Source organism: Rhinolophus sinicus, linkage group LG06 (genome assembly GCF_036562045.2).
Source record: "Rhinolophus sinicus isolate RSC01 linkage group LG06, ASM3656204v1, whole genome shotgun sequence".
Taxonomy (NCBI): Eukaryota; Metazoa; Chordata; class Mammalia; order Chiroptera; family Rhinolophidae; genus Rhinolophus; species Rhinolophus sinicus.
In genome coordinates, this window is record NC_133756.1 from 93,153,561 (window position 1) to 93,294,625 (window position 141,065).

A 141,065-nucleotide genomic window follows, 5' to 3' on the forward strand; every position below is an offset into this window, starting at 1 on the left:
CTTCCTCAAAGTCAGCAAGGAGGAAAGCGTCACCTTACAAATTGGAAGTGATGATCTTATATAACATAATCAGATACACATAATCTCGTACAGCCTATCCTCTTTGCCATATTCTCTCAGCAAGTCACAGGTTCCTCGCATGCTCAGTGGGAGGGGACTACACAGAGGTGTGCGTACCAGGAGGTAGGGATCCTCAAACCTTCTTTAGAATCTGTCCACCACAGTCAGCACCCCAGGAGATAAAGATTTAACATTCTCTAATTCCAAATCCTCAAGTAGTTGTACGACTTCTCTATTTAAATATTCATCTCCTGCTAGCTTGCTCTCTAAAGCTAAATTATAAGTTCACCTTGGGCATGGATGATTTGATTAACTATCAGTTGGTTGGCTGAGTTTTTTTGTTTGTAATCCACACCCCATCCCATTCCACCCTGTTAGTTCAATCAAATGTCTGAAAACTCTTAGCTGGACGCATTTCTTCATTATCTCTATCTTCATTTGAGAGCTGTGTTCAGTATTAAGGATATCCCTTGGAAAGAAATCTCTGGAAGGCAGGCAGTGGGAAAAAGTTGGCCCTGTACTTCAAATCAAGGAGACTATATTTGGAGGGGCCAATGGCACTTCTTATATCACACTGTTGTGGAAGAATGCCGAGGACCGAGAGACTCAAGCGGCACGCAGAGATCAGGGAGAACACAGCTTTATTATGCCAGCGGTCTCAATGGGATTGTTCCCAAAGAACTGAGCACTAACTGGGGTCAGGCGCTTTGTTTTACAGGGTTTGGCCTCCGGGTTACGGGGAAATCTGGCCGGGGTGCTGGGGAGGTCCGTCCCTAGCAGCTGTGATCGCTCAACATTGTTTTGACAGGGAGGCCTCTAACCATAGTGCCTGCGGGAGACATCTCCGATAAGGGGATGGAGGGAGACATCTCCGATAAGGGGATGGAGCTCTTGGCGGGGAGCTGCAGGAAAAACCATCCCAACAACACCTCAGTAATCTTATCTCCAGAGTCATTTCCAAGAGTAGAAAGTGGAAAAGCATTTGAATTTACAGTTTCAGTTGGCCAATGTAGAAACCTCCTTTAAGAATTATTTTCACGTTACCTTAGTTCTTAGACCTTTTAGAAATTCTAAATCCAATTCTATAAAGAACACCTCTGTAAACTTTACTCCTCCAAGAAAATTATTTCAAGTTTTCTTTTGCAGAAACACTATATGCCAAATGTTTTCCAGCAGTGTTGTTTGTTTTTATATAGCAAAACTCACAGTGTGCTTTTCCATTCAACTGTGAGTAAAGGAACAGTAGCAACACCAATAAACCCCATTTCTAAAACGGTATCAATAGACATTGGTTAGTCCTAGCCAGAGGCCTTAGGCAGCACACACACACACACACACACACAAATTGCTGACTTTTACTTTCCTACATGTTATTTCTATTTCTTTTTCCTTAAACCCTTTACCTGAAGATTTCTTTAACGATAAAAACAACTACACCTAAAAAATTTCTAGACTCAAACATTTATCCTTGAGATACTTCACATTGTAAATAAAAACCTATCTAAGCATATAATTCAGAAGCAGAGAGAGATAAGAGATAGAAGTCATTGTCCAACTCAGTGTTTATTAATTGCCATTTCACCCACTTATTTTCTTCTTTTCCTCAATCCTTGAATAGTATTACTTTGCATTTTCTCTATCACTATTTCTAAATTAGCTTTTAAAATTGCTTTTTACTGTGAGGTAGGGCTGAGCATAGAAACAGAAAAAAATGTTCACAATAGTATAAGTGGAGGGAACAGAAATCAGAACAGTTATAGTATGAGTCTGTCATGCAGGGTCTCTGGTCCCACTCCCCGCACAAAAATGCAGGACATGGTGAGAACAAAAATGAACACCAATAGAGCCATAGATAGGGGAGTCATACCACTACATTCTCAACGGCGGCTGGGTTGGAGACACCAGAAGTAGGAGCCACACGATCCGCAACCTGCTGTCTGCTTCTCTGCCAACCAACCAACCCGCCCAGCCTAGCCACAGCAGTTATATCAGTGGCTAATGGCTAACTGGTTACAGCTGATGGCCAACTAGTCACAGCTGATGGCCATCTACTACCTGAGCCAGAACCTTTCCACATGAGGCTGAGAGCCTGGAAACTCCTCTCTGGGACTCTGTTCCCAAAGCGTCGAACTTTTGTTTATATAGATACACATAATAAATTATAAGTATATATTTATTTTTATCATTCAAATCTATTCATTTTAATCTATTAAATATATTTAACATATAGGGAGACAGTGAATAGATTAAAATGCTAGAAAAACACCTATCAAATTTTTAATAGAGGGATTGTGGGGAAAGTTGGAAACTGGAAAATGGGACATCATTTGATGGATATGAATTTCCTTGCTTTTTAATAATAAATGTCTTCTACAAAGAAAAAAGTTCATACTTTCAAATTGCTTCTTTTGCACAATACCCAATTATTCCCAAAGCTGTCCAATCTTTATCCTGCCTATTACTAATACATCACAGGATTTTGACAAGGATCGAGGTTGGTGGTAATTGCTTTCCCTTCTACCATAAAATGTCATTACCTCAAAAGAAAAAAAAAAATGCTACCTAAAATTCAGACCTAAATGTACCTTCCACTTAGAACTTGTTGAGTCCGTATTTCCATGGCACCTATCTCCACAGAACCTTCTCCCTGGTTCCAGCTGTGCCCATAAGTACAAAGCTGCTGCTGCAGTGCACTGCACCTGACTGCCCCTGTCAGGTTTACGAAGTTAACCAGTAAACGCTTCCCCTGGGAAAGCTAATGGGCCATTAAAAAATCAATCATAAAAGATATCATTGCACAAATGAGAACCCAAAGAATAATTTAAAAACAATAACTAAAATCATAAAACCTCGTACTTGGAGAGTACTTTATACTTCTCGTTGTGCTTTTTTGCCCATTCTCTCTTTTGATTCACACAGTAATTCCACGAGCTCAGAGAGGCAAGTACACAGTCTAAGCTTTTGGCCACTTTGCATTTCACCGATTTGCTCACACAATGTCGCTAAAATCCTTACACTTCATTTTTTCCTGATTAATTTGCTTAATCATCAGTTCACCTGCAATCTCCAAAAAAGCTAAGATCTTTTTTTGTCTAGGGAACATAGCTGAAATAAGCATTTTTCTTCCCCTGGGAAAAAAATCACAGTATAGAAAGCGTATAGCAGTTGGAGTCAGAAAGACTTCTGATCTAATCTTGGTTCTGCCACTTACTAGCTCATGCAGCTTTGGTCAAATTACTTAACCCTCTAAGCCTCAATTTTCCCATCCACAAAACAGGGATTGTATTTCCTACTTAACAGTAGAATTTGTGAGAATTTGGGATAAAGAAGCTGGCTTAAGGAAACCTCACAAAGCATTTGGAATCTGGCAAAATCCTTTCCCTGGCCCCATCTGCTGGAGATAAAGAGTAAAGTCATGTTTATAATTATAACACAGGGCTTGCAATATGTAGCTGTTCTGTGGCCTCATAATATTTACAAAAATTCATAATATTGAGGACCAGGAATTGACTGTATCAATTTCTCTGTGTTATGAAGAGAGAAACCAAGGGCCCAACTCAGAGTCATGCAGCTAACTGGTAACAGAACTTCAGACGTGGAATCCACAAAACCAAGACAGAAGATATACAGAATGAATGGGTAGTGTAGATGGAAGTAATAAAGGCCAAGAGACCCCATCAAGAGGCATTGGTTGTCACCTGGATGTGAGTTCCTCAAGGGTGTGGCAGTGGGAAGAGACAGATTCTATGAGCTTATTTAAAAAATGCCATCCAAATGTCAGCTGAGATTTCCCTTGAGATTTACATCAAGTTGATTTTAGCTCTCAATATGTAGGAAACCCAATACCATTCTTAAAGTTTCTGCAAATTTCCAGGGGCCTACCTAATACTCGTGGTCACTTCTGGCTCCATTTCTGTTTCAGGGGAAATCTCTTTTCTACCTCAGAACCCATGTCTCCTTTCTCTATCTGCTCCACATCAACCAATTGTAGACATTTTTGTGTTTAATAAACTTTGCTGAAGCTTTGGAGTAATGATGTTATACGTTGGTGCTAAGCAAGCCACTTCAATTGGAAATTAGACATCCATGTTCAGGCAAGTTCTTCAGCAGCCTGACACCAACAATGTTTCACTAGGAGCCTTTCTTTGGAGGTTCCAGCTTCCCATTATATTGCTTGGATCCCTTTCTCCCTTGAGTCTCTATTACCTTCCAATTCTCTTACTTTGTATTATAAAAAATGTCAAATTCCCACCTGCTCCTCAGCCTTGGACCTGTATTTGCATAACCAAACATTCATTAATAAGGTCCATTAAAATCAAGACCCATACATTCTGGGTCTTCCCCTTCTGTAACATAGATAAACTGTCAGAGACTAAAGTTGTTACCAGAACCCAAGTGTTTTTCCTTAGGTCTGCCTGCCTGAACACACTGGCCCAAAGAAATGCATAAGCAGGTGTTTGTGGTATAGAAAAAAATATTTTAATACCGAATTGGTCAATACAGAGACAGGGAGATAATACACTAGAGAAACTGAGTCCCCAATTGATACAGGATAGTTAACATGTCCCTAGGTAGACAGGGAGGTCCCTGGTGGAATAAACAAAAGACAGCCATATCCTAAAACTCCAGGTTTTGAAATCACTCCTTTGCTCCAGGACATAATGTAACAAGTCCTTGAGATTAATCATAAAATTCCTTTTGGCCTGACAAATGGAGCAGATCTGATAAAGAGTGGGTTACTTTGCTAATTCCTTTAGGATGGGCAAGCAGAACAAACCTGGTAGACGAATCTCATTAGAAGGCGCCAGTTCCCTTCTTCAAACAAGTTCCCTTCTTCAAACAGCTCCCCTTCCCCAAGCAGGCAAGGGAAGGTATAAAAGTAAGAGCTTTTGCCTCAGTCATGGGCACCCCCATTCGGGACCCCCTCCCGCTAGGGAGCTGCAACCTCTTCTCCTGCCTCTAATAAACTATCCTCTTTTTAAAAACTCTTTGCCTCTCCCTGGTCCATGTTTCCATTCTTCGGCTTCACGAGACACAATCCGGCCCACACCCAGAAACTGCCGGCAGATCCAACATCACCTACATCATTTGGGGACTCACAGGAAAAATATTCCTCCATCACAATGGCACATAGGTTACAGATAATATAGGGCAAAAATCACAAGACACCATGGGTTAGGGGTCCGGAGTCGTGCTGGGAGCTGATTGGTCAGAGTAATGAATCGTCATTTCTTCAAGTCTCGAGGACAGCTCTGAAGTCTTTTCCTGTGTCCCTACATCCGGTCTCATGGGAAAGTAGCCAAGGGGTTGTTTCAACTTAGGGTTCAGGAATTGAAGCATAACTAATGTCAAAATGCTATCTTTAGCCTGCCAGAGGGCCAGACTTTGTGAGGGTTAGTCAGGTCCAGACCACTGTCTTCTGCTGCCTGGGGGTTGCTGATAATCCAGGGGGTAGGCTAGGTCTCCAAGGGTATGAAGAGAGATGATTTCTAGAGCTAGGACTTAAAACTAAATTTAATCAAAGTCATAAGGACCCTTGGTTTCAAATTTTCAGGTATTTCTTTCTCTCCATACCCCAAAAGCCTCTGTAAATAAAAGGGCATAATATAGATATTTACGTTTCCCCTGAAACAAGTTGTGCCAACTCTCCCCATAGTTCCTTCCCAAACTCACACATAACCTAAAAGGCATAAGTAGCTACAGTTATTTTTTACTTTAACTTGCATTTTTTTCATCCCACTAGTCAAACAATATGATTGAGACTGATTACTTATGAGTGTTAAAAGAGAAAGAGAAATCAAAAATATATATCCCAACACTCAGGAAACTGGAAGAAGAGTTGGGAAGCATGAGGAACTGCGTAGTTTTCTATACTTTGGGCCTGAAATCCCTGTGTTGACCACTCAGACATTCTCAGCAGAGAGCTGGACATTCGGGCTCAGAGCAGAAGTGGTCAGGACTGAAGCTTAGGTGACAGAGAGATAACATAAAAGTGATCACTAAAACTATGAGAAAAGTTGTGCTCTTCAAAGAGAAAGGAATGAAAGAAAATAAGGAAAGAACAAAGATTAAGCCTTAGGCAATGCCTGGAGTTGGCACCTGGTAGGAAAAAGAGATAAAAACAATGACACAAAAGAAGCCTAAATATTGTAGAGATTGACAGAGGCTCAAAAGAGAATCAAAGCAATGTGCTGTCACTTATGAACAGAAAACTTCCCGAGAGAGTGGTCCATCATAATGAGACCCTAGGTGGGTCAAAGATAATTGCCTCAAATGGTCTGCAAGACATGAATTTCCTACCACTTTAGTTTGCAGTGTGTTGGGAATAAAATTCAAGTTGAAGATGGTAGTAGCAGCAGTAGTAGCATTGTCTAACATTTACTGAGCACTTAACATATGCCTAGGTTGCCTGGGTACTCATTTAAATTTGAATTTCAGGTAAATAATGAATAATTTTTAGCATATGTTCCATTTCAGATAAATAATTAATATTTTTTAGTATCAGTATGTTCAACTTCAGATAAAGCATCTGAAATTCAAATTTAACTGGGTAACCTGTATTTTTATTTGTTGAATTTAGCGACTCTACATATAGGAGGCTTTCTGTTAAGCATCTTATTAGGTTGGTGCAAAAGTAATTGCGGTTTTTGCAATTGTTTCTAACCTTCTAAACCGCAATTACTTTTGCACCAACCTCATACATATGTAAGTCATTTAATCCTTACAACATTCAACTCATTCAGGAAGTTTGTTGTGTTTTGTTCCTCTTTTCCACAAGAAAACCTTATAGGATCTATACTGACAATAAGGAATCATTCTAATTTTACATGTGTACATTGATTAATATATCTATTTATTAAGAGACCATGGTGCTGGGAATACAACAGGGACCAAAACAGACACTATTTCTTCCCTTATGATATAGTCTCTCTTAGCCCCTCATTAAAAGGAAGCCAGTATGATCACTAAATCTCTGTGTGTGTGTGTGTGTGTGAGTGTGTGTGTGTGTGTGTGTGTTGATTCAATGTTTACTGAGTCTCTAAAGAGTTTCAAGGGCCACTCAAATCTAGAGTAAAATGCTCAGTGTGTAGCACCACACCATATACATGATCGGCACTGATATGGGTGTTAGGAATATTCAAATCACCTTTTATCCCATAAAAGTAGCAATTTGGAATAGGAGTTTAAACACAGTGTTTAAATAGAGAATGGGTAGTTCCATGATATCTTAAAAATATAAAGCAGAAAACAGTGGTTTTGAATAATATAACTTATCTGACCCAGTGATCTTATTTATTAAAACGTCTTGAATTTGCCCCACATAAGTAAGGCAAACATGGGTCCCTAAATTAGCACAAAATGATAGGTTTGGGAACTGCTGAACATAAAACTTCTAAGTCAATACCTTAATAAGCTACACTGTTAACAGAGATCTCACAACTTACATCCTGAACCATTTAAGTAATGGACTTTGATGTGTGTTTTTATACAACTTTTATCAAGGAGTCAACTCTTAGTTATAGAAGTGCTGAGGGATACAGCGAAAGGAGCTGGATAGACTCAGAGATATAAGAAAAAAAACTGATGGTTTTAGATGGGAGGGGGGTGGGAATGGGGGAAAAAGTAAAGGGATTAGAAAGTACAAATTAGTAGTCACAATATTGCCACAGGGATATGAAAGACTGTTTGGGGAATATGATCAGTAATGTTGTAAAGATTTTGTAGGGTGTCAGATGGGCACTTGTACTATTAGGGAGATCACTTCATAGAGTGTGTAGATATCTGACCACTGAGCTGTACACCTGAAGCTGAAGCTGAATAATATTGAATGTCAACTATAATTAAATATATATAGATATAGATATAGATATATAATATATATAGATACAGATATACATACATATAGTTATGGGATGTGGAACATAGGCAATATAGTCAATGGAATTGTAACAGCTATATACAATGTCAGAGGGATAGTAGACGGGGGTGGGGTGGTTATCACTTTGTGAGAGGTGTAAATGTCTATTATGTCGTTTTATACACCTGGAACTAATAAAAAATAAAAATAAAGAAATAGAACTGATCAGAGCAATGAAAGGACTGATGGGCTGAATTGAGGCCTAATTAAGGTCAGACTGTCAACTATTAGTAGGGCTAAGTGACAAGGTTGTGTGATTTTCTCCAGCAGCAGTCAGTATCCTGGTGACAGAAGTAGAAAAATCCATGACAGTGTGTGCCTTAAGTAGGGTAGAGGTGAAGGTCAAAAGAGTCAAGATGAAAATGTTAGATGGAAATTGAAGTCAATCAAGAAAAAAAGAAAAGAAATTAAAATTCTAATATATCAACAGACGACAAGTACCTGATTCCTCTTGTCTCAGATGTATCTTTCTCTAGTAGAATTCTGCCTGATAACTTGCTCATCCTACAAATATCTATGAAGCCTAGTCGGTACTAGGTGTTGGCAAACAGAAGTCCTTGAAATGAAGGAATTTATAGTTAAGAGTAGAAACAACCAGAAAACTCAAAATTACAGTACATTGTAATTTTGTACTGTAAAATTAAGGATAAAGCAAGGATAGAGAGATACTTTCTCATCAGAGGACAGCAGGAAACCAAACTTTAGTAGGTCGAGGAAGAGGTCCCAGAAAGGGACATTTAAGATGACCCGTAGAGGGCAGAGAGTGAGTAGATGGGTTAACCACATGTAAGTGAGATGGGATAGTATTTGGATACAGTGGGGAAGGTGCTCAAAGCAGAGGGCATAAAATAAATAAAAGAAGGATGCATTTGATAAAATATGGTAGAACTTAGGAGACAATGAGGGAGAGGAAAATGGTAAAAGCTAAGGAGAAAAGAGAAAGAAACGTTACCAGCCAATCTAGGGGAGTTAAAAACTCCAAGAGCAAAAGATCACCTTTTTACATTTTCACCAGGATAAATATGACTATCACGAGTGTAGAGAATAGAGCATGAATTAGACTATAAAGTTTAGAAGAAATTAAGATTGGGCTGAGGGAACTAGAAGCCTAGGTGAGGAACTATAAGAAAGAGGAGTCAGGTGAAATGAGCAGTTTCAAACAGCCTCACAGTCTCAATGTCTTATAGGAAAAACAATGTATTCCTCGTTTATATTAAATGTCATTGGCTATAGGTAAGCTGCAGTTTTGCTCCACAAGTTTTCTCATTCCAAGACCCAATGCCTATCTGGGACATGCTATTGTTGGGTCAGAGAGAAATAAGATTGGTGCAGGAAGCAAGTAGTGGCGTAAGTAACACTGACTTATACTTCACGGGCCAAAACAAGTCACAGGGCCAACCCCAATATCTTAAAAGAAGACAACACATATTTTCTTTGTCTAAACAATTCAGTCCAGCACAATCCACCTTTCTAATCACAATTAGTTGCTTACCTTTTATTCACACAAAATGAATGATACCAGGCTGGAAATTCAGGATCTTCTTATAGTCTCCACATCAGATTTAACCCCTCCTGATTCAGACACCTATGAACAATAGCAAAACAACAACAACAACAAAAAGAAAGAAAAAAGCCCAACAACAACAACAAAAACTAAGAGAAATTATCTTCCCTACATGCATCCAACAAATACTGGTGGGACAAGGACAGGATAATATAAACATTCCCATTTAACAAAGAATAAGTGGGAGGCACAGCAGTTGTTGGTGAACAGTAATGTTGAAACCTCGTTGGGCAAGTGTTTCAATAAAGCCCTACCTTGGGGGTTAGGAATATTCCTTGTTTAGGGCGAGGTTCTGCTATTTGGGATTAGCTCCACAATCTATGCTTTTTCTTAACCCTTGGCCATATATAAGGTCTGACAATTAAGTTTGCAAACTTGTTGCAAGATGTTGTTAACCTTTTTTGACATCAGAGGTATTATTTATTATGAATGTGTACCAAATGGACAAACAGTTAACCAAGTTTACTATTTGGAAGTGCTGAGAAGACTACATGAAAAAGTTAGACGACCTGAACTTTTTGCCAACAATTTATGGCTCTTGCTTCACAGCTATGCACAAGCTCACATGGCACTGTCTGTGAGGGTTTTTAGCCAGAACACAAATAACTGTATTGGAACACTCTCCCTACTCACCTGATCTGGACCCAATGACTTCTTTCTTTACCTGAAGATAAAGGAAAGGTTGAAAGAAAGACATTTTGATGACATTCAGGACATCAAGGGTAATACAACAACAGCTCTGATGGCCATTCCAGAAAAAGAGTTCCAGAATCGCTTTGAAGGGTGGACTAGGCGCTGACATCAGTGCATAGCTTCCCAAGAGGAGTACTTCAAAGGTGACTGCAGTGATATTCAGCAATGAGGTATATGTAGCACTTTTTCCAGGATGAGTTGGTGAACTTGACTGTCAGACCGCGTATGAAGAAGACAATGGAGAACAAGCAGTCCTTTGTAGCCGGGCAGATTTCTCAGCCTATATACTGCCACAGGAAGCTCTGCAGGGTCACAGTCACTTTTAATCCAGGCTGGAAACCCTTGACAGCGAGAGTCTCTTAAAAACTTTTTAATTCACTAGATTATAATCAGCTTCATGTGCCAGGAATCACACGATTATTTTTGTGACATTAATGACAGGTACTTTTAGCTTATTTGGATTCTATAAGACAAATCCCTTAGTCTTTGTCCCTGACACTGATTTTATAAAATTAAAGAACTGTACTGCCCGTCCCTCTACTTAATTATATAGAGGTTTTTTAACAAAGGACATATGGCACATTCGTGATTTGGTCTTCGTCCTAAGGCTGCATCCTAATCAGCCCTTATGGCTTAAAGAATTTCTCAGTTTTTCCTCTTTTTTAACCAGTTGGAGATATAAACAGTTGCACCTTTCTACCATTCAAGTCCCAGAATTTCTGGATTCCTTCTGTTCCCTTCCGTTCCTACTTGCAAACTTCCTGGTTACATTCTAAACTCCTTCCTTTCCAGTAGAACCTTGGTCAAATGAAGCTAATAAGAACCAAGGCACACAAGTAACATTCTGTTTCTTAATTTCTTTACCTAAAACCACAAGCACATCTGGTACATTATCTGCTTCTATGTTATTCCAAGTAATAGTTTTATCAAAAAATTTTCCATAGAAGAACATGAGCTATGATCTTTTAAGCCTACAGTTAGTTTCCTTGCTACCCACTGGGTGATCTCAAAATCAATTCATATATTTTATTTGTTATAGCTGCACCCCATTCCTAGGTATCAATTTGGTGTCTGCATTTCCCTGACTAGTGAAGATGAGCATCTTTTTCTATGAGTATCTGCCACCCATTTATCCTCCATGGTGAAATGTCTTTTAAAGTCTTTTGCCCATTTTCTTTGTGTGTTTATTTTCTTATTAATAAGTTCTGAGCATTCTTTACATATTCTATATATAAATCCCTTGTCAGATATGTGATTCGCAGATATTTGCTCCTGGTTTGTATTAGCATGTTTTTTCATCTTCTTAACAGTGTATTTCCCAGAGCAAAAGTTTTTAAGTTTGATTAAATTCAATTTTACAATTTTTTTCTCTTATGGATCATGCTTTTGGTCTCATATTAGTAATTCTTTGCCCGATCCCAGATCACAGAGATTTTCTACTATATTTGCTTCTAAAACCACTATAGTTCTACATTTTATGTTTAGATCTGTGACCTGTTTTAAGTTAATTTTTGTATAATAAGGTACAGGTCAAAGGTCCTTTTTAAATCTGAAATAATGCTTCCATCTTTCCTTGTTTTTCATGACACTGTATATTTTTAAATTTTTATTAAATTTATTGGGGTGACGTTGGTTAGTAAAATTATATAGGTTTCAAGTGTGCATTTTTATAATACATCATCTATATATCACATTGTGTGCTCACTACCCAGAGTCAGTTCTCCTTCCATCACCATATATTTGACCCACTTTTCCCTCTTCTACCACCTCCCTCCCCATTTCCCCATTTCCCCTCTGGTAACCAATAAACTGTTTCTGTGAGTCTGTTTCTATGAGATTTTTGTTTATTTGTTTGTCTCTTCATTTGTTGTTTTCAGTTTTATAGCCTACATATGAGTGAAGTCATATGGTTCTTGACTTTTCCACTCTGACTGATTTCACTTAGCATGATAATCTCAGGTTCCACCTATGTTGTCACAAGTAGCAGTATTTCATCTTTTCTTATGGCTGAGTAATATTCCATCATCTTCTTTATCCAATCATCTATCAAAGGACACTTTGCTTATTTCCATGTCTTGGCCACCATGAATAATGCTACAATGAATCCCAGTGAATATAGGGACATATATATATATATATATATATCTTTATGAATAAATTTTTTCAACATTTTGGGGTAGATACCCAGCAATTCCTTGGGTCGCATGGTAATTCTATTCTTAATTTTTTGAGGAAACTCCATACTGTTTCCCATAGTGGCTGTACTAATTTACATTCCCACGAGCAGTGTATGAAGGTTCCTTTTTTCCACAGCCTCTCCAACACTTGTTATTACTTGTCATGTTGATAACAGCCATTCTGACAGGTCTGAGGTTGTATCATATTGTGGCTTTGATTTGCATTTCTTTAAATAGCTGAAGTTGAGTACTTTTTTCATATATCTGTTGGTCGTTTGTATGTCTTCTTGGGAGAAGTGTCTGTTCAGGTCCTCTAACTATGTTTTAATCAGATTGTTTTTTTGTTGTTGAGTTGAATGAGTTCTTTATATATTTTGGATATTAGCCCCTTATCGGTTTTTTGCAAATATCTTCTGCCATTCTGTTGGTTGCCTCTTTGTTTTGTTGATGGTTTCTTTGGCTGTGCAGACATTTTTTGGTTTGATATAATCCTATTCATTTATTTTTGCATTTACTTCCCTTGCCACTGCAGTCAAATTCATAAAATCCTCTTTGAACCCAAGGTCCGTAAGGTTTGTACTTGTGCTTTCTTCTATGCAATTCATTGTTTCAGCTCTTTTGTTTAGGTCTTTGATCCATTTTGAGTTAATTTTGGTATATGGTGACAGATATTCAGATACTGCAAAAGCAGTATCAAGAGGGAAGTTTATATCATTATAGGTCTATCTCAAGAAACAAGAAAAATCCCAAATAAACAATCTAACATTACATCTTAAAAAATTAGAAAAAGAAGAACAAATGAAACCCGAAGTCAGCAGAAAGAAGGAAATAATAAAGATTAAAGCAGAGTTAAATGAAATAGAGAACAAAGAGACAATTTAAAAAATTAATGCAACAAAGAGCTGGTTTTTTTGAAAAGATTAATAAAATTGACAAATCCCTAACTAGACTAACTGAGGAAACAGGAGTAAAGAGACAAATAAACAAAATCAGAAATGAAAGAGGGGAAGTTACAATGGATACCACAGAAATACAAAGAATCAGACACTGTGTTTTTTAGAGTACAACCCATAGGTTTTCAGATCGATGTTCAATTTAGTTTATCTAATCATTTCCTCAATACTAGATTCAGATTAAGCACTTTTGTCAGGAAAACTACAAAAATGACTCTGTGACCTCTCAGTACATATATCAGAAGGCGTATGATAAACTGACTCATCATTTTACAATACATATTTGGATTCTTTTCATAGCTTGAAATTATTCATGCCCTCAGGTTCCAATCAGATCTTTTTTCTTGATAAAATCTTTCATTTTTCAGGCTTTTTCTGGTATCTGTTTCTATTTATACAATATAGAATATATATATATATATATATATATATATATATATATATATATATATATATATACTCATATGTTTTCTGGACAGATAATATAAAATAGATATTTATATATTTCTATGTAGAATATTATCCTGAAAATATCATTTTATCTAGTATGATAAATAGCATTGTATTAACATTTATTGCATTAAAAAGTGATTTTGCCCTCTATATTTTTCCTATATAAAACAAAATACATGGCTTTTGGTTTTTATTTGACCCAAGTGTGATTTCTTTCCACACTCTGTGATTGATAGTCCTTGATAGATAAGAGGTTCTCAATACTAGGTGTATGTACTGCTCCATTTACCATGGAAGTTTTCATTCCGAATTATAAATAAGGATGTAAAGTTTCTTAAAAGCATCATTGAATAATACAATCAGATAAATTGCTAAGAGAACAACTGCTATGGTTTTTACACTAAAAAATAGAAAATTATTTAATATGTTCTTAACACAACTTTGGCCTTATCTAAACATTGGCTCTCTTATGCACCCTCTCCTCTCTCTTTTGGCAAGAAGATATCATAATGCCCCCAGTAGCAAAATTAAAACTGTTTGATTTTTATATACCTGTGTTCTTCTCTACCAACACTAATCTTGCTTGTGGCCAAGAATTAATACAAAAATAGCCCAACATTGTTCTCTTTACCAACACTAACACTGATTACAAAAGCACATTTTAATCTACACTGATGTGCTGGAGCCACTTTGTGATGCAGTGAGTACTGGATACTTATGGCAGCTAACTATCCCAACTATGCAAATGAAGCCATGACATCTGTAATTAGAACGAATCTCACTGTAAATCATTTGACATGAATAAGCATCCTCATTGCACTTCAGCAAAGGCTTTTAAATAATAAGGTCTAATAATTTTAAAGGATTAATGAGCAGTTACACTAAAACTAACAATAGCACCAAGATGATTCATCATAATTTATCTTTTTTTTCTCCTCAGATATAATTTCTAATTATAACGTAGGCAAGATCATGATTGAGGTTCTACCCTTATCAATATACCATTTTCATTACTAAATGAATCTACCCTCTGCCTAATGCTATGCATTCTAACCAGTGGGAAGAAGAAAGAACTGACATTTATGAAAGATCATTAATGTAAGTTTTCTTATATATTAACTCATCTAATATATAGCTAAATAGCACTATAAGATAGGTATTATTATTATTATTATTATTATTTATTGTTATATCCACAGTTTTAATATGAGGAAACATGGACTCGGGTACGTTCAGAAACATCTCCAGCGATAACAGAGATAAGAGAAAGAATTTGGGCTGGACCTAGATTAACAGACTTTAAATCTAATACCCATTCCACCGTACCACACTGTCTCTTTTTTTTTCATTGTAGCTAATATTGTTAATAATTCAGTGTCCAAAGCTAGTTTAACTTCCATTTCTATTTATGCATCTAATTAAAAATTGATAAGTTAATATGCATCTCATATTTTAAATTTGTATTTGAGATTATTTTATCTGTTTCCCATGAAAGATGCTATGACTTTATTTAATAAGTCACATCATGCATGTGACTTATTATGTTTCTGACTTCCAGTTCATTTATAAATGGAAAATATTTGTAAATAGTTACCCATTTAGTTGTTACACATGTTTTTGTCTTCATTGTATCCATGACTTCTGTTCATGCCTGAATAAATGGGGGAAAGATGGCTTTCCTGAGTCTGACAATAACAACCATCAGTGTCCTATGATCCCCTGAAATCTCTGCACTCATTTTATTTTCTTCCATCCACTAGCAAGCCAGCTCATTAGCTTGTCCTATGGGTAAATAGGTTTTGACAATTCAAGATTTTTCTAAACACAATGCAAATATATATACATGCACATAATGAACAATATTAATGCTATTTTATTCCTGGAACCCAAAAGCAGAAATTAGTAGCAATTCTAGCATAGCTGATATCTTTGGGTTTTGGCTTTTTTTCACTATCTCTTTTCTATTTTGTTCACAGTGATATTAGTTAAATGAATTGAATGTTATAATATGAGGGTCCTCACTTCTTCTTGCCTTTTCACCTGTAATGCTTGTATTCTAAAACTAAATTACCAGAAACCCCAGAACACTGAACTGTTGGTAGTAATGACTTACCAGAGTCAATATTTTAAAATCTGTCCCTATCCTAATTTAAGTCTTCCAAGCCATGGTCATCTGAGTAATAACTAAGTAAATAAAATTTTCACTGTTTATTCTGCCCTCAGGGGAACTTATGTAATGTCAGTAAAATCAGATCTAAGCCTCTGCAAGGCAATAAAGAAATAACTGGGCAACAAGCATAAGAAAAGATTCACTTCCAAGTGCATTAACTTCCCAATGCCATGCACAAAAGTATCAGCTGGGAAAATCTAATCTTTCCAGAGGACTAAGGTCACCAAATGTTGTGGGCACTAAGAAAGGCTTAACATTTTATTGTAAATTTACTCACTGCTTCATCAAGTTAAAACTCCACTGTTCATATACAAGTGCAATTTAGGTTAGGTTCTCATTAAACTGACTCAAAACGTTTTAAAATGAAAACAATCATTGTGAAAGAAATTAGACAATATGCTCTGGAAATGAAAATGGTAAAATAAAAACACTGGATCTAGTATTTCCAACAAGTCCAAGAGTCAATCCAAAAGGTAAGCTGCCAAAGGCTCAAGGAAGAACAAACAATATTAGCCACTTTGCTTAACAGCTCCCCAGCCAATGAGGACTAATTAAAAACTAACCATTCCATGTAAATGAAAACATGGTATTACTGGAGGGCAGATAGTTAAGCCCACTTCATCCAGGTCCAGATTAATAAAAGGTAGCTATCCCTTCATTGTTTAAAAATGTGCCAAGATTTCCTGTTAGCCAAATTATTCATGTTTAAGGATAGTGAGTATCAGAAAAATGACCTTAGGGCTGGCCCAGTGGCTCAGGTGGTTGGAGCCCCATGTTCCTAACCCCGAGGTCGCTGGTTCAATTCCCACATGGGCCAGTGAGCTGTGCCCTCTACAGCTAAGATTGTGAACAACAACTCTCCCTGGAGCTGAGCTTCCATGAGCAGTGGGAGGTTAGCGTGAGCTGCCGCTGGCTGCTGTGAGCTGCCCTGAGTCACTGTGAGCTGCCCTGAGTCACTGTGTGCTGCCATGAGCTACCGGCAGCCAGCAAGAGCTGCCATGAGCTGCTGTGAGCGGCCAACCGATGACTGGTGACCGACTGCCTCAGCTGTGTGGGGATGGGGTGGGGTGGGGGGGTGGAGAGCACAAGTCTCATAATACCAGCATGGGCCAGGAAGCTATGTCCTACACAGTGGCTTGAACCAGAGTGTGTGTGTGGGGGGGGGGGGGGGAGAAAGGGGAAGAAAAAAGAAAAGAAAGAAAGAGAACTTAGATCCTAGACCGTGTGTCGACAACAAGAAAGACAAAGGAGACCTGTGGATCCTGTCTCTCACCTGACCTTACCTACAACCACCTTCTTATGTTCTCTCCTTAGTTTAGTGGCATGTTAGTTAACAGATAAGCGCTGCACCAGCACTACAATACAAAAGGAGAAAAGACATTGCCCTTAATCTGCTTCTATGAATTTAATAGTTTGTAGATGGAGGAAGACAGAGAAGGAAAGGAAACTAGCATGAATCCCAAGCAAGAATCAGTATTGCATAGTAGTTAAGAATATGGGCTCTGGACCCAGACCACTATGGGTACAAATCCCAACACTACCACTTATGAGCTCTGTGACCTTGAGTAAATTACTTAACTATGCCTCAGTTTCTTTACCTGTGGAATGGGGTGATAATAGAACTATTCATCCTCTAGGGTCAATAAGAGAAAGAAACAAGTATCACAGAACATAAGCCCTCTCTAAATATTAACTGCTATCATTAGATACCATGTATCTAGTATGACACTAAGTACTTTTGGATACATTCACTTTAGACCTTCACATTACCCATTGTGGTAGTTACTCTGTTATACAGATGAGAAAATTGATATGCAGAAAGTTCAAATTCATTGTCCAATGATAAACAGAAAGTGGTGTTGCTAAGAATGGGACTCAGATCTCGTTGCAAAGCTCCTATTCTTTCCTCTACATGTGCCTATCTGACTTACTCGTATAAATATCTATAAAGCATTTTACCAGATGCCAGTTTTAATACTTTTTAAAAGAGCTGCAGGAATCCAGTCAATCTTCTCATACTTTCAAAAACAAGCCCAACCTGATGCTTTTATAACTTTGCTTAACAACACTTCCCCTTCCATTAAAATGGATCTAATTAATTCATGTTCTAATTAACTGTCCTGAAACTAGACTGCAGATTTATCCTCTTTTGATCTTATTCCTCTCTTGTTATCAAGAATACCTTTTTAGAGTAATTATAATTTGCCATGCAAATATTTCTAGAAAACTGAGTTTTCAAAATTTTGCTACACCAAGAAAAAAATGTGCAGCTCATCTTGCTATAAAAGAATATGGCTACTACAGACCTTGGCTCACAGGGCATTATTGGCTGCAGACCTTAAAGACCTGAGGATTCTGCCATATGAAGCTTTTGAATCCATTCATTTAGTTGCTTAATATATACAGAGGGTGTCAAAAAAATGTATACACATTTTAAGGAAGGAAAAAACTGTATTAAAATTGTAATACACGGCCGGCCTGGTGGCTCATGCAGTTGGAGCTCTGTGCTCCTAACGCCGAAGGCTGCCAGTTCGATTCCCACATGGGCCAGTGGGCTCTCAACCACAAGGTTGCCTGTTCAACTCCTTGAGTCCCGCAAGGGATGGTGGGCTCCACCCCCTGCAACTAAGATTGAACACAGCACCTTGAGCTGAGCTGCCCCTGAGCTCCCAGATGGCTGAGTTGGTTGGAGCGTGGGCTCTCAACCACAAGGTTGCTGGTTCAACTCCCAGAAAGGATGATGGGCTGCACCCCCTGCAACTAGCAACAGCAACTGGACCTGGAGCTGAGCTGCACCCTCCACAACTACCACTGAAAGGACAACAACTTGACTTGGAAAAAGTCCTGGAAGGACACACTGTTCCCCAATAAAGTCCTGTTCCCCTTCCCCAATAAAATCTTTTTAAAAAAACTGTAATACAATGAATGATGCTAGCATTTATTTGATTAATGCCATCTTTTGAATGAACGTCATACTACACCTTGGTACCGTAATTCAATTCAACTTCGAAAAGTAATACATAGATAACATCTCTTCAAATGTGTATATGTTTTTGGTACCCCCGGTATTTACTGGGTGTTTTCAATGTTCCAGGCACTGTCCTAGTCTCTGGAGAGGCTATAGAAAACAAAGCAAAGTCTCTGCTTGCATGGAGATTTATTTTTTAGTGGGAGAAGAGATGCACTAAATGGATAGAATATCCAGTGGTGAAAAATGCAACGGAAAAAAAAAAGGGGGGGGGGAAATGATAGTGTATGCCATGTGGAAAAGTTGCATTATTAAACAAAATGATTAGGGAAACCTCACTGAAAAGACTATATTTGAGCAAGGACCCAGAAGGGGTGAGGGAGCATGTCATGTGACATATAATGGAGAAACATTCCATATATATGGAACATAAGGGAGATAACAGCAAGTGCAAAGATGCTGATAGATGTTAGAAGATACCTAAAGGATTTAAAGAAAGCAAGCAAAGCACAGTGGCAGTAATTTGATGGGGTTGGAGATGTAATAAGGGACCAGACAGTGCAGTGTAACATTCTACCAGGTACTGCACAATCAATCAAATTAATGACTGGTTTTTATCTGAGTAAATAGTAAAGACATTGGAGAGTTTGGAGTGGAGAACTGGCATAATTTTACTTAAGTTTTGAAAGGATCCCTTTTGTTGCTATATCGAAAATCAGTTGCATGGGATTAATGGCAACGATGAAAGTAGAAATAAAAACTTTCATATCAGTAGAAGAAACTGAATGTATTTAACAGAAAACAGGAGAAAAGAAAAAGGAAATAAAAAGTACAGAAAATGTAAAATATGAAATTAGGTTGCAAAAGTAAGCTACTACATATTAATAATAACAAGAAATATAAATGGGTATAATTTACCAATTAACAGACACAGGTCTCAGAATGCCCACCTTAAAAAAAAAAAAAAAAGTAATACATTGTGTAGAAGAAATTCTCTTGAGACAAAACAACTTAGAAATATTTTAAAGGTTGAACATGAAAATATATTTTAAATTATTAGGCAAATGAAACAGAAGAAAGCAATATTAATGTCTGCAAAATATAAGGGAGGCAAAAAATGGCAAAAAGGAATATTACATACTGGTAAAAGGAGGAACAGAACAAGATAATATACTCCTATTAACATCATTGCACCTAAGAATGGTGCTTGAAAAATTTCAAGCAGCAAGTGACATAGGTAGAGAAAGAAATACTATATAAATAAATTATGGTAATTTAAGATTTTAACACACCCATCTCAGAAATGGATAGATGAAATGGATAAAAATAAACAGACACCAAGGATTTGAACAGTATTATAAATATGCTGGTGCTGAGAGAGCAAGAGAGAGAGGGAGAGAGAAATCTATAGCCAACTAAGTGTGGCATTTATATAAGATTTACAAAAGTAGACCAAATGTTAAGAAAAAAAGAATCACTAATAAAAGTCAAAGTGTTATATTATTTTGACTATATCTATATCTATATCTATATCTATATCTATATCTATATCTATATCTATATCTATATCTATATGTAGGCCATAATGCAATAAAATTAGAAAATAAAAACAAAATGGAGCTTAAAAATTTATATATTTGAAAAAACTAAATAGAATATTTCTTTTAAAAAAGGAAATCACATGGAAAATTCACTAATTTGATGTTAGTGTGAACATCACAATATATACTGTAAAAACAATGTATATTAAAATTTGAGGGACATAACAAAAAGAGTAAGAGTTTTTTAACTACCAAAGAGCCAATTTTCACTTTTTTGAGGGTGATATCACCCCTGTTGAGAATGCATGCCCTAGATCTGTCTACCAATTTACAGTAATTTAAGGGCACAGAGGGACATATTAAATAACACCACAGTAATGCAATCAGCAAAAGCTAGAGAGTGGTTTTTTGTTTGTTTGTTTTTTAATGGAAGGATAAAGAACGTTTTTAAAATGTTTATATGGAGGGAAAACTGAAAGGTGGCAAGGACAGGAATAGAAGTTGAAATTATCTTAATATTTCTTGTTTTGTAGAACTGACTTTGCAACTATTAATTTTCATAATTAAAAGCAAAATCAAATTCAAAAAACTAATCTCCAAAATTGGAAAACAAAAATGAAACAAATTAACTTACAGGGCAAGTTAAAATACAGGAACTGCTCCTCAATTTCTTCAGCAAATATATAGCAAGAAAATAATTGAAGGGGAACACGTAAATAAAAATTAACTTAAAAGACATCTCATAAATTGCAGTGTAGGGAACATTTTTCAATACTAATTCAAACAAATGAACTGTAAAAACAAAATCCTGAGATAATTGGGTAAATGTAATATTAGACATCACTCAATTTTGATGCCACAAAATAAAAAGGATCATAAGAAATTGCTAATAACAATTATACATCAACAAATTGAATAACCTAGAAGAAATGAATAAATTCCTAGAAACATATAACCTACCAAGACTGAATTATATAGAAATATAAAATCTGAACACACTTATAATTAGAAAGGAGGTTGAATTGGTCAGCGACTATTTCCCAACAGAGAAAAGCCCAGGACCAGATTGCTACACTGATGAATTCTAACAAACATTTAAAGAAGAATTAATAACAATCTTTCTCAAACTCTGTTCAAAAAATTGAAGAGCAGAAAATTCTTCCAAACTCATTTTATGTGCCAGCATTACCCTGATTACAAAAAGAAAAAGACTACAAGAAAAGAAAACTACAGGTCAATATTCTTGATGAATACAGATGCAAAAATCCTCAGCAAAACAGTAGCAAATTCAACATCACATTAAAAAATCACACACCTAACCAAGTAGAAATTTATTCTTGGGTTGCAAGGGATATGGAACTGGACCAATATATGACATATTATACAGAATGATGAAAACCACATGATTATCTCAACAGATGCTAAAAAAGCATTTGAAAAAAATTCAACATCTTTCATGATAAAAGCTCTCAACAAACAAAGAATAAAAGGACATTATATCAACATAATGAAGGCCATATATAAAAATCTACAGCAAACATCATATTCAATGATGAAACACAGAAAGATTTTCCTCCTAGATTAGGAACAAGAAAAGGATCCCCACTCTTGCCACTCCTGTTCATTATAGTACTGGAAATTCAAAACACAGTTATTAGGCATAAAAAAGAAATAAAGGCATCCAAATAGGAAAGGAAGAAGTAAACTATCTTTGCTTATAGGTGACATGATCTTATATGTAGAAAACCCTAAAGATTCCACCAAAAACTGTTAGAACCAATAAATGATTCAGTAAAGTTGCAGGATACAAAATCTACACACAAAAAAATCAGTTATATTTCTATAGACTGACAATGAATGACCAGGAAAGAAAATTAATAAAACAATCCCATGTATAATAGCATCAAAAAGAATAAAATACTTAGGAATAAACTTAACTAGGGAGGTAAACAACTTGTACACTGAAAATTACAAAACATCGATGAAAGAAATTAAAGGCACAAGTACATGGAAATATAGCCAGTGTTCATAGATTGGAAGACTTAGTAATGTTAAAATGTCCATGCTACCCAAAGCAATCTAGATTTAATACAATAACTATCAAAATTTCAAAAGCATTTTTTACAGAAATAGAAAAAGCAATCATAAAATTCATATGGAATCACAAACGACCCTGAATAACCAAAATAATTTTCAGAAAGAAGAACAAAGCTGAAGACATCATGTTTGCTGATTTTAAAATATAGTACAATAATTTTTAAAATATAGTATTGTCATAAATACACACAGACCAATTAAACACAATTTTAAAAGGCAGAAATTTAAAAAACAAACAAACACAGAAATAAATCCATGTGTATTTGGTCAACTGATCTTCAACAAAGGTGCCATGAATACACAATGAGGAAAGGGTGGTGGTGTCTTCAACAAATGGTTCTGGGAAAACTGGATATCCACATGCAAAGAGAATGAAAGTGGATCCTTATTTAACATCATACAGAAAATCAACTCAAAATTGATTAAAGATGTCAAGGTAACTCTGAAACTGTAAAACTCCTAAAAGAAACCTTCATGACATTGGTCTTAGCAATGATTTCATAGATATGAAGCTAAAAGCACAGGCAACAAAAGCAAAATAAACAAGAGCGACTACATCAAACTAGAAAGCTTCTACACAGCAAAGGCAACAATCAATCGAGAGAAAAGACAACCTGTGAAATGGGAGAAAAATTTGCAACCTATATATATAAAGGGTTAATTTCCAAAATATGTAGGGAACTCCTACAACTCAATAGCAAAAAGCAAATAACCCAATTAAAAAATGGGCAAAGGACTTTTGAATAGACATTTCTCAAAAGAAGACATACACACATCTTAGGATTAATCTTATGCTATACCAACTGGTATAGGATAAGATGCTCAACACCACTAATCATCAGAGATATGCAAATAAAAACCCCAATGAGATATTACTTCATACTTCTTAGGACAGTTATATATTAAAAAAAAAAAAAGATAACAAGTGTTAGCATGGTCATGGAGAAACTGGAACCCTTGTACACTATTGGTGGGAATGTGAAATAATGCAGCTGCTATGAAAAGAGTATGAAGCTTTTTTTTTTTTTAATAGAACTACCATATAATCCAGCAATACTACTTCTGGGTATTTATCCAAGAATGTTGAAGTCATCTCCAAGACATATTTGCACACCTATGTTCACTGCAGCATTATTCACAGTAGCCAAATATGGAAGGCAACCTGAATGACCATCAATACATGAATGGATAAAGAAAATATGATATATGTGTACATATAAATGATATTCCATACATTCAACCTTAAAAAAAAAGAGGAAATCCTACCATTTGCAACAACGTGGATGGACCTGGAAATCATTATGCTAAATAAAATAAGTCAGTCACAGGAGGATGAGTACTGCATGACTCCACACATATTGGTTATCTAAAATAGTTAAACTCATAGGAGCAGAAAATAGAATTGTAGTTGTCAGGGGATAGGTGAAGGGGGAAACAGGAAGTTGTTCAATGGGTATAAAGATACAAGTTATACAAAGATGAACAAGTCCTAGAGATCTGCTGTACAACACAATGCCTGTAGTTAACAAAACAGTATCGTGCACTTAAAAATTGGTTTAAAAAGATAGATCTCATGTAACGTGTTCTTAACACACACACACATACACACACACACACACACACACACACACACACGACACAAAGAACCTTTTGGAGGTGATGGATTGCTTATTACCTTGACTGTGGTGATGGTATCACAGGTGTATATGTATGTCCAAACTCATCAAATTGTATACAATATGTGTTGTTTTCTGTGTATCAACAACACCTCAATAAAGCTGTAAAAAAAAGAATCAACGGGTATGAATAGAAAGAAGATTCTTGTATTACATTATTCTAGGAATTTCTGAGGAACCATATACTTGCTGGAGCCTTTTTTTTTTTTTTTTTTTTTTTGCTGGAGCCTTTTGAATCACTTGGTTGAGCTGGTTTTCACAGTAACTTTGTGAAGAGGGTTGCTAACATCTGTACATAGAAGAAAGGAAAGGGACCTAGAAATTCATTTATGATTCCACTTATGTGAGGTATCTAAAATAGTCAAACCCATAGAAGCAGAGAGTAGAATAGTGCTTGCCAGGGTCTGTGGGGAGGGAAAACACGGGAATGACTGTTAAACAAGTATAAAGTTCCAGTTATACATAATGAGTAAGTTCTAGAGTTCGGTTGTACAACACTGTGCCTACAGTTAACCATATTGTATTGTACACTTATAAATGTGCTAATAGGGCATATCTCATGTTAAGTGTCCTTTCATTCTAAAATGAAATAAAATAAAATAACATAAAATAAAATAATATAAAAAGTAAAAATAGATGTCACTCAGTTTTTAACATTTTAGGTGGCATAATGGCATTGTGATTACATTTCAAAAAAGAATCCCTGTATTTGGAGAGTAATGTGTAGGTATTTGTAAGCTAAATGATATGGTATATGAGATTTGCTGCAAATTAATCTGGGAGAGGATAGAAGGGCAGGGTAGGGAGAAGACTAGATTGACTAGACTGTAACTGCTCAAGCGGTGTGCAGGTATATGGATCTTTGTGATTCCCTTATCTCTGTTTTATGTATACATGTGTATATAAGTACATTTAATATTTTTATACATTATTATATATTTTGTATATTATGTATTACATATAATGATGTATATACAAACATATATAAAAGTTTCCATTACAAAGTTTTTTTTGTTGTTGACTATGTATTCATCTCAAGAACTTGGACTTAGAACTTGACAGAGCATATCCTCTTCCCACCTCCAATCCCTGCAGTTAAAAAAAAAAAAAAAAAAAAAAAAGGAGGAGGGAAATAACAAAGGTTAGAGCAAAAGATAAGCAAAACCAAATGCTGGTTCTTTGAAAATATTAATAAAACAAACATGCCCATAGTAAGTTTAAGCAAGAGAAAGGGGGCATAGATGCATATACATAAAATTTAATATTGGAAAAGGAAAATAACTAACTAGATAGCAGATATTTAAAAACAATAAAAACTATTATGAACAACTAATATACTAGTAAATCTGAAAACATTGATAAAATGGAAACATTCCTAGAAACATATAAAATACAAAAAATGAAAGAGAACTTCAACAGGGCGGTAAGTATTAAAGGAATTAAAATGGTAATCAAATACTGTTCCTCCCCCCAAAATCCAGGCTGTCTTGGCTTTACAAGAGAATTCTACCAAATTTTCAAGTAATAATTATTTACTGTCTTATATAAATTATTTTAGAAAAATAGAAAAAAATCCCTAGCTTTTTATTCCGCCAGGTTAATCTTGATTCCAATGTCAGATAAAGACACTTCAAGAAAATTATAGATCCATTTCACTTATATATGTAGATAAAATGATTCCAAAATATATTGGCTTAATTAAATCTAAAAGTGCTTTCAAAAAATAAAAATATTGAGCTGAAGAGGATTTTCCCAAGGAATATCAGAATGATTCACCTCAAAAATATTATAGTAAATTTTCATGTCAAAAGACTAAAGGAGAAAAATAATGATTATCTCAGTTGATGCCCCCCAAAAATTGATCATATTTAACATGTGTTTATAATTTTACTTCTAAAAAGAGCAAGCTATAAAGAAAAGACAATCTTCTTCTTTTATAAGTAATGAATAATAAATACTATTATATAAGATAATCTTTAGTGCATGTTTACTATGTCAAACACTATGCAATGGGCTTTATAAATCTCATTAAATCCTTACAGAATTACTATGGATACTAAAGAGTACACTTAGAGAGATTAATTTATTTGCCTTAGATTGTAAAGCTAGAAGGTGGCAAAGGATAGTTGCAGAACCAGGGCTGTTCAATGACAAAGCCAGATGATGTTTCCACACTCCACACTGATTCTTGTACGAGAATCGAGCCAACTTGATTGATTTCCATCAAGACCTGCAGGTAGCTACTCTGTAGTGAAATCATTTTGCCCTGACTGTAGTCAGTCCTCATGATTATCTTCAATCTTTGTGTCTATATTTTGTCTTGGAAAAATTATAAACAGCCCCAGGATGCAAATAAGCCTCATCCAACAAAGACTTAAAACACAACAGAGCAGGATCCTGTGTCGCTGTGGCTACCCTTGACGACCTCGCAGATACCCCTCAGCGATGGCCAGCAAGGGCTTGCAAGGCCCTGAAGCAACAAGTGGAAGGGGTGGCCAGGATGCAGTGACTGCAGCCAGAGCAGCAGGTAGCAAGTGCTGGATCAGGCCACAGAGGCAGGGTAGAAAGCCATGGACCAGGTGGCCAAATCTACCCAGGAAACCATCAACAAGACTGCTAACCAGACCTCTGAGGCTTTCCCAGGTTTGGGGAAAAAATAGTCCTCCTGAAATGACAGAAGGGGTCCATAGGTGACTCCTCTCCAGTGCCCTGAACTCTGGTCAGCAGTTGTTCCATTGGACTAATGCCTCATTAAAGCACATGTTCCTAAAATAAAATAAACATTTTAAAAAAGGCAACAGAGAATCTGATCCCAGTGGGCCTGAGTGTGGTAAAGCAGATCTGCATTTCTGCAGAAACATCCACAAATCCGGTGTGACCACCAGCATGCTGAGATGTAATACAGAAAGAGTGAGAGGACGATGAACATACTGCTCGTAAACAACCATAACATTCACTGCAATTCCCAGAACAGCAACTTGTGTTGATCACCACTTAACAATTATTATGAACTTAAACCTCTACCTACAGCAGAAGAGTAGGGGATATGTTTTTCTTGACTGATGTTAAATGCGAACAGATGGCAGCCAACGTCAGAACATTCTATAAAAGAGAGCCAGGAACTATTGTTGTATATAATCTTCCCAGGTCGGCCTGCTAAAACTGTCAGAGGTGGTCTAGGGAGCTAGAGAGAGAAAATGCTGGGAATGAGGACACATGGAAAATTGGTCTTGGGACACTGACCTTTGATTTGCCCTCTGAGTGAGCACTTGGGAATATGCTGGGGTTGTTACTAGTTGCATTTTGTTGGAAAGTAGCTGGGAATCTACAGAATAGTCAAGAGAAGCAGGATTCTAAAAACAAACAAAAACTGAGAGAAAGGCAGAGGGACTGGACAAGATTTTTGTCCCCAATGATGGTATTGTTGGCAACACTTGGGGGGCAGGGGGAAGGGGAGGGGCTGAAGACCGGTGACAATTGTTCCTCTGGTTCTAACTGTTGCTCTCTCCTGCTCTAAGCAGCATGTGCATGTTCTTAGTTATATCCTTTGCCTACATGACCTGTTTGATCTACCAACATTTATCAGCATCTTTCCATTAATCATCATCACAATCCCATTATGACAAGATAGGAAGAGATGGCTCACACAACTTTACTAGATTTTAACAAACAGTACTCACAAATATTTAGCTTCTAGCATTGCTGACTTATCTATAATGCTACCTTACCGAACATTAAGTGTATATAAGAATAACTATGATATAAAGAAGGGATTTTGGACCACTTATCGACCACCATCTGTCTAGACAATTCATGTTATTTCTCACCCTTAAAGCAAAGTGTTCTGTAGAGAACAAAACTTTTACCATGCATGTGATTAAAAGATTAGTTTTCAGATATATTTTCATTTCTAGGTATAACCATGAGACTGTGTTCTGACCAATGATATATATACCAAAGTGTTGTATAAACCTTCTGGGAAGGCTCCTTAAAAGGGAGGAGTCATGCCATTCTTTGCTTCCTTCACTTTATTAATGAATATGATGGCTGAGACTTCAGCATCCATCACGGATCATGAAGACAAGGATCCCATCTTAGAATGGAGGCTCAGAGCTGCTCCATATCCACATCATGAGAACTCTAGTCCATACCTCTTATCTTCTCTTGTGAGATAAATATTTTTTTTAAATATAATTTAGCTAGCATTGATTTTTGGGTTTTCATTATATGCAGCTGAATCTGATCCTAATCAGTGTAAGAACGTAACTAACATTCCAAGTTCACACATCTAATAAGCCAAGACTCAAACTTGCTCCAAACCCAGATCTACATGATGCCAAAGTCCAAGAGCTCTAGAAAAATAACCCAGTGAAGAAACATGTTTTAGACTGGGTTCTCCAGGAAACAGACTCTGAGTTGAAAGCTGGAGATTTGCATGGAAAAAATTTATTGGGGAATTCACTCAGGAACTACATCCATGAGGACTAGACAGAAGGAGAAGTTGAACTGTGATTTATTTGCAAGAGGCCTCAGTTCATCCTTGGGGAGTTTCAACGCAGGGATAGCCCTTCAGAGATGTCTCAAATTGAGGAAAGGAGGCAGGGTCTTTGAACTCCCCACCTCAAACAGTCATTGGATGCCAGTTGTCTCCAGATAAGGACCACGATCTTGGGTGACGTAGCTTCTGAAAAGGGGCTCAGCTGTGACTCATCACTGTGAACTAACACTCCCAACTGTAGGGATGAATGCCTTAGTTCTTTGGGAGTTTCTCAGTATCAGCAGAGCCCCCACTGTGATGTGTTTATTATTAAGGAGATAACAAAAGAATTTAAATCTGTTTCACATATGATCAGACAACCTCTGTTCAGTTATCCATTCAATTCAATGTGGTACATACTTCAGTACCTAATATGTAAAAAATGCTATGCCTAGAGCCATAAAAAATGTGAAAATTACATACATTTTGTATCAAGAGGTCAAGATGGAGATGATAATGATGCAACTATCATGCAAGGTTGAAAATGACATTTGTAATAAGAGGAATAAACATATGTCCTGGGTATTCAGAAGTGGGAAGTTATTTCCATCTGGGGAATTAGAAAAAATTTCATGAAACTATCAGCACTTGAGTTAGACCTTGAAAGTGAGTAAGATTTGAATACATAAAGATAAGAGTGGATTAAGAGGGGTAGCTCACGGTGAGGAAATAAAGGAATAATCATGAGTAAGAAGAAACAAGTTTTATTTGGTTGAAGTATAAAAGTAATGAAGCAAAGTAGTAAAACTCTCATGACAAAGGGAGTTTGAACAGTATTTTGCTGAGAATGGCAAACTCCTGGAATGAATTCCATAAGCAATAGTAACCTACTAAAGTACTTTGAGCTAGAGAATGATACACCAAAAGCTTTATTTCTGGAAGATTAATATGGATTAGAAGAAAGACTCAACCTCCCAAATCACTGTCATTCGCTTTAATGAGAAAGAAATATCACAAACTTTGTTAGGCAATTACTTTCTACTTTGTACCAAATAAGCATCAGCATGCTTTTTCATGAATCAATCCCCTTTATTCCCATTGTGTCAATATGTCAGTCCTGGATTTTAATCTTCCATCAAATAGACATTGTCTTTGATCAAAATGCTTCTCCCAATAATTACTCTGATCATACACGATGCATAAAACCACTAGCAAAAGCTCAGGGGTCTGTCACTCACTCCAGTCCAAGATCTAATAAGGGTCAAGGACAAAATGGAGACCTCGGGGACATACGGTGGGAACTAAATTAGCATCACCTGGGGTCAGAGAGCTAGGAGAGGAGTGGATGAGGAAGAAAGGGACCATGGTGCCCCCAAACTTCCCAGAGAAAAATATTAGAGATATGCTAAAAAAAGAAATCAACCTTATTGATAAGTATGTCACCACTCTTTTCTTTATGTAATAGGAAAAAAATAGACCAGAACAAAACAAAGGACTCTCTAGCCTAACTCAGTGATGATGACACTTCCATCTCTATGTGTAGTGGTCTGAAGGGCAGGCTCTGGAGTCAGATCATGGCTCCAACATTTACAACCTGCATTACTTGTCCAAATTACTGGACAGCTCTGTGCCTTATTTTTCATTTGCAGAAAGGGGGTCACTAATTGTATCTTCCCAAAGATTTTGTAAAGATAAAATGAGTTAATATATGTAAGGCCCATAAAACAGTGCCTGACACAAAGTAAACACCCAATAAATGTTCATCATCGTCACCATCAATCATCTTGTTAATTCATGTCACCTACTCACACAAATTGTTGTTGTTGTGTAGACAGATTTGCATAGCTTCGCATCACTTGGTATATGCATTTCTTACTATCATTCAGTTATTCAATACCAATGTCTTAGTCAACTGTTTTTCTTTCTTAATAATCCATATTACTTTTAAACAATACACGAATGAGACTACCTCGTTTTTAACCCTGAAAATCCCTCATTAATTGTACTTTTCTAGTAGCATCATTCCATCGGATGCTGCCCCTCCCCACTTTCACCTCCCTTTGTTCACACTTTGCTCAGAATAAATGGAACAGATTAGGCAGAAGTCATCAAAACCCCTGCGTCCCTAAAGAGCTGTGTTAGTACACAGTGATCGATCACTCATGAACACACTGACAGCACTCCGGCCAACACAACCCCTCCCTCCAAACATGGTTCACTCACACCAGATCCGTGTCACCATAATGGGGATGGAGTTGGGATGAAGAAGAAAGGAAGGTTAGTGTGGTCTTCATCTATACGGTTTCTTATTTCCACTTGCTTCCACCTCAAATTATGGCTGTGCAGAGGGCCAAGCAAGACCAAAAAGGCGCCTATATTTAAGGCTGAATACTCCTTGACTAAGAAGCAAGAGAAGCACATTATGCTCACAAGTTGTCCAGAAATCTCCATTTCAGTCTGGAGATCCACTTAGTGGTATAGGAAAAGGGGTCTCACCCTCCTCCATCACCAAGGCCAGAACTAACACATTCCCTCCTCTAGACCACCTTCCAGGTACATGGGAACTCAAAATTTTCTTTCCCAAGTGGCCAAAAACTCCTTCCAGGGTCTGCTCAGGTCGCTTCACTAGGTCTGTGCAGGATAGACAGAACTTGGATCCACCGTGTGAATGCATGACACAGCCAAGGGTATGAAAGAATGGAGAAGGCCACAGACATTGGCCAGGGGCTAGTTCCCTCTTGCAGCCACATTCCAGCATACAACCCAAGAATTCTCTTTTTCTTTTTTTGTAAACATGAGAGTTAAATCGGCTTTAATATATATAGAATATAATATATATAGAATATATATGTGTGTGTGTGTATACACAAAAATGTTATCAAAAAAGTACTTAAAATTTAAGCCCTAAACCAATTTAGCCTAGATTTTAATTGCACACATTCATTTTTTTAAAAAGATTTTTATTAAAAATAGAGCTAACACATCATATTATGTTACTTTCAGGGGAACACCATAGTTATTCAACATTATATACCTAAAGAAGTGATCACCATGATAAGTCCAGCAACCATCTGACATCACACCATACTATCACAATATCAGTGACTATATTCCCTATGCTTTACTTTACCTCCCCATGACTATTTGTAACTACCAATTTGTACTTCTTAATCCCTACACCTTATTCACCCTGCCTCTGAACCCCCGCCCATCTATCACCCTAATAAATCTAGTACTTACCTGACACCATACACAGGTATTATAATATTATTGATTTTATTCCTTATGCTATACCCTACATCCCCACGACTACTTTGTAACAACAAATTTGTACTTCTTACTCCCTTCCCATTTTTTTACTCACCTCCCAACCCCATCCCATTTGGCAACGATCAAAATGTTCTCTGCATCTATGAGTTTGTTTCTGTTTTATCTGTTTGTTTATTCTACTCTTTATATTCCACATATAAGTGAAATCACATTGCATCTGTCTTTCTCTGCCTGACATACTCCACTCAGCACAACACCCTCCAGGTGCATCCATGGAGATGCAAATGCAAGAACCCATTCCCTTCCACGGCTGAGCAATATTCCATTGTATATATGTACCACCTCTTTATCCATTCCTCCGTTGGCAGACACCTAGGCTGCCTCCACATCTTGGCCATTCTAAACAATGCTGCAGTGAACATAAGCATTTTAAGTTTCATTTTTAAGCATTTTTAGTTTCTTAAGATAAATACCCAGAAGTGAGATTACTGGGTCCTTGTTTGTCTCTTGTTATAGCCTTTCTATTAAAATATATGTATTGCTGCCCCAGCTATTTTTTTTTTTTTTTAGATTTGTCATTTGTGAATTTCTTTTTCATATTTTTTTTTTTTTTTTTTTTTTTTTAGATATGTCTCATGTGGAAAGGCAATCTGTCCTATTATAAGAACAGTAACATAGAAGACCCAGAACAGTTTGGCACAGGCTCACCCTTTCACAGCCTACTCTAGAGTCTAAAGTTAGCAGGTACTTTAGTGAGCATCTGTCTCAATGCTCCTACACAGGTGGGAAATGTTCAAAGAGAGTGTGTGACTCTAGAAGAACCTAATACTTATCTTCAAATATCCAAACACTGCTATAGGACTAAGTGACAAAGAAAGGACTGAGTTGGAATTCCAACTCTGTGTTCATGAGTAGTGTGAGCTCAAGCAAGTCACTTCACTTCTCTGAACTTGAGTTTCCTCATCTGCAAACAATAGACATAATGGATGCACACATAGTATTGCTATGAAAATTGAACAGGGCAATCATGGAGAAACCCACAGCATAGTGCATGGCATATAACTTTCCTGTACATTTTCATGTGGGACTTAGGACTCACTGTTCTTTCCTGTCTACCCTTTGGACCCACTTCCCAGAATCTTTTTGGAAGAAACCAAAAGTGCTGAGTTTCTGAATCTGTAGTCTTAAGTCCTGAATCTTAGAACAAACCCATCACACTCTCAAGACCCAAAATAAAATATCCCTGGTGTTCCCAGTATCCCACAACAGCCTCCTGGCCTGAAATTAAAATATAAGAAAACTTGTAGCCTAGTCTGAAGAGTAGAAGCAGGGACAACCAAAGCCCAAGGCCCAGTCCAGAGCACAGTCAAAGGCAAGCTGTCTTGAAAGGATCTGCTGGCTCGATTGTGGATGCTTTAAGCATGTGAAATAGAACCTGAAAAGCCACAATAGAAACAAGACTCAGGGCAAGAAAAGTGCAACCATTAAATTTTCATGATTTCAGAGATTGGGACATGTGTGTCCATCAGTATGGCACTTTTTTTTTTTTTAATTAAATTTATTGGGGTGACAATTGTTAGTAAAATTACATAGATTTCAGGTGTACAATTCTGTATTACATCATCTATAAATCCCATTGTGTGTTCATCACCCAGAGTCAGTTCTTCCATCACCATATATTCGATCCCCCTTACCTTCACCTCCCCCCCCCCACCCCCCTTACCCTCTGGCAACCACTAAACTATTGTCCGTGTCTATGAGTTTCTGTTTCTCATTTGTTTGTCTTGTTCTTTTGTTGTTTTTGGTTTATATACCACATATCAGTGAAATCACATGGTTCTCTGCTTTTTCTGTCTGACTTGTTTCGCTCAGCATTACTCTCTCAAGATCCATCCATGTTGTCACAAATGTTCCTATATCATCTTTTCTCACTGCCGAATAGTATTCCATTGTGTATATGTACCACAACTTCTTTATCCATTCATCTATCGAAGGACATTTTGGTTGTTTCCATGTCTTGCCATGTCTTCCATATTTTTATTTTTATTTATTTTTATTTTTAAAGGAGGGCACAGCTCACAGTGGCCCATGCGGGGATTGAACCCGCAATCTTGGTGTTATTAGCATCATGCTCTGACCAACTGAGCTAACCGGCCACCCCTTTTATTATTTCCATTTTCGTGAAATATCTTTTCCCATCTGTGTGTGTCTTTTGATCTGACGTGAGTCTCTTGTAGGCAGTATATGTAAGGATCTTGTTTTCTTATCTATTCAACTACCCTATGTCTTTTGACTGGAACATTTAATCCACTTTCATTGAAAGTAATTGTGGATTACTTTCAAGAAATTATTGCCATTTTATTATTAATATGTTTTTCTTTTCTTTTTTTTTCTTTTTAAAGAAGTCTGTCCAAAATTCCTTGTGTAATGCTGGTTTGGTGGTGATGAAGTCCTTTAGATTTTTGTTGTCTGGGAAGATCTTTTCTGTTCTTCGATTCTAAATGACAGCCTTGCTGGTAGAGTATTCTTGGTTGTAGGCCTTTCTTTTCATCACTTTGAATATTTCATGCCAATCCCTTCTGGCCTGCAAAGTTTCTGTTGAGAAATCAACTGACAATCTTATGGAAGCTCCCTTAAAAATAACGAGTTGTCTTTCTTTTGCTGCTTTTAAGATTCTCCCTGTTTTTAACTTTTGCCATTTTAGTTATGTGTCTTAGTGTGGGTCTGTTTGGGTTCATCTTGTTTGGAAATCTCTGCACTTCCTGGGCTTGTATGTCTATTTACTTTGCCAGGCAGGGAAAGTTTTCAGTCATTATGTCTTCAAACAGCTTTTAAATCCCTTGCTCTCTCTCTCTCTTTCTGGTACCCATATGATGCAAATGTTGTTATGCATGAGTTCTCCAGAGGTCTCGTAAACTAGCCTCATTTTATTTTTATTTTTGCTGTTCCAAATGGGTGTTTTCTGTTACCATGTCTTCCAAATCACTGATCCGATCTTTGGCTTCATCTAGTCTGTTTGTGGTCCTTTCTAGCACATTCTTCATTTTACTCCCCTTCTGACTGGTTCTTTTTTATGATTTCTATGTGCTTTTTTATGCTTGCTAGCTCTTTGTTGAAGTTCTCACTCTGTTCCTTGAGCATACTTACAACCAGTGTTTTGAACTCTGTCTCTGGTAGGTTGTCTGCCTCCATTTTGTTTAGTTCTTTTTCTGGAGTTTTCTCCTGTTCTGTCATTTGGGATGCATTTTTTTGTTTCCTCATTTTGGCTGCCTCTCTGTGTTTGTTTCTATGTAGTAGGCAGATCTGCTATGTCTCTTGGCTTTGGCATGGTGGTCTTATATAGTAGGTGCCATGCCGGGCCCACTGGCACAGTGTTCCTGTTCACCTGCACTAGGTGTTCCAGGAATGTCCTTTGTGTGGGTTGTGTGTGGCCTCCTGTTGTAATTGAGCCTTGATAGCAACTGGAATGTCAATTGGTGGGATTAACCCTCAGGCTTACTGGCTATGGGATTTGACCATGTCCACAGCTTATGGGCTGCTGTGGAGGAGTCTTACCCCACTGAGCAAGATTAGTCCCCGAGGGCTCTGGAGCTTGTTGAGACTGCCCTTTGTGTTTGCTGTTTGTGGGGCTAATTGGTAGGTGCTCCATTGCAGTCGGAAGCCAAATTCCCAAGTATGTTGATTCTGGGGCCTCTTGGGAGGGGCTCCCGTGCAGGCCCAGGTCACCCACTGCCTGTGGCCAGCTGACGACTACCTGGTAGAAGCTACAAAGTGATCAGCAATTGGTCTTTGCCTATGCTACACTTGCAGGCACATGGGGGAGGCACATTGTGAACTGAGGACAGTTGCCCCCAATACTGGGACTGGGGTAGCTCTGCAAAAAGCTAGGAAACCCAGAGGCCTGCTGTACCTGCTGGCTCCTGTAAGGTTCAGCTGCTGATAAAGCCTCATGTGGTATGTGAGTTGGGTTACACAGGGTCTCAGGGAGTCACCACAATGGGATGAGTTGTGGTCACCAGATTAATATAGATCTTGGTTTGGTGTAAGTGCTGAGCCTGGAGCTACTGAGCAAAAGTGTCAGTGCACACCAAGGCCAGTCACTGCCCACCTGGGGACCCACAGGCTCCAACAGACTTCCAAAAAAGAGTGCAATGCAGACGGGGCTGGTTGCTCGTGAGAAAGTGCCTGCAGCATTGGCCAAGTTCAGTAGGATGGGGTCCCAGGGAGTCAGCAGGGTGGAGGGAGTGGAGCTTATCAGGCCAATTCAGAGTCAGACTTGTCAGTGGGCGTGGAGAGAGGGCTCAACACAGGAAAGATGACGCCTGCCTGCTGGCTGCACGGGAGGATAACCCATACAGGAAAAATGGCGCTGTCCCTCCAGTACCCCCGCCCCCCCGAAGCCACACAACTCAGTCTCTCTTCATATGTTTCTGATACTCCCAAGTCACTCTCCCTCCACCAGAGCCCAGGGTGATTGCTGTGAGCAAATGAGTCTGTGTGTAGGCCCTTTAAGACAACATTTGGGTTTCCCAGAGCCTTCCATTCTACCCAAAAGGTCAGAATCTCCACTGTTTTTTACAGCCAGATGTTGTGGGGGCTCCTCTTCCCAGCACCAGTACTCTGGGCTGGGGATCCTGGTGTGGAGCTGGGGTCTCTCACTCCTCCAGGGGGATTCTCTGTGGTCAAGAAATCCCTCCCGATTCTCAAACAGCACACACAGGTTTGGGGCCAGCCCATTTAGCTTCTCCACCCCTCCTACCAGACTTGATGTGGCTTCTTCTTTATATTTCTTTATATCCTTAGTTATAAAACTCCTAAGAATTCTCAATTCACATGTGGCCTTCCAGAGATTGTGAAGACAGGAACACGGTAGGAGAACAGAACTTATTGTTTTAAACTTTGTTAGTTTGGTTAATAACTTTTTAAAAATTTACATATGTGGGTCCCCATTTGTACTCTTTTGCCACATCATGCACATGATAGCATGAGCATTTCCCTGGAATATCACCTATCTCGATTCCTTAAGAACCAAGTGATGACCTAAAAAGTCAGTGGCCTAAAAGGATTTGGGTCATGGATTAGGACAGGTTTATCCCAAGAAACAGTACTGAGACCAGTAGGGATAAGCACACTAAAATATCCACATGATTGGATAAAATACCCTTGTAATTAAGTGCCAGTAAAGTGAGACTGCAACTATTTGTTGAATGAAAAATGAAGGAATGAGTGAACTTGAACTTTCCCAAAGGCTCAGACAATTTGCGAAACTTGAACATGGCCTTCCTTTGGGTAACAGCATTTTTGCTAATATGTGCAGGTGCCTGGTGCATGAAAAGCAATGAAGCTGATGAACAATAGCAATTGCTATGAAATTTGCATAAAATACATATACAAAGAACTATTTTCTGCTTTTTAACAACACATTGAGGTACCCACATGTGTAAACCAGGAATGCTACACTTGGAAGTAAGTGCCTCTTATGTTCAGCACTTTGATTACATATTCAAATAAATGTACACAGTTTCACTTGAATGTGTAATCCTACGTAAATGGGAACATTCGAACAAACTCATTTGGTCCATTTATGTAGATCTCTGATGGCTCATTCTAGAAAAATGCATGCACTGTGCACATTTTTCTTTCTAAACCACTAACTGGAAGAAAAATAATTTAAAACATTTTGTTAAAATAGCATTAAGGATGGTGGGTTGTTTTTCTTTCTTTCTGGTGCTGTTATATCAAACAGCAATACATAGACATATATGATGTTTCTTTGCCTCCCCTGCTGCTTCAATTATTATGGATTACAGAATTGGATGGGGGAAGATGGAAAGTAGACCTTTATCATTAAATAAACATTTAGCAGGTCATGGAGGGAAGAACCAGAAAATTAGACAAATGCTTTTTTTGTTGGGTATACGGGCTTTTCTAAAACGGATGATGGTGCGCCAGAGCCACTGATATGGGGAGTGATATGGCGCTGAGTTTCCAGGTTAACCTGAGCAGCGTGTAAAAGATAAAGGGGAAGGGAGTGACTGGAAGGGAGGGCATCTGTCCTGTGATAGTTTCAGTGAGAGTAAAAAGGGTATGGAGTGGGGTTATGGCAAAGGCAAAGGGACATGGGGACGTGGTCCATGGGTACTGAGTATAAAAGAAGGAACAAGATAGGAAATCAAATGGGTATTATTGCTCACCATCTCTCCTGAACCACAGACCCTCATTTCAACACTCTAGCAGATTTAACACCCACGGTTGTCTTTCACAAACTCAAAATCCTTATGACCCACCCTGAACTTACTGTCTTTTCTACTTGGTTCTTCTACAGTTTATGGCCATGTTAAAATCTCCCCTTCCTAGCAAACATTCTTTAATACTGATTCTCTGGTAAACTCCAGGTCTTTCTTTATTTGCTCTTTCTGCATTTGCTCAAGGACAAAATAGCAAAATGACCTTTGATGGGAAGAGTGAAAAAATTATAAACATCTCCCTGCCTGCCCTGTGGGCTTTTCTCTTTTCTCTCTGGCCCTTTTTCAGATAGTAGGTGATTATTTGGGAGGAGCTTTTACCCTGTAGTTTGAGAGGAGCCAGGGTGAGCCCTGGGGACCACCTTCAGCCAGTTTAAGCCCTACCTACCTCATTAGAATGAAAAAGAAAATAGGAATTCAAGCCAGGCCCTCCTCAGAAACAAAGTGTGCATTTGGTTGAAGCAGCAGTTAGTCTTATCTCTAAGTAAAGGCAGGCTGACAAAGGCACAGCCACTCGTAACATCTGGCACAGCTGGAAAGAGACAACCGCAACAGCTCGTCTATCCATGCCTCTAAATGAAATCTAGCTTCCATTCCCATTATTTTATTAAAAGAGCTCTGGAAAAATGGCCTTCTCATCTTTAGTTCCTGTGGACTCTCTTACCTTCTGCTGCCTGGCTCTCAGCAGTGGCTCTGGGCACTCTGGCTTCTTTGCCCTCTGGTCGGTGTCTGGCTCACCTCCATACTCTCTGGCTGTTCCTGTGCAGCCCATACCTCAAGCTCTCTCTCTTCCCCAGCCTGTCCCAACTGATCTGCCCTTGTCCCTCTTCTCTTGTGGGTATTTTCTCCATTGAAAATATCAACTCATCATACGGCTTCAACATTCACATTCACGCAGAAGACTCCTAAGTCTCTACCTCTAGTTCTGGAATCTCATATAAGCTCTAGCCTTGTATTTTCAACTGTCTTTCAGGAATCACCTGATGTTTTGCTGGCTTCTCCAAGTGAGCGCATCCTAATTGAAACTCGCCAGCCTCCCTCCCAAACCCGCTTTCTCCTAAATTTCCCTACAGTACAATGCTTCCAGACACTCATGCTCAAGGTCTAATTATTATTCATTCACTAGAAAAAAAGAAACCAAAAAACAAAACAAATAAAAAAACCTAACTGAGCATCTGTTATACACCAGGCACTGAGAAGTGTGACAGCTGCTAGATACACATTCTTGCCAGTCACCTTTAATTCCCTTTTCCTTTATTATCCAATTCATTGCTATGTTATAACAACTCTATCTTCATAATATCATTCAAATCCATCCTATTCTATGTATTCCAGCTTCCACTACTCAAACTCAGACCTTTATGATTTCTTAGATGCATCATTGTTACGACTTCTTTTTTATTAAATTACAATTGACATTCAATATTATTTTATATTAATTTCAGGTGTACAACATAGTAATTAGACATTTATATAATTTACAAAGTGCTCCCCCCAATCAGTCTAGTACCCATCTAGCACTATACATAGTTATTGCAATATTACTGAATATATTATGTTGTACTTCACATCCCTATGACTATTTTGTAACTACCAATTTGTCCTTCCTAATCCCTTCACCTTTCTCACCCATCCTCCCAACCCCCTCCCATCTGGCAACCATCAGTTTGTTCTCTGTATCTATGATCTGTTTCTGTTTTGTTTGTTCATTTATTTTGTCCTTTAGAGTCCACATATAAGTGAGATCATATGGTATTTGTCTTTCTCTGACTTATTTCACTTAGCATAATACCCTCTAGGTTTGTCCATATTGCCTCAAACAGTAAGATTTCATTTCTTATGGCTGAGTAATATTCCATTGTAAATATGGACTGTAATTTCTTTATCCAGTCATCTATTGATGGACACCCAGGTTGCCTCCATACCTTGGCTGTTTTTAAATAGCACTGCAGTGGCTACGGCCTCTTAATGAACTGTTTGTCTCCCTCCTTTCTAACTCATTTTATAATCATTCACCAAGTTAACCTTTCAAAGCAGTTGCCACTGATCACAATCCAACAAAGAGAGGTAGAAAGATAGCCCCATCTCAACTAGCTGTGTGATCCGAAGCGACTCACATTTTTGAGCCTCTCCCTTCCTTTATAAAATGATACCTCCCTCACTGGGGATGTGAGCAGGGTTAATGAGAATGATAACATTGTTCCAAGCACTTTATCCGTATTACTTCACTAAATTCTTACATTACGAAGCATGCATTATTATTATCTTCCTTTCATAAATAAGGAAATGGAAGCACAAAGAGAAAGTAACTCACCCAGTCATAATCCAAGCAAAGCCAGGATGGGCGCCCAGGCCATCTGACTCTAGAGTACAGGTTCTTACTTGACACATACTGTGTTTCCCAAAAAATAAGACCAAAAATAAGACCAAAAAAAACCGGACAATCAGCTCTAATGCGTCTTTTGGAGCAAAAACTAATATAAGACCCGGTCTTATTTTACTATAAGACCAGGTATAATATAATCATTTCATATCATACCATATCATATCATCATATCATATCATATCATATCATATCATATCATATCATATCATATCATATCATATCATATCATATCATATCATATACCAAGGGTCTTATATAAATTTTTGCTCCAAAAGATGCATTAGAGCTGATTGTCCGGCTAGGTCTTATTTTCAGGAAACAGGGTAGTAAGCACAAAACCAATGTTAGCTCCTGTCATCTTCCCAGATATGTGAGTTATTTTCTCCTCTGCATAAACTAGACATAGCGTTACATTTCTGACCCTTGCAACTGAAATAGTATTAATACATCTGCCAACTGGTTGAGTTCACCTTTGATGAATATTAGGGAGGCACAGGAGAATCTCTGCACACCAACAACTCAAATGTTTTATGTAAAACATGCAACTTATTGATACAAATAAATGCAAAACATTTTGCTTAAAGGAACAGAGCATAGAAAGCTTAACAAAAGCATATTTCTCATGTATATTCTCTAAACAACACTCAGATATTTACTCAAAAACGTATATAATATGTAATGATCAGCTTTATAATTTACAGTGCGTAGTTGATATTTTGAGCTTCCTCTCTATCCTGATACTGCTAGTATCTCATATGAAGTACGAGGTCTGAAAATTAAGTTTGTATATTTGTTGCAATGATGTTGCTAACATTTTTTGACATCAAAGGGATTATTCATTATGAATTTGTACCACTGGACAAACAGTTAACCAAGTTTACTATTTGGAAGTGCTGAAAAGGCTGTGTAAAAAAGTTAGACGAAAATGACCTGAACTTTTCGCCAACAATTCATGGCTCTTGCATCACAACAATGCACCACTTCACATCACACTGTCTATGAGGGAGTTTTTAGCCAGTAAACACATAACTGTACTGGAACACCCTCCCTACTCACCTGGTCTGGCGCCCGATGACTTCTTTCTTTACCTGAAGAGAAAGGAAATATTGAAAGGAAGACACTTTGATGACATTCAGGACATCAAGGGTAATACAACGACAGCTCTGATGGCCATTCCAGAAAAAGAGTTCCAAAATTTCTTTAAAGGGTGGATTAGGTGCTGGCGTCGGTGCATAGCTTCCCAAGGGGAGTACTTTGAAGGTGACAGTAGTGATATTCAGCAATGAGGTAAGTGGCACTTTTTTCTAGGACGAGTTTGTGAATTTAACTGTCTGACCTTCACATTAACTGTCATTAAGCTAGTAAATGTGAACCTGACAGGCAGTTAACCTACACTTGTTTTTCTACTCACCAGCCAGCGTTGCCGATCATGCCCATGATGTCTGGATTATAAAATAAACATTTTATTCAATAAGAGCTTTGTCTATTACTCTTCTTACCACCCTAAAACCAGAACTATACCTCTCAAATCCTCCTCCCCCGTCACAGAAGGGACTCAAGGCTCAGCCCCAGGAGCACTCTCAGCTTGAGTCTTCTTTGCAGAGGACTCAGCCTGGGAGCCAACACAGACTGCTCAGGTTTATCTTTATCTCCGTTCCCTCAGTCTTTGCATTGCATATGCAGAATTTCTCTTTGATGCATGCATTTTGTTAAGTAGTTACAGCTGTGCTTGGCATTGTAACCAGAGACTCTAGCGCAGCACTGCCTTTTGGGTTGTTTCTCAGTTTCTGCATATATAGATAATAGCTTTACAAAAATATTGTATCTAAGTAAACCAACTAAATGAATATAACACAAATCACATGAAACAACAATACACTTGGCTATATCTAATTTTACAGGGTATTAATAGTTTATATTGAGTTTTCAATGCTCAAGACAAAATAAATAAAAATAAAAGTCCTGAAGTTTGAGTAATAATGTCTAACCAATGTCTTTCTATATTTATTGTTGCTATGAGTAGAAAATGCATAAAGCGGAGCTGGATGCACTGTCTAGATTAGAATTAATCTTTGGGCAGGCAGATGGCTTTTTATTTTCATGCATTTTATTTGGATTTTTCTCACCTCTGAAGTCAGCCTCATTAAGATGTGTGAGTTGTGTAAATATTTCTAAAGGCTTTTATTAAGCCACAGAGGTGCACTATGGAACAATCTCAGGTTTGGGGAAAATGATAAATAGGTGAGTTGGTCACTTCCATGTAATCTGACAATGAGAGGGTTGATCTATCAATGAATAAGCTCATCTTCTTTTTTAGACACCAGCTATTTTTCAGTTTACCTATCTGTGGATTATAAACAAGCACATCAGCAGAACAAAGCATCTGATTTATCAGTTACATTAAATCTCCCTTTTTGATTCATAGGGGACTCAGGCAAATTTTGAGGGAAGACTTTCAAGTAATACTGATTTTTATTAACCATCAAAATGATCAACTGCTTAAAATCCTTCCAATGGCTTCCAATAAGCTAAGGATTAAAATTCAAGTCCCTTAGCCTAATAAATCATTGATGACCACCAGCCTACCTACCACTCACATCTCCTTGTAGACCTCACAACAGCCAACCTATAAACCTTAGAAGCTAATTCTTCTTCCACCAAATCCACCCACACCCAACACAGTCAATGTTCCAAGATGTTTCCTATATTTGTACCTCTGCTGCTGCTTCATTTACACTGCTTTCTCCCTCCTATTGGCCCAACAAATAACAAACACTTTCAAGAATCAGGTTAATTGGATAACCTAGAAGAAATTTAAAAATTCCTAGAAACATATAACCTACCAATCATGAAAAAATAAAAAATCTAAACCGACCAATAACAAGTAATGAGATTGAAGTATTAATTTAAAACATTAAAAAAAAAAATCATCCCAACAAGAAAAGCCCAGGACCAAATGGCTGCACTGCTGAAGTCTACCAAACATTTAAAGAACAATTAGTACTAATTCTTCTCAAACTCTTCCAAAAAATTTGAAGACAAGAGAACACTCTCAAACTCATTTTACAAGGCCAACATTACCCGCATGCAAAAGCCAGACAAGGCAACCACAAGAAAAAAAATTACAGGCCAATATCCCTGATGAACATACATGCAAAAAGTCTGAATAAGATACTAGCAAACTGCATTCAACAGCACGTTAAAAAGATCATAAACCATGATCAAATGAGGCTTTATCCTTGGGACGCAAGGAAGGATCAATACGCACAAATCAATAAATGTGATACATCACAATAACAGAATGAAGGATAAAAATCACATGATCATCTCAATAGATGCAAAATTATTAACAAAATTCAACATCCTGCCATGATAAAAACCCTTAAAAAACTGGGTATAGAAGGAATGTACTTAAGACAAGAATGGCCATATATGACAAGCCCACAGGAAACATCATACTCAAAGTAAAAATTGATGGCTTTTGCTGTCAGATCAGGAGCAATACAAGGGTGCCCACTCTCACCATTCCTATTTAACATAGTGCTGGAAGTCTGACCAGAGCAATCAGGCAAGAAAAAGAAATAAAAGGCAATCCAAATCAGAAAGGAAGAAGAAAAATTGTCTGTTTGCAGATGACGTGATCTTATATACAGAAAGGCTTCACCAAAAAACTATTAGATCTAATCAATAAATTCAGTCAATTTGCAGGATACAAAATCAACATACGAAAACAAGTTGTTGCTATACACTAAAAATGAACTACCTGAAAAAGAAACAATTCCCTTCATAATAGCATCAAAAACAATAAAATACTAAAGAATAAATTTTGTTGGTTCACAAACTGGCTCCTACACACAGGGCAAGGAGACACCAAAGAGGTAGACCACCCAACTTGGTTCGTGGCAGGTTTAATAAACAAGGGAGCTTATTTAGATGGCTTGTCTTCAGCAGCCACAAGACAAATAGATCTCTGCATGTGCACGCCAGAATCTTAAAAGTTTATGTAGAGGCCACTACGTTCAGTCATGTATTCAGTCCAAATGGTCTCAACACCTTAGTCTCTCAAGTCTGTATCCTGAGAACTGCTCCTAGCTCAAGAACAGTGGGAAGAGTGTGCATTCCAAGGACAGGGGAGAGGTTGAGGAGCCTCTGATTGCCCAGGTCCAGCTCGGGTGCCAACATGTGGACACATCCTCTCCATTCCCTCCTCCAACACTCCACGCCCAGTGACTGGCTGTTACACTCTACACAGCCTCCTCTTCTGCAATGTCCCCTGAGCAGTCAGCAAGGGCTTTCACCAGCATGGAGATGGCTGTCTGGCAGCTACCTGACTGCACTAGAGGCAGATACGGCAGCAGCAATATAAGCACATGCAAGAAAAAAAGCACAGATTAAGATAATGATTCCCAAAATAAGTGTTGTTTGTCAATCATATCCCAATAAAGCTGGGGATACGATCAGGTCAAATATTAACTTCTTTATGTTGCCTCTCAGGGACTCTTTTTCCCCCGCAGTGAGTTTACCGAGACCTTTTCTTCCAACTGTACTAAGCTTGTGTTCTTATAACACCACTATCACCTTCTTACTTATTTGTGTCTATCAACCACCAAGAGATTATAAGCTCTTTGAGGATAGGAACTATTTTATTCATCTTTATACTCTTAGTGAGTAAAGTACAACTTAACTAATTAAATTATGAGTGGGAAATAAACACATAAATAAATAAACTTTGCTTCTCCACTAAAATTCAAACTGGAGGAAAGTTGAGCTGCACAATTTAGCTCTAACTACTCAAACATCCTTTAAAAAATTCTATTTGAGTTGACAATAAGGCATAACTTCTAAAAACCAAGCATTCTTTCTGTTGGGAACAAGAGGTCTAAAACATAACCTGAGGTTACTATGGTTACATATACTTTAAAGTCTGAGGTGCTGACCACAAGAAAGGCCTGTTTATTCTCTTGGGGAAAACCAACTCTACACAAACAAGTGGATTTGTTTTACAAGGGAAATAGCTCCTTATTTTTAAGGCATTTTCTTCTATTTAGTGGGATGCTTGTTAAAAATGCCGATTCCTAAACCCCATCCCAGCCGTATTAGACTTGCAACTAGCAGGTGAGAACCTGGCAGTTGAAACTTTTGTAAGTTTCCCAGATGTTTCCTGAAGTTTCACAACCGCTTCTCTATAGATAGTGGGTAGGTATTGATAAGATGACAGTTTATCCTAGGAGTCCCAGGTACTACTGGGGGCTGGGCTTGTTTTTCCCACTTTCCTGAGTTCTTAGAACTAGACTTTTTCTTCTCTGATGCAAACCTAACAGCCCAATTATATATGACTTTCTGAACCACAAATCTTCTTTTTGCAAAGCATATTTTTTGAGGTTTGTTTTGAAAAATCATTTCAAAGTGACAGATAGTCCAAATATTTCCTGGCTTATTTGATGAAGACCCTAAAGCCCTTTTGATTATATCACACCTGTGCTGCAGGGCACAGGTCTATGGACTTAAATTTGATCAATTATAACAATAGTTTCAGAATATATACATATATGTCCTTATAGGGTAATTAATATTAGTAATTGAATCAATATATGATTTTGTGGTGGTATGTTATATGCAGTACCTATTGGAAACATTGTAGAATTTTCCCTATCAATCAAAGTAATATTATTATAGTATTTTGGCAAATTATTAATGTAGAAAGATTTAATGGTCCTCATATATGTCTAACTAACCAAGATATTATTTTATTATTTTTGTAATGGAGCCCTAAAGCCCTTCAGATGAGACAACAGATTGTTACAATTCCATTATTGGTCCCATGGAACTTTTCAATCCAATGAAATTTTCTGAAGGAGTTAGAATTAGATCTGCTTGAACAACAAAAACTATATGGGTTTCTATTTATATCTAGTATGAGTCAATTTTTCAAGCACCAGCTTTTTATGAGATTAGTGCCACAGTTGCAAAATAATCCATCTCCAGTAGAGTCTGACAGAGAGAATTCCTCGTATTCTTTTCTTGATAGAGAAATAGGCTGTGCTTTGAGCAGGCTGAGTTTTTGTTTGCCTTTTCTCAAATTTCATTGGGGAATAGATATATGAACATGTGACAATTAAGTTCACGAACTCATCCTAGAAAAAATGTTACATACCTCATTACTGAATATCACTACGGTAACCTTCTAACTACTCTCCTTGGGGAGCTATGCACCGATGCCAGTGCTGAGTCCACCCTTCAAAGCAATTTTGGAACTCTTTCCGGAATGGACATCAGAGCTGTCGTCCTATTACCCTTGATGTCTTCCTTTCAATGTTACCAAAATGTCTTCCTTTCAATATTTCCTTTATCTTCAGGTAAAGAAAGAAGTCATTGGGGGCCAGATCAGGTGAGTAAGGAAGGTGCTCCAATGCAGTTATTTGTTTACTGGCTAAAAATTCCCTCACAGACAGTGCCATGTGAGCTGGTGCATTGTTGTGATGCAATAGCCATGAATTTTTGGCGTAAAGTTCAGGTCGTTTTCGTCTAACTTTTTGATGCAGCCTTTCAGCAGTTCCAAATAGTAAACTTGGTTAACTGTTTGTCCAGTTGGTACAAATTCATAATGAATAATCCCTCTGATATCAGAAAAGATTAGCAACATCATTGACTCTTGATTTAGTCTGACAAAACATTTTGGTCATGGAGAATTAGCTGACTTCCATCGTGCACTTTGACACTTTGTTTCAGGGTCGTATTGGTACACCCATGTTTCATCACCAGTGATAACAGTCCAAAACATTGTCTGGCCTCTCCAAAAGGTCTTACCAAACTTTGACTCTCCTTTGCTTTTGTTCATTGGTTAGCTCCTTCAGGACCATTTTTGCACACACCTTTCTCACGCCAAGATTTTCAGTTAAGATTTTTCTAACTATTTCTCTATCGATGTTTGCTTGGTCTACTATGCTTCTCACAGTCAGCCAACAATTTTGACGCACAATTCAAATTTTTGCATTGTTTTCATCAGTTCTGCTCATTACTGGCTGCCCTGACCTCTCTTCATCAGTGACACATTCTCTCCCCACAGAAAAACATTTCATCCATTTATACACTGTTGTTTTCTTCATGGCATTATCCCCATAAACTTGGACTAACATGTCCCTGATTTCACTTCCACTCTTGCCAAGAAAACAAAAAATTTAATGTTTGTTCGTTGCTCTAATTCAAGCTCAGACATTCTTGCGACGGCACACAAAAACATGCAACAACAATAATGAACTCCACTCAGCAAGGTACCGCCACATGTAAACAAAAACACAGCTGTGAGACACTGATATACCAAGGTTATGAAACCTTATCAAGGTGTTTGTACGGTGCTGCCAATGTAAGTGCACGGGAACAAGTGCATGAATTTAATTGTCACACTTCGTATAGTGAACTTCCACCTATAAATTTATAAAACTGTAGAACATAAAAGCCAGAGGGACTTTAGAAGTCAACCTCCTTGTTCATCCTCAGTAGCAAAACCAGGACTATAATCAACTCTACTCTTTCTACCAAGGATGCTTTCTACTGTTCCATAAATCCAATTCAATTGATTTAACATATGTATATTAGATGCCTACTTTGTATAAAGGAAACATCTTTTTAAATGTTTTTTTTAATTTCTTTTTTAAATTTATTGGGGTGACAATTGTTAGTAAAATTACATAGATTTCAGGTGTACAATTCTGTATTACATTATCTATAAATCCCATTGTGTGTTCACCACCCAGAGTCAGTTCTCCTTCCATCACCATATATTTGGTCCCCCTTACCCTCTTCTCCCACCCCCACCCCCCTTACCCTCTGGTAACCACTAAACTATTGTCTGTGTCTATGAGTTTTTGTTTCTCATTTGTTTGTCTTGTTCTTTCATTGCTTTTGGTTTATATACCACATATCAGTGAAATCACATGGTTCTCTGCTTTTTCTGTCTGATTTATTTCGCTTAGCACTATACTCTCAAGATCCATCCATGTTGTCACAAATGTTCCTATATCCTCTTCTCTTACCGCCGAATAGTATTCCATTGTGTATATATACCACAGCTTCTTTATCCATTCATCTATCGAAGGACATTTTGGTTCTTTCCATGACTTGGCCACCGTAAACAAAGCTGCAATGAACATTGGAGCACACGTGTCTTTATGTATAAATGTTTTCAGATTTTTTGGGTAGATACCCAGGAGAGGGATTGCTGGGTCATATGGCAATTCTGTTCGTAATTTTCTGAGGAACCTCCACACTGCCTTCCATAACGGCTGCACCAGTCTGCATTCCCACCAACAGTGTATGAGGGTTCCTTTTTCTCCACAGCCTCTCCAACACTTGTTACTATTTGTCTTGTTGATGATAGCCATTCTGACTGGGGTGAGGTGATATCTCATTGTGGTTTTGATTTGCATTTCTCTGATGATTAGTGATGTTGAGCATTTTTTCATATATCTATTTGCCATTTGTATGTCCTCTTTGGAGAAATGTCTCTTCAAGTCCTCTGCCCATTTTTCAATTGGGTTGTTTGTTTTTTTGTTGTTGAGTTGCATGAGTTCCTTGTATATTCTGGATATTAGCCCCTTATCGGAGGCACTGTTTGCAAAAATCTTCTCCCATTCAGTTGGTGGCCTCTTTATTTTGTCGATGGTTTCTTTTGCTGTGCAGAAGCTTTTAAGTTTCATATAGTCCCATTCGTTTATTTTAGCTTTTACTTCCATTGCCTTTGGAGTCAAATTCATAAAATGCTCTTTGAACCCAAGGTCCATAAGTTTAGTACCTATGTTTTCTTCTATGCAGTTTATTGTGTCAGGTCTTATGCTTAAGTCTTTGATCCATTTTGAATTAATTTTGGTACATGGTGACAAATAGCAGTCCAGTTTCATTCCTTTGCACGTGGCTATCCAATTCTCCCAGCACCATTTATTGAAGAGGCTGTCTTTCCTCCATTGTATGTTTTTAGCTTCTTTGTCAAAAATTATCTGTCCATATTTATATGGTTTTATTTCTGGGTTCTCAATTCTATTCCATTGGTCTATGTGTCTGTTTTTCTGCCAATACCATGCTGTTTTGATTATTGTAGCCCTGTAGTACAAGCCAAAGTCAGGAAGTGTGATACCTCCATTATTGTTCTTTTTTCTTAAGATTGCTTTGGCTATTCGGGGTCTTTTGTGGTTCCAAACAAATCTGATGATTTTTTGTTCTATTTCTTTAAAATATGCCATTGGGATTTTGATGGGGATTGCATTGAATCTGTATATTGCTTTGGGTAATATGGCCATTTTAACTATGTTGATTCTTCCAATCCATGAGTGTGGAATGTCTTTCCATTTCTTTGTGTCTTCAATTTCTTTCAAAAATGTCTTACAGTTTTCAGCATATAGGTCTTTCACATCCTTGGTTAAGTTTATTCCTAGGCATTTTATTCTTTTTGCTGCAATTGCAAAAGGAATTGTTTTTTGTGTTTCTTTTTCTGAGATTTCATTGTTAGTATATAGGAAAGCAATGGACTTTTGTATGTTGATTTTGTAGCCAGCAACTTTACTGTATTCGTTGATTGTTTCTAATAGCTTTTTGGTGGAGTCTTTAGGGTTTTCTATATATAGCATCATGTCATCTGGAAAGAGTGATAATTTAACTTCTTCATTCCCAATTTGGATGCCTTTTATTTCTTTCTCTTGCCTGATTGCTCTGGCAAGGACTTCCAACACTATGTTGAAAAGCAGAGGTGATAGGGGACAGCCCTGTCGTGTTCCTGAACGTAGAGCAAAGGGCTTCAGTTTTTCACCATTAATTATGAGATTAGCAGAGGGCTTGTCATATATGGCCTTTATTATGTTAAGGTATTTTCCTTCTATACCTATTTTATTAAGTGTTTTAATCATAAATGGATGTTGTATCTTGTCAAATGCTTTTTCTGCATCAATTGATATAATCATATGATTTTTGTCCTTTATTTTGTTTATGTGATGTATCACATTGATGGATTTGCGGATGTTGAACCATCCTTGTGTCCCGGGGATGAACCCCACTTGGTCGTGATGAATAATCTTTTTAATGCATCGTTGTATTCGATTTGCTAGAATTTTATTTAGGATTTTTGCATCGGTATTCTTTAAATATGTTTTTCAAGAATGATTGTCCCAAAACATCTGCCACAAATACCTCCTTCAATATGATACCATTTCTTGATAAAGATTTTGTTGAAACAAAATGTATAATAACCAGCAGCGATATTATAATCTGAAAAAGAAATTCTTTGTCCATCCATGTCCTTATTCATTCGTCCATTCAATTATCAAGCATATATTGACAGTACTATAATGCCAGGCATAGCTAAGTTTAAGAATATGTAGATCAACAAAAAATGATTCATACTCTGGAGCGGAGGAAAAGCCTGATTTAAGTAGGTTCCAGAGTTAATGAATAACTATAAATAATGAATGTCTCTCAAGTTGTTTGCAGAAAAGGGAACAGAAACATGGGACAGTATCCAAGGGATGGGATCAAGAGAGGATCTTTTTTTAATGGGAAAAGCAGTAATTATGTTTTGAGAGATTATGCAGTCAAGATGGGGAAATGGACATGCCAAAGGGGTAAGAATTGCCAAAGTAACATCCTAGGTAAGGGAGCAGAAATTGAATCTAATGTACAGACAGAGGGGATGGGCTTAGGCAGGAGCATGGACAATTCCTCTCTAGTAGCAAGAAGGAAAGCAAAGTGAAGGGAAACAGATGTAGTGAGGTGGGTGGATGTGGTAGAGGGAGCTTTGGGAAGGTCTCTTCTGAGTGATTCTGCTTTTTCAGTGGAATAAGGGAAAAGGTCATCAGTTCAGAGTAAGTATCAAGAATGATGTATTAGAGGTTGGAGGAGAGAAGGAAGTGTATGGAATAGTCACCTGGGTGAGCAGCCCAAAAAGTAGTATGTTTGCAGGGCAGCACTGCAACCCATTTAATATTAGTGGTCATGAATTTAAATGAGACCAGTCAGCCAGACAAGGCAAAGACAGGAGAGGCAGAGAGTGAATGGTGTGAGGGTTTAAAGAGCATCAAGGAGCAGGGGTAGCTAAAGAGTAGTGTAGTGGAATAAAGTAGAGAAATGAAGATCTGGAGGGGTTTGTGACTGGAGTGCTGTAAGCGATATTTAAGGATTTTAGACTTGAACCTACAAGATAAAAAGGAATTAATCCTGCATTTCAAGCAGGGCAATGGCATAATTTAATTTGGTTTGCCAGACAGATGATTCTGGTAGGTATGAACATGATGGACTGGAAGTTTACTAGTGAATATATGGACCTTGTGGTACCTAAAACTCCTTCTTATAACCAGAAAATATAGTTCACGCTATACAACCAAATAAAAGATATTCTAACAGAATGTTGTAGAAAAATATGACTCATCATGTTCCCCACCAAGTTTTTTAAATCTAAATAGTGTCCTTAATTTCCCAGGTACCTCATAAATATGGGCCATGAGCTCCAAAATCTGCTCTTGCCTTGTCTCAAGGTTAGCAGAAAGGATATGTTCTCCTAAAACTCAGCTTGTTAAAAAGAAAAGGAAAAAGAAAATCCAATTGAAATAAATCAGTTATTTCTCATGATGGAAAATCCGCATGATTACATTGGACATAATGTATTACATTTGTTTTGCACTGACTCTTTCTAAATTAAAGTTAAATTTATTTGAATAAAATGGTCTAGTTGTTTATTTTTAGGAGCTACACATATACAGAATGAGAAAACCAAAACAACTTCCTCATACACAGCTGAAGAGCCATCTCTGCACCCCTGGTGCCAATTTAAAAATGACCATTAAATGGCCACTTGATCAACATCAATAAAATCAGAGCAGTGGTTTAAATATGCCAAGTGAAAACTAGAGTTCAAAAATTATAAGTAGTCACACTGTGACCTATATTATTTCCATTTATATAGCAAAAGAAAAAGCATTGACAGCTATTTTCCCATTAATTTAATGACTGCTCAACTCATATACAATGAAATTTTTCAATGCAAACATGAAATACATTTTATAGCAAAGCTCATTCTAAAATATAAAATCTATGAACAAAAATTTTTATTTTTATTCTAAAAATCAGCTACACCTAAAGAGAGAATGATATTCTCTAAAGTATAAATGACTGGCTTTCAAAGCCTATTCTTGTTTTTCACCAATAGAGCTCTGGCTTGTCTTCAAGAACATATATTAAACTCTTATAACAAAAGCAATGATCTTTCCCTCTGTATTTTAGAATAAAATAACAGCTACTGCCTTGACATTAAGAATTCATTGTATAATTCTGACACTTCAATAAGGAAACAAACTTTCTTAATATATTTAGTTGCTAAATTTTGCAAAGGGAAGAATAAATTTAGATGATCAACAGAAATTGCAGCAGTAAAAAAAAAAAAAGAGAGATTCTAATTCAACCTGTGGGTATGATTTGGATTCTATGCTTAAACCCACTTCCTGAAATGTGACATCTGCTTCAAAGGCAGTCTCCCTTACAATATATCAGGCAGAAGTATGGTTTTTCACCATTCATCTTCATGACAGTGGTAAAGGAAAGAAAATGGATGTTTGACTCCATCAGAAATAAATTAAAATCAGAATGACACCATTTACTAGTACTGTGAACTCACGAACATTACCTAATCTCTTCTGAGCCTCAGATTGTATACTCTTGAAATGAGAGTAATCATATTGACCCTGTAGGAAGGTTATAAAAATATATAAGAATATAATTATTAAGAATATAATTCAAGCTCCCAGACAAGAAAAAGCTAAAGGAATTCATCAACACCAAACCAGTACAGTAACATCACGGTTCTAGAATGTCTCTGTTGACAAACATTTCGGTTTACAAATGCTGTAAACCCGGTAGTAAATGCTTAGGTTTTCAAACATGCCTCGGAAGTCGAACATGTCACGTGGCTTATGCTGAGTGCAAGATCCTGAGGCCTAGCTGTCGGCTGTTGAGTCCTGAGCACCCTCGCAACACGGAGGTGATATTTGGGCTTATTTGGTGACTGTGTGCAATCAATCTGTGCTTGTCTCATCTCAGGAGCACTCTTGCAACCAATTTGTTTTTGTGACTGTGTGGAACCCAGTGCATAAATCTGTGTTCAACTAATCTCACGAGTTCTCTTGCAATCAATTTGTTTTTGTGACTGCCTGGAACCCAGTGCATCAATCTGTGTTTATCTAATCTAAGTAGCCCTCTTGCGACCAATTTGTTTTTGTGACTGTGTGCAATCAATCTGTGCTCATGTCATCTCAGGAGCCCTCTGCCAATCACCCCGTGCTGTGGGAAATGGATAAAAGCTGCAAAGCCAAGAGAATGATTAACAGAACAACAGTAGAGGTGAAGAAGGAAATTATTTCCAAACATGAAAGTGGTGTCCATGTATGTGATCTGGCAACGCAGTTTGGTATTGCCAAATCTACAGTTTGTAAGATCTTAAAAAATAAAGACACCATTAAAAGAGCCAATGTTGCAAGAGGTGTTAAAACACTTACAAGACAAAGAACACAGACAACTGAAGAAGTGGAAAAATTGCTTTTCATATGGATAAATGAAAAACAATTGGCCGGTGACAGCATTTCTGAGAGCATAATTTGTGAAAAAGCTTTACATTTGCATGCTGACCTCATCAGAAACACCCCTGGAACAAGTGCTGAGAGTGACATTTTCAAGGCAAGTAGAGGGTGGTTTGAAAAGTTTGAGGAGAAGTGGCATACACAATGTGGTGAGACATGGTGAAGCTGCCAGTACCAACAAAGAAAACGCCGACCAATTTGTTTTGGAATTTAAAGATTATGTAGAGGCAGAGGGTTTCCTTCCCCAAGTTTTCAACTGATGAGACAGGCCTCTTTTGGAAGAAAATGCCAAAGAGGACCTACCTAACAAAGGAGAGGAAATCATTGCCAGGACACAAGCCCATGTAAGACAGGCTAACACTTCTATTTTGTGGGAATGCAAGTGGGGATTTTAAGTTGAAGCCTTTGCTAGTCTACCAGTCTGAGAACCCCAGGGTATTTCAGAAAAACAATGTCATAAAAAACAAATTCCATATGATGTGGAGAGCAAACAGCAAAGCTTGGGTAACAAGGCAATTTTTTATTGAGTGGGTTCATGAAGTTTTCGGACGAAGTGTGAAAAATTACTTCCAAGACAAAACTCTTCCCATGAAGTGCCTGCTTGTTATGGAGAATGCTCCAGCTCACACCCCAGGCTGGGAGGACAAGTTGATGGAAGAGTTCAGTTTTATCAATGTAAAGTTTTTGCCCCCCAACACGACTCCTCTCATCCAGCCCATGGACCAGCAGGTCATATTTAATTTTAAGAAGCTTTACACCAAAGCACTGTTCCAAAGGTGCTTTGAGGTGACCTTGGACACAGAGCTAACCCTTAGAGAGTTCTGGAAGAATCATTTCAGTATCCTACATTGCTTACATCTCATAGACAAAACATGGAGGGATGTGTCTCACAGAACGATGAAGTCAGCATGGAAGAAATTGTGGCCACACGCTGTCCGTGAACGTGTATTTGAGGATGTTGAAGAGGATGCTCCTGGTGTTGAGGATGTGGTGTCTCTGGGAAAGTCCATAGGCTTGGAAGTGAGTCGTGATGATGTGGAGGAGTTAGTGGAGGACTGAACTCACCACAGAAGAACTTCAGCACATTCTGACGGAGCAGCATCAGGCGGCAACTGAGGAATTGTCTTCGGAGGAGGAGGGAAGACAAAGTTTCTACTGCACTGATCAAAGATATGTGTGCAAAATGGGATGAAGTGCAAATTTTTGTTGAAAAATATCACCCTGATAAAGCCACTGTAAGTCATTGCCACTAACACTTTCAATAATAAGGCTATGTCTCACTTTAGACAAATTTTAAAACGTCGGAAAAAACAAATGTCAATTGAAAACTTTTAGTGAGGAAAAGATCCAGTGAGTCTAAACCAGGTGTCAGTGGTGTAAAAAAAACCAAGGGAAGGAATGGCAGGAGAGGAGTCACCTACAGTAATTATGGAAGAGGACCACAGAACACCTGAAAAACAGTCACTTATCGTGATTATTGAAGGGGACCCCCCCATCCAAACCATGATTATCATCATTGCAGGTAAGAAAAAAATTACATTTTCGTTTTTATCATGACAGTACTGTTTTTACATTGTGTTTATTTATTATTGCTTTTACAGTACAGTATTTTGTGTTTATTGCTTTCATTGTGTATCATTTTATGGATCTATGGTATCATTAGATAGTAAAATTCACACTAAATTTCTGTTTTAGTGGTTGATTTTAAAGGCCTAGAATGGATTAATCCATTTTGCTCTACATTCTATGGGAAACCATGCCTTGGATTTTGAACGTTTCAGAACTCGAACGGTCTTCCAGGATGGATTATGTTCGAAAACCGAGGTACCACTGTATTACAAGAAATTTTAAAGGGACTTCTTTAAAAATAACAAAAAAAATTAAAAATATGAATAATAAAATGGCAATAACTGCATACCTATCAATAATTACTTTAAATGTAAATGGATTAAATGCTCCAATCAAAAGACATAAGGTAGGGGGTATAGCTCAAGGGTAGAGCATTTGACTGTAAAAGACATAAGGTGGCTAAATGGGTAAGAAAACAAGAGTTACATATGCTGCCTACAAGAGAGCCACTTCAGATCGAAGGACACACACGAACTTAAAGTAAAGGGATGAAAGAAGATATTTCATGCAAATGGAAACACAGAAAAAGCTAGAGTAGTAATACCTACATCAGACAAAATAGATTTTAAAACAAAGGCTATATATAACAAGAGACAAAGGACCCAGTAATTCCACTTCTGGTATTTATCCTAAGAAACCCAAAACACTAATTTGAAAAGACATATGCAGCCCTATGTTCAGTGCAGCATTATTTACAATAGCCAAGATGTGGAAGCAATGTAAGTGTCCATCACTAGACAAATAGATAAAGAGGTGCTACATATATACAATAGAATACTAATTACCTGGCCATAAAAAAGAATGAAATTTTGCCATCTGCAACATGGATGGACCTAGAAGATAGTATGCTAAGTAAGTCAGACAGAGAAAGACAAATATCCCGTGATTTCACTTATATGAGGAATCTAAAGAACAGAATAAATGAGCAAACAAAACAGAAACAAACTTATAGATACAGAGAACATTTTCATGGTTCCCAGCTGGGAGGGGGATGGATGAAAAGGGGGAAGAGATTAAGATGTGCAAATTGCCAGTTATAAAAACTATCACAAGGATGTAAATAAAGTACAGCATAGAGAATCTAGTCAATAATATTGTAATAACTATGTATGGTGTTAGATGGCAACTAGACTTATGGGGGTGGTCACTTTGTAAGTTATATAAATGTCTAATCACTATGTTGTACACCTGAGACTAATATAATATTGTATGTCAACTGTAATTGAAAAATAAAAAATTATTTTTAAAAAAGAATATAATTCAAGTGTTAATACAATAGTGTCTAGAGGTAGAAGAGACAGGCACTTTCTAACAAAAATTGGGACAATGGCAAAGGAAAGGTATCAGTACTGTGTGAGCAAATAATGGGGGGAAAAGGGACAGAAATAACCCATCTGACGAAGTGTTAAATAAGTAATATAGAAAACTGTTATGGAATGAATTGTGCCTTTCTAAATTCGTATGGTTAAGCCTTAACTCCCTGTGTGACTGTATTTAGATACTGGGTCTTTAAAGATGTAATTAAGATTAAATGAGGTCACTAGGGTGGGCCCTAATTCAATATAACTGGTGTCCTCATAAGGAGATTAGGATACCAACACACACAGAGGGAAGATCATGGGAAGACACAGTGAGAAGGTGGTCTCCTATAAGCCAAGAAGAAAGGTCTCAGAAGGAATCAGCCCTGCTGATACCTTGATCTCAACTTCCAGCTTTCAGAACTATGAGAAAATAAATTTATGTTGTTTAGCCACCTAGTTCATAGTACTTGACTATGGCAACCCTAGCAAAGTAATGGAAAATTCCAACATTCATTCATTCAACAAATAGTTTCCGAACTTTTATATGAGTTAGGCATTGTTCTAAGACTCAGGGAAAATAGCAACAAACGAAACTAGTTTAACTTCTTGTCCTCCATGAAGCTTATAGTCTTGCAGGGACTGAAGCAGGGGGCAGACAATAATCAAGAAAGGAAAACAGATGATGGTAAATGCCAGGAGGAAAAATAAAGTTGGGGAGATTAGAAGTGTTGGGAGTGGGAGAAGAGGCAGTTTTCAATTCTGACAGTTAGGAAAAGGCCCCACTAAGGAGGTAACATCAAAATAAAGATCTGATGGAAATGAGGGAGTGAGTCATGTGGGTGTGTGGGAGAACATTCCAGACAGAGGCAAAGCAAGTGCAAAGACCTGAAGCAGGAGTGTGCCTGACATGTTCAAGGAACAGGGAGAAGGCCAGTATGGCTGCAGTAAACAGGAAGAACAGATGTCAGGGAGGTAACAGAGGCCAACAGATAGCAAGTGAACATGCTGAGTAGGCAGTTGGAGTTATGAGTCTGGAGACAGGTTAGGAGAGGTCTGGGTAGAAGACAACAAAAATTGGGAGGCATGGTCATGTCAGTAGATTTGAAGCCTGGGGCTGGATGAGATCACCAAAGGAGTGTGTATGGGTAGAAAAGAGTTGAGGTAGAAGGACCAAGATTTGGGCTGCTCTACAGTTTAGGAAGATGAGGAGGGATGAATAGACGCTGGTAAGCAATGACCAGAGGGGCAGGAGCAGGAAACAAGTAACCTACCATGTCCTGGAAGCCTGGTGGAAAAAAAATATTTAGAGAGTAATTTACAGTGTCTGTAAAACGGTGCCAATTAGTCAATAAATTGGAGATGGAGACTTGACAATTAGCTTTAGTGAATGTCACTCATAAATTAGATAACCATTCTATAGACAAGTGGGAGTGAAAACCTATTCAAAATCAGATTTAAGAGAGAATGAGAGGAAAGTATGAAGTTACTGAGTACATACAATGTAATAATGTAAAAAAAGTGTGGTAGTGTGTGGGGATTAATTATTAAGTTTAAGAAAGGAGAAACAACTGCAAGTTGGAATGTTGAAGAGCATGATCCAGTTCAGAAGAAACAAATGGTGATACAGAAGAGAGGGAAGAACTACCGGAGCCATATTTTTTATTAGTACCCAGTTCCCCCGAAAATAAGACCTAGCCGGACAATCAGCTCTAATGTATCTTTTGGAGCAAAAACTAATATAAGACCTGGTATTATGTTAATTATATTATATTATATTATATTATACCCAGCCTTATATTATAATAAAATAAGACCAGATATTATATTACATTACACTAATTATATTAAAGACGTGGTCTTATATTATAGTAACATAAGACTGGGTCTTACTTATATGAATTTTTGCTCTAAAATATGCATTAGAGCTGATTGTCCGGCTAGGTCTTATTTTCGGGGAAACATGGTAGTAACAGCAGAGAAGCTAGAGTTATGGGTATAGATACAGGAAAGTGGGCAGAAGTGATGTTGCTGCGAGTTTGTGGAAGGTCTCTTCTGATAGCTTCAACTTAAAGTAATGACATCAGTTGAGAGTAATCTAGTGCAACTGTCAAGGGTTTGACAGAGAGGAAAAGGTACGAAATAGATTTAGAATAGAAGACCAAATGACTTATGTAATATGACTCACTGGGTAGTATTAATGGCCTACTGTGGGAACAGAGCCCCAGAAAGTAGTTTACAGGCTCTCGGCCTCACGTGGAAGGGTGCTGGCTCGGGTAGTAGATGGCCATCAGCTGAGGCTAGTTGGCCGTCAGCTGTGGCCAGTTAGCCAATTGGCCGCTAATATAACTGCTGCGGATACGGAGGAGAGCCAAGGAGAGCCGAAGAGAGTGGTCGGTGGGTTGGCAGAAAAACGGACAGCAGGTCGCACGTCCAGTGAACCCAGCCTCCAGTGAGACCATAGTAAAACACATTTTAATGTTTGATCATAGAATTCAAAGTGAACAAGAAAGAAAGTAGGGACATGAAGGGGATAAAAGATAGTGAAACTGTGGGAGGATCAATGAATAGAAGAATTCAGTGAGATTAAAAGATTACTGGAGTTCATTTGGTAGAGGATGTGAGCTAAAGAGATAGGAAATGGAGGTTGGAAAGTGGGGTGTCTGACAATGAGATTATAGAGAGGTTATAGTTATTGGTAATAGTAAGGTCCAGGGATTGCTCATGGAAGAGAGTAGCTGAGGTAAAATGAAGCGTATGATTACTGGAGGAGAGGTCAAGGACCTGATAGGTTAGAATATTGCACTGATCATCTACATACACATTAGAGTCACCAAGAGTTGAATGTGATGGAGACAGAGGAGGCAACTGCTTCAGTCCATAGACACCTTAAGTAAGAAGAGATTGGGTGGTATAAATTGATGACATGAGGAACAGGAAAAAGGAGGGGACTAATGTGAAGATTTCATTAAGCAACAAGAGCACCTATGCCACCTCCAGGCCCAGTGGTATTAGGGAGGTGGGAGTAAACACAGCCACATCTGAGAGGTCTGGAGGCGAAATGGTGCCTTCAGTGGAGAGCCAGGTTTCAACTGGAACAGGTGAGTGGACCGAATGTCAGAGAAAAGGTTGAGGATAAAGATGTAGGTAACGACTGACCTTGAATTCCTGGGGGCACTATAAAAGGGTTTCAGTAGATGGTAAGGGGTTGGAGATGAAAACACATATGGGGACAGCAGCCAACCTTCTCGGGGATGACCTGAGAATCATGGGCTTGCAATGACTGACACGGGCAAACATTAGCGACTGAGGGAGCGAGCAGGAGACGGGGATTAGTCCGGAAAACTGAAACCACTTGTTTTTCAAGAAAGGAAACTTCTAATTAAGCTTTTGGACATAATTGTAAATTCACATGTAGCTATAAAATAGTAGATATTCTTTGTACCCTCTGCATACCAAACTATAGAACAGTATCAGGATTTTGACACTGATGCAATCCAGATATGGGACAGGCACATCTCCACAAGGAACCCTCATGCTGTGCTCCTACAGCTATACCTACCTCCTTCCTGCCCCCATCTCCTCCTTAAGCTCTGGAAATCACCAGTCTGCTCTCCATTTCTATAATTTTATCATTTAAAGAATGCTGTATAAATGGAATCATAGAGTGTGTAACGTTTTATAATTGGCTTTTTCTCCCTCAGCATAATTCTCTGGAGATTCATCCAGGTTGTAATGTGTATCAACAGTTCATTCCTGTTTATTGCCGTTAGTGCCCCATGGTATAGATGTACCAGTTTATTTAACCATTTACCTGCTGAAGGACATACTGCATGTAGTAGGCTGATTAATGCCCTCATCCCCCCCTAAAATATCAAGTCACTGAACCTGTGAATGTTCCCTTACATGGCAAGAGACCACAAATGTGATTTAAAGATCACGAATCCTGGATTATGTGAGTGGGCCCTAAATGCAATCACAGGCATCCTTGTAAGAGAGGTAGATTTGATGCACGCCAAAGAGGAGCCAATGTGTCCATGGAGACAGAGTGCAGTGATGTGAACAAAAGCCAAGGGATGACAGCTAGGATGATTCTCCCCTAGAGCGTGGACGGAGCACAGCCCTGCTGACACCTTAGTCTCAGCCCAGTGAAACTGATTTCAGGCTTGCGTACTCCAGAACTGTGAGAACATGTTGTAAGCCACCGAGCGTGTGGTAATGAGCAGGTTTGCACAGAACAGACAGACATTCCTACTTCCCTAGGACTTCGGACTTTCCCTTATAGCTGCCAGGAAAGTTCTAACATTTCAACCTCGTTGGTGGTAAACAGCCATTGAGTTGTTATCACCATTTGCAGGTTCTCAAGACAACACGTGAAATCCTACTTCCTGTGTGAGTACACCCGTATCATTATGTCTGGCCTAGCTTATGTCACCCTTTTTGGTTTAATACCCTTAGAATTCATTCCCAGACATACTCCCCAGACTCCTACTAATACAAAGCAGAGTAGCCTACAACTCTAGTGCACAGATGCACTCTTGGTCCCAATCTCATACTTCTGTTTGGGGCACGCTGGCTTCAGTTCGTTATTTCCTAGGAAGTAAAGGTGGATGGCAGACGTGGATGCTGAGGACTGATATACCCTTATGAAAACTCTCTTAGGTGCAGTCACTGACACCTTTTTTCTTGGAGGTGTAAGGGGTGAGGTAAGACTCTTTCCCTCAGACAGGAAGGGCTGCTTCTGTCAGCTAAAAAAGACAAGGTATTCCCTTCAAGTTGCCATAAGTTTTATAATGTTTCACACTTCCTTTGGTCTTTTTTCCTAGGTGTAGACCCTGGACATCGAAAACAACTAGCCCTCAAAACAATTTCTGTAATCCCTACCATGGCCAGTGACTAAATGCCAGATCCTCCAGCTCCGTCCCCCATTACCCCACACCATCACTAGTGATAATTTGAGTAAACAAGAAATCACCTCTTGCCACCAATTACAAGTATCCATTTCCCCGGCAAGAAACTGGTTTGTATATTCATCAAATATATGAACATCTAATCTCAGAATCCCACTTTGAGGCTGTTTTCTGGGGTTACTCACTGTACAAATTACTATATTATTCAGGACTGCAGCAGGAAACAGATGGCACACCCAAAAGGAGTGAGTGAGGATAAAAGGAATCTACAAGACAGTGAAGCAGCCTGGGCTAAGCAAGAGCAAAGTGATTCTACTAAGAAAAGGCAAGGAAGAGTGCTTCTTTGAACCTGTGAGATTTCTGCCTGGAGGAGAGGGCTATATCAGGAGCTGAGATGCACAGGAACACAGCTATTTCCAAAACACTACACAGCAGGGATAAAGGCAAGAGAATAAACACCCTGACCTCTTTCCCCTTCACTTAATCTTCTCATGGCCTCTGTCATTTGCAAAACCAAAGCAAGGAAAAGGGATTCTGGTTAATATAGTGCATGGAAGACAACTTCCAGGGATACTGAGCAGGGAGAGGGGGAGGAGTGGATTTAGAGGAGAAAAGAATAGACGATTTAGCAGGCTTCCTGCTCATGCAATACTGGAAAAAAGCACAGAAAGGATGTTAAGTATCAAAAGGAAAAATAGGGTACTATCGGGGCCACTCAAGTTCTGGGCTTCCTTCCACTGGCCTACTGCCTAAGGTAAGGCCAGAAGAGTGACCTCACCTCTACCACAGCGGCACTCTCTTCAAGGTGGCCTGCAAATGGGGTGCATTATACCAAGCACTGGGCGCTCTACCTCTGCTTAAGTAGTCAGTAAATGTTACTTTTCTTCCTCTGCATGTTGGTTCCTTCCCATTTTTTCCATTGAAAAATGACCCTAAAAAAAGTGCCTATATTCTCCTAGGTATTAAAGTTCCTCTGAAGACCCTGTACTTTTTGTAAGTAGGAGCAAGTTTGCATTCTACTTACTAGTATCTATAGTATTTTGATAAAGATTTTTTCCAAAAATTGAAAATTAAAATGAATAATTTCCTTTGAGAATTTTGGGCTTAAGTGAGCTCATTATTCTGACACTGTTGCCACTTTTAAGTAACAAAGAGATCCTATCCTTCTGTTTCAATCCTAATAAGATATATAGGACATCTGACTACACACTGACTATGGATGAACGCACAAGTATAACAGTTAATGCATACAACTAGAAATGATAGAGATTATTCCCGGAGAGGGAAAGATGTAAGGGTAACTAGGGACGACAGGTCTTGAGCTGCGTCTGTGGAGAAAATGAAAAGATGAAGAAGCAAATATGGGAAAACAGCATGTTAAACCTAGGTGTTGGTTACACGTGGCATTATTTCATGAAATCAGCAAAAGCTACAAAGGCTCCCAGACCCCACGACCCCTGCCCCAAGATTGCTTGTTGTTACATGTGCTAGTATAATGGAGTTCCATATAGTGGAGTTCAGGCTCGGAATCTCAGCTGTCTGGTTCAAGTATCAATGGATATATAATCTTTAAAGTTGCTTCATATCTCAGCACCTTATTTTCCCTATCAGTAAAATGAGAATAGAACCTACTCTATAAAGTTATGAGAATTGAACTTGATACACATGAAGCGTTGACAAAGAAAGATGCTATGCTAATATAAATATAAATGCCCTAAGACAGACAAGACAAAGCTGTTAACTGGAGATATGTCCAAAGACCTTTGCCAATCCCAAATTCACAAACACTATGATGGCATAGTATTTTCCCCATAAAATGAAATCATTAGTTCTTTTCACATCCCTTTGAGTACTAGTACATGGAATTGTTTTCAGACATATCTGTGATCAAATATGTGTACATATACATGTATTTATAAATCTATTTCGTTTTCAAGTTCAAATGGTAATAGTTCAGCCAGTGAGGGGCTACTGAATTACCCAAACCTAACCAGTTTCTGAGTTTCAGACACTGAATAGTAAGGACAAAGATATAACTGAAAATTTACCCAAATTTGCTCAATTCCTGAGTTTGAATAACAAGGAGTTATGTGAATATGCATACTCATAAATGCACACGTACAAGCTCTGACAATTGAGCTCATGAAGTCATCCTAGAAAAAGTGCTACATACCTCATTGCTATCACTAGGGTCACCTTTGAAGTACTCCCCTTGGGAAGCTATGCGCTGATGTCAGTGCCTATTCCACTGTCAAAGCAATTTTGGAACTCTTTCTGGAATGACCACCAGAGCTGTCCTTGTATTACCCTTGATGTCCTGAATGTCATGAAAATGTCTTCCTTTCAATATTTCCTTTATCTTTGGGTAAAGAAAGAAGTCATTGGGGGCCAGATCAGGTGAGTAGGGAGGGTGTTCCAATACAGTTATTTGTTTACTGGCTAAATATTCCCTCACAGACAGTACCGTGTGAGCTGGTGCATTGTCGTGATGCAAGAGCCATGAATTGCTGGTGAAAAACTCAAGTCTAACTTTTTCACGCAGCCTTTTCAGCACTTCCAAAGAGTCACCTTGGTTAGCTGTCTGTCCAGTTGGTACAAATTCATAATGAATAATCTCTGATATCAAAAAAGGTTAGCAATATCGTTGTGACAAGTTTGAGAACTTAACTGTCAGGCCTCGTACATACACAGACACATTTTAAAAATCAATCTGAGTTCCAATGCATGAAACGTATAAATAAAAACCAATAAAGCTACCCATTGGGCAATATGATACCATGAAAAGAATGGTTTTGGACTCAGCAAAACATGGATATGAAGCAGTACTATGGTCCAACCCAACGCAGGACTGAACAGTTGGCAGCACCAAATGTTAAGCTTTGGTGGTGGAGGGGAATGGAGTAATCTCTGTAAGATGCCGCTAAATCTCCTATACCACTCTGCATAAGGGGACCCTACACAGGGGAGAAGCAAGCGATTCCAAGGATGATGGTGAAAGGAGATTTAAGGATGACAGCTATGCACCAGCCACAGAAGGCAAGAAGTCCAGACAGGACAAAACAGGAATTATTTCTTCAAGAAAATGGATGAAAATGATGGAACAAGTCCTATTTCTGAACATAGGAGAAGATATTCATTTTTAATTTTGGGTTGAATTAGCAGTAAGTACATAGAAACCTATGCAAAATCAAGTACTAACTCAAGGAAATAAAAATGCAGACTATAGGGTAAGAATAGCACACTCAGCTATGCACATTACATAATCTTAATCACAGACAATAATGTAAACACTGAATTACAATATAATTATGTTGGGAAAAGGGAGCAGGAAGAGAATGTGCAATGGTTGGGAAGCAGAATAGTGAAGCTTTATATTAGGAATTAAATAACTGCCTAAAATTGAAAAATCAAGCAAAACCAACATATGTATGTTATTTGGAGATATGGTTGTAAGTACCAAGAAAAAAATCACCTAAAAGATTTAAAAGAGCTTCTTCTGGGGTCAGGAAATGGGGGGAGGTCAAGGTAATGGTGTTTTTCATTTAGAAAAAAATATTTTTACACATCTATTTGATTCTTTATCTGTGTGTGCAACTTTAAGAAACAGAAAAACAAAAACACAAAATCTAGCACAGTATCTGGCTCATAAAAACTCAATAATGTTAATCAATTTATTATTATAATGACAAGACAGATGACAGTTTTTCATATCACATTACATTCATGCTAGGGGTAACAATGCTTCCTCTATTACAAATGTTACTTCACCTTTTTAAACATATTATTTACTATGCTTGGAATATGTGGGCATGCTTAATAAAATAACGAAATTATAAAACATTCCAACTTTTTTTTTTACTAAGCAAAGTATCTGATTTTACACAATTTACACAAAACTTTCAATTTTAGTAACAGAAACAATGAAATTATTTCACTTCTTGATATTTAACAATAAGACTATAACTCCCCGAGACATGCACTACAACCATATAATAGATTCTGTCATCAATATGATGGTCTTGGCATCTTATATATTATGTTCCCACTTTAAATTAAGTCCTATTTACTAAAATAAAAACAGGCAAAGACAATGAACAGGTCGTTTATAAAAGAAAGATATACAAATAGCCAATAACAACACTGACATACCAACCTCATTTGTAATGAAAGAAACACAAATTTTAAAAATAAGGAACCATTTTTCATTTGTTTGCAACGATTAAATTAGAAAAAAAAGGCAGCATCAACAGTTGACCAAGGAGTATGTAGGTGTGTGTGGGGGGGGCAGGGGGAGAGGGGGGTGAAAGGGTGTCACACATATAAAACTAACTGGCAGTGTAAACTGTACAGCCTTTTTGAAGAGCTATTTGACAATACTTATTAAACGTTTTTAATCCCTTTGAACCAATCATTCTACTTGCAGAAACTTTCTCAAGGACATAATTAAACATGTACCTCAAAATGTGGTTGTAAGGATATTCACTGCACCACTGCTTACAGTAAAATCTGCAGACAATCAAAATATCTAAGAGGAAAAAAATGAGTAAATTTGTGGCACACCTTCCTTTCAGCAGGCAGTGGGCTTCCTTCCCCTCAATGCCATTCCCACAACTTCCTCTTAGCTTCTCCCTTCTCAAGAGGCCACTCCCACAGAGGCTAATCATGTCAGAGAGCAGCTTTCACAGTGACCTGATCTGAGTCAAGGGAAACAGAGAGGAAATTTTCTGGGGGCTTGTGGGACATGTACTCCTTATGGACAAAAATGAGATGTGAGGAAAAATGGCCTTTCCTTTTATTTTTTTGGCCTTTCCTTTTCTTAGATGCAATTTTATGAAGATATGAAGCTGGAGGTTACAGCAGCAGCTCTTATGACTGACCACGAGGGAGACAAGCCTAAGGCAAAACAAACTGAGGCCGAGGCAAAAAAACACTGTCCTTAATGACACCTCTGAACTGTGTGTTGTGTGAGGTAACAAATGTCCCTGGTTACTAAGTCAATTTGATTTGGACACTGTTACCTCTGATCAAAAGCATCCTGATATGAACCACACAATACAGTACTTTAGAGCCAGTAAAAGTTATGCTACGGAAGTATATTTTTATGAACAGCAGATGTGCAGTTAAGAGAAAAAAAAATTACAAAACAGTATGTTCCCATATTAAAAAAAAAAAGTATATTAATATGGATTCATTTACCAAGAGAAAGGTCTGGAAATATAATCCAGGTTTTAGAAACAGTTATCTCTGAAATAGCTCTCTCTGAAAGATAGGAATTTAAACGTTTTCTTTGTGCGTATTTGCATTTTCTATTTTTTTCTACAATAAGCATGTACAGGCATACCTCAGAGATACTGCAGGTTCTGTTCCAGACCATCGTAATCAAGCGAGTCGTAATCTTTTTGCTAGTGGAGGGTCTTGCCTTCCATTTGTAAAAAATGCAACACCTGTGAAATGCAATAAAGTGAAGCACAATAAAGCGTAGCACAATAAAGTGAGGTATGCCTGTGTCACTTTAAGATTCTGCCACCCTTTCTATCTCTTCTGTCAATCCAATGTGATTCTGGGAAGGAAGAAAAGATAAACATGTATTCTACTCAGCTATCTTAAACTGGGAGTATGCTTTTTTAAAAGTAAAAGTTGTGTTTTTCTTTTTTCAACTGTTTTGTGAAATAAAATTTGATACTATCAGGCATTTTTTTTTTTTTTAGTGAATACAGAATATTACAAACAGTTTTGATTTCCCTTAGTTACTTATCATATCATGACTTTGTACCATTTCGTATTAGAATTTCTTCTGTGAAGCAAAAACAGTCCCAAAATGAAGGATCTTCAGGAGTCATAGGAACAGCAGATGATATTAAATCATTAAAGGTGAGAATGGTGAACTGTCTCTGGGATGGTTTAGAATCATCTTGAGATGGAACCTAAGAGGAGAAAAAAATGGATAACCTCATTGTTACACTGCATGGTAATCTTATGATCAATTTTATAATTAGGAAAATATAAGACATAAGACCAAATTACATTTCAGTAAAATTACAACATAGTAGGATTTCTAGGTAATTGTTTTTACTACTTATACTAGTGTTGCCAACATAACAAATTAAGCAAAATATGAAATAACTTGATTCTCAAGCTTCTGTATATAACAATAACCTGTGGTATTTGTTTAAAATGTAGACTTACTGAGACACACATCCAAAAATTCTGACTTAATAGATGAGTTAAAAGGGATCCCAAATATACGACAAGCAGGTTGGGCTATTCCGATAGAGGGGGCCACTGGGCAAACTTTGAAAAGTACTCTAGAGGGTGGATTTGATAAAATTCCCATTAACCACACAGAGATACAACACCTCTTTAGGAAATGATTCATTCAACATTGAATTTAAACTGTATCTTATACTCTGAGATACGTAGTGCCCCTGTTCAAAACTCAACCCAATATAGACCTCCTTTAACATTCTATACGTTCTAGTAAAAACACTATTTGGGTTACATAGTGCTTTAACAAGGTTAGTACTTATTTTATGCAATTTATGTCTCACAACTATGCTGATATGGTTGTTATCTCAATTTTTTAGATGGAGAAATTGAGGCTCAGGAAGATCAACAAATTTGCATAAGGTCACAATACAGGTTAAATGGTAGACCTGGGCCTTCTGAATAGTACCCCTGTCCTTACCTCACTATGTCATGCTGTCTAAATACGCTCCTGTCATTCAAACAGAAAGTACATGTGCAAATGTTACAAAAATATAATAAAGCTCTATAGAAACATAAGGTATTCACACAGAGTGTAGAGCTGAGGTAAGGTAGGACAGGTAACAAGGACAGAAGACCTTTAGATAACAGGGATCAATTTTAACATGCCATCTCTTTTTAAGGAAGATAATTATAATCTCTGAGGGATTTTAATCCTTTGTTAATCTATCAAAGGCATGGTATGTGGACTGACTTATTTTTTTTAGAGAAAATGATGTATACAGTGATCACACCATGTTCCCTCACATGGATTCCCTAATGATATACATATAGTTTCAATTATTTTAACATTATCAGTATTCCTCAAATACTACCATAAAATCACAACTACATGTAGGCTGAGAGTTTTTGACGTAAGGATTTTTTTTTTTAAATGTCTCCACTTACCAATCAACAGCACAAGAAAATAAAACCAGAATATGATTGCCAAGAATTGAGACTGATGCTATGTCAGAATATACAAGGTCTCTCATACATTTCATACTATAACTTTGGGAATAATTGAGGAGCGTACTATAAAAGGGGGAAGGGGTTAAATTTGCCAGATAATTCCATTACTCACTACCTATCAGCTTGGTACCCTTATATTGAAAATAGTCCCAATTCACTGGGAAATAAACCACTGTTCAGATGACTAAGACAGTGATTTTCTTGAATTTCAACTGAAACTGTGAGTGCTAGGACAGAACTACCAAAGTTTTTTCTTTGCAACATTTAAGTATTTGAACGTAAAGCAGGTAACATGCTTCTTAAAATTTTCTGTGCAATCTCAAGACGCTCTTAAGGATCTGACAACAAAAAAACACTTCTAAATCTATAATCCAAAAGCAAACAAACAAAAAAAGCTTCTAATTTGATGTAAACCAAATGAATGCTTCTATCAATAAAGAACAAACTCAACATTGATGCACGCTTTTAAAACATAAGTCAGAGAAATCTTAAAATCTTACATCCTGATGTCTAGATCCATCGGGTTTCCTAAGAGCTACAGCAACAAAATGGTGTTCATCTATTTTGCTTTCCTGAAAAATAAAAGGTTAAGTAAATACAGATTGCTAAATGCGTAAACTTAGATAGACTTTTGTTTACATTGTAAAAATCTCAGTATCTCTGTACACACACACACACAACTACTCCTCCTCTCCAAAACCATTTAAGAAGTCACAAACACTTTGAACCTTTAATCTGAATATGCCAATATATATTTCTTAATAGGGATATTCTCTCACATAACCACAGTAAATAACTGTGGTAAATTTAACATGGAAATAATACTTAAATCTATTATCTGTATTCCAAATTTTTGAATTAATCCAGTAATATCATTTATAGAATTTTCCCGCCACCGCCAAGTACAGCAGGCAGTTTAGGGTCAAGTATTGTATTCAGTTGTCATATTTTGTTAGCCTTTTGACATTAAGTATTTTAAAATATAAGCCCCCTTCTCTCCCTTTTACTAATAGAACATTGCTCATTTTTGGTTTGTATGATGTCTCTTAATGATTATTAATATAATACATTCTCAATCAGAGACTACATAGATGAAGGGTGCTATCTAGAGAAAAATCTAGATAGCCATCTGCCTCACTGATGTTAATTCTTGTATACGCTTAATGTTAGCAATTAAAAAGATTGTTAACACAGGTTTATAAACATTTAGTTAACTACATACTATAGCCTATGGAAAATAATGGTGGAATTTTATAGTTAAGACAAAGAATATGCAATTTTCTATTTTCCCCTATGTATGAGACAAAACGGTGGTGGGGGGGAGGAGATGGGGAGCTTAAAATGTAACCAATACTAAAGTTATCAGATGATTTTTAAAAGTTATTAACAACTATAAAAAAAGTAAAAAATTTCACTAGAAAGCCACTTTACTAAGGCATTCTTCCATAAGACATCAGTTGAAACAGAAAACTACAATCAGAAATAGTATTACTTAGGGATTTTTCATCCTTTACCCTCTTCTTATCTTCGTATCTTAATATATCCAAATTAGCAAAAAATGAAATTCAGTAAGGATAAATTTAGGAAAGCATGTTTAAAGAGGAAAAAATATAACTAGCTAAGTATCAGAGAAGATTTAATAGGTTATTTTCCCTTTAAAAACAAGCTCACAATATTATAACAACAAAACTATTCTTTTCGATACATAGTTATCCTAGCATTCTTTACACAGAATATATTGATAATATGAACATTATACAAAGATGTTTTGGTTATAATTACTTTTGGAAAACCACTTAGATCAGTAGTTCTGCAGTGTCTGTAACTTAGGTAAACATCAAAGGTAATCATGGGCAATAACCAGTTTTAGTGTTCAGCTTGTTTACTAACATGCCAATATACCTTGCACAATTTATCCACTTACCTCGTTACAAGCCAAAATTCAATGAGATTGATTTCAAAATAAAAATTCATCGTATCTACTCAGACCTCATCGGCATCATATAAATATGAAATTTTACACAGCAAAATTAGAAAAGCTATTTTATAATGGCTTAGTAGTCAAACATTAATATTCAATATCCCACTAGAATTAAAGCTCGATGAGGTGATGAACTTTGCCTTAAATTATTTCTGCCTAGGACAAGACTTATAATAAATTATTAGTTACAAAAGAAATGAAACCAGCTAGCTAGCTAGCTAATGAAAGCTGGTTCATTCAATGCTACTAAGCAAGATTTAATTCTAAGACTTTCTAAATTTTTAAGATTTTCCTAATCTTATAATTTTTTATCCATAAAATTATTGTGAATACCAAAATGTCCTTATAATCTCTAACAAACCCAAGGGGAGGAAAAATATTTTATCTTTTTAGGCGATAGCTTGGCATTACATTACAAAGATCAATCTGTTTCAGTAAAATTGCATATCCTCTTCTTAGTATATGTATTCTGCCTTATAAACAAAGTAAAATAAAAGTTTAAACTATTAACATAAAACATTCAAATTTTATAATTTTTCCCCAATGGACTGTATCTGTCATAAATGTTAAGATTTCTACTTATTTAAGTATTTCCCTTTCAAAAAGCGAAGAATTTCTATTTCATCTAATCTCATCATTTGAAACATTTTGGTGGTAACTTTCCTAACAGAAACTGGTTATGAAAATTAAGAACCTATGAAAATATGAGATTCCTTTCAGCATAAGATTTCCTATTTTTTCTAGAGTATTATTTTTCTAAATATGAGATACAATACTCAGATAAGTGGAAAATACTTTGGATTTGCTGTAGTAAATAATGGATTCTTGATTATGTTCATGCTATTTTAGGTCTGTAACAGATATAATGCTAAGTAAGACACTGCCCCTGCCCTCGGGGAGCACTGGGGAAGTAAAACAAGTAGATAACTGCAGAGATCAGAGGCAAAATGTGGTATGTCATAAGAAAAAAAAACTTGGTCTTAAAGGAAATAAAGAGAAGTTGGGCAAAAATTATTAAAGAAGGCAGGAAGGAGACTGAAAGTGATGGGGGTGTAGTTGAGAAGGGGGTCATGGAAGAATTAGAAAAGGAGAGCTGGGGATAGTCAAGGAATAGCAGATAGCAGGTTGTGATCTGCCTGCAAAATGGAGTCCATCTATGGAGTGATGAAGACTGAAGGCCGAAGCAAAATAATGGACAGGAACCCAGATAGGAGCTTTCTTGCATTAGTCCAAGTCAGATGTAAAGAGGGCCCACGCTGGGGAAATGGCAGGGGACACAACAGTTTTCAGAAGGGAGCATGTCACTGTTAAGTAGATAGACAGGTATGAAACGGAGAGTAGGAGGGGAACCAAAAATGGGTCTCGGCTTTTTATCCCGAATGACTACATGGTGGTACCATCAAAAAAGCAAAGTTAAAAAAATAATCACTTATAAGGCAATATGCAGAATTTAAAGTGTCTATGAAATGAATCTTCAGATAGAAACACATAGTAGTGAGAAATAGAGGAGTCTGAGAGTGGAAGAATCTGACTTAAAGACTTAGTAGTGATATATAGAAAGGTAGAGTACTTGAGAGCTAATTGTGAGAGTGGATCCATGAAAGGAAAGGAATGAACGCTTACGAAAATGTCTACAGTTAGAGGGTGGCGATGAAGCACATTTTTTTCCAGGTATGAATTTCAGGGTTTTTGTCCTCTTTTCTATACACTATTATACATTATAGATGGTTTCATAGACTAACTTCCCCTAACAGCTCTTTTAATGACAAGCCTATTCTCTCCTTAAGGCTCTCAGCTTCCATTTCAAATACGCTCTCTTTTCTTTTTAAAGATTTTTTATTGGAGAAGGGGAACAGGACTTTATTGGGGAACAGTGTGTACTTCCAGGCCTTTTTTCCAAGTCAAGTTGTCCTTTCGATCTTAGTTGTGGAAGGCGCAGCTCAGCTCCAGGTTCAGTTGCCGTTGCTAGTTGCAGGGGGCACAGCCCACCATACCTTGCGGGAGTCGAACCAGCAACCTTGTGGTTGAGAGCCTGCGCTCCAACCAACTGAGCCATCCGGGAGCTCAGCAAATACGCTCTCTTCTTGAATGTTGTTAAAGAGAAGGTATTTTTTTTAGTCTTCATTTTCTTTATAATTTTCATTTACCGTGTTCTTTTGAGTATTCAAGGAAATAAATGCTCCTTATTTCTTAGGATGCAGAATTTTACCACTTATTCTAATGATGGCACTGTCCTTTAGCTCTGCTCGGATAAGGATAGTACCCATAGCCCACTGCATCATTTACTCGGGTGCCAGTAGGTACCTTCCAGATGCACTCCTGGAGCGAACATTACTATTTCTGGTATCCTGCAGGCATTCTTTTAATGCTGCCTGCAGAAATAGGACTTTTGTTTTCAGCTTAACTAACCTGTTCTCACACTATGAAGGAGAGATTGTATGAGTCTGAAGAGATTCCGGTATTCACTGGCTATATGCATTAACTGCTGAAAACTAGTCTCCAACATGTAGTGCTTACTAGGGATTTGTCCTGGCTCCAGCCCAGGCGCAATACTTTCTCAAAAGGCCCGTATACTTAAATTTAGTTACCAAATACATATGAGAAGAAAACCTAGCCATAGGGCTAATGGTGTTTGGTCATAACTGACTGTTTCAGGAAGTAGTATCTGCACAATTGGGCAAGAGGGAGCAGACGCTGCAAAGCTGTCCTGTGCAGACCTTTCATTCAGAGGTACACTTAAGAAGTGGGGAAGGGCTGAACCTTTTTCATACCTTGTCTTCAGTTTACAAAGGAGCTAGACTCCATGGTGTAGGAATAGAAGGCAACCTATTCTCTTAAACACTTCCCTTTAAACAAGTTCTGACAATTCATTTTTCTCTTTCCCTGGATGATATCTTGAACAGATCTCATAAATGACATTTTAATCACTCTCAAGTATCAAATTTTCTCTGAATCAAGATGCTTTGTCCTGTTTAATTCAAATGCAGTTATTCTCACCTCATAAAGAGCATCTTCCTCTCACGAACTCAGCTCAAACCTAATTCTGAGTTGGAAGCCTTCAACAGGGAAAGGGACTGATTCCATCTCTCTTAATAACTCCAGAACCGCCCCCACCACCACCACCATGCCGTCCTACTTCTTCTAGAGTGGATGAATTTAGTGTGTATGCCTGAAAATGGAAAGGGTTAAGGAAAAGGAGGAAAGGGCAGTGAAGATCTCTCATGCCACAGCTGTACACTGAAATCGTTGCCCTCCCGCAGCTGCCTGCCCAAAGGCTGGGTCTTTAACTTGTGCGGTAGTGGAGGTGCCCTGACAGGAAGCTCCCACCTGAGTTCCTCAACTCCAGGTAGGCCTCCTTTGGCTCTAGGCTCACCATTCTCCCCTTAACCCCTGGTTTCTGGCTGCCCACACCAGTAAACTCATTCTGTTAAATTCACTCTCCCCTCCTGGACCTGGTTATAGTGTAATAAACAATCCACACTTAAATCTATGCACCTAACATATATGGTTTTCTTATTTACATAACTGGTACACTGAATGGGCAAAACACTCAGGGTCATTTCATAAACAACTTAATTATTCTTCCATGACTGCCTTTCAAATGTGCCCTGATGGATTTACTTTCCAACTCTTAGACAAGTTTTTAGGCAAACGTCATAGTTCTTCAGTCATTTTTGGCTTTAAAAAAAAAAAATCATATTTCAATCCTAGAACAAATGCACAGTCTCCCCCGTGGGCTCACCTTTGCTCTTCTATTCTTCCTCTTCCACTCTGGTTTCTTTAAGGTGGGTGGCAAAGAGGACAGGGATTGGAGGAAAGGGGTAAAGTAATGACAAACGCTATTGTACAAGTAATTCAGTTTTTAGAACCCTAGGTCGTATCTAATATCCAAATGCTGGGTTATCTCATGGGCTGGGCATCTGTGGAATTATCAAAGAACCACTTCCAGCTCTTTAGCCCCGTACCACGCCTGGAGCTAGAGTACATTCTGATCTCATTATTCCTGCCCTCAGCAACTAATATACAGTAAACACTCACTGCCTCTTTCTTTTTGAGTTCCGTTTGAGTGGACTCCTTTCAAAACACTTCAAGCCCAGTGGCTATCATTTTCCATAGCATGTATTTAGTCCCCAGAACTCAGACAACTTTGCCACCCAAAAAGGTGAAACTGGCCCAATCACTGTCTCTTCCCCTCCTCATTCTGTTATTAAGGCCTATTCCATTGGGCACCGTTAAGAATAAAGGATTCCCCCCCGCAAAAAAGAAAGAAAATAAAGGATTCCCCATGAGTGAAATGGCTGAGGTTTACCCCTTTAACTCTTAAAGCATTTTTAAATAATTTTGGTTACAATTTTTTAAATTGTGCTCTTTTATAGTATCCTAAATATAATTTGCTCTTTAATTGATAGAATCCGTACATTACTTGGTATGTTAGCAGGTTTGACTTTCTCAAAATACTTTCTGCCCTTGGATCCTGTAACACTACTCTCTTATTCTACTTCTAACTATTTTGGTCTTTCTTTCTCAGTCTCCCCCAACCCACCTTTAATATCAGTATTCTCTGGAGTCTGTCAGTCTGTCCTAGGGCCTCTCTCTCTTCTAACTTAGGTAATTTCACAGCTGCACCTTTAAATCCCAAGCACACGTCAACAACCATGCACATGTTAATAATTATGACTTTTTGTCCCTCTAGCCCAGCCCTTCACCTACTTGCTACCTTCATACGGGTTTCATGTCCTCTCAAACTTAAATCCCACTTGTTCTCTCGTACTCAGTTTCTCAATAGATGCTCCTGTAAGTCACAGAATAGATCGTAACATCTGACTCCTCACTTCCTTAAGCTCCACAATCATGGACAGGACTCTGATCTCATCACTCTCTACTTAACACCTGCTAAATCCTCTTGAGAAAAACCTCCTACTTTAGCCACTCATCGCTAACTCTTTATTCTGGGGAGTGACCTTCTCTGCACATGATTCAGGTCATTACTACAGGAACAACCACATTATTATGCAACCCATTTGTTGGGCTCTGGACACCTAACCACCTCCTTGGCTACAATGATGAGTTAGGAGATAAACATCTGACACAAGCTAGGCCAGGAAGTCCCTTCCCCAGGACGTTTAGGACTTGGAACAGAAAGGGAGTTCACCAATCTCAGCGGGTTGTTATACTATACATTGTTACATGTAAGGATGGTAGGCAATTGTTTCCTGCCATATACAGACCAGAGAAGTTAAGAAACCTGGTGTATAGAATGAGAAACAAGGGTGGGAGAAAACTGAAGCCAGGACCTAAAGAAAGGCAAAGTAAACTATACGAGTTCTGAGTTTTTCAGTAACATTCTACTTAATTCTGAGGTCCTATTACATGAAACACTAATAGCTTATGTCCTTTTGGCTTAAATGAATTTATGCTGCTTCTCTCACTAGCAATTCAACCAAGAATTACTGGTGACAGAAACCAAATATAGAAACCAAAATCTTTAGCCCAACCCATAATGGCCTACATGATCTTACCAGTCTAATCCGGAATCCCCTCTTCGTGGTACAGCCAAAACAACTTCCTTTGGCTGTTCCTACACACAAAAATCTTTCTATTCCAAGCCTCTTTTCCCTTCCCATTTTATTTAACTCGGTATGACATACCTTTCAAGTATCAGCTTAAACTTCAGAGTTTCCCTGACTTCACCTTCAGCACCAGGATGGGGTTCCAGTTGTGTCTAGTTTCAATGACTAGCCTCCCCAAATTAATCTCACATACATGCACACAATAAGGAAATTCTTACAGTGATAGCAATTCTGATAAATTTCTTACCTCAAATGCCCATTCTTTTTCTTCTTCCCCATCCAGAAATAAACGTGTCTCTTTGTAAACTTGGCCTATATCCAGGTTTAATGGGGATATGTCAAATTCAAGCCTTTGCAATTCAAATCCTAGCCCAACACCTATGGCTTTTATGAAGCTTTCTTTTAGTGCCTAAAATAAAAAGAAACATTTACTCTTAGAGCTTTTAATAGATAAACATTTTTCATAAAACCTACAGGTCCAACACATCTGGATTTTTAACTCTATACTACATTATGGCTATAAGCTATTTTTTTACTCTAATAGTAGCATGAAGACAAACCAGCTGTGGATCTTAAGGCAAACCAGTTAAGCTCCCAGTGCCTCTATTTTCTCATGTGTAACACGCAACAATAATAGTACTTTTCTCAGATGGCTGTTATAATTACAGTAACTAACTTACATAGAGCTTTAAGTCATGTCTTCTGGCATACAGAAAATTTTATATAAGTGTTAAATAAGGCTTCATGTGTGAGTTCCTTTAAAACAGAAATTAAGCATTATTTGTAAAAAAGTGATAAATGAAACATCTTATTTTAGCTTCAAAAGTAAGTACCTTCTAATTGACCATTAAATATAAGTTCATGTTTCTTAAATTTGTTACAATAATGCATACAAAAAAATCATGAAGTTCTCAAGTAATGACCTATTTTCTTAAAACACTGTATGAACTACTGCATAACCAAAAAATTTTGCTCCTACTTTTATCAAAGATAATAGAATCATTACAGGAATTTACTCTCAAAATTAGAAAAGAAATTATACCCAATTCCTATAAAACATATCCAGCTGAGTCCATTCGTCCTTAAAGCTTTTGATTGTTTCCCATTCTTTGTTGGTAAACTTTCTTTTCATAATATGAAAGAATTCGGAAATTGAGCCACGACCTGTCAATTGAGGAAATAAAGAATTAAAAATAGCAGTTCTATTACCAAATATGTTAAAGACAGCATATAAAAGAAAATCATAAGCCAGTCTTACTTTTAAATAGTCACAATAATATTATAATTATGTATTTGTCTCTCTTTACTACTAAGCAGGAGCTTTCCATCATCGTTCATTTGTTTATTCTACAACGATGTACAACATGTACAAATGTTGTATTAGGTTGGTGCAAAAGTAATTGCAGTTTAAAAGGTTAATAATAACTGCAAAAACCACAATTACTTTTGCACCAACCTAATACAAATGTGTAGTGAACTAATGGTTAAGAACAAATCGATCATGGTTCTTGCCCTTACACATACAGCCTAACTGGCCTATCAGAAAGCCTGGCCCAAGGTAGATGAACCACAAATGTTTACTATATGAATAAATGAACGCTAACTATTACTTGGTAAGTTACTTCCTAAATGTTCCTCTGCACCATTATTTTCTAGAAAACCTCTTGAAGGCAGTCCCTCTACCAATTCTGTTAACATTGCTTGTCTACTCTAATTCCAATTCCCATTTCTAAAATACCCAACTTCAAAAACTTGCCATTCTTAACTGGTTGACTACAACTCTAAAAAGGGACAGATAGCCAACATAGTACGTCTAGAAAAAAAAAAAAGTCAAATCCCCTGGTATTTAATAACTAACTCACCCCCCGAGAATTCAACAATTAGAAATCCCATTATGATTATTCATTTTAAAAATACCCAGGTGTTGGATGCTGGAAATATCATGATGAGCAAAACAGACATGGTCCTTCATAGGGAGTTTACAGTTTCTCCTAGAGTAACCACCTACCTTTCCCATACTTATCTCAAGGGTAGAAAATATTAAGAGCCATTTCTCCCATGAAATTAAGATTCCCTCACCATAATAGTCAAAACAGTCTCCTCTTGCTTAGCCAGAAACTGTATCTAATGTCCCTACAATAATATGTAATCCAATAGTTCAAGACAAAGATCCTCACTTATTTTCAAGTTCATTACACTCATTTATCTATCTCTACTCCTTAACCCTCTACTCTTCTCAAGAAGAATAATTTTTCAATCCATTTTATGAATTTAATTAATGTCTACTGTTTGTTTGTATTTGTTCATATAAACATTAAAAGATTATTTCCTAAAAGTAGCCCAGCAAAGCTATAAAGTCATTTCATGGAACATCAATGAAATATTAAATTGTGATCTTATAAGTCCCAGAGCAGAAGATTCTTACCCTTTTGGGGATATGAACCCCTTTGATAATCTGGTGCTTATTCCTCAACACTTTCCTTAAGGCCCTTAATAAAAACTGTCTTGTAAAAATGCAAGCCTCACTAGTACATACTGGCTTGACAAATTATACACTAAACAAACTAAAGCAAGCAAGTTTGTAAAATGATTAAAGTAAATCTGAAGATTTTAAATACTGGGAGCACTATATCTACATAAATATGAACTGTTTCCTCTTGACTAGATTCTGGCACAAACAGTGTAAATATAATAACAACAATGGTAAGAACAGTTATCTTGGATTTGGAAGACAGCATTATATACTGGTGGTGCCAAAAAAACGTATGCAAGTGGACACTTTGGTCAACGTTGCTCAAGGAGTAGTTCACCATAATCAGAAACGTCTGGACGCTGATGGTAACCACTTTGAGCACCTCTTGTAATTGCAGAAATCAAATGTGACTTGTATTCATCTTTTGTTATCAGTATATATTAAGCATTACAATTTTAATACAGTGTTCCTTTCTTAAAATGTGTATTTTGAGTGGAACTGCAGTTTAAACAGAATACCAACCAAAAAGCCTAAAATTTAAAAAGATATGCTTCTTGTCATCTATAGTGTCATTTTATTTGCTGATTTCTTCAAGTTATAATTTCATAACCTTCAAGAAGCCCTCTGATTTTTAACTAAATATGATGGGGCAATCAAGGAAAATAATTTAAATATGCATGCTAATAAAAAACGAACTGATAAACATAAAAAGCAATCTAGCACAATCACTGGAAAGCAATCATGTAACTGATTATGTACAGCTAAAACTACCTGATGTGAGAGTGTTTTCACATACTTTTGAGAGTATCTTATCTATTCCACAAAATAAGAGGCTTCACAGCAACAGAAAAAGATGATTCAGCCAAAGGGAAACAGCGCCACACTGTGGCATTATGCTGAAAATACACAGTGGTTGAGTATTCCTAAGTATTTAGTTTATCTAGGAAATGGGAATTAAAAAAAAAATCAGTACGAAATATCAGAATAATAATACATTTATCCCTCAAGCTATCTGAAGACAGAATAATTAGACACCTAAGTTGGAAAATCCTCCTAATACCATCACGTATTCATGTCCATTACAATCTTCATTTTAATCATTCTATCACACATGTAAGAACGTTTACGTATAACACGTAAGACAAAATGACAAAACTTATATAGAGCCACTAACCAAGTTTTCAAAAACCATAAACTCCATCTTATAGCTTAAACTTTAGGGAAAGCAGTGTTAGATATTAAATAAGTGTTCTGCAATATCAACTAATCGACGTCATACAGCAACCAGGTTATTAAACATACTTTAATAACCTACAACAAAATAATTTATAGTCAACACCCTTAGCTGCTACTGCAAGCCTATGGAAAAGTAAGAAAATCCTTCTAACCTCAGAACCTGAAAGCCCACCTATATCCATTTCTCTCCAAAACAAGGTCAGCGACACACACACACACACACAGCATCTCAGTTTAAGTTCACCACTCTTAAACAAAAGGGGCCAGTTATTTCAGGGGGGAGTTGAGCAATGTCTGTGTGCTTCAAGGTAATAAAATTTAGCTTTGAATAATAAATCATTAGAAATTCTAGTAGTTTCATTTTCTAAGTACTGGACTACATATACTCTTGCTTGCATGGGAAGTTACAGTCTTCTAAAATTTGAGGTAATATATACACAATAATGCTTGACTTATTAGCTCACTTGTTCAGAAATTTATCCAGATACAAACCCAAAATCAAACAAAAATGTCTGAGTTACTAATACAGGTTTCAAAAAATACATGCATAAAGCCTGTAGTATGTTACTGACAAAGGAGCTCTTTAAGCCCTCAGTGCAAGTGGCTCAAAGCAGAAAAAGCACTAGGTTGAAATATGAACCTATAGAGTTACACCTATGCATGAAACTCTCCACTTAGGCAGTCCTGAACTGCAGTGCTCTTGTGTTTATTTAAATGTTGCATTTGTCAATAAGTACACTTATCAATATACACAAGAAAATGGCCTAGAGGACACGGGGTACTTGGCAGCAAATGTGTTCAAGTAAAGGGAAGGACTCCAAAAGCAGGGTAGAGGAGCAAAGGGTGGGGCCACCCTGAGGGGCCAGAGAACAGAGCAGGGAGCCACAGGATTAGCCTCAGGCCACCACAACTAACATAAATTGCTCTGCTGGGTTTCATACTTCCTTGGGGCTCAACTTCTCCCTTTTGAAATGGGAATGTCTATTCTATGCCTGTTCCACCACTGTATTTTAGAAACAGGTGATTTGCTCTCAAATTTTATAGGTTCACTGATGGAAAAGGAATTCTTTCCCACAATGGATCACCCATACCTGATTTAGATGATTCAGGTGAGGAGAGATTTGCAACTTTTTGAGTTGACATTTAGATGAGACTTTGGACTTAAATGCTGGAAAAGGTTAAGACTTAGAATGCTGGGATGCAGTGAATTGATTTTGTGTGGGTGGATGTAAATCTGGGGCGGTGGGCAGGCAGAGGATGGACTATACTGGGTTGAATGGTATCTCCCAAAGTTAATGCCTACCCAGAACCTCAAAATGTGACCTTAACTTGGAAATAGTCTTTGCTAGTGTAATCAAGTTAAGATGACATCATACTAAATTAGGGTGGGCTCTATTATCCAATGACTGGTGTCCTTATACGGAAAAACATTTAGACACACAGAATATAGGGGGAAAGACCATGTGAAGATTAAGGTAGAATTGAAGTGACACGGGTACACGCCAACGAATGCCAAGGATAGCCAGGAAACTAGGGAGAGGCAAAGGAGTCTTCCCGGGAACCTTCAGAGGCAGCATGGCCCTGTAAACACCTTAACTGATTCTAGCCTTCAGAACTGTCAGGTAATACATTTCAGTTGTTTTTAAGACACCAAGTCTGTGGTAATTTGATAGGAGCCCTAGGAAACTAATACACACATGAATACAATTTAACATATATACAGACACTTACACATTCTTAAAAGTTTAGTGTTATGCCCCCGGTGTCAAATATTAAAATCCTGGCTCCATCACTTCTTTCCTGTTATTTATTTACCATTTCTATGGCTTTTTCTTAAGCTATACAATAGGGATAGACTGGGTAGATTAAGGAACAAACATGTGAAATGCAAGGAACTATTAAGTACTTAATGTTTGCTATAAAGTTGTAGTAGTTATTATTGTTATATGTATAGCCTCTTTTGCGAACTGTTTTATCAAATTTTTTATTCATTCATCAAGTCTTAAGTGGTTTTCCTATCAATACTTACAGAGCGTTTTATGTATTAACAATACTAACCTTTATCTGGCATATTTGCCACAAATATATTCCCTGGTCTGTAAGAAAAGCTTTACTGTGAAATCAATTACATCTGCTGACTTTGTGATTTCTTGCTCTTTTAAGCTTAAAAGGTATCCTTCTTTAAGAAGTTTGACCAAACATACAATTCTATTGTGTTCTAGTAATTGTTATTAAAACCTAACTTTATACTGTTGTATAGTATGAGACAAGGATCTAATAATGGCTTTCTGATTATTTCACTCATAAAAAATGTGGATTGGTTACAATCTTTTTCTTTGTTGGCTCTGTAAATTACATCGAATACAGTGTTTCCTAAATATTAATATGTCTAACAATCATCTGGGAAATTGTTTCAATACAGCATCCCTGGTTGCATCTCAGAAATTCTGGTTCAGTGGGTCTGAGGTTGTTTCAAGGAACCTGTACTGTTAATAAGCATCCTGGGCGCTTTTAATATCCTGATCACCATTCTAGAAACAGCATTCAATACATATAACAGTAACAAGTACCACAATAACCTTAAGAGATGACATTTATTAAGTACTTAATAATTCCATGCACTTTACATGTTTATTCCTAATCTACCCAACACTGGTGGTGGTGGAACTGTTTAGCCGTCAGGATGCAAAACATACTATGTACATGTACACACAAATTCTAAAGGAATTAAAGATTTGAATGTAAAAAAAAAATTACAATTTTTGAATAAAATCTAGGAGACTCCATAACCTTCAAGTGGGAGGAAATCTTTTAAGAGTTTGATTTTTTTTCCCCTAACAAGACAGAATTTAGAATTTATCAAGGAAAAGATAAGTATATTTAATTAAATAAAAAATAAAATTCATATAGCAAAAAAAATAACCAAAACCAAAAGATAATAAATACCGGATTCTTAACTCTTCTAGTTGTCTATTCTTTTACTAACAGCACATCTTTTGTTTACAATGCCTAATATAAGTTTTAAAAAATGGTAAGGCAAGTTCCCTCTCACTGTGTTTTTCATACTTTTCTTAGCTATCAGTTCCTCCGTAAAAACTTTAAATACATTTAACTCAGTTCCACAGAACTTGTCATAGATTTTTGAACTTGCAATTTCTTTAACAGATGGTCAATAAAACCTAATATTGAGAGGACACACATTTTACAGTGCCTAATTACATGGGTTTTGTAGTATGGGTTTCAAATACATGATCTTCTCCTGTTAGTTACTGTAAGTCACCTTAAAGCAGGATAGGTAGCCTAGGAAATTGACAACCCCCTCCAGGATACAACCCGAGTTGTCTCACTGGTTACACAAGTAACAAGTGACTGTATCTAGCATCTGCAGCTGAAGAAAAACAAGAACCATTTCATCCAGCAAGGATAATAATCCCTATAATTTACCTGGGACCTGATCTTGAGCTAATTTTAGTGTCATTTGCATTGCGGTTATTATAACTCCCATGATGCACCTGACACCATGACAGTTCTGGAGGAACCAAATAAAGAAGAAAAAACGGGAAATGGAGGGTCCCGCACAGAGGTGAATGAACCAAGTCAATGGGATGTCACCAATTCCCGCCCTGGGAGGGATAAAAAAAAACAAACCTGGATCATGACTTCCTTGGTGTGACTTTCTAAGTTCACCTGCACTTTCCTCCCAAGTGTGCACTTTCGTGTTCAATAAATCGCTTTTGCTTTTTCCTGCATCTGTTTCACTCCTGAATTCTTTCTTGTGTGGAGACGAGAACCTGGTCACTGCTGCTCCGGGTTGAGTCCTCTCCTGGACATCCCCATGAGCCTCCGGCAACAACCTTGGGTAAGTGTCTTAACTATTCTATATGATAATAGTACAGTTAACCCTTAAACATGGGTGTGAACTGCGCATGTCTGTTTACATGTGGATTTTTCCCAATAAATATAGTCGATCCTCCGTCCCCAGCTGCACATCTGTTGATTCAAACAACTGCAGACTGAAAACAGTATTTTCGATCTGAGGTTGGAAATCCATGAATGCAGAGGGCTGACTGTAGCATTGTTCTACACCATTTTACATAAGGGACTTGACCATCTGCAGATTTTGGTAACTGCAAGGGGTCCAGGAACCAACGATCCGCAGATATCAAAGGATGACTAGTTAAGTTTTGGGGGAGTCAAAAGTTATACATGGATATTCAACTGCATGAGAGGTCAGTGCCCTTAACCCCCGTGTTGTTCAAGGGTTGACTGTACTTACGTCCTAGGCTTAAGTGGATGAAATAAGTTAACATATATAAGACATTTAACATAATGTCACACAGGTAGGAGTCGTTCAATAAATACTAGTTCTATATTGTGACCCCACTCAAATCCTCTGTACAATGGAATAGACCCATCCAGTAACTGGAAAGGGGGATCACTCCTTGCCAGTAAAGGCCTGGTTTTTCAGTCAGGAGTCCAGTACAAAGGGAAGTGTGACTTATTAAGCTACGTACAGGCTCTAAATCTCCAAGCTGGGGGCAAAAAAAAATGCTTTAAGCACTTCCTGCAAAATGCAGATGTAGACGAATGTAGATCAGCCCAGATAGAAATGATAGCGGAATAGATTGCATCAGGAGCAACAAAGCTGAAACTTGAATCTGAGGAAAACTGAATCTCTTGAGAAGACTCAAGAGAAGAAATATTGTTAATCTTAACCCACTGATGAGAACAGTTTATATTCTAACTAGTATCTAATATGTATACCGTTTTCCATTGTGGTTGTGTACCCAATTTTTTCATTTTTCAACAAATTTAGTATTTTAAGTGAAATTGAGAACTACCATTTGTACATTTAACAAGTAATTTATTGTGCACCTACTATGTCCTACACCCTGTTAGGTACTAGGTATATTGTGGCAAAAACAAGACAAGCATGGTTCCTGAACTTATCTAATGAGGGAGAACAGCTAATAATCAAATAACCAAATTACAGTTACAAATGAGAAGGGCTGAGAAGGAGGTCAGGAAAGTCCTTGCTGAGAAGGTACCTGCTACTTCTCATTCTTCTGGTCTCAGGTACTCAAGGAAACTGTGGGAGAACAGAAGGATCAGTTCTGCAATGACCTTGAACAAGAAAGTTTGCTACATTCACCATGGTAATAAAAGATGAGTGTAGACAGAAAATAGTGAACGAAGAGAGGAGCTGAAATACAAATGGAGAGATAAATGAGTAAGATGATAGGGGTCATATTAAAGGGATTAGATTTTATGAAGAAACAACCTACCTATGAGTTTTAAGAAAATTGCTGTAGGTTTGTTTAAAGACTACTCCAACTCTGTATAAAGAATGTATTAACTAACTAGGTGAGGACAAAAGTAAAAAGGGGGAACCAAATAGAAAGTCATTAAAATTAGTGCAGGAGATGGTAAAGTGGAAGGAGACAAGAAATAGGCCCCACGACCTCCCTAGATATCACATAATACCGCCACTTAATTATACTTACTATACTTACTTTATGTAACAGTTGTTCTAGAAAATAGTTCTATTATACAATCATTTCAAAACTATAAATTAGTATTAAATCTCAAAATATTGACTCATTTTATGCTGACAATATCCAGCAAAGTTATAATAAAAATGTAAAACCATGGGGAAAACTATTTCAGTCTTTCCCCAAATTTAAATCTTAATTTTTATATTGTATCTACCTGATCTAGCCTTATTTTATAAATATGGGAACAAAACTGAACACTTCATAAAACTATGTGCTTTTACACTTATGATATGTAAATAAACGGTAGGTAAAATTAGAAAACAAAACAACAAAAAAAACCCACCAAAATTTCCCAACTGGGTACAGTAAATTATAATGATTATGTACAAAACACCTGTCCCTCCAGGGTTAGGAATGTATTACATTGGCCGTTTACTTATACTAGGGTCCCCAATGTCTTATAATCCCTGTTCTCTAGGCATTCGTTAAATATTTATTGAGTGCCTACTTTTGTATAAGGTTACTTTCTCCGTTAAGCAAAGAATAAAGTGGTAGTTGCAATAATCTCCTTAATTGTGGGCATCAGGCTAGGAGGAAGAAACCCAAAGCTTCCTAGATCCATTATTATATTCTCTCCTGCCCTGTCAAAGCACCAACAGAACTGGGAGAGGGAGGGAAATGATTGGCACCTAGCAGAAACGGCTTATGTGAGGGCCGGCCTGGTGGCTCAGGCGGTTAGAGCTCCATGCTCCCAACTCCTAAGGCTGCCGGTTCGATTCCCATATGGGCCAGTGGGCTCTCAACCACAAGGCTGCCAGTTCAACTCCTCGAGTGGGCTCTGCCCCCTGCAACTAAGGTTGAACACGGCACCCTGAGCTGAGCTGCCTCCCGGATGGTTCAGTTGTTGGTTGGAGCGTGTCCTCTCAACCACAAGGTTGCCAGTAGACTCCCGCAAGGGATGGTGGGCTGTGCCCCCTGCAACTAGCAACGGCAACTGGACCTGGAGCTGAGCTGCGCCCTCCACAACTAAGACTGAAAGAACAACAACTTGAAGCTGAACAGAACCCTCCACAACTAAGATTGAAAGGACAACAACTTGACTTGGAGAAAAGTCCTGGAAGTGCACACTGTTCCCCAATAAAGTCCTGTTCCCCTTCCGAATAAAAAAAAAAGAGAAATGGCTTATGTGACAAGGAAAGACTCCACAAACTCCTACATTTACCTGCTGACCAAATGGGAGCAACAGAACTGAGTTTTTCAATATACTAATGATCCCCCCAAAGACTGACTCCATCTAAGAATTGACAATCTAATAAAAATGTCCAGTACGAAGTACAACACTTCTCTTGCTACTATCCTAGGCTTTATACTCCCATCATTTAGCAACTCTTGGGAACATCCCTTGCTCAATTTCCTCACTTACTCTGATACGCAGAGCAATTCAAATGAATCTCCAGTGAAGTAAACTAGTGTCTACTTCTCACCCTCACTGAGAATTGATGCTGTGTCCATTCATACTTCCGAAATTCATGACACAATAATACTAGTGACAACTGGAAAGTATCTCTTGACCTGTATTTTACTGAATATATCATAGCTTTTTGGCAATGAACCAGCCAAATAGGAAAAGGTCTCGGTTCTGTCATTAGTCAAATAAGATTAATAAAAATTGAAGGGAAAATATCTTAAAATACAATTAACAGGAAACTGAATCTTCAATTAATGTTCAACTGCCTTCCTGTCATTTACTAAAAGTTTAAATTAGTAATTACTTATTTATCCAGGATTGACCAAAGCCAACATTGTCCATCAAGGCAATTGGTAATAAAATCTGTCTCACAGACATAATTTCCAGATATCAACCTGATGAGCCAACCATTACTGTATATGCTGACTCCATTCTACAGAGCAATGGCCTCTGATAATTTCTGACTTTAGGAAAAGTTCATTAAGAACAGCAGAAAACTATGAAAGCATATGGGCTCACTCCCATGCTCACTCTGAACACTCTATAGCAGAGGTTCTTTCAGAATAAGCCTTTTATGACCCTGTTGAAAACCAGATCCTCTCCTTAGAAAAATGCACATGTGCACACAAAATACAGCAATTTCAAGAGGGTAAAAGAAAATGACTTGATGCTTATCCAGGAACTTAGGTCAAGAACCCCGGTTATTGCTAGTAGAGCCTCCTTCTGAGCACAGAATAGAGTTGGAATAGAAAGGTTTATCAGCAGATCAGAAAAATTAGCTGGTGGGAAAATTCAAGGTAACGACACTGGCAGCAAAAGTGAGAGATGAAATTCACAGCCATACTCTGAAGCCTTACTACATACAGCAGCAGAGTGTTCATTCTGCTTTATGACCTAAGTAAGGTGTGCTAAGAAATGTGCTAGTGACCAAACTCAGATATAGCTAACTAGTTCCTGCTCTCATGTGGCTTGTAAGGACCAGGGGAAAGACAATCATCCTGATAAATAATTACAAACTGTGGTATGTTATTAGAATGAAGAAAATGTATTTTATGAGCTCCTACAACAAAAGACTCTAGCTCAGTCTTCCCTAAAAGGATTGAAAGGTAATCAGTAAATAAGTTACCTATGCAGAAATGGGGTTCAGCGATAAAGTTAATACAAATCTTCCAGACCAAGGGAAACATAAGCAAAGAATCAGAGGTTGAGGCATTGTCTAGATTAGGAAGTTGCACTATGAAATTAGGGAGATGATGGTTCTCTTACAACAGCTTTCTTTTTGGCCTCTTACTTATCTTTTGATAAAAACAATAGTATATTCATTTTAGGGTGGTTGGGATGATTAAATCAGAGAATATATGTAAAGCACTTAGTAAAATGCCTTAGCACAGAATAAATGCTCACTAAATGTTAGTGAAGATGAAAATCACAGTTAAGAGAACCTGTGTTCTAGTGAAATTGCCTGGGCATACTCAACCCCACAATGAATGTTAGTAGTTTCTACAGCCACCAATTACAAATTTCTAAGGCAAAATATAGCCGCTTACATATTTTAATAATTACTTGCTCTTCATTTGTACTTATGTAAATGTGTTACAAAGAGCTGTATTTAGATATTGCATAAACATGTTTGTTATCTCTTCCTAAAAACAGTAACTTTATCATTGAGATTTTTTTAAACAAACCAACAACTTACTGATGAACTGATACAAACTTCAAGTGAAACAAAGGTCTTACAATATAATTACTGTTTTTGAATAGAATGCTACTCAAAGTTGACCCAAGTCCAATTCGATTTAACATCAACTATTTAAATAAAAGACAAAATGAGCTGCTGAAAAACTGTTCTCTACAAAACTTAAGTCTTTGAAAATAGTTTCAGTTAGTCTTACATAACAAGCTGAGGTATAATTCAAAAAAAAATCTTTACCTTTTCTCTTTGCCTCTAAGCAAAGCATTATGTGACTCCCCCCCAGCAATGGAGAATCTATCCTTTATGGAGAAGTCTGTTAATTAAAGTCAAAGAAATACACGCTTTTCAGATATATGCTGAGATACATTACCTTTGAGTGCTGAGCACATTTTTCCTATACTTAAATATCTACAACAATCTCCTGGCCTGAGATTACTCAATAGGTAAGCACTGAGACAAGAAGATACTTAACTCTTGTACTACAAAAATGCAGCATTACCTGGAAAACTAGTTTTCATTATATCGATTCCAACTTGTAGCTCAGGTTCAGCAGCAAGTACAGCATAATCCCCTTGATGAGAGATGTTAAAGTTGAAATTGGGGTAAGGATTCAATGAGTCTTTTGCAAGAACTGGCTTTCCTTTTGCAGTTCTTTGCAAACGAATATTATTCCAAGGGATATTCAATTTCTCTGCAACTAACTTCCTTATCATCAGACGACCAGCCTGTTAAGTAAACAAAACATCTGGTGTGTAGAGGTTCACTGCTTGTAACATACAAAGTCTATTTTTGTGGTTCCTGAAATATTCATTTTTAAAAGTTTTTAAGAGTACATATGTATTAAATAAACTGCATTAAGATTTAAGCAATGCTCAAGAAGTCAGAAGAAAAAGCTCAAGTCCCTCGTTAGTAATTCCCTCAACAGGTAACCAGTTAACCAGTAGGCATCCTTCCAGTCTTTTCTCTAAGTAACTAAATATATGTTCATTTGCATATGGTTTTGCTGTCTATCTACATATAAGAGATCCTACCATACATAGTATTCTACCATGTATAACCTTTTTAACTTGTGTTGGTGATTATTTCATATCTGTACATAACCGTCTGGTCTGTGCACTTTTAACTATGGCCTAGTATTTCATAGTATCAAGAGACTACTACTTGAATGACTTCCATTATTGGACATTTTAGGCTGGCTCTAGTTTTGCTAATTATAAAAAATTCTCCAGTGAGCAACCCTACCTACATCTTTGTGCATATATGCAAGTATTTATAGACCCTACATACCCATCATTCAGTTTTAACAATTAGCTATGCATGGCTTATCTTTTTTTCACATGTATCCCATCCACTCTCTCCCACCTCCACCTAATAATTAAGAAATTACTGAAGTCACACAAAAATACCCAAGAGTATAAGATGACAAAGTATACACTATTTTGCAAAATACCTTTCAAGTTTTTTTCAACTCTAACATTTAGAAACTGCAACATTTTGAATTCCACAATTTCTTATAATCTATAAAAAATAATTTCTTGCAATTTATAAAAAATATTCGCCAATATGCCTTCAAAAATTATCAGCTGCATTTCAGATGAAAAGGTGTTTCAATATAGAGACAATTCCAAGAAACGACTGCCTTTGAAGTGGGTTAATTACAGGCTGTTTCAAATAGCACTAGATAGAAATTTTGAAATCCAATTTTCCATTTGTTACTTAAAAATATATAACTAAAATAAAGTATTCTATTTAAAATACCCTTTCTCAAGCTATCTAGTCAGGAAAGTATGCCTGGAATTGCATCCTCCCTGGACTTCAATTTCACTGGTAAAGGTCGCTGGTTTAGGTCTCTTCCAGTTCCATGATGTGCGAGGATAAACGAAGTCAGACCGTCAGTATTTTCGGGGGCCTTCCACGTACAGGGTGCCCTTGGAGAGTGGTGGGATATTTAATTGGCAGACTAAGCACGTGAAATGGGTCCACGCAAAGAAAAAATAAACTTGGTAACATAAATAAAAATGTAAAAACATTCATTATGGGAAAAAAGCCAATTACTTCTTAGGCCTTCCCTACACCTATTTTATGGTTTCACAGGATCTCTATTTTCAATTACAACGGGGGAGGGGCTCATTTTTACAGCAATCGAGGCCTCCGAAGCGACTACAAAGGCCGTGGAGACCAGGCCGTACGCACAAACTCAGCAGCGCCAACCACTCTCGTTCGGGGCCGACCAAGCGTGGGCTAGAACGCGGGAGTCGACGCTAGAATGGGGGCGGTGAGGTCTCCACAGTCTGGCCCACCTCCCCCGACATCTGCTTTCTCGGCTCAAAATACCAAAGACCTGTAGTAGTACCATGGCTGCCTTAGCGTCCCGGGCAAAGACGAACTGGCCAATGCGCTCCTTCTCCTCGGGCTGGATCGATCGCACCGCCAGCAGCCATTCGGCTCGGCTCGGCAGCCAAGTGCCGCAGGAAAAGGCCCAGCGCACACCCTCCATTGCTGGTACAAAGAAGAACCGCTGGGCAAGGAAAACCATATACTGAAAACGAACCTCGCCGCCACCTCAAGCCTGATGGCGCGGACACTCACGTGGCCCCACCCCCTTCTTCCCAGCGCCTGTGCGGAAGGGGCGGGGCGCCGCGCTACGACTACGAGCACGTTGCCCATCGGAGAGCCCTCACTTCCCGCCCCCAATACCGCCACATCCTCCTCTAAGAAAAGGCAGCTGGTGGCTGAGACGGAGACCCGCCTCTGCGCTCTGCGGCAACGTATGACGTCATGGGGCGGGGCTTCGGCGGCGAGCGGAGGGTGGGACCAAGGCCACGAGCCGGATAGTTACGCCATTCACACATGGAGAAGTGCTAACGGGACAGCTGTGCTAGCCAATCGCAATCAGTGCTCCGAAGGGAGACTAGGGTGGAGTCTTCGGATACTGCAGTTGCAGGTGGGTGATCTCTGGGGTCTTTGGGAAAAATGGGACAATAGTCTTATTCTTGGGGACTAGTATCGGCCCCTATAACCCACAATCCACAGAAGAAAGGATTCCCTTGGCTTCGGCAGCCTCTGCCGCTCTTTCGTGTTCTGGAACGGGAGAGGTTTCCGCCGCTGGGAGGGGACTGCATGGTGCCCCTGGAGTTGAGCTTCGAGGCGTCCCTGAGTTGCCTTCCTGTCCTTACCCTCAGACCCTTCGGTTTAATCCCACCGCTCATCTAGGACACTAACTACTCTCCCTAGCAGTCGCCCATCCTGAAACCCGCCTTCGAAGGCTGGGGCCCAGACACTGCTCCTAGTGCGGGGCGCCGGCCCCGCCTGAATCCCAGGCTGCCTGAGAGCCGCTGGGCTAATGCTGACCCTTTGTTGTGGCCATCAAGTGATCCAGGTGTTGTTTTGCCTTACCGAGCTTGGACCAGAGCCCTAGGGAGAAAACTGAGGATTCTATTGTTGAGACAACAGTGGTTCCACCATATCATAGGTGCTTGCTCTAAAAGCAGCAGAACCAAGTTAAATAACTTCAGCAGCCCTTCAGAGTTACTCTGTGCCTTTGCTTGCTACGTTTCCCCCTAAAATAAGACCTAGACGACAATCAGCTCTAATGCGTCTTCTGGAGCACAAATTATAAGACTCGATATTATATTATTATACCCGGTCTTATTTTACTATAATTTACTTATAGTAAATTATACTATACAGTAATTATAGTAATATATAAATTATACTATATAATAATTTACTTATAAGTAAATTATAGTAAAATAAGACCGGGTATAATGTAATATATAATTAATATAATATAGTAAAATAAGACCAGGTCTTATATTAATATTTGCTCCCAAAGACGCATTAAGAGCTGATTGTCCGGATAGGTCTTATTTTCGGGGAAACACGGGCAGTTATTTTCTTACACTTTATGAAGGTACATATTGATGGCTGTTTCCACAGTTGGTCTATGTAGACTGTAGGTGACTCATATGAAAGCCCTCGTGATCAAAGTCCCTTCATGGTTTTCTTCTAGGGAAAAGTTGATCTCTGCAGATGAATGTAAATGCCTAACTTTGTGGTTAGATTAAATGCTACACTGGAATTCAGATTTCCTTCTTCCTCTGACTGCCAAGGAATGTCAGTTAAAGGCCGCCAGTAGTAATTAACAGTTACCTGCAGATTATTTCCATCCTCTTTAAAATGAGTTCTATTCTGTTTTTATCTATACTTGTTTCCATTAGCCTTTCCTGATAGCATGAGCCCCCTCCAATCCTTTGCAGTTAAAAGGATTTTAAACATACACATATACAGATCTTCAAAGTGCTGCAAAATGAATTACTGGCTTGATATATCAATTTAATACTATAAAAGCCTGTCAGGTGCCATATTTAAGATCTGTTTACCACCCGCAGAGTTAACAATCTGGCAAGGCATATAAAATGTACAAAAAAGTTACAATAACAGAAAATGTAAAGATATATAAAGTATAAGGTATCTACTAATACTTGTATCAGCAATGAACATGAACATAATTCAGTTCTCCATTTCTAGCTATGTAAGCATCATAACTTTTCTTGTCTATTTGAACTGATTTTTATAATTTTTGTATATTTTCTGTTTCTAAAACACTTCTATGTATCTCACATGTTCTTCTAATTGCAGCAATTATTAGTATTGCTGATGGAGAAACTGAGATCAGAAAGAATTTGTGGAATTATTCAAATTCAGGCTTAGGAATTCATAGTCCACTGAACTAAAGCTGTGTGTATTCAGTCTATAGAGCCTAATGTACAGGAAGGTAATGTAGTGGTTATTTGTACTTGTTCTTTCTGCCTGAAATATTCTCCTTTCTTCCTATCATCATAGCCCTTGTTCCTCGGTATCATTCAGGTCTCAGCTCAAATGTCAAATCAAAGAGAATGTCCGTGCCCCAAAAAATCTAAAAAGCTACTCGCCCCACTCCATACCCCAGCCCCAGCCTAGTATCCTCTTGGACACTATAGGTTTGTTTAATCCCTTTCCCTGTCTACTTTTTAAATTCTCACTTGTACTTCAAGGCTTGGCTCAAACCTTACCTTTTCCTAAGGATTTCCCCAAAGTACATTTAAAAAAATTAAAATATGGTCTGTGTAATTCATTTGGCAATTTTTTTAGTATTGCCTTATAACACCTATTGACCTGAATTATTTATATGTGTTATCTTGCAAATTAGACTGTAAACTACTATACCTCGTACAAACAGTATACATCAGGAAATGTTTTTGATGAACTTTTGCAACAAATTTTACTCTTTTCCCTAATATTTATATTCTATCTACCTTTACTTTCCTCCCTTTTTTTTTAAGGAAATATAAAGTGTACAGTTAATAACTTGCCTAACTATATTCAATAAGGCCCAAAAAAGTATTACGGTATTTTTTATTGTATTGGTTAGGTGGGAGAAAGAACTAAAATGATAGCAGGTCCTGATCTGTGGCTTCTTAGCAGGATTCTGAGAACTTGTGTTCTATTTTCCTTTCTACCACTGAATTATCGGTGTGAATTTGGGTAAATCACATAACCTCTCCCAGGTGTACATTTCAGTGGAAAGCCATCAGATGAGATCATCTCAATTCGGTAATGTTCACTAGCTTTTTATTCGGTCACAACTTGAACTTTATCCCATTGCAAAACTTCCATTCCAAGACTTCAGTAATGCTACTGGTTACTCAAGGAAGAAAGCTTGATTCCCCTTTCCCCTCAATTCCTATATCCGAGGATTGCAAAGTTCTATTTGTTCTACTTCTAAAATAAAGAAAAAAGTCACCTATTTCTCCCCATCTCCACTGTTAACACCCAAGTCTAAACTACCATCCTTTGTCACCTAAAATGCTGATTAGTTCTGTATCCTGCACAAGAAAGAGGAACATTCTTTCCTCCATGACCTAAGCACTCGTGCTCCAACCTGTTTTCAGAGCTAAGTCTTTAAGTCCATGCTCTTAATCATGGTGCTATATGGCCTCCTAGTGAGACTGAGAAGGCCAGGCCAGCAACATAGGAAACCTGAAGAATGTTATGGCACAGAGAACAAGAGGAAACTATTTAACAATGTGAGTACTTTTTGAGAAGTAATTAAGATGAGGAGAGAGAAATTAGCATTTGACTGCAAGACAGTAGTGGGTGGTAACATTGACTTGAGCAGTTTTAATAGGGTGAGAGGAACTTAATTGATAACTGATGGTGAAGTTAATACAGACTGTTCTTTAAAGAAATTTTCCTGGGTTAGGGAGTAGAAAAATGGGATGATAATGAGAGGGGAATAAAAGGTCAGACAATAGATTTTTGTTTGTTTGATGTTTATTTAAAGATGTGAGATATCTTGTACACTGATGGAAAATGTCCAGTAGAGTGGGAGAAATTATTGATGTTGCAAGGGTGTGTGTGTGTGTGTGTGTGTGTGTGTGTGTGTTTTCAACATTTTAAAGTGTACTCCTTTAAAATGGAGTGGAGGACCTTGTCTGCATTGTTTTCGGCTGTGTGTCTAGTATCTGGAATAGTGCTTGCCACAAGACTAGCTACTCTGTAAACTTTCTAATATATGTTAAATAAATGACTTGGACTCCGTTTCTCTCACCTTGTTTTAATTCATTCTTTACAGAAAGATATTTGAAAATATAAATCAGATCATGTCACTGTCCGGTTCAGTCTTCTGTTCTTCTAATTACACTTAGACTAAAACTCCAGCTCCTGTAGCCTGTAGGATCCTGCATGAGGTAGCACGGGCCTTCTGCAGCCCTATCTCCCCAACATTCTTGCTCTCATTAACTATACTCCAATGACGATGGCCTTCTTTCATTTCCTACAACTGAGGGACCCTTTCCTACTTTAGGGCTTTATACATGATTTCTCTTACCAACCCCTTTTCATCATTCAGGTGTCAACTTAAATGACACTTTCTCAGAAAGGTTTTGCTAATGTAGTGGATGAGAACAAGGACTCTGGAGCCATACTGTTGGGTTTACATCCCAACTCCCTGCTTATTTACTGTGTGATGTTGGGCAAATTAGTTAAATTTTCAAAGCCTCGTTTTCCCTGTGTATAAAATGGGGACAATAGTAGTACCTATTTCAAAAAGTTGTTTTGAAGATTAGCGTATATACAGCATGTACTACAGAGCCTGGCACATAGTAACACTATGTAAGTGTTCACTGTTACCATTGTTATTATCTGAAGTTGAATATCCCTTACTATTCGTTTTTATTTCCATTTCCCAGTTGTGTCTTCATAGTATTTATAACAGTTTATAATTTGTCAGTCTTCCTGACTAGACACTAAACATCAAGAAAACAGAGATCTTGTCTGCCTTTACTCTCCATGCTATCTCTAGTGCCTAATTCAGTACTTGGCATATAGTTAGCACTCTGCAATAAATACTGACTAGAATAGGGCAGAAATCATGCTCTATACTGAATCAGTTACCAAACTATTATAACTGGAAGACCCAATGAAATCAAAGCCCAATCAGTCACAGCACAGCTTTACTTTAATATTCCATTTCTATCAAGTGGCGTATGTTTTTTGTTTTTGTCATTACTTTATATCAAAGACTTGGTTCTTAGGCTTATTGTACTTTTACTGATTCAATTATTTAAATCAAATTTTCATGGAAGACTAAAAGAACAAGAGAATAGTTTTGAAACTTGATTTAATGTTTTGAGCAGGAAGGAGTTTCATTGAAGCTGAGATGCAGTCTTATAAAATATACCATTGTTTTATGTGCTAAGAAAGAAAAAAATGCCATTTTAACACAACTTTTTATCACTTGGAATTTTTTATACTTATGGAAAGCCCTTTTTTAAAAAAAATCATATCACCTTCGTACATACATAAAAAGAAATATATAAGCAAAATTAGTTAAGATGCTCTTAAAACTTCTTCACATTCAGAGTCTAACTCTTCTAATTTACTTTCAACTTAGAGTCTCAATGTCCATGTTTCTGCACATAATATTGTTTGCTGTTATCAGGAACATTAATGATGTATATCATTTTTTAAATGAGTGTCCATTATTATCTCCAAGGTTTTCTTTCAAAATGCTGACACCCATTCTTCACACTTTGATGCACATACACACATAATGACAAATATGTCATGACTGCTACCTGACCAAAAGCGTTTATAAGATTCCTATCAATTTCAGATATGTTAAGTGTGTAAAAATGTCTTAAAATTAGTGAAATATGATATTGAATTTGCAGAATATTTTGAGGGAAAAAATTACCTTACAGATCTTTTACCAAGATGAACATAGATGCAAAAATTCTCAACAAAATACTAGCCAGCCATATTCAACAGCACATTAAAAGGATCACATGCTATGGATTATTCCCTGGGACGCACGATAGTTCAACATGTGAAAATCAAGAAATGTGATTTATCATATTAATTATAAAGGTAAAAACCATGCTCATCTCAATAGATCCTGAAAATGCATTTGAAAATTCAATACCCATTCATGATAAAAATTCTCAACAAATTGGGCATAGGAAGTACCTCAACATAATAATAAAGGTGAAATATGACAAGCCCACAGCTAATATCATACTCAGTTGTGAAAGGTTGAAAGTTTTTCCTCAAATATCAGAACCAACATAAGGGTGTCCACTCTCCACACTATACAACACAGTGCTGGCAGTTCTAGCCACAGTAATCAAGCAAGAAAAGCAAATTAATGGCCTATAGTTTTCTTTTTTTATAGTGGCCTTATCTGGCTTTGGTATTGTGGTAATGCTAGCCTCATAAAATGAGTTAAGAAGTGAAGTGTTCCCTCCTCTTCAGCTTTTCCCGAAGTGTTTGAGAAGGATTGGGTCTTAATTCTTCTTTTACTGTGTGGTAAAATTCACTCATAATTCCATTGGATCCTGGACTTTTCTTGTTGAGAGGTTTTTGATTACTTATTCAATCTTATAGTAATTGCTCTGTTCCAATTTTCTGTTTATTCATGATTCAGACTTGGTAGGTTGTATGTTTCTAGGTATTTATCCCGTTCATCTAGGTTGTCCAGTTTGGTGGTGCATAATTGTTCATAGCAGTTTGTTACGATCCTTTGTATTTCTGTGCTGTCAGTTGTAATGTCTCCTCTTTCATTTATGACTTTATTTATTTGTGTTCTCTGTTTCTCTCCTTAGTCTAGGTAAAGGTTTGTCAACTTTGTTTATCTTTTCAGTGAACCACTCTTAGTTTCGTCCGTCTTTCTTCTATTGTTTTCCTGTTTTCTATTTCATTTATTTCTGCTCTAATTTTTATTATTTCCATATTTCTTTTTCTAGTTCCCTGAGATGTAAAGTTAAGTTATTTAAGGTCATTTTCCTTTTTCTTTTTTTAAAGAAGTTTTTTTAATTTTTTAATTTTATTTTTATTTATTTATTTTAATTGGGGAATATTGGGGAACAGTGTGTTTTTCCAGGGCCCATCAGCTCCAAGTCATTGTCTTTCAACCTAGTTGTGGAGGGCACAGCTCAGCTCCAAGTCCAGTCACAGTTTTCAATCTTTAGTTGCAAGGGGTGCAGCCCACCATCCAATGCCAGAATTGAACTGGCAATCTTGTTCTTAAGAGCTTGCGCTCTAACCAACTGAGCCATCCGGCCACTCCCTAAGGTCCTTTTTCTTGATTATGAAGTTATTACTATAAACGTCTCTCTTAGAACTGCTTTTTCTGTATCCTATAAGTTTTACTATCTTGTATTTCAATTTTCACTTGTCTCAAGATAGTTTTTTATTTCCTATTTAATTTCTTCTCTAATACATTGAATATTCAAGAGTATGTTGTTTAATTTCCATATATTTGCCAATTTTCTAGTTTTCCTCCTATTATCGATTTCTAGTTTCATATGATTGCGACTGGAAAACATAGCGGTGTGGTTTTACTCTTAAATTTGCTGAGACTTTCTTTGCAGCCTAACATGCACTAGCCTAGAAAAGGCTCTATTTGTGCTTGTGAGGAATGATTATTCTGATGCTGTTCGATGAAATGTTCTGTATATATCTGTTACTTAGTTCTATTTGATGTATAAATGTTCAGATCATCTGTTTCCTTATTGGTTTTCTGTTTGGATGATCTATCCATTGTTGAAAGTGGCATACTAAAGTCCCCAATTGTTACTGTATTGCTATTTATATCTCCTGTTAGTTCTGCTATATATGTTTAGGTGCTCTGATGTTGGGTGCATGAATATTTACAATTTTTATATCTTAATGATGGGTTGACCACATTATCATTATATAATGACCTTCTCTGTCTCTTAACCATTTTTAGCATAAAGTCTATTTTATGTGATATAAGTATAGCTACCCCTTCTTTTTGGGGGTACCATTTGCTTGAAATATCTTTAAAAAAATTTTTTTTTGAATTACAGTTGACATTCAATATTATATTAGTTTCAGGTGTACAACATAGTGGTTAGACATTTATATAAATTACAAAGTGATCTTCCTGGTAAGTATCTAACTGACATCAAACATAGTTACTACAGTATTATTTGACTGTATTCCCTATGCTGTAATTACATCCCTTTAACTATTTTGTACCTACCAATTTGTACTTCTGATCCCTTCACCTTTTTCATCCACTTCCCCAACCCACATCCCATCCTGCAAACATCAGTTTGTTCTCTGTATCTATGAAGTCTGTTTTTGTCTAGTTTGTTCACTTATTTTTTTAATTCCACATATAAGTAAAATTGTATGATATTTGACTTTCTCTGTCTGACTTATTTCACTACTATAATACCCTCTATGTCCATCCATGTTATCACAAATGGTAAGATTTCATTCTTTTCTGTGGCAGAGTAATATTCCATTGTATACATGTACCACATCTTCTTTATCCATTTGTGTATTGATGGACACTTAGGTTGCTTCCATATCTTGGCTATTGTAAATAATGCTGCAGTGAATATAGGGATGCATATATTTTTTGAAATAGTGTTTTGGATTTCTTCAAATAAATACCCAGAAGTGGAATTGGTGGGTCATAAGGTAGTTCTAGGTTTAATCTTTTGAGGAACTTCCATATTGTGTTCCATAGTGGCTGCACCGATTTGCAACCCCACCAACAGTGCACGAGGGTTCCGTTTTCTCCACACCTTTGCCAACACTTGTTTGTTCATTTATTGATGATAACCATTCTGACACTTGTGAGGTAATATCTCATGGTGGTTTTAATTTGCTTTTCTATGATGAGTAGTGATGTTGAATATCTTTTCATATGTCTATTGGCCATCTGTATGTCCTCTTTGGAGAAATGTCTATTCAGATTCTCTGCTCATTTTTTAATAGTATTGCTTGTCTTTTTGGTGTTAAGTTTTATGAGTTCTGTACATTTTTTGGATATTAAGCCCTGTATCATTGGTGAATATCTTCTCCCGTTCAATAAGTTGTCTTTTTGTTTAGTTGATGGTTTCCTTTGCTATGCAAAAAGTTTTTAGTTTGATGTAGTCCCATTTGTTTATTTTTTCTTTTGTTTCTCTTGCCCAAGAAGACATTAAAAAAATATATTCCTAAGAGCAATGTCAGAGAGATTATTGCCTATGTTTTCTTCTAGGAGTTTAGTGGTTTCAGAGCTTACATTTAACTCTTTAATCCATTTTGAATTTATGCTTGTATATGGTATAAGAAAGTAGTCTAGTCCAGTTTCTTTTTGTTTCACATGTACCTGTCCAGTTTTCCCAACACCATTTATTGAAGAGACTGTCTTTACCCTTTTGTATATTTTTGCCTCCTTTGTCATCAATTAATTGGCTATATTAGCATGGGTTTACTTCTGGGTTCTCTATTTTTATCCATTGATCTATGTGTCTGTTTTTTGTGCCAGTACCATGCTTTTCTTAATTACTATGGCCTTGTAGTATAGTTTGATATCAGGTAGCGTGATACCTCCAACTTTGTTCTTTTGCAAGACTGGCTATTCGGGATCTTTAGTGGTTCCAAAGAAATTTTAGAATTATTTGTTCTAATTCTGTGAAAAATGTAGTTGGTATTTTGATAGGGATTACACTGAATCTATAGATTGCTTTGAATAGTATGGATATTTTAATGATTTTAATTCTTCCTATCCATGAGCACGTTATATGATTTCATTTATTTGTAGCTTCAGTTTCTTTCGTCAGTGTCTTATAATTTTCTGAGTACAGGTTATTTACCTCCTTGGTTAAATTTATTCCTAGGGGTTTGTTTTGAGGCAATTATATATTGTTTTAATTTCTCTTTCTGTTAATTCATTATTTATGTATACAAATGCAACCAATTTCTAAATATTTTGTATTCTGCTACTTTACTGAATTCATTTATCAGTTCTAATATTTTTTTTGTGGAACCCTTTCAGGTTTTCTCTATGTAGTATCATGTCATCTGCAAATAATGACAGTTTTAATTCTTCTTTTCCAATTTGGATGCCTTTTATTTCTTTTCTTGTCTGATTGCTGTGGCTAGGACTTCCAATACTATGTTAAATAAAAGTGGTGAAAGTGGACATTCTTGTCATGTTCCTAATCTTAAGGAGAATGCTTTTAGCTTCTCCCTGTTGAGAATGATGTGAGCTGTGGGTTTGTCTTATATGGTCTTTACTATCTTTAGATATGTTTCCTGTATTCCTACTTTGCTGAGAGTTTTTTTTATAAATGGACACAGGATTTAGTCAAATGCTTTTTCTGCATCTATTGATGTGATCGTATGTTTTTTTCCTCTCATTTTGTTTATGTGGTGTATCATGTTATTTAATTTGCATGTTAAACCAACCTTGCATCCCAGGAATAAATCCCACTTGTTGGTGGTGTATGATCTTTTTAATGTATTTCTGAATTTGGTTTGCTAATATTTTGTTGAGGATTTTTGCATCTATTTTCATCAGGGATATCAGCCTATAATTTTATTTTTTTTGGAATGTTTTTGTCTGGCTTTGGAATCAGAGTAATGGAGGCCTTGTTAAATGAACTTGGGAAGCTTACCTCTCTTGAATAGTCTGAAATAGTTTGAGAACAATCGGTATTATTTCTTCTTTGAATGTTTGGTTGAAGCATTCTGGTCCAGGACTTTTGTTTGTTGGGAGTTTTTTTTATTACTAATTCAATTTCATTAATAGTAATTGGTGTTTAGATTTTCTGTTTCTGTTGATTCACTTTTGGGAGATTGTTTGTCTTCCTAGGAATTTATTCATTTCTTCCAGATTGTCCAATTTGTTGGCATACAATTGTTTGTAGTATTTTCTGATAATCCTTTATAGTTCTGGTATGTCAGTTATCCCTTCTTTCATGTCTGATTTTATTTATTTGGGTCATCTCTTTTTTTCTTGATGAGTCTAGTTAAAGGGTCTTCAATTTTGTTTATCTTTTCAAAGAACCAACTCTTTGTTTCATTGAGCTTTTACATTTTTTGGGGGGGGTACTCTATTTCATTAATTTGCACCCTGGTTTTTATTATTTCCTTCCTTCTACTCATTTTGGGCTGTGTTGTTCTTTTTCTAGTTCCTTTAGGTGTAAGGTTAGATTGTTTATTTGGCATTTTCCTTGTTTTTTGAGGTAGGCCTGTACTGCTATGAATTTCCTTCTTAGGACTGCTTTCACTGTGTCCCATAGATTGTGGGTTGTTGTGTTTTTATTTTCATTTGTCTCAAGGTATCTTCTGATTTCTTCCTGGATGTCATTATTAATCCATTAATTATTTAGTAGCATTTTATTTAGTTATCATGGTATGTGGTGCCTGCCAAGATCACCCTTTGGGTGTGGCATTCATGGGGCTAATTGGATAGTGTTCTGTTGTGGTCTGAAGGCGGCCACTGGGTATGTTGGTTCTGGGGCCTCTTTAGAGGGACTCTCTTGCTGGCCAAGATAAGCCGCTGCCTGTGACCAGCCCGGGATTACCTGATAGGAGCTACAAAGCGAGCCGTAGTTGGTCACTGCCTGTACTTGACCTGAAGGTCTGTGGGAAGGCCACAGTGCGAACTGAGGCTGGCCATCAACAATTCCAGGCCTGGGAAGCTAAGCAAAAGGCCAAGGACACCCTGAAGCCTGCCACTGTCTGCTGGCTGCCTATAAGATTCAGCCACTGGATGAAACTTGGGCGGTATGGGAGTTAGGTTAGGGTCTCAGGGAGTCACCAAGGTGGAGTAAGTTTCATTCACTAGGTTAATGCAGATTCAGATTTTGCATCAGTGCTGAGCTTGGGGCCAGAGCACACTGAGGCCACTGCCCATCTGGGGCCTGTGGGCCCCAGAGAGTTGTTCAAGAAAGACTGCAGCATAGGCCCACACTGGCTGCCCACCAGCTCCTGAAAAAGCCTATGGCAGCATGCGAGTTGGGTGGGGCAGAGTCCCAGGAGTCACCGGGGTACAGCGAGCGGAGTTCACCAGGCCAATGAAATTCAGATTTGGCCATGTTGGGGAGGGCTCAACACCGGAAAGATGGCATGAGCCCACCAGCTACATGGGAGAAGGACTCAACACAGGGACAATGACGGCTGTCCCTCTAGCCCTCGTCCTGAATCCACACAACTCCGTTTCCCTCTGTATAGCTCTAGCAACTCTCGAGTTGCTCTCCCTCTGCTGGAGAACTGGGTGAGTGCCTGGGAGTTAGAGTCTGAGATTGGACCCTTTAGGGGATGCCTGGGTTTCCAGCCTCCTTCTGTCTGACCTGGATGGATGGAATCCCCACTGATTTTCATAGCCAGATGTTGTGAGGGCTCCTCTTCCTTTCACTAGTGCTCTGGGCTGGGGAGTCCAGTGTGGGGCTGGGACCCTTCACTCTTCAGAAGTGACCTCTGCAGCTGCGCTATCCCTCTCAATTCTTGACCGCCACATGGGGGTGTGGGGTCACGTCTGTGTACCTCCTACGAATCTTGACATGGCTTCTTTATGTCCTTAGTTATTGGACTTCCATTTATGTAGTCTTCAGATGTTTCTCCAGGTTGATTGTTCTATAATTTAATTGTAATTTTAATGTTGTCATGGGAGGAGGCAGGCATAGCATTTTCCTACTTCGCTATCTTGACCAGAATCTTGAGACCTCCTTTTAAGAACTCACCTTATTAGGTCAGACCCTCCCAGGATAATATCCCTTTTGATGAACTCAACTGGTTAGGGAACTTAATGGCATCTGAAAAAAAATCCATTTTGTCATATAGTGTGTCATAATCAAGGATGTGTTATGCTTGCATATCCACAAGTCTTGCCCACTCTCAAGAAAAAAAATTTACAAGGGCTTTCATCATTAGGGTTCATCTTGGAAATTTGCCAAGTGCATTTATTTAAAGACCCTACTTTATAGTTCCAATATCTGGATCTCTGTGTATGGTTCTGATTGTTACTTATTTTTTTAACAGTGGGTTATTTTCTCCACCTTTTTTTGTGTGCGCCTTGTAATTTTTGATGAAATGGTGCACATTGTATGTAAAAGAACAGTAGAGACTGAGGAAGGTAGTACGTACATTTGTAAAGGCCCTTCTCTTATTTTGTCAGGACTTTATTTTGGGGGAATTGAGTAAATCTAGTTAGGAGTTGTGCTGCATTTGGATTTGGATTTTACTATTATTACCTCCAGTATGTGATAGGCTTCAAAGTCATCTCGTGGTAGGCTGCTGTTTCCCTGGGTTTAATGTATAGCCTGAGTTGCAATAGGGTTTTTCTCAGTGTTCCTCCTTTAAGCTTTCAGCCATTCTTTCACATCCTTGCCATGGTAGAAACAATTCTCCGTGCTCTTTTCCTGCCCTTCCATAGTAGATAGGTGTTGCTTGCTAATCAGTACTAGGTTTGTGGTAGAAGCACAGGATTTTTGTTGTGTGTGACGTTGGCACTGAAAATGAGACTTTCTCAATATTCCTACTCTTCTATTTCAGAAGGAAAACTGTAGTCCATTTTGGGTGCAAAATTCCTGCCTCTTACAAGCAGTAGTAGACGTATAGGATCTTGGGCCCATGACAGTTTCCTGCCCCTACTGCAAGTGTAGGGGATTATTGCTTCAATCCCTTCTCTAGAAGCAGTCGTTCTTTGTGCCATGGAGACAAAGGATTTATTGCGCTTCCTCTAGTAGTCTAAGACTTCTCATTTGTAGAAGACCTGGTAAGTACAGGAGGACATCCCAGTAGGATGTTCACCTCACGCACACCTGCTCCGTGAAAGGAGTCTCTGTCCAGTACCCCTTCCCCCTCACCCCCAGTCTTTCTTCTGAGCACTCAGTGAAGGGTCATGAGAAAGAGCTTGCCAGAAAGGTCTAATTTTCTTGGTCCAGGGTCCTTCTTTAAGAGGATTATTCTGAATGTTTTATAGATAGTTCATAGATCTCCATTTCTTCATTGTTAGTTATTGGTGCTTTATTAATTTCCATTGGTGGTGTCATGTTGGCTCGGCTCTCTGCTCCAGTGCCGTTGTAAGCGGGGCTGTAGGTTGGGCTATGCAGCATCCCAGATATTGTTGTTAGGCTTCCTGGTTGGGTAGGCCTGGAGGCTGTATTTAACCCTAGAAGTAGCTTCACATTTGCTTCCCAGCCTACGTGTATGTTGGTCTGTGTAACAAACTCCACAGTTGGTATAGCTTGCTGGCTGAATACCTGAATAAGCAAAACTGCACACGGAGCTCCCTGGCCAAATGGGTTCACCAGCTGAGCTTTGCAGACAGGCAGAATCACTGGCCAGGTGCTCCACTCAAGTGCTGCTGGGCTACTCAGTTTCTCAGGTGCTCTGGCAAGGTTTCTTGGTGGGGTGGGGCTAGGGAGGCTGCACTCAGCAGCAGAGAGGGCTAAGAATTAGCTTCTCTACCCAAGTGGACAGCAAAAAGAGGCTCCAAGCCAGCATGGCTCATTGTTTGGGTTTTCAAATCAGGCGAAACTGTGCATTAACTTCCCTGGCCCCATGGGATCACTGTTTTGTGTTCAGATTTTTAAGAAACTGTCAGATAATTTTCACTAGCAATGTATGCGTGATCCAGTGTATCAGCCATTCTAATAGATGAACAGTGATATTTCATTGTAGTCTTAATTTCGCCCTTTTTCCCTCCTAGTTTCTTGAGGTGGGAGCTTAGATTATTGATTTCAGACCTTTATTCTTTTCTAATGTAAGCACTTAGTGCCGTGGATTTTTCTCAGTGTTGTTTTAGCTATATCCCACATATTTTGATATGTTGTATTTTCATTTTTATTCAGTTTAATGTATTTTTTTATTTCCCTTGAGACTTTCTCTTTCTTTGACTCATGGATTATTTAGAAATGTGTTATTTAGTTTCCAAGTATGTGGACGTTTTCCTGTTATCTTTTTCTTATTTATTCCTAGTTTGATTCCACTGTGGTCCAAAAATGCATTCTGTGTGATTTCAATTTTTTTAAAATCATTTGAAGTTTGTTTTGAGGGTCAGGATATGGTCACTCTTGGTATATGTTCCATGGTCACTTGAAAATAATGTGTATTCTGTTGTTAAGTCAAGTTTTCTATAAATGTTGATTAGATTCTGTTGGTTGTTGGTGTTGAGTTTTATATCACTGCTGACTTACTGTCTTCTTGTTCTATTAATTTTAGAGAAAGAGGTGTTAAATTGCCAACTATAATAGTACATTTGTCTATTTTTCTTTTCAATTCTATCAGTTTTTGCTTCACATATTTTACAGCTCTATTGTCTGGTACGTACACGTTGAGATTTGCTGTCTTCTTGGTAGATTGACATTATGTAATATTCCTTTCTTTCTCTGATAATTTTGCTTGTTGAAGTCTATATGATATCCACTCCTGTTTTCTTTTAATTAATGCTTGTACATTCTCTCTTTTTCCATCCTTTGACTTTCAACCTCTTATATCATTCTATTTGAAGTGAGTTACTTGTAGGAAGTGTAAAGTTGGGTCATATTTTTTTAATCTATTATGCTAATTTCTGTCTTTTAATTGTACATAAACCATTTATGGTTTTTGTGCAGTTATTGATATGTTAGTACTTATGCCTGCTTTTTGGTTGTTATCTGTTTAGTCTCCTTTCATTTCTCTTTTTTCGCTTTCTTGTGGGTTACATGAACCTTTTTTTAGAATTTCAGTTTAATTCAGTTATAGTGACTATGTGTTTCTCTCATTGTATAGACTTTTTAGTAGTTCTAAGTATTACATTATTTACATGAAATATGTAACATTTATATATATAGATATACATATATCATATATTTTATGACAACACCAGTGTAATCATTGAGTAAAGTGTAGAAACTTTATGCTGTTTTACTTCCCTTTATTCTCCTTCATGTCCTCATTCTATAATTGCTTTAGATTTACATGTACTGAGATCCACATTAGGCGGTGTTATAATTTTTGCTTCCACCATCCAACATAACTTGGAAAAAGCAAGAGATAGAAAGTCTATTGTATTTACCCATATTTTTGCTTTTAATCTATTCTTTTTTCTTTTTGATGTTATATGATATGATTCCTTTTATCATTAAACTTCTGGTTATAGAGAATTTCCTTATCTACCTTTTTAGAGTAGGTCTCCATGAGAGTCTCTTACTTTTCACTCATCTCAGAATGTTGATTTCTTCTACATACCCAGGGGGTATTTTTGATGGATATAGAATTCTAGGTTGACAATTACTGTCTTTCTGCACTTGAAAAATATTATGCCACTTCCTTCTGGCCTCCATGGCTTCTAATGATAAATCTACTATGATTATCATTGATTTCTCCCTGTAAGTGAGGTGTGTCTCACTTCTTGCAAGATTTATTTAATTTTTTTTTTCTTTAGTTTTCAAAAGTTTGACTACGATTTTCCTTGGTATAGATGGCTTTAGATTTATTTTGTTTGGGTTTAACTCACGGTCATGAATCTTTAGGTTTATGTCTTTTGCCAAATTTGGGACATTTTCAATCATTTTTTCAAGTGCTTTTTTAGTCCTACTCTTTTTCCTCTCTTTGTGGCACTCTGATGACATGGATGTTAGGTTTTTCATTATATTTCCACATGTTCCTCAGGCTCTGTTCATTTGTTTTTCCATCTGTTTTTTTTCACTGTGTTACACAATGTTCAAATTGCGTAGTTTCTGTTGTCTTTCTTCAAGATCATTGATTCTTTCCTTTTTTTCCCCCCTCCATTCTATTTGATGATTGTATTTGTTCTAAAATTTCCATTTGGTTCTTCATATCCTCTCTCTCTCTCTCTCTCTCTAATTGGGGAATATTGGGGAACAGTGTGTTTTTCCAGGACCCGTCAGCTCCATGTCATGTTGTTGTTTTCAATCTAGTTCTGGAGGGCGCAGCTCACTGGCCCATGTAAGAATTGAACAGGTGACCTTGGAGTTATGGGCACTGCACTCTAACCACTGATCCAACCAACCATTCCCCCCCCACCATATCTTTATTTGCTGAGATTTTCTTTTTTTTTTTCCCCGTTATCCTCAAGCATGTTTATAATTGCTCATTGAAGCATTTCTGTGGATGGCTGCTTTAAAATTCTTGGCAGATAATTCTGACATTTGTGTCATATCAGTGTTGGTATCTGTTGATTGTTTTTCTCATTCAATTTTATATATTCCTGGTTCTTGGATATATAGGATATTATGTTGTAAGCCTCTAGACTTATTTAAATCTTGTGTTTTAGTGGGTTTATCCTGACACTGCTCTGTTGGGTTAAGGTCACCACCTCATTACTTCCAGGTTGCGGTAGAAGTCCAGGTTTTCCACCTCACTGTTGACCCCTGGGATAGGAGGGTGGACAGAGTTGGGAATTCATGCTCCCCTCTCTGTATCCTCTGATATCATTCTGGCTGGGAGAGGGACGGGCACCTTGTTATTACTCCCCACATGGTCTCCACTTACATCACGTGAGAGTGGCCTTGTTACTGCTGAGTGATAGTGAAAGTCCTGACTCTTCACTAGGCCTCTGACTCTAACCCAACAAGGAGAAGGAGGAATGCCATGTTACTACAAGGTGGTGGTAGAAGTCGACTCCACACATGCCACATGATCTCCACTTACGATTGGGGGGAGGTGGTGGGCACTGTTACCACCCAGCAGAAATTAATGTCCTGGCTCCACACTCAGCTTTTTCTGATACCACTCCAGTAGGAGGTGGGTGGGAGGGGAGTGAAGGCACCTCATTACAGCCAGGCAAGTGTGGAATTCTGGGCTCCCCATTCCACCGTTGGTCACTTGGGTGGGTGTAGAGACTGAATCTCCCACTCAGCTTTATGGTTCTATGAGTCAGGCCATGGAGAGAAGACCCTACATTGCTGTTACAGATTACTGATGCTCCAGCCCATTGCTAGACTAGAGCAATAGACCAGGAGTAACACCCAGTTCTTCAGAATTTCTCCCCAAGCCTCTCATTCTCTTACACTCCATGACACCCTCTCTCCTTCTAAATATGTCTCCCTACTTAGAGCTACTCAGAACAATGCTCAGAAAATTACTGCAGGTAACTTATTTTCCCAATAATCCTGCCAGTTGCATCCTATTACTTTCCCCTCTGCATGTGAACATGCACACACTCTTACACAGGCGTACTCTTCTTAATATAGCACATCAGCTATCCAATGGAATTTTCTGTGTTGATGAAAATATTTTATATTTGTACAATACAATACAATAGCCACTAGCCATCTGTATTAGTTGGGGGTTCTCCAGAGAAACAAAACCAACTGGAGAGAGATTGATTGATAGAGATTGATTTACTATACGAAGTTGGCTTATGGCTTATGACTTATGTGATTGTGGAGACTGAGAAGTCCCAAGATCTGCAGTCAGTAAGCTGGAAACCCAGGAGAATCCGTAGTAAAGTTGTAGTCCAAGTTTTAGTTCAAAAGTAGGAGAAGCCTGAAGTTCCAACTCAAAGAGAAAGAATCCTTTCTTTCTCAGCCTTTTGTTCTCTTCAGGCCTTCAATGGATTGGATGAGTCCTACTCAGGTTAAGGAGGGCAATCTGCTTTACTCAGTCTATCAATTCAAATGTTAATCTCATCTAGAAACACCCTAATAGACACACCCACAAATAATGTTTAGCCAAATATTGGGCACCCTGTGGCCCAGTGAGGTTGGCACATAAAAGTAATCATCACACTACATATGGCTACTGACCACGTGAAATATGGCTAGAGCAACTAAGGAACTAAATGTTTTATTTAATTTTAAGTCATTTAAATTTAAATAGCTATACATGGCTCATGGTGACTGTACACATCAGTAGATTGTCTCAGTCCTAGAAAGGAGCTATGATGCTGCAGGACCATTCAGACTACTTCTCCAGGGTCTGATTTTCACCTGAGCTTAAAACATTCCCTCAGGTGAACCAATCTGCCATGTAAAAAGTCCAGAGACCTTGAAACTGCCATGCTATGAGGAAATAAAAGCTAGCCATATGGAGAGTGCATCGAGAGAGAGCAAGAGAGAGCCGCATCTCTTCTAGAGATCCCATTTGAAGCATCAGAAATGTGAATAAAGAAACCATATTGGACCTCTAACCCAGTCTGACCTTCGGATGACATCAGCCAGAGAGGCCATCTGACTCTAACCATATGAAAACCCCATAGGAAGCTCCAGCTAAACCCACAGAACCATAAGAGATAATAAATTATTGTCTTAAGTCATAAAGTTGTGGGTGATTTGCAAAGCAGTAGATAACCGTAACAGAAATATACTGTGGAATCAAGGTTCGCTATTTCTCTGGCTCCCCTAGATTCCAGTCTTCTTTTCCTGTCTGTTTCCCACTTCCTTGCTTTTGGTGGTATAAACTTTCATGCTTAGAACTGAATTTTCAGTTTGGGAAAGTCACTGTTATCTGGCCTTCAGCTATCTGGGATTTCTCATCTCATGTTTAAAAGGGCTTTTTGAATAAAATTCTATGCTGTTTTCCTTCCCGCTTTCCAATAGACCAGCGTGGACTAATGCTTGCCTTTTCTTCCTTAGCAAAGGCCATAACTAGTTAATACTAGTCTTATACTCTGTTGTCTTTTAAAAATCTAACCCCAGAAGAGTCTAGCCAAGATCAGCATTTTAACATCTGCTTTGTTACAAGAAAATGGATGGGAGGGGAGAGGGATATATCGGGTACATACCCACGTGACAGTTACTATATAAATAATAGCTCTTACATAACAAGACTTGTCATCTAGTGATATCCTGTGAAAAGCTAATTTATACAATTTATAACTTGTGCTACTTAACAGATTATATAGCCTTGAACTTGATCCCTTAATAATATACTTTTTATTCCAGTGAGCACCATATTTATGAAAATTCAATAGGAATTTATTATTAAATGTCATGAAAACAAATGTTTAGAACAAGGTTTACTATCTTATGATTGTTTAGTGAGCATTTTAGTGTAATTGACACCAAGAGGGCAAATTTTAGATCTGAAAATTGTATTAGGACTACTTACATCAGTGCTTTTTTATTTTTTTCATTCCAGTTCTAAGAACAGATAGAATTGGCTATGGATAATTCATATGATTTCAATCAACGAAGCTTATGTAATGGAATTCCATCTGAAAAGATAAACAGTTTCCTTGTGTCAGAAGATCATGGACAAAAAATCTTGAGTGTACTACAGAATTTTAGAGAACAAAATGTCTTTTATGATTTCAAAATAATCATGAAAGATGAAATAATCCCATGTCATCGGTGTGTGTTAGCAGCATGCAGTGACTTTTTCAGGTACTTTATCTTATTTATCTATGCCTCAGGTTTTATAATATGGATAATTATTTTTTAAAACTGTACTCAATTTTTCCCCTACAGGAGCATGCAACAGTAATTTTTAATTCTCAAAAAGAGCTAATTAAAACTTAGATTTACCAGTGATTTTTTGAGTATGAAAATTTAAGACTAGCTTTTTGGGGAAAATGAAAATTATGATACCAGTGTAAAGTCTTTGGAGATAAGATTGAAAAGTAATTATACATATTATATAACTACTTTATGATAACTTGGTAAATTTGAGATAGTGTTAACTAGATACTTTAAAGATGAGTACAATGAAGTATAGAAACATGATATTACATGTGTCTTCTCAAAGAAAATATGGAAGCTGATGATAAATTAAAAATATATAGGCTCAAAACAATACAAAACATTTATTTTCTTAATGATAATAATAATAGCTAATACTTTGCATCAATTAATTCATTTATTCTTCTCATAAGTCGGTGAAATAGGTACTGCAAGTATCCCCATTTTCAGATGAAGAATTTGAAGCATAATGAAGTTAATTCACCTCCCCAAGGTCACACAGCTAATAAGTGGCAGAGGGTAGATACCCACTGAGGCAGCCAAGTTCTAGAGGCCATGCTCTTAATATTACCCTGAACGGACTATAGATGTCTTAATAACCTAATATAATTAACATCACAGGTTAATATTTCTAAGTTGATATACATTATTGCAATGCTGTACATAATGTGTAACAGGTGTATAATTTTTGTAACTATGTTTGTTTTTGTATTAAGTAGTATTGAATAATTTAGTGGGAAGGCTTCCTTTCCTAAGGGAGATGCAATATTTGGAAGCCCCCTCATATTTTTCTGTTAGATGCTAGTGCTTCTTTAATAGCTTCAGTTTCCCTCTGGAGTAGACTCTAATAACTAAATTGGTTTTCTCCCAGGTTATTTGAGCACCTAGGGGCGCTGCTCACAAAGGTATCCTGAACAATACCAGCACAACCACAAGTGGTATTAAACCGGAACCAAAACTAGTTGATCTTCAGTCTTAACAAATGTTTAACTGGTAGTCTTTAGTTCTTTGTTGTAGTCTTTCCACTTTACTCTTAATCTCTATTTGCTGTTCCACTGACAACCACCATAATGGGTTTGTTTAAGGTATAAAATGAATAACTCTGGATATGAAGTTAATATGAGGCTGGATGGCAATATTGTTCTTATCAAAACCAATAGTAAAATACATCTGAGTCTCCAACATTTGCAAATAATTTATATTTTTGCTTAAACTGAGCAAAAAAAGTTCCCAATTCCTTAGATTCTATCAGCTTTGCCATGTGGGGATAAATTAAAACTTAGGAAGAACTTTCAAACTGGTCTAATTATTCAAATCTGGGCACCCATCTCCATCTCTCAGTGGTTATTTCTACAAAAACTTATTTTTAACTTTTTTGGTTCGGTGTGATACATTGTTATTGTTTAGTTTTATGAAATCACATTCCCTTTTTCCTAAAGTGCTTGATGAAATGTGTCTTTTTAGACGTGTTTATCTTATTTGGTAGATTTCCCCACACAGGCAGATTCATTGGAAACATCTGATACCTCACTATATTCCATCTTGCACAGGTCTCACTATTGCCAAATTGAGAATTAATTTGAAAGAGATTTTTAAATTCTAAATCCAGAAGCATTATATATTTTAAGTAATGTTAGTTATCACCTACCGAGTTGATACTAATTAACCCCTAAATGAATTCAGCCATTGGAGAGATTTTACCTTAATTTTATGAATAATATATAAGAACATCAAATCAGTATACAAAATTTGAATCTTTTTATAGCCTTCTTTGGATTAGTTGCTGTAGCTCAGCTATAATGTATATATTTTACAGTGTGGGAGTTATGTATTAATAATGCATATGTTTTACAAATAACTGATATGGTACATAACTATTCTAGATATTTAAATAGTTTATTAGGATATTTTTAAAATATATTTCAGAAATATATTTTAAATCAACCTAAGGGTAAAGGAAAGCTTTTTAAGGTAATATTGAAAATTATCATCAAATTAAATATTTCTGTTTACTTGTTCTTCTGTGTTCTTTATTTTTGCAGGGCTATGTTTGAAGTAAACATGAAAGAAAGAGATGGTGGAAGTGTTACTATTACTAATTTGTCCTCCAAAGCAATAAAAGCATTTCTTGATTATGCCTATACTGGAAAAACAAAGATAACAGATGATAATGTGGAAATGTTCTTCCAGTTGTCATCATTTCTTCAAGTTTCCTTCCTATCCAAAGCTTGCAGTGACTTTTTAATAAAAAGTATTAATATTGTCAATTGTTTACAGTTGTTATCTATATCAGATAGCTATGGCTCTACCCGTTTGTTTGAGCATGCGTTATACTTTGTACAACATCACTTTTCTTTATTATTTAAATCCAGTGATTTCTTAGAGATGAATTTTGGAATACTGCAAAAATGTCTGGAATCAGATGAATTAAATGTTCCTGAAGAAGAAACTGTACTGAAAGTTGTCCTCAGTTGGACAAAATATAACTTGGAATCAAGGCAAAAGCATCTGCCTTATTTGATTAAAAAAGTAAGATTGCATCAGTTGTCTGAGGAGACACTTCAAGACTGTCTGCTCAATGAAGAGTGTTTACTCAAAAGCGCAAACTGTTTTGACATAATCATGGATGCAATTAAGTGTGTGCAAGGTTCTGGTGGACTTTTCCCTGATGCTCGACCATCCACAACTGAAAAATACATATTTGTTCATAAAACTGAGGAAAATGGAGAAAATCAGTATACATTTTGCTATAATATTAAAACTGATTCATGGAAAATACTGCCACAATCACACCTGATTGATTTGCCAGGATCTAGTCTGTCAAGTTATGGAGAGAAAATATTCTTGACAGGTGGTTGCAAAGGGTCATGTTGTAGAACGGTTCGACTTCATATTGCAGAGTCATATCATGATGCCACAGATCAAACCTGGTGCTACTGTCCAGTCAAAAATGATTTCTTCCTTGTATCGACTATGAAAACACCAAGAACCATGCATACGTCAGTGATGGCTCTCAATAGATTATTTGTCATAGGTGGAAAGACTACAGGATCTCAGGACATTAAAAGTCTCTTAGATGTTGAATCTTACAACCCTCTTTCCAAAGAATGGATGTCTGTTAGCCCGTTACCCAGGGGCATATACTACCCCGAAGCAAGCGCATGTCAAAATGTAATTTATGTTCTTGGCTCCGAAGTAGAGGTTACAGATGCCTTTAACCCATCACTTGATTGCTTTTTTAAATACAACGCTACAACTGATCAGTGGTCTGAATTAGTAGCAGAGTTTGGGCAGTTTTTTCATGCAACACTAATTAAAGCTGTCCCAGTAAACTGCACACTCTATATATGTGACCTGTCCACCTATAAGGTTTATAGTTTTTGTCCAGATACTTGTGTTTGGAAGGGTGAGGGATCATTTGAATGTGCAGGCTTTAATGCAGGTGCAGTAGGAATTGAAGATAAAATTTATATACTAGGTGGTGATTATGCACCAGATGAAATCACAGATGAGGTGCAGGTCTACCACAGCAGCAAGTCTGAGTGGGAGGAAGTTTCCCCAATGCCAAGAGCCTTAACTGAATTCTATTGCCAGGTGATTCAGTTTAATAAATACAGGGACCCATGGTTTTCTAATAATTTCTAAAAGTAGTGTGTGCCGAGACATTCTAAAATTCTTTCAGCTCTAGAAACCTACAGTGAATTTGTTAATAGTTGGTAAAAAGGTCTTTACATCTTAGTAAAATAAAATGTACCGTCTATTAGAGAATTACTATGAATGTACACTATATATGAATTAGCAGTTCCAAGAAACTTAAAATACAAAATACATTTTACCAAAAATATATTGAACATAATTTAATCTGGGAAGATCCAGGATCCTTAGTATTTTCATATGTAAATAAAACTCATAGGCTTTGATGTTTTCATTTTTAAAGTACTTTATCCATGAACATGAAAGACAAGTAAAAACAAGTACAAAGTTCACCGATTTGTACTATTTAGATGGGAGAAGTCTCTTTAGGTAGTCAAAACGAATTATTTACACTCTGTATTAAATGAAAAAGAAATCAGAAAGAGGTGATAATCCTACTTTGTTACTACAGGTATAAGAGTTGTTGAATTCCTATCTTTTCTGATCATTGAGCTTTTAAATCCTTCTTTTCTTTGCCCGCTGTTTGGTCAGAAATTTTTCTGAAATGCAGTGTAATTTCCCAGCCTTCTAAACTGTACACTAAACATGGCTTAACTTTTTTTATGATTCAACTCTTCATTAAGAGTGTAATGTACCATGTTATAATTCCATAATGATATCAGTTACTGAAATGCTTTTAACATTGCTGATTCTATTAGTTCTCAGTGTTAGTTGGTTTCACTTTCTAGCAGTATCTTGTCTCCTTATTTTCTGCTCAAGCTTAGTAAATTAACATCCTTGATTTAATTATTAGTTCTAAGTTATACCTGAGCTGATTTTATGTTAACATGTAACCCATTGAATGAAGTTCTTGGATTCTGGGATGGAAGTGCTAAAATACTTTTTCTGTGTCATTGCCAGGTTCCAATATAATTGAGGATGTAGAAAATCTGACCTCTAGATAAGTGGATCATTATCGTTGCATTTCTTAATCTTTTAAATGTCCAAATTTGAGTTGCACTAAGGAATTTCAGCATTTAAATGAGTACCATATCAGTTTTCTGTGATAATACATACCAATTGCCAAGCCCCATGTTGGTTTACTACTTTAGTAAATTATTCATAGTGAATTATTTTCTAAATTTAAAACAAATTACTGGGCTTTTGGTAGTAGTATTAACAACTTACATCTGTTGAGATGTTTAATCATCTTTAACCCAAACAATGGAAGAGTAGCAATTGTCCTGTTCTCAGCTAGGACAATTCTGCTTTGCAAGAGGATATGCTTTCTTCAATCAGTTTAAAAGATATAAGCATTTTAGGTTTTAAAACCCCTGATTTTACAGCTCAGGTAATGTGTAGATTGGATTTCTCTGGAATCAAATGTAGTTTCCTACACTCTAGTAAATGTTCATCTGTTGTAAATGGACTTATTCTTTAAAAGTGTTCCAAAGTGGAAATATACCTAACTGAAGGTTCTTTTACCATATAAATGTATGCAATCATAGGTTTCAAATATATTTTTCAAAATAGAACAAGATATTAGACTACATTATCATGTGAATCCAAAATCAGGGACTGTCCTTTAATCAGATGACAGTTGCATAAAAAGTATTCTGTAGAATTGGTGGCCTTCCTCCCTACCTACTTTAGTTATTTCTTCCCTTTCCTCTATGTATGTGTGTGTGTCTTTGAAAACAAATTAAGACCATAACAGTGGGTGAACTATACATATATGGATGTACTGAACTCTTAATTTAAGCAGATATAATTAAAATAAATAATTGTTTTAATCATTGACTCTATAAATTGTTCATCTCTTCCAGAAAGGAGAAACTAAAGCAAAATGGAATCCCTTCCTGATCTTGTTTCATTACTGTATCATGTTGATTTCTACCATTCTTCTCATTGGCTATTGATTTACGGTAATCTGGAAATATCCTTGTTATCAAGACCTAACTGGCTTCCTCTGCATTTGATTTAATATACTTTCTAACGCACAAGGTTTTTGTCTTAGTTTCTACAATTGTTGCAATTACTTTTAATTATTTTCCCTTATTGACCTGCCTTTACATCTGCACCTGAGTGCTTTTCATGAGTTATAACTGCAATAAAAGTAATGTAGTCAAAAATCCCCAAACTTTTCCTTTATTTACTATTTGGTTGGCACAATAGCAATCTGTGCTAGGCTTGGCTCTGTTAATATTTGATCTTGTTCCCTCCAATTTTGCATCTTATAAAGGTAGAACTTTCATTTGATCTCTCCTGGATCAAAATCCACAAGAACCCAACCACACACATGGTCAATGACTGAACTGGCTATATCTTTCTGATCTTGCCAATCACTGTGGCTTCACAGTCCAAGAACCACATATATCATTCTGGCCTCACCCTCCATTCTAGATCTCTGACATGCAAGTCTCAGTACCCTCAGAGGAGCTGTAAGGTTAGGGAAGAGGAAATAATATCCCTTTATCAATGGCCCTTCCCGTAGTCTTTGTTTTCTTTAAAATCTGCTTTCCTTTCATTATTGTGCTTTAGCCAACGCCACAGTGTAAGACAAAATGATTGTGCTCATTACCCAGATCACCTTCATTCTTGTGGGAAAATTCTGTTTAACATTTCTAATCCTTTGTCATTTGTCTTACTCTACTACATTTGGATTATGCACATAAAAAAATTCTAATATTGTAATGTCTTCTAAAACTGAAAGTAGGGATATGGCATTATTAAATATAAAAAGATTAAATTCAACATTTATATGAAATCAATGCAAAGTTAATGGACATTCTTAGAGCAATCTTCAAATTTCATTTAAAATATGGAGCACTTTGTTCATTTACTGCCTGTGTGACTGAGCAGTATGTAGAATATTTGCATAATCAAAATTAACTGCATTCTCATTAACACGCAATTCTGGTTTCGGGAGGAAAAGAGGTCTTTATCACAGCAGTATTCATTATATGCTACCCTTGAAAGCTGGAATATTTGAGAGAGTGACCACATCCTGCAGCATGATTCCATTTTTCCCAGATACCAAGAGCAATTAAATACGGGTCCAGTGTACCTAGCTCAAGGTATACAATTTGAAAAGCAGAATCAAGTATAGAGGAAAGCATCTGTTTGCATTTTGAGATTTGGAAGCAATAAATACAATGTAATGATTAAATATATTGTTGAATATATAGTGTTAATTTTAGATCATTCTCAGTTTAATTGGGTGCAGTGTCTGCAATTTCTTATATTTACAATTGAATGTGTAAGACAAAAATGTCTTCCAATAGGCAGCTCTAGAGGACAACCTAAAAACAAAGGCTGGAATTTATAGGGAATATTTCTGTTCAACGTAAGAAATACGTTATTCCACTTTATAAAGCCATATTTAGAATAAGACAAGTTATCACAGACTGTGGCATGTGGCAGATGAGTAGCCCAATAAATTCCTACAGAGGAATGCACAACCAAAGATTTCTACATTCTATTTATATATTTTTATCTTACTAGTTCTCTGACATGACTAATTACTTTCTCCTCCAGTTTGTTTAGCATTTTAGGCATTCTGAGTATCTTGATTTCAATGGTTTTGCATAGTCAAGGTTTCAATAGGACTTGAGCCTTAAAACTGTCATTTCAAGAGCATTCTTATTGAAGGGAATTTGCTCTTTGTTCTTTTTTAATTACTCAGGAAAAAGTCTATATAAATGGTGCTGGCATTTATAGTAAGCTGCTAATAGGGATTTTTCTTTCAGTCTACCATAGGCACACATTTGTTTTATAGTAAATAGAAACTGAAAGGCAAGTACCTAAAGTTTTCTCCTAAATTACTGTTCTTATTTCATTGCAGATATAGCTATATAGCTAAATGTAGTGATTCTAGTTAAAGATGGTGTGATTTGAAAGAATATCTTTATATCTTAAAAATCTAGATGTATTTATAAGTAAATTATATTTGATGACACTGACGCTCAATCAAATTTAATATCTCAATAGGGAACTTAACCAGGATGATACTATTACACACTTATCAAAAGGTAACTTCTAAATCATAGACTCATATTCAGACTTGAAAATAACCTTAAAATCTAATATAGCTTTCAACCAGGTATAGAAAGCCTCTCTAAATTCTAAAACACCCTTGACAGATGTTTTTTGTCAATTTCTAATTCAGTGCTTTCAGGGGTAAGAAGCTCACTACCTCCATTTTTGAACAGTTCTATTAAAGTTCTTCCTAACAGTAAAACCAATTCTGCCTTCCTGTAATAACTTCCAGCCCTTGGTCCTAGGTTGCCCTCTCCCCAAGTATTTGAAACAGTAGCATGTCTCCCATTTCAAGGCCTCATTTTCCTTGTTTAAATGCTTAACACTGTAAAACCTGCCATAATGGCCGGAGTTACATATTTCTCCTTGTATAATTGCCTCTATTTTAGCTCTGTCGCCTTTTTAGTGGATTGTACCTGATCAGCACTGCAAAGCCTCTTGATAATTTACGCAACTCATTCCCTTAGCCAGCTCTCTAGCTCCTACAAATCCAATTTGGGCTAAAGCCCTGCTCTCTCTCCTACCTCCATCAACACAATCACAAACACATATTTTCTGGGAAAGGAATTCTAAAGCCAAATTTTAGTAAGTCTTAGAAGCATTTGTCATTGGATTTGATTCTCAGAACTTTAAAAACCCTTCTAGAAAAGACTAAAAAGTTTACAAAAAATAGAAACCAAGGCAGTCACATCCTTGATGGTTAATGAGAGGACAATTTGTTCACAGATCAATAAATATCAGCCTTACTGTAATAATCTAAGTCTGGAGATTCATCTGTGCTGTTAGGCCAGTTGGATAGAGTATATTTCCATAAAACAACACCATTATTAAATAACCCTATGGGTCAGGAAGCCTTATTCATTTCATTAACTTTGACAACATTACCAACCATAACTTTCTAACTAGCTCAACAAACATGCTTTTGGTTCCAAGGGTAACAAGGTTGCTGGAGTAACTCAAGAGTAGTACATTTCTCTGAGTATCACATTGTGGTGTAAATATTTCTTTACATGTCTGTCAATCTTCATTTAATTGGAAGCTCTTAGGAATAGGGATATATATTCATCATTTCTGGACCTAGCAATTAGCACAGTGCCTGCATATAATAAGGCATCCAATAAACTGATATTCTATCGAGGCAGTATGTGAAGCAAAGTATGTTTATTATAGTTATATTGTTACTGAGTAGGTTCGATATAATTGTACATTTTGCAACTTATTTTCATCTACAAAGGAAATTGTTTAGACTTACATTAGGATTTTATATTTTAGAATGCTACCACATTGTATAATACTTTAGTAATCTATTAATGTATGCGTTATTTCTTTTTGTAATAATTGATACCTTTCTCATGTTTAAAATCTCTGAGAAATTGGATTAGTTAATTTATACAACTTCATTTTTGTGAGTATGGAAAAGTTAATAATGAATCATTTTTTATTTGAGAATGAAATTGCATTATACAGTGCACTATCCACCTGAGAACATGTATTGTTGATTTTATAGTTGTATAGTACATGTCTGTATAGTTGTTTCTTGAAAGTGAACTTGTAGTTTCAAAGTCATTTACCCACCTAATTTTCAGTACTTAGGAATTATTTGTTCTCAGAGAATTTTATTTATAATATCTAATTCTCTGTTTCCTTTCAAAGGCAGTAACAGATAAGACAATGACTGCAAATTTCATCAGTAGATATGGAACCCCGTTTTTCGTACAAGAGCATAATAGCTTTAATAACCTTTTCCCCACTTGGTGGGGTAGTGCTCAAAGCTACTTACATTGCATACACAAGTAATTTACTTCATTTCCCTATTACTGGATTGTGGGCTTTTGCCATATACTATGAGACATAAAATCAACATTTTTGCAGGTCCATGTTAACAATATTGACATGTAGTAAAACATTTCAATTCTACAAAAAATTGTTAATTTATTAAAATATGTCTCAGAAAATAATGTATTCTGTTTGTATTTATTATCGTTAGAAATAAAAGAGGTAGAAAAAGGTGGATGCTAAGGCTCTTGTTTTCTTGCCACCCCCTTCCCCTGATGCCTGCATGGCTCTGATGAGTCTGAGAATTGCTGAGAGTGTGGTGGGGGAGGTGGGAGGATTTTCAGAAGGGGCTTCTGTAGCTGTGATGACAAGTCTTGCAGTATAGATTTCAAGGTGGACATCCTAGTCTGAAAGAATAGAAAACCAGCTGGACTTCAGATGAGTTATAGGTGGGGAGAGACCTCCAGGCCCTGACTAAGCTAAGAAAGAACAGACCAGACATACATGAGCCACAAATGACAGCAGCAGAGGCTAGCTGAGTGTACGGGGCCAGGCACTGCTTCACTGGACCCACCCACAAAGGACCAGCCAGCTGCCAGGGTATAAGCCTCCTCCTACCTCACATGCCCAAATGCTCGTGGGGTGGAGCTAGGGAAGGGGTCAAAGTCTGAGAAAGTAAATGATACCATGGGAAGACTTTTTAAATGTTTGTATTGGACAAATACTCCCTTAATTCCAGTTCCTGTGATTTTTCTTTTCTGGACACACCTATTTTCTGTTATGTTTCTGGTTTTTCTATGTGATGATCTATAATATACTAAATGACCTTGGCTTCCAAGTCTCTGGTCCTGCAGGAGACCCTGCTCGCTCCTCCATTTGTCATGCGGGAGACCCTGCTCACTGCACCATTTGTCGTGTGGGGTGGCCTGCAGGGTGTCTGGTCCCGCTCCCCACATAAGAACGCAGGATATGGCTAGGCCAAAAAGGAACACCCACGGAGCCATAGGTAGGGGAGTCATACCATTATAGTCTCACTGGAAGCTGGATTCACACGACCTGCAACCTGCTGTCCGCTTCTCTGCCTGCCAACCCACCGACTGACTCGACTGGACTCTCGACTCCCGATTGGACTCCCTACTTGACTCACGCAGCAGCGGCAGTTATATCAGTGGCTAATTGGCTAACTGGTTACAGCTGACAGCCAATTAGCCACAGCTGACAGCCATCTACCACCCGAGTCAGCACCCTTCTATGTGAGGCCGAGAGCCTGGAAACTGCTTTCTGGGACTCTGTCCCCACACTCGTCTAGACTATTGCACAGGTTTAAACAATTCCTCCTTGGAAACCCAACCCTTGAAAAATCAACTGTGGACTTATCCCCTGTGACTGTATAAAGCCAGTTGTCTTCTCTGAATTTCTGAGGCTCTCTGGTTGTGGGGACAACCAAGAGTGCAGTTTCCAGGTTCTCACCCTCACATGGAAAGGTGCTCACTCGGGTAGTAAATGGCCATCAACTGTGATTGGATGGCCATCAGCTGTGGCTAGTTGGCCGTCAGCTGTAACCAGTGAGTCATTGGTCGTTAATATAACTGCCATGGCTACGTTAGCAGCAAATGGGGGTTAGCAGGAAGATGGTGGCTGGCAAGCAGGGATTACAGTTAGCACGGTGGATTGCAGCTAGAAAGTGAGGTTTGTGGGGGCAGAGCCCCAGAAAGTAGTTTACAGGCTCTCGGCCTCACGTGGAGGGGTGCTGGCTCGGGTAGTAGATGGCCATCAGCTGTGACTGATTGGCCGTCAGCTGTAGCCATTGAGCCATTAGCCACTAATATAACTGCTGCGGCTACGAAGGAGAGCCGAGGAGAGTGGAGGAGAGTGAAAGAGAGTCGCCGGTGGGTTGTAGACAAAAGGGACAGCAGGTCGCACGTCCAGTGAACCCAGCCTCCAGTGAGACCGTAGTGGTATGACTCCCTTGCCTATGGCTCCGTGGGTGTTCCTTTTTGGCCTCACCATATCCTGCGTTCTTATGTGGGGAGCGGGACCAGAGACTCTGCATGACACCCCGCACGACAAATGGCGCAGCGAGCAGGGTGTGGTGCTGGCCAAGGCCTACCGAAGGATGGTGAAGCAGTTTTTGCATGTAAAAGCTCAGCTTCGGGAGGCCCGTGAAGAGCGACACCGGGAATGGGTCTACCTGGGAGACTCAAACCTCCAGATGGCATTCTGCCCTGTTGGCCAGAGCAAGTGTCGTCTTCCTTTTGTTGATCTGCTGCTGCCGTGGGCTCCTAGAGTTGTGGACATCTTACACCGAGGCCTCCACCCACTCAGACACCTGGCATGGTGAGCAAGATTCTGACCAGGTAGGAATGGCGTCTGACTCTGGGCAGGAGGATGTGTGGCCCCCACACAGTGTATGGTGTCCAGTGGCCACTGTTCTCAGGAGTTGGACCCCCAAGGAGGGGTGGGAGGAGATGGACAGCTCTCCGGCCAGCGTGGAGAGGGCCCTGCAGGCTCTGGCTGAGCAGTTGCCGGAGGAGGAGAAGGCTACAGCCGGCCGCGTGGGCTGGATGTTCCTCACGGCTTTGAGTCTCAACACGGAAAATGTGCTTAATGAAGTGGCCCAGGTGCCTGACCAGGTGTCCCGGTTGGACGCGCTGGAAGCCCGGGTCCGCCTGTTAGAACAGGGGCCCCAAGGTGGAGACTCTGAGGCAGAGGCGGAGGAAGCAAGTGGAGACAATGTAGCTCCCAACCCCCAAGCCCGGCCAATCTTGAAGCAAAGGGTAAAACGTGAGCAACCTTTGGGCCCCGGGGGCGTTGCTGCCGGCAACCCAGCTGTGACTGAGTTCACTACCTACACCCCATACACTCCCACTGAGTTGCAGGAGCTGGGGAGGCGGTACAGACAGCGCCCTGGAGAGCCAGTCTCAGCTTGGCTGTTACGTTTATGGGATGAGGGAGCAGACAGCATTCTCTGCTCCCCAGGCGAGATGGAAAAGCTAGCCTTCGTGACAGTGCATCCGTCCCTGTGACAAAGGTTACAAAACTGCCATAGGTTGGCCAACAACCAAGGCAACCATTCTCTAATGGCGTGGCTCACGGCTGCGGTACGCACAGTATGGGAACAGGCTGGCGAGCTGCCAGACACTGTGAGTCAATGGCAGTCATATACAGAACTTACGCAAATAATCCGTGAAATGGGTATGAGACATGCTATTTTTAACCTCAACATGCAGGGCCCAGATGACGAGCTTTTTACTGCCAGCATGAGAGATCTGGTTTTGGACACTGCACCTGCGAGTGCTTTTGGATCCTTGGTTGCTATTCTTACACCATATGTAGGGTGACGGATCCATGAAGTTACAACTGCCATGGCCACCCTAGGGGATGTTGAAAGCCGGAGGCAAAGGAAGTTAAGACAGGAGGTCCGCACAGTTGAGACCTGGAAGCCCACACCAAAGGTAAAGGGGCGAGGTCGCGGGCCTCAGAGAGTAACACGTGCACAGATGTGGCGTGATCTCGTGGCAGCAGGGGTTGATCAGGAAAAAATAGACCAGCAACCCAACGCACTCCTGCTTGAACTTTGGAAACAGTTGCGTCCGGAACAACAATTCCGGAGAAACATAAGGGAGGAGTCTGGCAAAGCGCGACCTGTGTCCCTCCAGGACTTCATGCAGCCGCTTGAGGCCGACTCCTTGCAGCTTGATTAGGGGTGGGGCCAAGGTACCCGGTCAGAGGGGACGAGCAGGGACCGGAGGCCCCACGTGGAACTGTCCATACATTGGTCCCCTTCGAATGTACAGAGGGTTTTGGCTCTAGTTGACACTGGTGCTGACTGCAGTCTCGTTTATGGGAACCCAGAACTGTTCCCCAGACCAGCAATCTGCATTGATGGCTACGGGGGAAAAACTGTGACTGTGAAAGCCGTTTCCTTACCACTGGGTATAGGAAGGCTCCCTCCTCGTACCTACAAGGTTTATGTCTCCCCCGTTCCGGAGTATATTCTAGGGGTGGACGTGCTACATGGCCTCAGCTTACAGATGTCGGTAGGAGAGTTCTGTTTCCGGATCCGGGTGGTGAAAGCGGTGACACGCGGGCATGCTCACCACCCTCCTCAAGCATTGCCACAGCCCTGGCGCGTGGTTACAGTGCGACAGTACCACCTGCCAGGAGGGCAGGAGGAGATTGGTCGTACAATATTGGAATTGGAGAAGGCACATATTGTGAGGCCAACGCACAGTCCCTTTAGCTCCCCAGTATGGCCTGTCAAGAAGCCAGATGGGACCTGGCGAATGACTGTGGACTATAGGGAGTTAAATAAGGTGACGCCACCCTTGCACGCTGCAGTGCCTTCAATTCATGATTTAATGGATCGTCTGACTGTCCGCCTGGGGACATATCACTATGTAGTGGACTTGGCCAATGCTTTTTTCTCCATTGACATTGCACCCGAGTGTCAAGAGCAGTTTGCTTTTACGTGGGATGGGCGTCAGTGGACTTTTCAAGTCCTTCCGCAAGGATACTTGCACAGCCCCACTATCTGCCACGGGCTTGTGGCCCAGGATTTGGCACAGTGGGATCACCCATCCTCTGTGGCCTTGTTCCATTATGTTGATGACATTCTGTTAACCTCAGATTCTCTTTCTGATTTATAGCAAGCAGCTCCCTCTCTTCTCCGCCACCTGAAGTCACGCGGCTGGGCGGTGAATGAGGAAAAGGTCCAAGGCCCTGGCTTATCCGTCAAGTTTTTGGGTGTTGTGTGGTCGGGTAAGACAAAGGTTATACCTGAGGCAATCATTGACAAAATACAAGCCTTTCCCCGGCCGACCAAGGTCTCCCAACTGCAGACGTATTTGGGTCTGCTAGGATATTGGCGGGCATTTGTACCCCATTTAGCACAAATGGCAAGCCCTTGTACAATATGATAAAAAAGGGGGCCTCATGGGATTGGACAGAGGCTATAGAGCAAGCCTTCATTGCCACAAAACGGGCAGTGCAGCAGGCACAGGCTCTGCAAGTAGTGGACCCCGGCCGCCCATTTGAACTTGATGTTCATGTAACCCAAGAGGGGTATGGATGGGGCCTCTGGCAACGGCAGGAGCGTCTCCGGTTGCCAGTGGGATTTTGGTCCCAATTATGGAAAGGAGTGGAGGTCCGCTACTCTCTAATAGAGAAACAGCTGGCTGCTGTGTATGCAGCCCTAGTGGCCACAGAAGCCATCACAGGAACGGCACGCGTGTTGGTTAGAACAACGTATCTTGTCCAGGGGTGGGTCCGTACGTGGACCCAGGGACCCAAAACGGGGGTGGCACAGACCACCACCCTTGCCAAGTGGGGTGCCTACTTGGAGCAACGTAGCAGCCTTAGTTCAAGCCCTTTGAGCACAGAGCTACAACAGGTCCTGGGGCCTGTGGAGCTTGTAGAGCAGGCTGAGCCAAGTGCTCTGCCTAGAGGGGAGGACTTGGAGCCCTCACCCTACAGGGAAGGACAGTCCCCAGTACCTGAGGATGCCTGGTTTACCGATGGTTCTAGCCGAGGGGCTGCAGCTGTTTGGACGGCTATTGGTGTGCAGCCCAAAACAGACACCATTTGGTTTGATACTGGGACGGGCCAGAGTAGCCAGTGGGCTGAATTACGGGCTGTGTGGATGGTGATCAGCCACGAGCCTGGGCCCCTAGTTATTTGCACTGACAGCTGGGCGGTGTTCCGGGGCCTAACGTTGTGGCTGCCTACATGGAAACACCAAAACTGGTTGGTGGGACACCGTCCACTGTGGGGTCAAGCCATGTGGCAGGACCTCTGGGACCTAGGGCAGAAAAAGGAGGTGACCTTAATGCATGTCACAGGTCACTCCCCCTTAGTGTCCCCAGGTAATGATGAAGCAGACGCCCTAGCACGGGTACGATGGTTAGAACGGGCTCCTGCCACTGATGTGGCCCATTGGCTGCATAGGAAATTACAGCACGCTGGAAGCCGAACCATGTGGCAGGTGAGCAGACGCTGGGGCCTGCCTTTGAAATGGCAGGAGATAGCAGATGCCTGCTATGACTGTGCCGTCTGTGCCCAGGACAGCCCCCAAAGGCGGAGGCTCCCCTGGGAAACACAGCAGATTACGCGAGGGAGGGTGCCCCTCACTCGCTGGCAAGTGGATTACATTGGACCCCTGCCTAAGGCCCGCAATGCAATATATGCATTTACAGCAGTGGATACTGCTACGGGGTTGATGTTTGCTTGGCCCTGTCCAGCTGCGGATCAGCGGCATACAGTGGTTGCCCTTACACGGCTGTGCGCCCTCTATGGGCGCCCCCAAGTCATTGAAAGTGACAGGGGTACCCATTTTACGGGGCAAGAAGTGCAGCGCTGGGCTGCCAGGATGGACGTGCAATGGTTGTTTCACACCCCGTACAATCCACAAGCAGCTGGCATGATTGAACGTTATAATGGTCTTTTGAAGCAAGGTCTCCGGGTGTCAAAACACCCTCCCACGATGCGTGACTGGGCCTCGCGTCTATGGGACGTCCTGAGAGTCCTGAATGAGAGACCACGGAAGGGAGGGCCTGCGCCAGTAGAAGCTCTGCTACATCGAACGGCCGCTCCCATTCAATTACAAGTTACCACCAGTGAGACTCTGTTAAAGCCAGGCTATGGCAGAAATGGGAACATTTTGCTGCCAGCACCCACATGCTTGAAAGCAGGGGAACGGCAGCAATGGACTTGGCCCTGGCAGGTCAAAAGCCCCCACTGTCGGTGGTTGGGTCTGATAGCCCCATGGGGGGCCGGTTTGACTCATGATTTGCAAGTGACGCCAGGGGTGGTGGCTGAGTGGCCACCTCAAGTGACTGTAGTATACAGAGGTCCCGATACCGGGATGATTTTGCGAGGAAACTATGTGCTCTCACTATGGCCTATTATGGGGTCCCCTGTTCTGTTACATGTTGAAACTATGCAAGGGACCCCAAGCACTGCCATAAAGGTTTGGTACCACAAACCGGGAAAGGTGCCAGTGGCAGCAACCCTCCTTTCCCAGGACAAAAAGCTAGCATGTATCCTCCCAGATGGGAGGGATTTGCCATTATTGGTTCCTAAGACTACCATTTCTTTTCGTCCATAGGTGTCAGTAGGCTAATATGACACAGGGACCCTCGCTGAAGACGCTTGTCACGTAGATTGTGAGGCGAGAACCTGTAGGGGTGGAGTGTGGGGGCAGAGCCCCAGAAAGTAGTTTACAGGCTCTCGGCCTCACGTGGAGGGGTGCTGGCTCGGGTAGTAGATGGCCATCAGCTGTGACTGATTGGCCGTCAGCTGTAGCCATTGAGCCATTAGCCACTAATATAACTGCTGCGGCTACGAAGGAGAGCCGAGGAGAGTGGAGGAGAGTGAAAGAGAGTCGCCGGTGGGTTGTAGACAAAAGGGACAGCAGGTCGCACGTCCAGTGAACCCAGCCTCCAGTGAGACCGTAGTGGTATGACTCCCTTGCCTATGGCTCCGTGGGTGTTCCTTTTTGGCCTCACCATATCCTGCGTTCTTGTATGGGGAGCGGGACCAGAGACTCTGCATGACACCCCGCACGACAGGTTGGTTGGCAGAGAAGCAGACGGCAGGCTGCAGATCATGTGGCTCCTGCTTCCTGTGTCTCCAACCCAGCTACCAGTTTGAATATAGTGGTATGACTCCCCTATCTATGGCTCCATGGCTCCATGGCTCCGTGGGTGTTCCTTTTTGGCCTCACTGTATCCTGCGTTCTTATGTGGGGAGCGGGAGCTGACACCCTGCATGACACCCCGCATGACACTGGTTCTGTCTCATTAATCCTTGGTCCAAACACTGCTCCAGACTTCTTCCCTTATAACCCCCAATTCTCCCCGTGCCTTCAGCTTTCTGCACTTCACTTTGCCCACAAACATTGACTCATCTCCTTCCCTTTAATCCCCCGGGGCAGAAGCCTTTAACAAAGTTTATTAAAAACATCTAGGATATTTTAGGGACTTGGCCTGTTACCAGGTTTAGGATGCTCCCCTAAATTGGAGGTCTCCTCTCTCAGTCAGCATCTTAATACTTTCAGGCCCACAGAGAAGCTTTCCTCTTCAGTCATTAAACAGGATGGTTAACAATCTCAATCTGATGCTTTAGTATTTGAAGTTCTTTCTCTCAATTCTGAATTTACCCCTTCCCCCACTCCCCCAATACAGGAGGAAAAAAAAAAAGCCCCTCATTGACAAAAGTTAATCTCTATACTTACAGAAAATAAGTTGATAAGAGGATTGTGGGGGCAGAGCCCCAGAAAGTAGTTTCCAGGCTCTCAGCCTCACATAGACAGGTGCTGGCTCAGGTAGTAAATGGCCATCAACTGTGATTGCATGGCCATCAGCTGTGGCTAGTTGGCCGTCAGCTGTAACCAGTGAGCCATTGGCCACTAATATAACTGTTGTGGCTGTGCTAGCAAAGAGAGAGAAAGAATGGGGGCTAGCAAGAAGATGGCGGCTGGGCTGGCAAGCGTGGATGGCGTTTTGCGGACAGTGTGGATCCAGCCTCCAGTGAGAGTATAGTGCCGCCAGAGAGAATATAGTGGTATGACTCCCCCATCTATGGCTCCGTGGGTGTTCCTTTTTGGCCTCACCATATCCTGCGTTCTTGTGTGGGGAGCGGGAGCAGAGACTCCGCCTGACGCCCAGCACGACAAATGGCGCAGCGAGCAGGGTCTCCCGCCTGACAAGGATTCCTTGTTTGTCCTCTTTCCAGTCCCTAAGATGTACTTAATATTGTGCTACAGGCTCTTATGCATTTACAATGGAAGATACAAAACAGATTCTGTCAAAAACTATTTGTAGTAATTTAGCCATGTGGATGGCGGTTTGCGGACAGTGTGGATGCAGCCCCCAGTGAGAGTATAGTGCCGCCAGAGAGAATATAGTGGTATGACTCCCCCACCTATGGCTCCGTGGGTGTTCCTTTTTGGCCTCACCATATCCTGCGTTCTTATGTGGGGAGCGGGAGCAGAGACCCCGCAGGCCTCCCTGCACGACAAATGGCGCAGCGAGCAGGGTATGGTGCCGGCCAAAGCTCTCCAAAGGACGGTGGAGCAGTTTGTGTGTATGAACACTCAGTCTGAGGAAGACCAGGAGGAGCAGCTGCCGGAGAGCTGGACCCCCGTGGAGGGGTGGGAGGACGTGGACGGTTCTCCCACCAGCACAGGAAAAGCCATGCAGCTGCTGGAGAGATGGAGCCCCATGAGGAGAGTGGAGGAGAGTGAAAGAGAGTCGTCGGTGGGTTGCAGACAAAACGGACAGCAGGTTGCACGTCCAGTGAACCCAGCCTCCAGTGAGACCATAGTGGTATGACTCCCCTACCTATGGCTCCGTGGGTGTTCCTTTTTGGCCTCCATATCCTGCGTTCTTGTATGGGGAGCGGGAGCAGAGACCCCGCAGGCCTCCCAGCACGACAAGCCAACATACAGATCTTAATTGATTTATATGTATATTTTCCAGAGGAATACTAAATAAGTGATACTCTTCTCACTAAATGAATACAGTTTCAAAATGATAGAGTATTTGAGGTTTTGGAAACTACAAAATAGTGAATTTTTAAGCAGTGCACCACTAAACCAAACTACCGAATGAACATTAATTAATTAAAACTGCAGACTATATTTTAAATAATTTCATAAAACCCATCTTTCCAGGGTAAAGTTTCTTTGCACTTACTGAATTTTTTAATTTTAAAGACTTCCATAAGCTTAATGAAACTAAACCTAAGGTAGCAAACTAATTTTTCATGGAAAACTCAAGAAATCTGTGGGAGCAATCTTAAAATAGAATGTAGGCATAAATATTAAACAGATCGTCTTAGTATGTATAGTGATAGATTCCACTGCACCTGATAAATATTTTTGCATTTCTTCCAAGTGGAGGCCTTGTTGAACCTGATTTTGCTCCAGTGGTAATTAGTGAATCTTCCAGGGGAAGTTAATTACCCTTCTCTAACCCTGACCAAAATATATGCTATAAAATGAGTGTAAATTCTTTAATCAAGAAAAGCCTTTCCCTGTAGGCTTTCCAGATTTAAAAATCCAATTAACCTTAATGTTTTCCTTTAAGAGATGAACCATCCTTTTATGTCATGAAACATTAATTGGAATTCAAATTTTTTATAGTTCTTTTTTAAACAACCTTTTAATAAATCAGTTCACATTTCTCTCACAAGCCAAAATTAATATGCCCTCTTATTTCTAAGAATTTTTACAAAGAAAATTATTCAATAGTTTATAGCATCTAAATTTCCATTGATACGTGAAATATTGACTCTGAGCAATAAATTGTGTAATGGGATATCTCTCAGGAATATAGAGTGTCAGGCAGTGTTCCGCAAACTTGTTTCACAAAATAAATCATCTGGGGTACCTGTCAGAAATACTGAATCTAGGATCTCACTCTTGGAAATTTGATTTAGTCAGTGCTAGATTCAGGTCCAGAACTCGTATTTAACAAATGCTGCAAATGATTCCTATCAGTGAGCAAGTCAGGAAACATGCCGGGGTAGAGGTTGAGAACGCAGCTCTGAAGTCAGAGAGGTCTAGTTTGAATCTCAGTACTCCCACAGAGAGTGATTTAAAGCTGTATAAGCTTGAGCAAGTTAGCTTAAACATTCTGTGCCCCCGTTTCTTTATTGGTAAAATTGGCATAATGGTTATACCTCCCACAAAATGGTGTGAGAATTTAATCAAATAATACATGTGACATATCTAGCATGGTGCTTGGCAATTAAAAATGTTCAGTAAGTGTCTGTGTCTGTCTCTCTTTTTTCTTGTTCGATTTCAGCAGCAGCCGTCTTCCCCTAACTCTCCAACATTCTACAATTAGAGATACAATTTTAAGTCTGAAAACTACCCAATTCTACCTTGGCAGAGGGAATTGACAGGACAGTAAAACTTTGCTTAATACACAGTTTAGCTTTCACTTGATCCTAAAGATTCCCTCTTAAGCTCAACCATGAGCTTCTCATTTATTCATTCAACAACAATTTCTTGAGGTCCTAACGTGTGCCATCACTATACTAGGCTGGAGGGTATAATAGCAAGAAAATCAAATGTGTTCCCTATTCTCCTTGAACTCGCTGAGTATCCAGTTGCTTCTGTGAAGTCTCTCCAAATTTGATTTTGCCTGATCTCTGTTGCTAACACTTTCGATTTGGCCCCATTTTTGTATTTCTCCCCCCTCCCTCCCTCCCCCCTCCCTCCCCTCCTCCCTCCCTCCCTCCCTGTCTTCTCTCTCTCTCTCTCTCTCTCTCTCTCTGTCTCTCTGTCTCTCTGTCTCTCTCTCTCTCTCTCTCTCTCTTTAGCTTCCACATTTGCCAGATGAGAATTTCCTTTGCTCTTCAACCCACAGCTCTCAAGTTTATCCATGGTTCCTGTGGCTGATGCCAGACAGAGAATGAAGCCCAGATGTCTTACACATAAATGAGCAGAGGGATCAGACAACCAGATCACAGAAGCCTAGAGAAGTCATAAAACGGATGAGAGCTCTTAGGAGTCTGCAAGGAATTTCAAAGCTATTGAGTATTTTATTTCACAAACTTCAATGCAGAAATGTGTGTAAATCTTTGGATGAAGAAAATAAAAAATGTTTTTCTCAGTAATCTCCCAGTCTGATATACACACCAGCCCTATACAATGTGTCATCTTGGCAAACTCTCAGATATCATACAGAGTACAACTTTAATAGTTTTGCACCTGGTAAATTGGGTACAATTGCCATTTCTCATCAGTTCCCCAACCATACATCCTCACCAAAATAGCACAGATTTAAGAAAATGTGCAGAGGTCAGCTTATTTATATTTGAAATTAAAAATGGAATGGTCAGTCAGGGAAATGCATAATGATTGCATAATGATTCTTATTAATAATTTAAGAGCCCTCCTAGATCCTGCAGCTGTAATTATTGCAGCATCAGGGGAGTAAAAGGAAGCAGAGGCTAGTATAAATTCCATGTGACTGGGAATATAAAGGGAATCTGTACAATGCTGAGGCAGGACCTTGGTGGAAAGGAGAGGACTAAAGTATAGAAACCAGTGACTCTATAAGAGGAGGTAGATCAACAGCTGCTGTCAACTGTCTTTCCTCAACCCTGCTCTGTTCATCTCTGGGGTTTAGTGGGCTACACTTACATACAGCCAGGAGTTCTGTCAATCTATGTCTTTGTGGCAGATACAGGGTGATACTATAGGGTATCTTATGGGGAATAGGAGGGGTCTGGAATTAAAGGTTCTATTGAGTCAAAGAAGAGACCCTGAAATCCATGTGGCTGGACCCAGACTTCCTTGTTATAAACTTTGAATTTATCATAGTGATCTCTCTGAGCAGGGATGAGAAGCCTGCCCATGAAGACCCTGATACTTAATAAATGAAAGTGGCTTCTTCTTGCACATTCTGCTTTGAGCACCTTAATTTATTTTTTACTTATTTATTTTTTTTGAAACCTTAATTTATTAAACTGGGGTCTAGGTGCAGACAACATTTCTGTAGAGTAACAGTATCATAGTTTGAATGAAAAGGCACATGGCGTTAGGTGTCACATAAAAAAGGGCCAGTTGGCTACCCGAGACGGGTCCTTGCAGGATGGCAATACCTTGTTTGTATTAGTTACCTGTTGCTACATAACAAATTACCTCAAATTTATTGGCTTCAAATGATTTCATTGCTCATAATTCTACAGGTGAGCGGTGCTCAGCAGGCAGCTTGTCTTTGTTCCACATGGTGTTGGCTGGAGAGACTCACCCAGGGCTGAGGCTTCACACATCTGGTGCCTTGGTGCTAGCAGTGAATGGGATACCTCAATTCTCTTCCATGTGGCCTCTCTTCAACTGGCCTCTTTCCTCTAGGGATGCATTGCCCAATATGGTAAGAACTGTCCGCATGTATCTATTGATACTGAAAATTATAGTAATCAAAATTTAAAAAAAAATAAAAATGTGGTTTCTCAGTCACAAGTCTCATTTTAAGTACTCAATAGTTGTGTGTGGCGAGTGGCTGCTACATTGGACGATGTAGAGTATTTCTATCATAGCAGAACTTTCTGTTAGAAAGCTCTGCTCTAGGGCCTTTTCTCCAAGTGGCCTGTTGCCAGCAGGATAGCCTACACTGCTTTTCAGGGCCCTTGATTTCTCTCTGACTGACATCAGAGCTACAGGGGCTCAATACCTGGCTTTGGATGACCCAGACACCACTTCTACATTCTATTAGGTTGGTGCAAAAGTAATTTCAGTTTAAAAGGTTAAAAATAATGGCAAAAACAGCAATTACTTTTTCACCAAGCTAATATGAGTCAAAGCAGTTCACAAAACAACATAGATTCAGGGAGTGGGAAATAGACTCCATAGCAAATAGCAAAGATGTATTATAAAGAGTGCAGAAAAAGAGAGGTAGGACATTCACTGGGTGCCAGTTTTAACATGTTACCACCATATCAAATTCAACTGCGAGTTGTCTCTAGGCCATAAGTACTCACACATCAGAATCTGACCTCTTTTCAGCCTCTTCTCTGTTCACTAGCTGTCTTGCATTCCATGCACTATCCTTGTTTGACAGCCATATTCCCTCAAACTTCTGCCTCTATACCCTTTCTCTCTCCTTTACCATCGCAAGGCAAAATTATGCTGTAAGGTAAAAATTGCTTAAATTCCGCCGTCAAACTTTATGATCACTCCCACGCTAACACACTCAAAGTTTTGCCTGTCTCTTGCTTTGTCATACTTACTTCACAAAATCAAAACTTAAGTGATCTGATGAGAACTTTATAAAAACCCACCACCAACCACATCCACTCACCTGCCAGTATCTTTATCCATATCCTCTCCCTTCGCCTTTTTCACAACAGATGGATGAACTGCTCTTGTGCCCACTCCCTACCTGTGAGCAGATCACATCTCCTCTCACTTCAGCAACTCTTGCTCCTTTCTTTCTCCTTTGGCATTCATTTCCCCATCTTTATGGATCATTCCCACCTGCAAACAAAAATGTTGATTCCATATACCTTCTAGCAACTGCCCCATTTCTCTGTATGCATACATTTCTTCTCTCAGGCTTTTGCCAATCATTTCACCAAAACTGCTTTTGTCAAGACCATCAGTAGCTCTTGATACTTCTTTTACCTAAACTATCCGCAGCTTTTTACCCAGTTCATCACTGTCTCCATCTTGACATACTTTCCTCATGGAGCTTCCAGAACTTCACCAGCTTCTGGCTTTCCTTCTGCCTCACTTCATCTCATTCTCTTGTGCTTATTTCTTTTCTTCTCCCTGAGCTGCTAATGTTAGAGCACCCCAGGGATCAGCTCTTAAGACTTCTATCTACTCCATCTACACTAACTCCCTGGGTGATCTCATCCAAGTCAAAGATTTAAATACCATCCATTTGCTGATGGCTTCCAAACATAGAGTTCTAATCCAAACCTCTGTTGAAATGTGTGTGTCAAAATCCCTACATATGATCTCTTGCTTGATGTCTAGTAGACATCAAAAACTTAAGATTTCCAAAGCTAAACTCCTACTATATTCTCTTATAACCCAGTTACTCAGTAATGTTATTTCTATCCTTCCATTCCCTCATGCCAAAGGTTTCTGTAGCCACTCAACTTTTCTTGCTCACCACCGTGTCCCATCCATCAGGAATCTCTGTAGGCTACCCCTTTGAAGAATAACCAGCATCACCATTTCCTCTGCCTCCACCTGGGCCACCATCATCTCTTGTATGGATAAATGTAATAGCCTCTTGATTAGTCTCTCTGCTTCAACACAGCAGCCAGAGAGATACCATTAAGATACACGGCGGTCAGATCGTTTCATTCTTCTGCTCAAAACCTTCCACTGCCTCCAAATCTCTCTAAGAAAATCAAAGCCCAGGCAGTGGACACACTCCCTCTTATCTCTCTGACTTCTCTTCGTCTCCCCTTCACTCACTCAACACAGGCTGTTCCTCCTGAGGGCTTTTACACTGGCTGCTTCCTTTGCTTAGAATGCTCTTCCCCCAGCTGTCTGCATGGCTAAATCCCTCCCTACCTTCTAAGCACAGCTCAAATGTCACCTTCTCGATGATGCTCCCTAATACTGTTTAAACCTGCAACCATCCCCCTACCCTTAAAGCCTCCAACCCCTCACATTCTGCTCTTCCTTTACTTATCCCACGGCATTGCTCATGTTCTAACATACTATCTGCCTATATTTTAGGTCTCCCTCTGATAGGCTTTAAGTTTCCCTAAGGCTGGATTTTTGTCTATTTTCTTTCAATAATATATCTCAGTACCTGCTACATCATAGGTGCCTAATAAATATTTGTTGAATAACTAATAATGTTTTAGAGACCTGCATATTTATCTGTACCAATATCAGAACCAATGCCAAAACCAATTTAAATGTATTATAGAGAGGTTTGATAGTCCACGTTAACTATTCCAGGTTATGAAATTATCTACTGAGGGTAAGTCATTTAAGGCCAGTTCCAGAGCCAATTGTCAAAAAAGGTTAATTACCCTTTTCCCCTCTTCTAGGCTTCTCTCCTTATTTTATTTTTCTTACCTATATCTTATTTAAGAAACAAATAAACAAACACACACACACACACACACACACACACACACACACACACACACAAACTGCTACATAAACTAATTCCTGCTAATGTAGTAATCTATAAAGGCTTAAAGTAGGTACTAATTCCCTTCACCAGGAATATGGTGTAGGGAGCCAGAGGGCTCTATCATTAAGTTATTTGTCATCTTCATGGCTCAGTTTCTTCCACTGAAAAATGGGAATAATAGAAGTGTCCTCCTCATAGGATCATTGTGAGAATTCAGACACAAAACTCTTTGAGTAGTGCCAGGGTTAGTTTTTATTACTGATCCTGTTTCTAATTTTGAAATTTTAAGTTATGTATTTCTTTTCAAATATAATTTTATGTCTTTTAAACCTAGGATATAGATATAGTATGAATTAACCTAATTTTTAAATAGTAGATTTGCTCAATGACATAAGAAATAATTTTATACTTGATAGTAAATAAATATATTACATTATGTCTAACATTTACCTGCTTCTTATTTCATTTTAAATTTTCTGAGGCCAAGAACTGCTCTAACTAAAAATTACAGATTTCCCAAAGTACCTCACAGAGTACAGTCTATCCTGTGGATGCTCCACAAACATTTAATGATAATATTTCAGCATTCTCAAAAACAGGACTTAATATTTTGTTCTGGTATCTTTTGGTAAAGTAAATTACATTGTTGACTATCATGTCTGTTTAGTAGTAGAGGCTGCATATATAAATGACATTTGTCAGCTTAAATCCATTTAAAATCACAGATTCAGCCTTTCCTCTCAATAGTTTAGCCCTAAAAGACAAGATGGACTTATAGCTCTGTTATTTCATAGCTTAATGGATTTCTGTTTGATTACTGTATTGATTTAATTTTTTAAAGATGCAAATATGTGTGGCCTACTTGCTGAAATGTTTTTTCTTAAGTGGAATAAAATTCAGGGCACAGTTTTCTTCCCCCTTTTTTTGGCCCTGGCTTCTTTTTAACCATTAGAAAGGCAGATCAGAGAAGAAACATCTTCTACCTCGGCTGAGTCTTCACAGCCATATGATATTCTCAAGGCAACCCTAGCCCCAGATCTGACTCTGACTTGATACGGTAGGTGACTTCATAGTAAAGACTAGCGTGTTCCAAAAGAACTGCCACATAGCAGAGCATCTACAAGCTACCAGGAATCTTTCCATACAATATCCCTGAGGCTTTAGGAGAGAGACTGCACATATTGGGGAGTCCAGCATGAGGAGAGGTAAGTCACTAGGTGTCCTGTTCACATGCACCTACAGACTTTGGGGCTGTCAAACAAGAGAGAGTAGAATTAAGAGTCTCAAGAAGTTTATTGTGTGTTTTCTGGTAGAGGGAAGCAGCATTGGCTGCCCCAACCTCTGGGAGCTCTCCTGGCTCTCTGATTGTACAGAGGTGTGAAGATGGATTGGGGCAGGGTTTATATTTCTACTAACCACATTCAAGGGAAGCTTATCTAGAAAAGGGGGACTATAAGTAAAATTAAAATTGAGGTTCTCCTTTCAGGAGCCTTTGGTGAACATAGGGTCTGCCTCTGACCCACCAGGAGCAATAACAAGCAGTGGGAGTGAGGCTGATAACAGTGATCATGGAAGTGACAAGGCTGATATTAGTGACACAGGCAGCAAAATGGCCAGTCCTGCCTCCAAGATACATATCAAAGCAAAAAATCCCCATTAAAGCTCTGAAACATAAAGCATAATAATAGGTACTTCACATACATTTCTCATTAAGCATTGTGACCCTAATTACATAATATCATAATCTCCATTTTATGAGTTGAGATGAGTAAAGTGAGGCTTAGATGGTTGCATGTCTTGCCTGAAGACATACAACTACTGTATTTCCCCGAAAATAAGACCAGGTCTTTTAATTTTTGCTCCAAAAGACACATTACGGCTTATCTTTAGGAGATTTCTTATTTTTTCATGTACAACAATCTACATTTATTCACTTATTCATGTACAAAAACCTACACTTATTCAAATACAGTCATGTCATCTTCTTCCGGAACATCATCATAACTCTCCAAACCCCGGATTCTGGCTTGAATTTCTTGCGACTCCATTTCCTGTAGAACCATTGGCCCCAATCTCTCATGTTCAGCAATAGAGCTCTCCTTAAATGAGCACTTCTTGTCCATGTAGTCTGCTCGTAGTGCACTGGCAACACAGCTGTCAGTGATTTTATCCCATGAATTCTTCACCCAAGTCACAACCTCTTGCAGGCTAGGCTTCACAAACTTTCCACGCTGATTTCTCTCCATTCTATTTTCAATGTAGTCATTGATTTCCATGTGTAAATGGTCCTTGATTGGCTTGTTCATTGCAATATCAAGAGTCTGGAGATAGGCAGTCATTCCTGCAGGAATCATTATTTGATCTATTCTTCTTCCTGCAAGGAAGTTCTTCATGTCTTTAGCGCAGTGAGTGCTGGCTGAATCCCACCAAAGAGGTGGCAAAACAAGTGGCAGCATTAAAATGACCCACTTTCTTATAACTGCCCGTGGGCACCAGGCTTTTTCAGTTTCAAGAACATAAATGCCTGAAACACATTCAACCTTATCTTTCTTGCCCTTAGTGGTGACTAGAGGTGGGCCTTTCTTTCCATCCAGACTAATTGCCAAAACACAGATAACACGTGCACTTTTGTAACCAGTGGAGGGAATGTCGATTGACGAGGCACCCTCTGATCAATTGTCATTTGAGATCCTTGGCCCATAAATACTGCAGTTTCATCCATAGCAATCATGTTGGAGAGTTGGTATTTAGAAAAGTCGATGCCATCAACAAAGGACTTGAATGCAAGTGCCCGTTTAATAGCTTCAGTGTTTTCCAGCTTGAACAGTGTTGTCAATCTTCTTGGAGACAATTCATATTGCTGAAGGAAGCCATCCAGCCAGGGTTGTGATGCTTTGAATTCTTCTGGGCCTATTTCTAACTGTGGTGCCATTGCAAAGGCAAATGCTTGAATATCAGCCCTGCACACAACCAAAGCCTTTGCTCTCCCATCAGCAATCCACTCACAGATGATGTCTTCCAGCTCAGGAAATAATGGTTTCCAACTTGATCCACACTCGCACTTCTTAGCATTTTCCTCGTCTACATGTTGACTGAGGTTATCCTACTCTGCTAGTCATTTTCAGACCATTCAGAGATCCAACTTCTTCTCTTTGCAGAAAGCTGTAAGATTCTTGCCCCCAGGGGTACTCCACGATTCCTTTCTTGTTCTCTGCGGAATAGCTCTTTCTTTTTGCACTCATCTTGTCTGGGGGGTCAACATATTATTCCCTTTAAATCTACCATTAAATCAAGTGTTAATTGAAGACGTTCAAGGAATGGCAACAAAAATGATCACAGTTAAGAATGATGGTTCACACAAAAATGACGAAAAATTTCAGGCACCAAAATTCAGAAAACATTGCTTTATTTTACATGAGTGCATTAAGTACGTCCGTTGCAACACATGACATATTGAATTATGAATATTCATATTAGACACAACCACATCCGTTCGTTATCAAGTGCACACGTCATTTGTGCGTTGTGTCTATACATTGATTGGTCATCCGGCAATAAGTCTCAAGTTCATCTGTTTACATAGGCGTTTACCGCTCGTCCAAAGGCGCCTGCTTGGGTATTTACAAATACTTAATTATAATTTATATTATTTATTTTAAGTATTAATATCAATAATATTATTTATTTATATTTATATATTAATGTTATTTTATAATTCAATATGTTCATCGTGTGTTGCAATGGATGTACTAAATGTGTCAGTCTGGCTGATGATCTTAACTGGGGTTTATTTTTGGGATAGGGCTTATATTACAAGCAACCTGAAAAATCATGCTAAGCTTATTTTCTGGTTAGGTCTTATTTTCAGGGAAATACGGTGGTAAGATCAGGTCAGGATAGAATCTAGAACTATTTTCTTGAAACCACACTTCCTCTCTATGAAAATTTTTATTAACCAGATTATTAAATTGACTAGAACACATAGTTCTAAGAAACCATAGTTGGAAGTATCACAGTTTTGAAACTTTAGGGGGTCAATGTTTTCTACTTTATTACTAGAAGAAATTTACCTGTT

General features: G+C 38.5%; 2 protein-coding genes across 10 annotated transcripts; one reads left to right on the plus strand and one right to left on the minus strand.

The window, feature by feature from the left end:
- Window positions 1-25,340: 25,340 nt before the first annotated feature.
- On the minus strand, window positions 25,341-91,920 carry AASDHPPT (aminoadipate-semialdehyde dehydrogenase-phosphopantetheinyl transferase). 7 transcript variants are annotated; one of them, XM_074335536.1, is made up of 9 exons: window positions 91,580-91,920; window positions 89,726-89,951; window positions 77,904-78,025; window positions 77,109-77,270; window positions 75,034-75,069; window positions 69,811-69,882; window positions 67,869-68,019; window positions 67,437-67,539; window positions 25,341-25,359 (listed from the first exon to the last, which is right to left on the minus strand). In XM_074335536.1, exons 1-8 carry the CDS (start codon window positions 91,760-91,762, stop codon window positions 67,475-67,477), a joined length of 1,017 nt encoding a protein of 338 aa, XP_074191637.1. In that variant the 5' UTR covers window positions 91,763-91,920; the 3' UTR covers window positions 25,341-25,359; window positions 67,437-67,474. The 7 variants fall into 7 exon arrangements, with proteins under 7 accessions (XP_074191637.1, XP_074191639.1, XP_074191636.1 ...); XM_074335538.1 differs by lacking the exon at window positions 25,341-25,359 and adding an exon at window positions 54,759-55,418; XM_074335535.1 differs by lacking the exon at window positions 25,341-25,359 and adding an exon at window positions 65,733-66,620 and having other exon boundaries at window positions 91,580-91,919.
- Window positions 91,921-92,007: 87 nt separating this feature from the next.
- KBTBD3 (kelch repeat and BTB domain containing 3) lies at window positions 92,008-121,605 on the plus strand. 3 transcript variants are annotated; one of them, XM_074335532.1, is made up of 4 exons: window positions 92,008-92,170; window positions 95,212-95,294; window positions 111,604-111,848; window positions 113,966-121,605. In XM_074335532.1, the coding sequence occupies exons 3-4, from the start codon at window positions 111,628-111,630 to the stop codon at window positions 115,566-115,568; spliced, it is 1,824 nt and encodes a 607-aa protein (XP_074191633.1). In that variant the 5' UTR covers window positions 92,008-92,170; window positions 95,212-95,294; window positions 111,604-111,627; the 3' UTR covers window positions 115,569-121,605. The 3 variants fall into 3 exon arrangements, with proteins under 3 accessions (XP_074191633.1, XP_019603379.2, XP_074191634.1); XM_019747820.2 differs by lacking the exon at window positions 95,212-95,294; XM_074335533.1 differs by lacking the exons at window positions 92,008-92,170; window positions 95,212-95,294 and adding an exon at window positions 112,795-112,828 and having other exon boundaries at window positions 111,711-111,848.
- The last annotated feature ends 19,460 nt before the right edge of the window (window positions 121,606-141,065 follow it).

Excerpts from the sequence above, each read along its gene's own strand:
- KBTBD3 (XM_074335532.1), top strand. The coding sequence starts at position 111,628 with ATGGATAATTCATATGATTTCAATCAACGAAGCTTATGTAATGGAATT. Across the intron at positions 111,849-113,965 it reads GCATGCAGTGACTTTTTCAG|GGCTATGTTTGAAGTAAACA; the intron begins GTACTTTATCTT and ends TTATTTTTGCAG.
- AASDHPPT (XM_074335536.1), bottom strand. The coding sequence starts at position 91,762 with ATGGTTTTCCTTGCCCAGCGGTTCTTCTTTGTACCAGCAATGGAGGGT. Across the intron at positions 78,026-89,725 it reads AATGAAAACTAGTTTTCCAG|GTCGTGGCTCAATTTCCGAA; the intron begins GTAATGCTGCAT and ends CTCAATTGACAG. Across the intron at positions 68,020-69,810 it reads ATGGATCTAGACATCAGGAT|GTTCCATCTCAAGATGATTC; the intron begins GTAAGATTTTAA and ends TTCTCCTCTTAG.